Source organism: Mchenga conophoros, linkage group LG15 (assembly GCF_057382185.1).
Source record: "Mchenga conophoros isolate Kocher_MC1m ecotype Shallow Benthic linkage group LG15, M_conophoros_male_GT1.1, whole genome shotgun sequence".
Lineage (NCBI taxonomy): Eukaryota > Metazoa > Chordata > Actinopteri > Cichliformes > Cichlidae > Mchenga > Mchenga conophoros.
Genome location: NC_140540.1, coordinates 39992380 through 40136558, shown reverse-complemented (window position 1 = coordinate 40136558; position 144179 = coordinate 39992380). Strand labels below are relative to the sequence as shown.

The window sequence follows — 144179 nt, the reverse complement described above, 5'->3', positions numbered from 1 at the left end:
TCAGCATGCTTGCATTCCAAAGGTTTCTCCATGTAATGATCTGCTAGAGAGCGTGGGGAGCCACAGCCCTGTCCTCTATGGTATCAAGCAGGTATGGAGGAGATCAAAACTCCAGACATCCAGAGGCCCCCAGAACACAAGAGACCAAGGAAGACCAACAGAGGGGCAGCCGCGCCACTGTCCCAGTAAGAGCTAAGGAGAGTCCCAGATGAGAGCTCATTCAGCAGCCGCGGAGCAGAAGCCAGGGGGAGTTGCAGTGACGCGCCCGTGAGCTCCGCCGGCAGCCAGCTGTGCCTGAGTGACCGAGCCCCAGGCCGAGAGGCCGGGGGCACCCCACCTCCAAAGTGGCCCGAGCGAGCCCCAATAAGCGGCCGCCAAGGAGTGAGCCGGTGTGTACCCGGACGCCCACCCCCAGATACAAAGAACCACCAACGCACCGACACCTGAGGGAGTCCGCCACCGGCAGGGGAAGTGGTGGTGGGTGGAGATAGGCCTCCAAACCTTGGAGGGCCCGAGATGTCCCCAGAGAGGTGGCGTCTGATACCCAACCTGACATATAGACACAGACATACAGGCACACACAGACACAAACATCCATTCCCACCCTCATGCTCTCATATGTACTTCACACTCAACCGACGTGGAGACAGACATAAAGGGACGATCACACTCCCCAAGCGTACTCTACTAACCGGGTCTAGGTACCCTTGCCCCTGGAGGCTGTGATATTCTTGACAGATTTCAGTTCATCTATACATCCTACCTGGCAAGTGGGACGTGTAGGAAGTGCAACAAATTGTCTAGATGAGAGGTCATTTTTGGCTTAACTTTGAGCGTGTCCTGTTCTGCGCCTGCTGCATAGATTATCTCAACAGTTCGATGGTATTTAGGCTCGTAAGCTTAACGTGAGACTTCACAGATGAGGCCACACTCCCCCGTGGCCTCATAATGCTGTCAGTGGGTTTTACAACACGACTGTATGTCTGTGGATGCCTGCCTTTTCTTCTCATTGCGCAACAGTTGTTCCTTTTATCTAGTTAAGACTTGGAATTTCAATTGCTGCTACGAGAGGAAGTGCAGTGACAAGTTTGATTTTTTGAGTCCAGCATTTACCTTTGCAGATGCTAATATGTTTGTGACAGCGTGTATTGCACTAGTAAATACTGAGAAGAAAATGCAGCTCTTGGCTAAGTGGTTTTTAGATTGCGTATTAGGGTTCATTATGGCCAAAGACAGGAGCGCAAGAAAGGTTTATCTTTCCAGATATTGCATGGATTAGAAATAATTAATGTGACAAAATAATTATGAAAATGTCTTAAATTGAGTGAAGTAGGTTGTGAAATCATTTTTAATTTTCAATTTAGACAGTTGCATTTCTCAGTGGAGACACTTGGACAGCAACTGGAACAATATATTGTTTAATGGATGAGTGGTCCCTTTCTCCAAATGGAATATAAAGTGGTTCAACTGCCTGAACACACCATTTGCTGTTAGCCAAAACAGACACGCCTACCAATACCTGGACATTTACGGGTCACCTCCTGATTGGTTTCCATCATCATTAATGATTCCTTCATCTAAAATATCATTTTATGGCTTTGACAGCGTGTGCACCGATTTCCAACACATTATTAGGGGGACTGTCGAAACGGACAACTTCCACGGCTTTCCCAAAGTAAATGGTACTGCAAGTCATGTTTTGAGGCCAAAATGACTGGGTGAGTGAAGGATGGACTGTAGGAGTCATTACTTTTAAGCCGCTGGATCTGAGCCCAGGTATTTTGAATTGATGCCCAACAGGAGATTAGGACAAAACCTATCAAGGTCTTGTCATTTCACACAACTTTTTTATGAGATCCTGCACAGTGAGTGATGAGAAACTTTTACTGCGAGTCTGCCAGACCGGGCCATATCGTGTATTAGCACGAAACACTTTGATACATAAAGATGTTACTGGCAACAGTTTCAGGTGCCAACATCAGACCTGGCTATTTGACCAAACAGATTACTTGGTCTGACAGCTGCAAATTCCTAATGCCATATCCCAAGCCACAAGCATGATGCGCCCCACAGCATTTAATGCCTTTAAAAAAGTCAGGCACACACATCTCTCCATATGTTTGGGGCCATTTGCTGGGATTGCCTGGGGGCTCTTAGAGAAAATGCAGCACTGGCCAGAACTCTTCTTTGCAGTCAGGGAAAGCAGGGTCAAATCTGGTAATGATTGGCCCACTTTGCTGGATGAGGTGTGGAACTGTGAGTCCTGCAGCCCCCACACTCCCCTGTTTTTCAATACATCGTCCATCTGGCTGAACGGATCAAAGACTTTCCAATAGGAATGTGGCTTATACATGTGTGAGAAACAGAGGGGATCATTGTTCACGTCTCCATGTCACAAACCTCAGCTGGAAATAATCCTTCTTTCTTCTATTTACACGACATATTGTAAGCTGATAAAGATATTGTTTTTCTCATGTAAACAACGCTATGACAGACACAGTGTATACCGTGCAGTTTTTAACATTTGGTTACATATTGTATGTAGAGGACAGTTCGCTTACACAATTAGCAAGTGGTATTAAATTTAAAGTATCAAATGCATGTGCACATTTACTCGAGTAAGTCAGATTTTATGTAACATTTTTATATAAAATTGAAAACCACTCTAAACGTCAGGTAAAAGCACACATAATCTGTATATTATTCTAACACATATTTGCACATTGTGCTGCATGTGTACATTTCTCTATACAGGGAGTGCAGAATTATTAGGCAAGTTGTATTTTTGAGGAATAATGTTATTATTGAACAACAACCATGTTCTCAATGAACCCAAAAAACTCATTAATATCAAAGCTGAATGTTTTTGGAAGTAGTTTTTAGTTTGTTTTTAGTTTGAGCTATTTTAGGGGGATATCTGTGTGTGCAGGTGACTATTACTGTGCATAATTATTAGGCAACTTAACAAAAAACAAATATATACCCATTTCAATTATTTATTTTTACCAGTGACACCAATATAACATCTCCACATTCACAAATATACATTTCTGACATTCAAAAACAAAACAAAAACAAATCAGCGACCAATATAGCCACCTTTCTTTGCAAGGACACTCAAAAGCCTGCCATCCATGGATTCTGTCAGTGTTTTGATCTGTTCACCATCAACATTGCGTGCAGCAGCAACCACAGCCTCCCAGACACTGTTCAGAGAGGTGTACTGTTTTCCCTCCTTGTAAATCTCACATTTGATGATGGACCACAGGTTCTCAATGGGGTTCAGATCAGGTGAACAAGGAGGCCATGTCATTAGTTTTTCTTCTTTTATACCCTTTCTTGCCAGCCACGCTGTGGAGTACTTGGACGCGTGTGATGGAGCATTGTCCTGCATGGAAATCATGTTTTTCTTGAAGGATGCAGACTTCTTCCTGTACCACTGCTTGAAGAAGGTGTCTTCCAGAAACTGGCAGTAGGACTGGGAGTTGAGCTTGACTCCATCCTCAACCCGAAAAGGCCCCACAAGCTCATCTTTGATGATACCAGCCCAAACCAGTACTCCACCTCCACCTTGCTGGCGTCTGAGTGGGACTGGAGCTCTCTGCCCTTTACCAATCCAGCCACGGGCCCATCCATCTGGCCCATCAAGACTCACTCTCATTTCATCAGTCCATAAAACCTTAGGAAAACCAGTCTTGAGACATTTCTTGGCCCAGTCTTGACGTTTCAGCTTGTGTGTCTTGTTCAGTGGTGGTCGTCTTTCAGCCTTTCTTACCTTGGCCATGTCTCCTTGAGTATTGCACACCTTGTGCTTTTGGGCACTCCAGTGATGTTGCAGCTCTGAAATATGGCCAAACTGGTGGCGAGTGGCATCTTGGCAGCTGCACGCTTGACTTTTCTCAGTTCATGGGCAGTTATTTTGCGCCTTGGTTTTTCCACACGCTTCTTGCGACCCTGTTGACTATTTTGAATGAAACGCTTGATTGTTCGATGATCACGCTTCAGAAGCTTTGCAATTATGAGACTGCTGCATCCCTCTGCAAGATATCTCACTGTTTTTGACTTTTCTGAGCTGTCAAAAACTTCTTTTGACCCGTTTTGCCAAAGGAAAGGACGTTGCCTAATAATTATGCACACCTGATATAGGGTGTTGATGTCATTAGACCACACCCCTTCTCATTACAGAGATGCACATCACCTAATATGCTTAATTGGTAGTAGGCTTTCGAGCCTATACAGCTTGGAGTAAGACAACATGCATGAAGAGGATGATGTGGACAAAATACTCATTTGCCTAATAATTCTGCACTCCCTGTATAAAATACATCCTCGATCTTATGTCGAACCTGTGGCATTATTTATTAAAATATAGTCATTCTAATATGCCTTTTTAATATGCCTTAAACTGTAAAAAAAAGAAGAGTGGATAATTGGAAACTGGATAAAAACAGAATAATTGAGACAATAAAAATCTCTCAGTTTACAGTTTTGAGTTTCTACTGTACAGATATAAACTGAAATCCTTACTGGATTGTTCTCCTACTTTCTAGAAAGATAAACACTAATGAGAAACGACAAAAACACATCGATCGCAGTATTGTTGCCACCTCCATAACACTGAATTACATCGTTCATGACTCAACTCCTCGTTGTCTGCGATGCAAGTTCCTTGCCATCAAAGTGCTAAATCCATTGCTCTTCTCATGTGTGATGGACAATGTTTACCATGGCCATGATAAACTATTTCCTCATAAATGATTTTGTCACGGCCTTCTGCTGGCTGTCATGTGGGATTCCGCCTGCAGACTAAAACAACCATAATTCACTGGGTGTATTTACCTCCTCAGAGGACAGAAGCTTGACAGATGATAAATGGCCACTGCTGACAATCATCAACACATACCGCCCTGTGTTTGCCTTGAGTGTAAGTGGCGCCAGGACATGGAAATAAGACTTTGACATATCACACATGTGAACAAAGACACACAGAAAGAATGGAAAGATGAGCAAGAAAAGAGGAAGAAAAAGAGCTCGGAAGCTGCAGCTCTATTAGCAACTGGTTGAAATCTTTGATATGTATATTGCACACGTTTGCTTCTGTGCTTCCTGTTGTGTTAACTGTATTATATTTTCCCACTATGAATGGATTGATGTTGTATGCAAACCCAGCGGGAGAGATGTGCCGCTGTAAATTGAAGATGCTTTTTTTCCCTTTTGGTTGCTTCTTTACTTTATAGTCTTATAACGTATGAGCACGTGACGCAAAACATAATGCAACCAAGGTGATGAATATCCTCATTTCTTGTGTGAAGACATTTTCCCACGGCCTAATGATGTGTAGAAAACTCACCTGGTTTTCATGGACTGTGCAGTCTTTTATTTTTTTCTCTTTTTTCCTCTGTGTGAGGTTTTTTTTGTAGATGTATAATCTCTTGACTCTCCTCCTCAAGAAAAATTATTGAATACATTAAAATAAGCAATAATAATTTGTTGTAAAAGGTTTCCATATACTCAACATGGGTATGAATGCCATGGTAATTTGGGACTTTTAATGATTTCTTTGAACTGTTCTTTTCCAGGGTGGATTGATTGCACATACATCCTGTTTCTTAATGAAAAAAGCAAGAATTGGGTGCATTTATTTTGGATTTTGTCTAATTCATAAAGGCTCAAACATATACATACAATCACCCAGATCTATTAATAAGTGACGCTGAAGGTTCTACAATGTCCTTTAGCCTGACGTTTTTTAGGCCGGTTAACGTCTGGTTGATTACAGCTGACAGTTTCTCCACGCCAACATGAAAGCTGTTTGTCGAGGTGCAACTTGCTAAGGGGCATTGGACTAAATATCAGTGGGTGCATGCATATATTTGAGCCTGTGTGGGGTAGAGAAAATCCAACACAAACTCATTCACCCAATTCTGTGTTTTGCAATCTTTCCACCCTGGAAAAGGAACAGTTCAAAGAAATAATTTGAAGCACAACATGACATTCATGATGATTGTATTTAAACACAGCAGCAGACCTTCGTATCGTGCAATCACCTGCCTGGTGGCTTGGATCTCCGACTACCTCACCGACAGACCACAGTACGTCAGGCTGAAGGACATCACGTCTGACACAGTGGTCAGCAGCACAGGAGCACCACAGGGAACTGTGCTGTCCCCTCTTCTCTTCACCCTGTACACCTCTGACTTCTGCTACAACTCTGAATTATGCCATATTCAGAAGTTTGCAGATGACACGGCCATCATGGGGTGTATCTGGGATGATCAGGAAGAGGAGTACAGAAGTCTGGTGAGGAACTTTGTCGCATGGAGTCACACAAACCACCTGCAACTCAACACCTCAAAGACTAAGGAACTGGTTGTGGACTTCGGGAGGTCCAGAGAAGGTCCACTGCCAGTTCAGATAGAGGGGGAGGAGGTGGAGGTGGTCAACAAGTACAAGTACCTCGGGCTGTGGATGGACAATAAACTGGACTGGTCATGCAACACAGAGCACCTGTATAAAAAAGCCCAAAGCCGACTGTACTTCCTCAGGAGGCTGAGGTCTTTTAACATCTGCAGGAAGCTCCTGAGGATGTTTTACCAGTCGGTGGTTGCTGGAGTACTTTTCTATGCTGTGGTGTGCTGGGGGAGCAGCACAGCAAAGAGGGACTCATCCAGGCTGGAGAAACTGATCAGGAAGGCTAGCTCTGTGGTCGGCATGAAGCTGGACACTCTGGTGACAGTGGCAGAGAAAAGGACATTAAAGAAACTGATGGACATTATGGACAATGCTGGGCATCCTCTGCACACGGCCATTAACAACCAGAAGAGTCTGTTCAGTGACAGGTTGCTTCTCCCCAAGACAAGAACAGACTTAAAAACTCCTTTGTCCCACACGCCATCAGACTGTTTAACTCCTCTCTGGAGGGGAGAGGGAGGGGAAACAGGAGGACAAAGGAGGGGGGGACAACTAAGCTGTAGTGCCTCTGCACCTCACTGTACAATACCTTGTGCAATACTTTTTGTAAATAGTCAACAGTGCAATAGACTCAATACTTGAAATGTGCAATTCACTTGTATTTTTATTTTTATTCCTATTTATTCTATTTATCCCCTTTGTATATTTTATTTATATTTGTCTCTGTATTTATATATATATGTGTGTGTGTGTGTGTATATATATATATATATATAACAATTCTGTAACTGTAACTTTGGTCGTTGCTGTGCTTTTTTTGGAAGTCGAATTTCCCAGAGGAACCCACCCGAGGGATTAATAAAGTTCTATCTTATCTTATCTTATCTTATCTTATCTTATCTTATCTATGGTGCCTTTTGCTCTTTGACAGCTGGGATAGCTTCCAGCCTCCACGATTGATGGCTAGATGAATGAATGGATATGGAAATTAACCTGATGCTTTAAGATCAAATTTTTTTTGTTAAAAATCAGTTTAAGCAGCACAAAATGTCATAATAGTCCAGTTCAGAGGATCCTAAGTGTCTGCAAAATTTAAGCAAAGCAGTTGCACACGGGACTAAATCTTTTAAAGCAACACCTTTAAAATATGTGTGTTTTACTACAGTAAACATGCAACGTGCTCTGGACACATCTCAATCCCTTCAGCCACATTAAACAAGGATAATTTTCAAATTAACCTTTGACCCAGGTAAGCTACACCTCTGGACACAATATTAATTAGCAGCAAGTCTTTGATCTTTTTCCGAGTGCAGAGTGTTGTATATAAGGTGTAAAACCCCCTGCTAATTATGCATTATGCTATTTCCTATTTTCATCAAATAAAATCTCATCGCACTGCCTGTTTCACTCAGTGTTGAGTCCAAAAAGGTCCATATATGGTGTTAGTCTAGGCATCCTTGCCCAGTGAGGTTTTTGTTGCATCCTGGATGGACCAGTGTGGCCTTGGATGGTATTTAGCCTTTCAATACAGAAAAAAAGAGACAATTATAGTCCTCATCTTTGAAACACTGAAGCTATTAGAATGCCTTTGCACACTATCCCCTTCCCTCTCTATGTGCAACACATTATCTATTTGTCAGAGTATTAGGAGATTAGTCATGTTAGACCTCGCTTCCTTTGTGGGCTATCTGTGAATTACACTCTGTGAAGGACATTTTTCCCAGCCAGCAGTTAAAGGATGGTTCCTTTTTGTATTTATTTCCCACACACATACTTCGCTTGCTAGTTGGGCACACATGGGGAGGCTACAGCTGTTCCTCACCCTAAACTCTGCCAACAATCATTACAATGGATCTCAAATCTAACACTTGATTGCATTAGGCTTATGCAAGAAAATGTGTTCTTTGTCTAACAGATACGGAGCCATTGGTGTGATTTTAACTTCCCAACTTCAGAAGAAAACGCGACTCGCCCACAAAATCAAACTTTTCCACCAAATGAAACTCAATCTATCCCCTTAGACAGTTTTCAGTGAGTCAAAGTGAACAGCGTGACATGTGGAGCCACTTCTGCAGATTTTTAGTGATGCATCTCATATCCAAATAGTTTGAAAAGGGCTCTAAGGATTTAGATCGCTGTCAAGATACAGTATATTTGATTTGTTCAATTTCACCCTTGTGAAAAGCCAAAGAACAGGCCGGTTTCAGAATGTCAATGTTGTGTATCATAGCCATGATAATGCTCACATATCCTGCTCCAGGACTCTGAGGTCTCTTCAGAATCCTGTGCACACTGTGAAACGGATGATTCCCAGAGATATCCGGGTATATTGGATTTACCCGGCAGATGAAACTATTTGTGACCGATATGTCAATTTTTTCCAGCGTGTTTGCGAGGGCAGGTTCTGACATCTCGCAGCCTGAGCAGACACATGTTCTGCTGACCAGCAAAAGCTTCATATCTTGATGTGGAGAGATTGCTCTGTGGCCATTTATTAACATCCTGTGCAGCTGACAGGGTCGGCTTAAGTGCAAATTGAAGAAAATTTAAGCGTGGCACTGCTCCCTTCTGCCATCAGATTGGCACCTAAACTCCACTACAGTATTTTAGATAATATGCTGATTGAGGTTATTATGTGTGAGATACAATTTGAAATGGCTTACTAATGAACTGAAAGGCACTCCACTATCTCAGGTCAGTGTTATATTTGCCAAAATCCAATTCATTCTGGAGAGATATGGAAAATGTCCCCGATTTCATTAAGGTATTAGAATAATCATTTAAAAACTACAGACAAAAATAGCTGCCTCCAGACAAATCACCCGAATGATAACATTTCCAGATCGATCAGTTCTGGCAGCGGCCCAGCGCTCGGCGAGCGTATCTGCTTTTCACAAGGCATTTCTGTTAAGACTGATATAAGCAGGAGCAGGCAGGCAGATGCAGTCATTCTTGGCTTCTTTGTGTCATCCTCTGTTCCTCATTCTGACTTGTATTGTTCTAGAAGTTACAGCTCCATGAGACAGAAATGGGGCTCCCAGAATTTGTTATTTGCTTTTTGGATAAAGTTTAATTTAATCAAATTAAAAAAAAAAAAAAGGGACAGTGTGCACGGTTTAAATCCACCACGTGACATGATTAAATGTTGAAAGGTGACACCTGAGCCATTATCACGGCTTAGCTTTCTGTCAATATTAATTTTATTTTTTTTACAAGTCTCTTATTTACTCTAAACCTAGACGGATTATTACCACTTAAAATGGTATTTTTTTGAACAGTAACATAAACATGTTTTATTCAAATGACAAGCAATAAGAGCACAGGAGGAAGCCATATTCCCCTTAGTGCCAGCAGGCAGGCACGTAGACGGATCTAGCCTCACTGACTAAATTGTGCTTTTTTCCCCGAAAATTGGCAAGCTCTGGCTCACTAGAGGCACACTATGGTGTTGTCAATAACAATGACTGCCTGTGGCTTATTTATTTTCTTATCAGCTTTAATCAGTCTGTGTTGACAATGACATCTGCGCTCAGCAACATCCAAATGCTACCAGTTAAGATCCGTGTACATATTTGTATTGTTTCGCGTCATATGGCTGCGATGTATAATTGGACATTTGTGTTTGAAGATACAATTGACCATCTAATTTTGTGTATAGTCACACATGTTCTTGAAGAGCTGCATACAGGAGAGTATGTTTTAAGGCGTCTGTCTTGACCCACTGAGCATCGCAAATCACAAATCTCTCTAAGCCTCCGAACAGACAAATGTTTGCCTATAAAACTTTTCCAGGTTCTTTTTTCTTTTAACTTTATTGCTTTGGACTCCTGCCCTCAAACCAATAAAGCAACATTTGAAAACATATACCGATCGACGTAGTCATCTTGAAATTTTGACATATCGAATGAAACTCTCATTTCCTGTTTTTTCCTATAAAACAATAAACGCTAAAAAGCTATTCGCTACAGATTTATGTTTGACGAATGACTGAAAGTTCCACAAAAAGATTCTGGCCTTTTGCCCTCTAGTCTCTAACTGAACAGATAGCTGCTGCTTTTGGACAGTTGTATGATTGACTGCATTTCCACTGAGGAGCACATTTTTCCACTTTTCTGCCCGGCTCAACTGCCGGGTATGCCGACAGGCGTTTGCCTGTCTGCAGAAGCGACACTGGACATGTGGGCGAGCGCGAGTGTGTGTGTATGCGCGTGTGTACTGCTCTGTGTAGTATACGTGTATCGTCCATGTCTACCTCTCTCACTTGCTGAAACATATCCGTCCAAATTTGACAGCATGGGGGCAGACAGCCATGCTGCAGAATTCTGATCATTTAAATGCTCAGAGGCCTGCTTGAATAGCAGAGGTGTTAAAAAACCCAAAGACACACAGAGAAAAGGATAGAGAGCAACCCTTCACATGCCTCCATATCGCATAAGGGACTGCCTGCCACTTTCCTGTGAAAAATAAAGCTCACTTGTCAATCTTTCAAGACCCAGTCAGATAGCCACCAGTCCCACGGAAACCTATTGAGGTGTATGCTTTGTTTCATGTGGGGCACGCCTCAGAGGAGATTCTGTAGAGTTGTATCTATGAATTGCCTCCAAAATCTAGGGTAGGAAAAAAAGTGAACATTTGACAGAGCTCTACTGTTGCTGTGCTATTGTGCTTAAGTAAGAAATACAAAACGTGTATTCATTTGCCTGAATGAAAGGAAACTCGTAGAGAGACATAAAGAAGTGTCGATGAGACGGACCTGAAAAAACCCTAAAAGGTTAGAAACAAATGGCACCTATGCTCCACGGATACGGCTGTATTTCTTAGTAAACACCGTTTGAATTACAGTTCAATAGCACAATTGTCCCCGGACTTTTTTGGGGGGGGGGAAATTGATTTATCACTGCCCTAATTACTTCAATTACTGCCTAATGATAAATAGACTAGCACATGGTTATGTACACAAAGGTACTGCATTCCTCCAGAAAAAGCAATTCTCTGTAGTCCATAGCACACACTATAAAAGTACCTTGTGATTTATCTATGCAGCAATATAAATAAAGAAAAACACACCCAGCAGCTTTAGGATGAGGTCTGCATATCTGTCCACGCAAACATTTTCATGTCATTTTGAAATTACGCCACCTGTTTCAGTTTTATGACTCACAGCACCGATGCAAGTCAAAAACCTTACTTGTATTACGGTGGAAAATCTAACTTTGCCGCCATAAAAGAGACTTTTTCTGAGTAAGTTAACAACTAGTGACAACGCTCTAACAGTCGAGTGCAGTCGAGCATGCCTACAGCCTCCTCCGAATCTGCTGAAAGAGATTCTGTCCTAACCATCCCACGGGCCGTCTTAAATGAGGAGGTTTATATCAGTGTATCTTTCAGAGAAACACTGATATGCGCTGAGAGAGATTGAATGTTTTGCAAATTATTCACAGGGATTATAAATCACACTGGTGTCAGAGTTTCCAATGATTGGAGAGGATGCTTCCTCATTCCTTAATACAAATGACATGGAAAACAACAGCTGCAGCAATAAAACGCTCTGCCATAAAGAAGGATAAATAAATGTACAAAAGGGAAAAGCCGGGGCTCATCATTAAACATGTCGGCATTTCTCAATGTCAACTCAATGACTGTCTGATGTCAGTGCCTGTTTTATTGTTCTCATAGTTGCTTGTTTCAGTCTTGCCTAATTCATTTATCTCACTCATGTCCTTTTTTTTACATTTTTTTAATGGATTTTAATCGTTATTGTTGTTGTTGCTTTTAAACCCTTGAGAAATGTTCTTTACCTTGGGTTGATCAACGTGACATCTACATGCATATTTATAAAGCACCTAGATGTGACACAGTTTTAATAGTGAGTGCATTTTTTAAGGCTTACTTTACATATTGGCTGGATATTTTACACAAACATGATTGGAGAACAAAGGCAGTATTTAAAAAGTTGAACACCTGTTCAAAAAGAACATAGCCAAATTTGAAAGCATACATCAACTGGTACACAGCCTATAATTTCACCCTCTGCAGCCTCACTTTAATGTTAACCTAACAGTACATAGATGACTTCCAATTTGTATGTTTAACATCCATTTTAGCATCATGCCAGGATGCCAGTTTCCTGAATTTTGTATTAAAGATAGCAATAATTTAATTAGCTGATGGTAACAGGGTGATAATGCAGCTAATGAACCTCTTTATCTGGAGTTCATGGCCTGTTTTGTTTATAGACTACTTTTAAAACCGAGTACAACATAATTAACAAATTAGACCAGGGATGTTGGAGCTGTATGCATCCTAACCACAGAGTCACTGAGCTTTGCAGCATTCAAACAGGGACACCGATCTGCCAGAAACAGCGCGGCCACTCTTAGGTGCATGGTTTGTACCAAACAACCTCCCATTTTTTCCTCCCAGATATCAGGATAAATCATAACATAAAAATTATTTAACTTTTTTTGTCTGTGGCAGCAGTGACAACTTTGCTAATAAATGCCTGACGGCGATTATATTCTCTGGCAGAGACTCCCTCCTAAGGCAAGTGTAACCCCGTTTCTCCCCTTGTTTTACTTCACTTTGTCATTATGCAAGGCAGGAGCTGAGGTGGTTAACTACACCGAGTCCGGGTGAGTCTCTGGCTAATGAAGGTGAAACACAATGACACTCCATTTCCACATTAGTCTCCCCTTTTCCCCTTTTTACTTTTCTCTGTGGGTTCACGGTGACCTGATCCTCCCCGCTCATCTGTGTCTTGTGACTGCTCCAAAAACAGGCTGACAAACACATGCTCATGTCTTTTACTAATATACTTATGAGGACTGTCTCCTTTCTTTCTTTGGCATCACACAAAGATGGCTGACAGGACTCGACTAAAACAGACAAATATTTCAGCGATCTATGAATCACACTTGAACTTTGTTAACATTTGTGGCCTGGTTTCATCCATCCAATAAACAAGACAAAGGAAAACAAAAACAAAATGTCATGTTCTGGGAGCGACGCTATGTTATTTTAATGGGACATGTTTTTCCCATTAAAATAACATAGCAGACAGATTTATTTAACACCAGCTCACAACAATAGTCGCCTCAACAAGAAAGGAATTTCGGACTGATTCCTGCATGTCTGTCATGCTTACATTTAGAAAGTGTGCTGCATTAAACTGCATTATAACTTTCCCCTGTGGCTGGAAGCTAGTTTAAGCAGCAGCTCTGCTCAGTGTAATATTACCAGCCTCAAAAGTACAATATATAACATTTCTGCATAAAAATGTCTAAAACTGCCATGACTAAATCCTTAAGTAAAGAAATCCCTAATTTTGTTAAATGTAATGGGGTGTTTAAATTTGGTCAGCTTTCAGCTGCTTGCCTGGTTTTACTTATGTCAGCTACCAAGGTCTAGCATATAGTGATGTGCCGGTCGCGAACGAAATGGCTCTTAGAGCCGGATCTTTGACATGAACGATGCGAGCCAGCTTGTGGGTTTTTTTTCTTACTCTCACCCTCTCTCTCGCACTTTTTTCCCGCTTCACTCCGCACGTGAGTCTTGTGCTTTGCGCTGGGCAGAGTAGTTACACTCTGAGTAGCACAGGAACAGAGCGGGAGGGAGAGACAGAGAAAGAGAGCCAGGGACAACTATGGCTGTGTCCCAATTCAGGGTCTGCACGCTTGAAGTACGCATTTCAAGTGCGATTACGTCACCGCCACGCGACGACGGCTGTCCCAATTCGAAGTGTACTTCAAATGCATACTCCAAATGCGCCGTCAATTTCCCCAAATATCAAGCGTGGTCCCGACCACGCTTCGTGGTCCCATATATCCCACAATTCATAGCGCGGCGGTGGGTGTGGATAATTTTGCCGCAAAATACGGCAGAAGGGAGCGGCCGAAGAGTGAACTGTCAAAAGTACTGAACATCATGTCACTTATTTATGTGCGAATGTTTAATAATGAAGAACATCAAAACGTTACTGTTGGCCACATGTCGGCAAAGTTGTGTGACATTAGTAATGTTTGTACTTTCAGCGTCAGCTTGGTTTTAAAGCCTCTACTTCTAAATATATATATAGTCGACCTTAATCTTACAGAGAATGTGATGATTTTATGGATAATTAAAGTCAGTCATATATCCACAAACACAACAAGCTGAAAGTCAGTGATGCTGCTCGGTTTGCAGTCCTGAACATCACGGCACAAGCAGGATCCACTGCACTGTTAATGTTAGCTGTGTTATATTGCTGCCTCTGTTCGGTGGTGTCGAGCCAAACGGACTTTAACGTGTGTTTGAACGAGCTGACGGTTCACTCGTTAAGCTGAAAGAAAGATGCTTTAATCACAGCAGTCACACATGTGTCCACTGCACCATCTGGGAACTCTTCTTGTTTAGCACTCGTAATAACACAAACACTAAATCCTGCTTCTCTGGTGCTGTTGTGTAGCAGTGTGTACACCTGAGACTGTCACCTGTCTGTCTGTCCTGCACTCTCTCTCTGTTTCTTTCTCTCTGATTGTGGAATAAAAGTATGAACATGTGTTTATAAGTTACACTTGTGTTTGAATCCTGCAGCTTATCACACATTTGATTTCTATGTGTGACGACTGCAAGTGTCCAGAGTGAGGACAGACTGAGGGACCCACTGCTGCACATCATCTGTGAGGCTTTGCACCCCTGATGATCCACCAGGACAAACTCAACAGTGTGTGAGGAAGAGGAGGAGGAAGAGCCAGCAGCAGCTGACAGATGGAGAGAATAGACAGACTGTTCCCTGTTTGTGAAGGACTGCTAGGAAAGTTTAACATAACTGTCTGTCCTGAATCAGTCTTATTAGGTAATGTTCAAATAATGTTATCATCCCAGTGTTTTCAGTGTGGGAGAAAGTACTCAGAGTACTCAGGGCCTTCAAGTTACACACCATGAAAGGCAGCAACAAGTTTAATGTTCAGAAACCTAAAGTCTGTATCAGCAGCAGAATGGAGCTAAAAATAAATGTTGGTTTCAGTTCTATGAAGCTTTGAGTATTTTGGATCAGCTGCTGTGTTTGTTACATCATATTGCTGTAACTGTTTATATGCTTTATATATTCTGAGGTAAGTTGATCTATAGTGTTACATCATATTCTATAAGGATGTTATGTGTTTGTAGACTTTCTGCCCAGTTTGACCCATTTAGCAGATGTCAGCCTGTTTAAGGCTCTGATGTCTATTCTGTATGACTTAAAGCAGTTATGACATGGTCTGATTTTCTCACCCAATAAAGGAATGTTTAATATATCAGTCTACCCTTCATTCTATCAGAAACAGTTATCACAGCTTGTACATTTTCTTTTTACACATATATGTAAGCATTGAGCCAAATCTAATGTTGCCAACATATTAAATGAACAATATTTCTCTTATATATAATACATCCGTATACACACTGTCAAAGATACTTGTCTTTGACTGAAGATTTAAGGTGATAGGAAATATAAATAACTGCAACTTGAATCTTTGACCCAGAGTTCAAGCTCACTGCTGTAATACAGGGAGTGCAGAATTATTAGGCAAATGAGTATTTTGTCCACATCATCCTCTTCATGCATGTTGTCTTACTCCAAGCTGTATAGGCTCAAAAGCCTACTACCAATTAAGCATATTAGGTGATGTGCATCTCTGTAATGAGAAGGGGTGTGGTCTAATGACATCAACACCCTATATCAGGTGTGCATAATTATTAGGCAACGTCCTTTCCTTTGGCAAAATGGGTCAAAAGAAGGACTTGACAGGCTCAGAAAAGTCAAAAACAGTGAGATATCTTGCAGAGGGATGCAGCCGTCTCAAAATTGCAAAGCTTCTGAAGGGTGATCATCGAACAATCAAGCGTTTCATTCAAAATAGTCAACAGGGTCGCAAGAAGCGTGTGTAAAAACCAAGGAGCAAAATAACTGCCCATGAACTGAGAAAAGTCAAGCGTGCAGCTGCCAAGATGCCACTTGCCACCAGTTTGGCCATATTTCAGAGCTGCAACATCACTGGAGTGCCCAAAAGCACAAGGTGTGCAATACTCAGAGACATGGCCAAGGTAAGAAAGGCTGAAAGACGACCACCACTGAACAAGACACACAAGCTGAAACGTCAAGACTGGGCCAAGAAATATCTCAAGACTGGTTTTTCTAAGGTTTTATGGACTGATGAAATGAGAGTGAGTCTTGATGGGCCAGATGGATGGGCCCGTGGCTGGATTGGTAAAGGGTAGAGAGCTCCAGTCCGACTCAGACGCCAGCAAGGTGGAGGTGGAGTACTGGTTTGGGCTGGTATCATCAAAGATGAGCTTGTGGGGCCTTTTCGGGTTGAGGATGGAGTCAAGCTCAACTCCCAGTCCTACTGCCAGTTTCTGGAAGACACCTTCTTCAAGCAGTGGTACAGGAAGAAGTCTGCATCCTTCAAGAAAAACATGATTTCCATGCAGGACAATGCTCCATCACACGCGTCCAAGTACTCCACAGCGTGGCTGGCAAGAAAGGGTATAAAAGAAGAAAAACTAATGACATGGCCTCCTTGTTCAGTTCAGTTCAGTTCATTTTTATTTCAAACATTTCAAACATGTGCCTTCACAATCATTACAAAATATCATTCCATTATTTGTTTGAAAAGGAGTAGGCTGAAGTATTTACTTATTTGTCCCTACCCCCTCAAGTTTTACCTCTCATTCATTTAATTTTTTTTTTGTCTTAAATTAAACAAACAACATATGAAACATATAAACATATGAAGTAAAACAAAACATAACATACATAAATCAAAAACAAGAAATTAGCAAGCCCCACCACAGTATAGTTTCTTTCATATGAAAAATACAGAATGTGTATATTTGCAGATACACAAGTTATGGAAAAACAACAAACCAAAACAAAACAAAAAAACAAAAAAACAACCAAAAAAGAACCGCAACACCATTACCAGCAACATTACCATCCTGGGTTAACCCCGTTTTCTTCATTCTTATACTTATTTAAAATTAGGTTTTTATATTTTACTTTAAACTGTTTTATGTTTTGACTGTCTTTTATTTCTTCTGTTAGACTGTTCCATAATTTAACTCCTGCAATTGAGATTGACATAGTTCTTAAAGTTGTTCTAGCACTTTGTATTTTTAAATTCCATTTCCCTCTTAAGTTATACCCACCTTCTCTTTCTATGAACAATTTACAGATTTCTTTGGGAAGCAATTTATTTCTGACTTTATACATTATTTGCGCTGTTTTAAGCTTCACCAAGTCTTGGAATTTAATAGCTTGCATTTTGACAAAGAGTGCATTTGTATGGTCCCTGTACCCTACATTATTTATTAATCTAATGGCCCTTTTCTGTATTATAGTTATTGTTTGTGTGTTACTTTTGTATGTGTTTCCCCAGACCTCTACACAGTAGCTCATATATGGCAGTAGTAAAGCACAGTATAAAATGTGCAGTGCTTTCTGATCCAACATATGCTTTGCTTTTCCCAGGACGGCAATGCCCCGTGCCAATTTCCCCCGAACATAAGTAATGTGTGGCTTCCAACAGAGCTTGTGTTCACCTGATCTGAACCCCATTGAGAACCTGTGGTCCATCATCAAATGTGAGATTTACAAGGAGGGAAAACAGTACACCTCTCTGAACAGTGTCTGGGAGGCTGTGGTTGCTGCTGCACGCAATGTTGATGGTGAACAGATCAAAACACTGACAGAATCCATGGATGGCAGGCTTTTGAGTGTCCTTGCAAAGAAAGGTGGCTATATTGGTCGCTGATTTGTTTTTGTTTTGTTTTTGAATGTCAGAAATGTATATTTGTGAATGTGGAGATGTTATATTGGTGTCACTGGTAAAAATAAATAATTGAAATGGGTATATATTTGTTTTTTGTTAAGTTGCCTAATAATTCTGCACTCCCTATATATCCTGAAATATATATATGTATATATATATATATATATATATATATATATATATATATATATATATATTAGGGGTGCAACGATACACAAAATTCACGGTTCGGTTCGATACTTTGGTGTCACGGTTCGATATTTTTTCGATACAAAAAAAATGTTCATGCCTTTTTAATTTGTCATTTATTAAAATTATAAATATATATTTTAACTCAAAAGTACAGTTTTTAAATTTAACCCTAACCCTTGTGCGTGTTTTTTATTTTGACAGCGAATGCGCACCTGCGGACCACTTATGTGCACCCCTGGTTATTTAGCTCGTCATATTGCAGCCACAGAAATTCTTTTGTCCATGAAACCATAAAGCTGCACTTTCTTTTTGCCTTATAGTCTGATTTGTCATAACTTCTCCGTTTTGTGGTAAGCTTTTCTTTGGCTGTCACTTCTTCACCCTGACCTGTCTTATTTGGCTCAGCAGAACTAAAATATATATCTGTCTGTGAAGGTTCTCAGTCATCCAGGTCATCGTAGTCAAATATAAATCCTGCTGCTTTTACACACGCACTCACATAAGCTCAGCGATTTTCTGCGCGATCAACCTCTCACATGTGTAAGCTGCGGGAGATTTCACTTGTCATGTTTGCATAGTAAGCTAACAATTAATAAGACGATGTCAGAGGAATTGGTGCACAAATTATCATCACTCACAGATCAGTGCTGTCGCTCTCTATACACAGTTCGCGCGATTGCAAAGTGAAAGCAAAAAAACAAGCGCAAATTCAAACGCGATTTCAATATGTCACATATTGACAGTGGCTCACCGATGCCAATGACATAATTACCCAGCTACATTTCTGAAAGAATGCAAAAGCATTGACATATATTTCCTTCCTACAATAGCCCGACGGGCAGGGCAGAGATAGATTTCGGTAGCCCGACTGAAAAAATCGCTAGCCCCGGGACGTAGGGCTAGCGATATTGCGAGCCCTGTATCTGATTGAGGAATCACTCATCTTTGGAAAAGAGAGTTTATTACAGAGAAATGTCTCTTTCCAAAATAAAATCTATACTATCCGCTTCTTCTGGGCTATATTCTCAGCAGCATATTAAACATATAAGGAGAATCATGTGCTAACAGCTGTCTAAATGACTCGGCTAAAGTTAGTAGCATGCTTGCTTGTTTTTTTTCTGCTTCCACTTGTCTTTGCACTAGGATGATGTCGGTGTAAATGTGCAGTCATATTCGTTGTGTTCCCACTAGTGCTTTCAGGTTAATCTCGTTGAAATGACCTTAACGCCACAACACGGCCAACACGTTAACGAGCTAACTGCGCTAACACACTAGTTCCCACCCATGTAATTGAGCATTGCATGGCACATCCAACATACTGTTTTACTTTAGTCCATGACTCGCTTACCTTCAGGGTCATACGTCACATGAAAACCAAAATAATTCCAAACGCCAGATCTGAATGAGGGTGGGGGAGGTCCATGTTGCAAGGAGAGCTTAACTTCTGTCTCGCTAGCTTGCCCTGCGCTCTTCCTTCTGACGATGCTGTCTGTGTTGAGCGCTCAGTGAATCTGCGTTCGACTACTCCGCCTAGGCTGCACTGTCGAGCCTAGGCGGAGTAGTCGAACGCAGATTCACTGAGCGCTCAACACAGACAGCATCGTCAGAAGGAAAGTTGATAAAATAAATTACAAATTTTGTATTGTTCGATACATATGCGTACCGAACCGAAAGCACTGTATCGAACGGTTCAATATCGATACGAATATCGTTGCACCCCTAATATATATATATATATATATATAAAACACCCAGCACGCCCCTGCGGGCGGTTTATCCTTCAAGCTCGGGTCCTCTACCAGAGGCCTGGGAGCTTGAGGGTCCTGCGCAGTATCTTAGCTGTTCCCAGGACTGCGCTCTTCTGGACAGAGATCTCCGATGTTATTCCAGGGATCTGCTGGAGTCACTCGCCTAGCTTGGGAGTCACCGCACCGAGTGCTCCGATTACCACGGGGACCACCGTTACCTTCACCCTCCACATCCTCTCGAGCTCTTCTCTGAGCCCTTGGTATTTCTCCAGCTTCTCGTGTTCCTTCTTCCTGATATTGCTGTCATTCGGAACCGCTACATCGATCACTACGGCCGTCTTCTTCTGTTTGTCTACCACCACTATGTCCGGTTGGTTAGCCACCACCATTTTGTCCGTCTGTATCTGGAAGTCCCACAGGATCTTAGCTCGGTCATTCTCCACCACCCTAGGTGGCATCTCCCATTTTGACCTCGGGACTTCCAGGTTATACTCGGCACAGATGTTCCTGTACACTATGCTGGCCACTTGGTTATGGCGTTCCATGTATGCCTTGCCTGCTAGCATCTTGCACCCTGCTGTTATGTGCTGGATTGTCTCTGGGGCATCTTTACACAGCCTGCACCTGGGGTCTTGCCTGGTGTGATAGACCCCAGCCTCTATGGATCTTGTGCTCAGAGCTTGTTCTTGTGCTGCCATGATTAGTGCCTCTGTGCTGTCTTTCAGTCCAGCTTTGTCCAGCCACTGGTAGGATTTCTGGATATCAGCCACCTCCTCTATCTGCCGGTGGTACATACCATGCAGGGGCCTGTCCTTCCATGATGGTTCCTCGTCTCCCTCCTCTTTCTTGGGTTTCTGCTGCCTCAGGTATTCACTGAGCACTCGGTCAGTTGGGGCCATCTTCCCAATGTATTCTTGGATGTTCGTTGTCTCATCCTGGACTGTGGTGCTGACACTCACCAGTCCCCGGCCCCCTTCCTTCCGCTTAGCGTACAGCCTCAGGGTGCTGGACTTGGGGTGAAACCCTCCATGCATGGTAAGGAGCTTTCTTGTCTTTATGTCAGTGGCTTCTATCTCCTCCTTTGGCCAGCCTATTACCCCAGCAGGTACCTGATCACGGGCAGGGCGTACGTGTTGATGGCCTGGATCTTGTTCTTACCGTTCAGCTGACTCCTCAGGACTTGCCTGACCCTCTGCAGGTACTTGGTGGTTGCAGCTTTTCTAGCGGCCTCTTCATGGTTCCCATTCGCCTGCGGGATCCCCAGGTACTTGTAACTGTCCTCTATGTCTGCAATGTTGCCTTCTGGTAGTTCAATCCCCTCAGTTCTTTTTTTTTTTTTTTTTTTTTTTGGCCTGTCCCGTTTGGCTCTTTTGCCATCAGAATTGTTGTCTAAAGGCAAAGAAAGATGCCCAACGGATTTACTTTACCAAACTGACCATCCCAGCCTTGCCGTAATGGTCCATTTGATTCACCTTTTATTGTTTATTTTATTTTCACTTACTGAATACGGGACAGACTTGACTGGGGGAAAGAAGGGGAGAAAGAAAGAGGGGAAGAGAAACAGCTGAGAAGAGGGACGGGGGAGAAGGGCAAAAGACAAAAACCAACAGAACGGGCAGAGAAAAAAAATGCATATATCAATCACCTGGATCACCTGCTGAGAAAGAAAAAAGAAAGCAAGCAGAAGAGAACAAGAGTAATAGAATAAACAACATCACAATGATATATGGGAATATGACAGTAAATACTAAATGTTAAACATTATTGTGCAGCACATAAGATCAACAGAACACAGTGTGCTTTGAGGTAGGAGCCAAAAAGGGTGTAGTTTGTGGGTGTGATCACCCGTGTGTACACCTGTGAGCATGGACGCGCTTGTTTTTTGTTTTTTAAAAGGTTCCTTCATGTAATAATCTGCTAGAGGGTGTGGGGGGGCCACAGCCCCGTCCTCCAGGGCATGAAGCAGGTGTGGAGGAGATCAAAACTCCAGACATCCAGAGGCCCCCAGAACACAAGAGACCAAGGAAGACCAACAGAGGGGCAGCTGCGCCACTGTCCCGGAAAGAGCTGAGGAGAGTCCCAGATGAGGGCTCACTCAGCAGCCGCGGAGCAGAAGCCAGGGGGAGTTGCAGTGACGCGCCCGTGAGCTCCGCCGGCAGCCAGCCGTGCCTGAGTGACCGAGCCCCAGGCCGAGAGGCCGGGGGCACCCCACCTCCGAAGTGGCCCGAGCGAGCCCCAGGCTCCAGGCCCCGATAAGCGGCCGCCAAGGAGTGAGCCGGTGTGTACCTGGACGCCCATCCCCGGACACAAAGAACCACCAACGCACCGATGTCTGAGGGGGTCCGCCACTGGCAGGGGAAGTGGTGGTAGGGGGAGATAGGCCTCCAAACCTTGGAGGGCCTGAGATGTCCCCAGAGAGGTGGCGCCTGACACCCAACCTGACATATAGACACAGACATACAGGCACACACAGATACAAACATCCATTCCCACCCTCATGCTCTCATATGCACTTACTCCACACTCAACCAACGTGGAGACAGACATAAAGAGACGTTGTACACACGATCACACTCCCCAAGCGTACTCTACAAACCGGGTCTAGGTACCCCGCCCCTGGAGGGGGGAACTGCACCCAGACCCAGGTGGTGTTTCCCTTTTCCCTGCGGTGGGGGGAGGCAGACCGCCCCGACTCCGCAGCAGCAGGAAGGCTCCACACTCCAGACCGCAGTCGGACGGCCAACTCCTCCTCCTAGTCCTAGCCCCCCTGCTCCAGCAGGTCGCAGAGAATGGGGGTGAGAGAAGACTCCAAACCTCCCTCCACCCGCTCATTGTAGTGTTGATGCATGTGTGTTCTAAGGTGCATTTAAAACCCAGGAGGGCTTGGAGCTACCTGCCAGAGAGCAGCAGGTAAGCGCATGGTCCCTCCTGCTAGCCCTCAATGTCTACGTGTATTTAAAATTGAGAGGTGGGCAACGATGCCAGGGGTGGGGTGTACACCCTGATGGTACTTTGGACTCCGTGTATCGTGCCCACCCCCAAGATCCTATATGTATGTGTAATGAGAGTGTGAGTAATGTGAATGTCTAAGTTGTGGGATAAAATTGAGGCAGAGGCAGCCAGAAGGGGACAGAGGGGGGGGGTAGCCTCCTCTGCACCCTGGTGACATACCCCTACTCCAAGGCCCTGCATGTGTGGGTGGTTGTGGTGGAGCGGGAAGAGGGAGGCAGCTGGAGATGGGGAGGGAAGGAAGGGAGGGGCAAGTGACCCCTCCCTGGGGCCAGCTCCCCCGCTGACCCCAGTAGGCACCCCCATACTCCGCGACCCGCCAGGGAAAGGGGGCCCAGGCCCATCCAGACCGGGGCCCAGTGCAGCAGCGCCGCCCGGCCCCACAGAGCCCGGGACAGTCCACCCAACCCCACCACAGAGAAAACTGCACCCACCCCACCATCCACTCATCTTCCAGACTACATAAGACAATAAACACCCAGGCTGAGATCTTCCTCCACCTCTCCTGTATCTCCCCCTCCTGCAGAGGGAGCTCCTGAGGAGAGGAAAGCTCCTGCAAGATGTGACAATCTCCCCCACCAGTTGAAGAGCCCCCCAGGTGGCTCGACGCACTGGCGGCACCCTGCTCCAGGGCTGGGCCCCCATGCACCCACCCGCCCACAACCCCGGCAACACACCAACCAGGACCCAAGCCCCCGAGGCCCGGTCCGGGTCCCAGCCCAGAGACGGAGCGCCCCCAGAACCTCACGCCCATCCCGGACCCACCCAGGGGCAGCCAGGCTACCAGGTCAGTAACCCACGTCCGTCAGCACAGACCCTCCCCTAGCCCTGCTGCACGCAGCCGCGAGGAAACAGTCACCTGAGAGCCAACAGAGCCCCTAACCGGACATGACCGCTACCCCGGGTTGAGCCCCCCAAGGAAGATGCCTCCGGGGAACCCCCCGACGCCCTAAGCCTGTCCCTACCCCTCAATCCCCTCAGTTCTGACTACCTTCCCTCTACCTTTTGTTACCACCCGACTACACTTCTCCAGTCCGAACGACATTCCAATGTCATTGCTGTATAGCCTGGTAGTGTGGATCAGTGAATCGATGTCTCGTTCACTCTTGGCATACAGCTTGATGTCATCCATGTACAGGAGGTGGCTGACAACTGCTCCGTTCCGTAGTCGGTATCCGTAGCCAGTCCTTTTAATGATCTCACTGAGGGGGTTCAGGCCTATGCAGAACAGAAGTGGGGACAGAGCATCTCCTTGGTAGATCCCGCACTTGATGGTGACTTGTGCTATGGGCTTGGAGTTGGCCTCTAGTGTTGTGCGCCACATCCCCATTGAGTTCCTGATGAAGGCTCTTAGGGGCCCATTGATCTTGTACAAGTCTAGGCATTCCAGTATCCAGCTGTGGGGCATTGAGTCATAGGCCTTCTTGTAATCAATCCAGGCAGTGCACAGGTTGGTCAGTCTGGTCTTGCGGTCTCGGCTGATTGTTCTGTCTACCAGTAGCTGGTGTTTTGCGCCTCTGGTATTCTTGCCAATTCCTTTCTGTGTCCCGCTCATGTATTGACCCATGTGCCTGTTCATCTTAGCCGATATGATGCCTGACAGGAAGAAATATGAAGGCATGCCGGCTCGGACGTCGCCTGGATCAACAAGGTCTGCGTCAGGTGTTGAGGAACCAGGGCACCCTGACGAAAAGTGGGCTACTGGAACAAGAAGGCATCGGTGGGCAAGAGACGAAAACACACACACACACACACACACACACACACACACACACACACACACATATATATATATATATATATATATATATATTATTGGCCATATTATATTTACATTACCACAGTGAGATGATTTTAGTCTCATGAACAACATTAGCTAATTGTTATTTACTAACTAATCTTGAAAAGGCTGTTCAGCACAGAAATGAAGCCCAACAATCAGTTTTACAGTCCCGTGGTCTCAGCCTCAGATACTCAACTAATCAATGTGATGTCATGACTAGAGATGGACCGATCCGATATTACGTATCGGTATCGGTCCGATACTGACCTAAATTACTGGATCGGATATCGGAGAAAAATAAAAAATGTTGCTGCTGCGGAGTCGGGGCGGTCTGCCTCCCCCCACCGCAGGGAAAAGGGTAACACCACCTGGGTCTGGCTGCAGTTCCCCCTCCAGGGGCAAGGGTACCTAGACCCGGTTTGTAGAGTACGCTTGGGGACTCTCTTGGGCACTCCCTCAGACATCGGTGCGTTGGTGGTTCATTGTGTCCGGGGATGGGCGTCCAGGTACACACCGGCTCACTCCTTGGCGGCCGCTCATCGGGGCCTGGAGCCTGGGGCTCGCTCGGGCCACTTCGGAGGTGGGGTGCCCCCGGCCTCTCGGCCTGGGGCTCGGTCACTCAGGCACGGCTGGCTGCCGGCGGAGCTCACGGGCGCGTCACTGCAACTCCCCCTGGCTTCTGCTCCGCGGCTGCTGAGTGAGCCCTCATCTGGGACTCTCCTCAGCTCTTTCTGGGACAGTGGCGCGGCTGCCCCTCTGTTGGTCTTCCTTGGTCTCTTGTGTTCTGGGGGCCTCTGGATGTCTGGAGTTTTGATCTCCTCCATACCTGCTTCATGCCCTGGAGGAAGGGGCTGTGGCCCCCCCACACCCTCTAGCAGATCATTACATGAAGGAACCTTTTAAAAAAACAAGCGCGTCCATGCTCACAGGTGTACACACGGGTGATCACACCCACAAACTACACCCTTTTTGGCTCCTACCTCAACAGCACACTGTGTTCTGTTGATCTTATGTGCTGCACAATAATGTTTAATATTTAGTATTTACTGTCATATTCCCATATATCATTGTGATGCTGTTTATTCTATTACTCTTGTTCTCTTCTGCTTGTTTTCTTTTTTCTTTCTCAGCAGGTGATCCAGGTGATTGATATATGCATTTTTTATTTCTTTTTTCCCCTCTGCTCATTCTATTGGTTTTTGTTTTTTGCCCTTCTCCCCCGTCCCTCTTCTCAGCTGTTTCTCTTTCCCTCTTTCTTTCTCCCCTTCTTTCCCCCAGTCAAGTCTGTCCCATATTCAGTAAGTGAAAATAAAATAAACAATAAAAGGTGAATCAAATGGACCATTACGGCAAGGCTGGGATGGTCAATTTGGTAAAGTAAATCCGTTGGGCATCTTTCTTTGCCTTTAGACAATAATTCTGATGGCAAAAGAGCCAAACGGGACAGGCAAAAAAAAATAAAATAAAATAAAATGTAATCCGATCCATTGAATATCACGAAAGCACCTCACAAAACTTGCAACAGGCCGTAACTCACCTCAGAATGTTAGCACGTCGGAGCAGTATGCATCACGTGATAGAGCGGCTGTGGCATGCGGGACCTGTCGGTGGTCTGGATAGCATTTGGAGCTTCGCTAGCAACCCGGCATTTCATCTCCGACAAAGTTATCCCCGAGAGAAGTAAAGCAAGTGTGTAAGTCCATCTCTGAATGTTTGTAAAGCATTCCTGCGTTAAGCTTAACAAGCGATATATGGAGTGACTGCCTCTTCTTGCTGCTACTTCAATCATGAAACTGCTTAATGATCAGCTGATCGGCTTTTCTGTCGCGAGTCCATCTCTCTTGTTTGTTTTTGGCCCACTTTGCACCAGAAAGAGGAAACCAGCGGCTGAACAACAGCAGCACATTTAAGCTTGATAAGCTGTTGTTAGAATTTATTTAATATTACTTTCTACACCAGGATCTTTTTCTACGTAGCTGACGGCTGGTAACTGTGCAGGGGCGGATCTAGCAAAGTTTAGCCAGGGGGGCCGATAGGGCAAGAACAGGGAAAAGGGGGCACAAAGACATACTTTTCTTTCTTATTCTCATTTAAAATGTCTAGCTTTTAATAAATAATTATCCAAATCTTACACCCAAAGTTTTAATTTGATGTAAAATGAATAGAAGTCAATTACTGTATATAGTGACTATTAAGTCTAATATATATACCCTAGTAAGCTATAGTACTTTTTCCTTTGGGAAGGTACCATCTGTGCAGTCTGCAATTTTGTTGAAGAAAGATGTTGAATCTATTTAATATTTCTTGAAAAATAATTGATTTCTGTGCATTTTTTTCACACTGCATCAAATTAAGGTTGATTACGTCGATTAAGCATCATGAGGTGGAGCGTGAGGGGTGGTTCCCCATTTTTTATTTATTTATTTTTGTTGTTGCTGGGAGTTGGAACCCTATTAGTTAGGTTGCTTAATATTTACGCTAAGTACTAAATACCAGAATAGGGAGGATGGTGTAGGTTTAAGTTTATTAGATTGATCAGTATTGCTGAACTATGAAACATTTTTTTTTGCATACAGGTATAACAGAATAGCTTTAGTGTAGTTGTTGTTTTAAACTTGAGTATGAACTTATACAAAATGCAGCAAGATATTTAAAAAAACAGTTTTGTTGATTAAAAAACACTATATCGGATTCATATCGGTATCGGCAGATATCCAAATTTATGATATCGGAATCGGTATCGGACATAAAAAAGTGGTATCGTGCCATCTCTAGTCATGACAACAATGAATGACCAACAAAACATTTTTTCTCCTTCATTTCTGTCAAATAAAGCTGAATATAACGTTTCTCGCGGTTAGTATCATGGTTGCTAGGCAACCTGAACAGTGCGACGGAGGCTAGACCGTCCCATTTCACAAGCCTCTCACTTCCGCACTTCTCGTACTTGTAGTACGCACCGTACATAGTACGCGTAGTGCGCATACTTCAAACGTGCAGACCCTGAATTGGGACACAGCCAATGTCACAATAGAAAGGTATTCGGTCGTTAAGTGATGACGTGACGAATCTTACTTCCGGGCCTAAAGTAGTCTGCGTTTAATATGGCTTTTGTGTTGTTAACATGTTTAATGTTTTGTATTTTCTTCTATTTAATCTCAAAAAGTTCCTAAAAAAGTCAGTGATCACTGTTGCCCTCCCTCGGCTTTTATTACCGATAATCATTTATTTAAGCTCAGTTTTTAAAACCTTAGGATGTAACTACAGCCCAGCCCATTCAAGGTTCAAGGTCCTTTATTTGTCACATGCATAGTTATACAAGTATAACACACACACACACGCTCCTGGACATGTGCAAAAATATATATATTTTATATATATATATATATATATAATTAGTATATACATTGGCTGAATGTGCAGTAGTAGCAGCAAGCAGGTGAATTCTGTACATTAATATGAATAGACATCTGACTATTTTACAGGATAGACAATTTAAACCTATTTAAAATTAAAGTAATTTGGAATGTACATTGTGCCTGGGTTTAGAGTGTCTGGAAGAGAGTCCTGTCTCAGTCAATTATAGATGATGTGAGAGGGCGGGTGTGTGTGTTTAGGGCCCGGATGGCTTGGGGATAGAAGCTCCTCTTGAGTCTCTTGAGTCACGATGTCATGTTCTGTGTGAGGATGCTCTCCACAGCGCCTGCATAGAAAATCCTGAGGATCTTTGGAGAGACCCTGAACTTCCTCAGTTGTCGTAGGTGATACAGGCACTGCCTAGCCTTTTTGGTCTGGACCTGAATGTGGGCAGCCCATGTCAGGTCTGAGGAGATGTGGACACCAAGATACTTGAAGGACTGCACCCTCTCCACTGGAGCTCCATTGATGATAATGGGCTTGTAGTCTCTGTGCTGACCCCTTCTGAAGTCCACCACCAGCTCCTTGGTCTTGCCGACGTTCAGCTGGAGGTGGTTGTCCTGGCACCATGATGCCAGATTCCTCACTTCATCCATGTAGGCCGCCTCATCATTGTTGGAGATGGCACCCAACACCACTGTGTCGTCAGCAAACTTCACAATGATGTTGGAGCCATGGGTGGCCACACAGTCTGAAGTGTAGAGGGAGTAGAGCAGTGGCGAGAGGACACATCCCTGAGGTGCTCCTGTGTTGATGGTGATGCTGTTAGAGACGCATCTACCCACCCTCACCACCTGAGTTCTGCCAGTGAGGAAGTCCAACACCCATGCACATAGACAGCTGTTAAGTCCCAGATCCCTGAGCTTTGTGAACAGTCTGCAGGGCACTATTGTGTTAAATGCTGAACTGTAATCAACAAAAAGCATTCGCACATAGTTACCCTGTTTCTTGTCCACATGGCTGAGAGTGGTGTGTAGGACGCGGGCGATGGCATCCTCTGTGGATCTGTTGGATCGGTAGGCGAACTGCAGCGGATCTGTGGTGTCTGGGATGGAGGAGGAGATGATGTTCTTCAGCAGCCTCTCAAACACCTTCATTACTACCGAGGTCAGTGCAACTGGCCGGTAATCGTTCAGGGATGAGGGTTTGCTGTTCTTGGGCACAGGGATGATGGTGGAACTTTTTTTAAGCATGTGGGGACCACAGACTTCGCCAGGGACTCGTTGAAGATGTAAGTGAACACACCTGCTAGCTGGTCAGCACAGCAGCGCAGCAGACGGCCGGTGATGCCGTCTGGCCCCGCCGCTTTCCTTGTGTTCACTCTCCTCAATGCCGCTCGGACGTCATGCTCCGTGATGCTGGTCACCGGTCTCTCGCTGATGACGTCACTGTCCTCGGTAGTCAGGCGGTAGATAGCATTAGCCGCCTGGCTAACCTCGAAACGGGCGTAGAACTGATTCAGCTCGTTGGTGAATGCAGAGTTGGCGTTGATCGGCGCAGTGTCCCTGGCTTTGTAGTCCGTAATGGTGCGTAGTCCGTGCCACATACTCCGTCTGTCGCCCTGGTGGAAGCGGGACTCCACACGTTCCCGGTACCAGCGTTTGGCATCTCTCACCGCGCGCCGCACGCCGTATGAGGCCGCTTTGTAGGCGCTCATGTATGGCAGCAGTATATGAATATGCAGCAGTATATGAATGACTAACCTCGTATTGTGGATGGATTATCTCAGTTGTTCTCCTGGCTGAAGCATCCTGCCATGCAATTACATTTGTTCCTGACCACCGAGAACACTCACGTTAACTTTTATCGAGTGGAAAAAAAGTTAGCTTGTTTATATTATGCTAACATAGCTGTGTCGCTAGCGGTCACGTAGCACATCATTATATACCAGCTAGCTAAACTTCAGTAACCCTACAAACGTCACTGCTGTTTCGTTTTCTGTCTTCATTTATGCTGGAAGTGATAGCAGAGCTGTACGTTTGAATTGTTTCCAAAACCCCGCCGTCAGGACATGCTATATTGTATTTAGATAGAAGCTAGCGAGCTAACTTCCTGCTAACTTCTGACTCCATTAAATGTCATAAATTCCGTTTTCATGGATGCTTGGATGTTAAACTCAATTGTTACACCTGGTAGAGCAGAACGCTGATCATTTTATTAAAGATGTAAGACTTTAGATAGTTTTTCAACTCTCAGTAATACCATAGTAATCGTTTGATATATGGAGCTGCAGCAGAGTTTAGGCCCAGACACGGCTGGTGACGTCAGACTTAACGACCGGATAGTAATCATCCACAACTATTTTCAGAAATAGTTTAAGGATTCAGAAAGTTTATTCATGCAGGCCCATATGACATAGAATGTGCATCTTATTTTTGTTTTCATATTTTAATTTATATTTAAAAGGAAAAAGCTGAAAATTTAAATAGTTAAAAGTTGAAATGTGAATAGTTGGTTTTTGTATTATATGATTTATTTATTACATTTTATGTGAATAAATAAAAGTATATTTACGGTGGCCCCTAGAGACAAAGCACGTACAAACTTCAAACACGTAAAAACTCAAAACACGTACAAAAGACAACAGTATGCTCCAGGATGCTAGGCGCAGTGTTGAACTTTTGTTACCTAGTGCCAGCAAGCCAGCAAGTACCAACAACCGGATTTGGTGTGTGGTAGTAACAGGTAAATGAACATTTTTTTTAAATTATTTGAATATATATGAATGCTTGTGTATAAATACACAAATAATACACATATGCTTTCAATTGTGTAATTTAAGTGATCTAGGTAGCTCTGTTTTGGAAGTTCAGTTAACGTTAGAAATGTGTTTTGGAATTTGTACGTGTCTTGTCTCTAGGGGCCACCGTATACATTTATATATAAACATATATAAGTAAAACAACTTTTTTTTACATTAGTAATTCCTTTTGTGCATAATTTTATATTATTGTTAATAATAAATTAATTAAAGCAACCAAACAACCTGAAGATCTGGTTCGGAGCCGAAAGATTCGGCTCTTTCAGCTCGGCTCACTAAAAAGACCCGGAAATCCCATCACTACTAGCATAGCTATCTGGCATACTTACAGTTTTTACGCTTGCATGGACCTCACGGTCAGGGGCGCCGTAAGGGGGAGAAAAGTGATGTCTAACTAGTAAACAGTAGACTAGTCAACTAGTCTTTTTTTAGTATTAAAATTATTACAATAATTAACCGTCACAATAATCAGGTTGCTTTATTTTTGGCAATAAAAAATAAAATCCAGTCACCCTCTGACCCAGCCGCCCCTCCTTATTTCATGATTTGGTTTGGTCCAGGTGCACCAGACGGAAGAGTCTCTCCATTGAAAACTTATGTCCAGTTTCAAAAAAGAAATTAAGATAGGTGGAAATTAAACTCATAACAAAGTCCATATGAAAGAAACTGCTTGACTTTCCTAGTATTAGTTAGCTTACTTCATTTCTAACAGAAAATAATGTGTTTGTGTTCCTTTAGCCAACGTGTAATTGGTGCAGGCAGATCCTCCGCACATACAGTGGGGCAAAAAAGTATTTAGTCAGCCACCGATTGTGCAAGTTCCCCCACTTAAAATGATGACAGAGGTCAGTAATTTGCACCAGAGGTACACTTCAACTGTGAGAGACAGAATGTGAAAATAAAATCCATGAATTCACATGGTAGGATTTGTAAAGAATTTATTCGTAAATTAGGGTGGAAAATAAGTATTTGGTCACCTCAAACAAGGAAAATCTCTGGCTCTCACAGACCTGTAACGTCTTCTGTAAGAAGCTTTTCTGTCCCCCACTCGTTACCTGTATGAATGGCACCTGTTTGAACTCATCATCTGTATAAAAGACACCTGTCCACAGCCTCAAACAGTCAGACTCCAAACTCCGCCATGGCCAAGACCAAAGAGCTTTCGAAGGACACCAGGAAAAGTATTGTAGACCTGCACCAGACTGGGAAGAGTGAATCTACAATAGGCAAGCAGCTTGGTGTGAAAAAATCAACTGTGGGAGCAATCATCAGAAAATGGAAGACATACAAGACCACTGATAATCTCCCTCGATCTGGGGCTCCACGCAAGATCTCATCCCGTGGGGTCAAAATGATCATGAGAACGGTGAGCAAAGATCCCAGAACCACACGGGGGGACCTGGTGAATGACCTGCAGAGAGCTGGGACCAAAGTAACAAAGGTCACCATCAGTAACACACTACAACGGCAGGGAATCAAATCCCGCAGTGCCAGACGTGTTCCGCTGCTGAAGCCAGTGCATGTCCAGGCCCGTCTGAAGTTTGCCAGAGAGCACATGGATGATACAGCAGAGGATTGGGAGAATGTCATGTGGTCAGATGAAACCAAAGTAGAACTTTTTGGTATAAACTCAACTCGTCGTGTTTGGAGGAAGAAGAATACTGAGTTGCATCCCAAGAACACCATACCTACTGTGAAGCATGGGGGTGGAAACATCATGCTATGGGGCTGTTTTTCTGCCAAGGGGACAGGACGACTGATCCGTGTTAAGGACAGAATGAATGGGGCCATGTATCGTGAGATTTTGAGCCAAAACCTCCTTCCATCAGTGAGAACTTTGAAGATGAAACGAGGCTGGGTCTTCCAACATGACAATGATCCAAAACACACCGCCTGGGCAACAAAGGAGTGGCTCCGTAAGAAGCATTTGAAAGTCCTGGAGTGGCCTAGCCAGTCTCCAGACCTCAACCCCATAGAAAATCTGTGGCGGGAGTTGAAAGTCCGTGTTGCTCGGCGACAGCCCCAAAACATCACTGCTCTTGAGAAGATCTGCATGGAGGAATGGGCCAAAATACCAGCTACTGTGTGTGCAAACCTGGTAAAGACCTATAGTAAACGTTTGACCTCTGTTATTGCCAACAAAGGTTATGTTACAAAGTATTGAGTTGTATTTTTGTTATTGACCAAATACTTATTTTCCACCCTGGTTTACGAATAAATTCTTTACAAATCCTACCATGTGGATTCATGGATTTTTTTTTCACATTCTGTCTCTCACAGTTGAAGTGTACCTCTGGTGCAAACTACTGACCTCTGTCATCATTTTAGGTGGGGGAACTTGCACAATCGGTGGCTGACTAAATACTTTTTTGCCCCACTGTATGTTTAATCACTAATCTGACGACCTGGTGCCACGGCAAACCTCTGGCTCAGCTGTCCCACGCATCTCCCCAAACTCACACTCATGACAGTGAACCAGCCCCACTGATATCCGAAGAAATAGGTGAGTTCAGGGTAATGTTTTTTTTCTACACACTATAAGCCAGTGTGTATTGCTCTGGATATATTTTGCACACTGCCAATGATTGTTAGGCATATAAATATATATATGTGTATATATATATATGTGTGTATATATATATATGGGCACGGCACCCGTGCCCATGACTGACTTTCTCAGAGTGCATTTCCCCCACCTATAGCCTATAGCTCAGTGGAATAATGTGAAATGCCTCACTTGTTTGCATGAGTGCGTCCTCGTGCACTAGACAAACAAAACAGGGAACTCCCTATGAGTGACATCTAAATCACTGAGATTCAATCGATCCTACTTTATTAAATTGAAGTTTCAGCCATGAAAGCCTTTAAACTTGTAGCAAATGTAGCAGAAAAATGGTCTTTCTCTTTTGATCTATAAGCCATTAGCCCTTCTGAATTTAGGACAGAAAACACAAAAACGCATTCACGGTTGAAAAATTCAAACCTTGGTTTAAAACAGGATATTAGTCATCCTTAGCATTGGTCTTCACCAGCCTGAGCGTTCGACTCATCCTGGTGACCGGAATGCATTTAAAATGCCAAATATTCCCAACTGCACACCTGCTGGAGGTATTGGAAAGCATAAAAGGAAATGAGAAATGAAATAGAAACAGTTTCCATCACAGGATAAATAACTTGGAGAAAAGGTTATATGAGAATTACACTGAAAAACATCAAACTAGACCTGCAAATGTAAATTTTCTTTTAATCCACTATGACCAGTTTTAAATTTCTTGCACTGAGTTGTTTCAGCTTCCTGTCACCTGCTTGCACTGTTACAAGATTAATTTCTTAATCCTTCCTAATACTTTCACTTGCAGGCATTTTTAAGACAGGCAAGTGGCTTGCCCACTGCATGGCTGTTCCAATATTAATTGACTGCTGACAACTTTTTCTCATTGATGTAATGGATTCTCCAGATTGACTGTGAGCAGACTCGTGATGCCATGTAAACTATATTGTAAAGGCTGGGGAATTAACCATGATGTATATGATCCCAATTAGTACTTATCGCCATTACTTTGAGCACTGCAATCCTGTGAGGAGGATTTAAAACGATCATTGTCAGTCAGTTTGAGGGAAGTTGAAAAGTGACGCTGTCTCCTGCCCATCAGTCGGTCAACTTTAGCTGTAAGAGATATGGGGGGAAAAATGCATCGGAATAAAATGTGGTGTTAGTGAGAAAGGATAAGTCAGCATTTTCTTTCACTGTGCTGTGGCTTAATAACGTTGAGCTGCTGTGGCTGAGGGTGATGATTAGATGCAAAGGTGAAAATCTAAGATGGTGGAAAAACTAACAAACCAATATATATTCATGAGGTTAATTAGAGGATGTGCTATAATGATGCCTTTTTGTTATTGGGTTCTTTGTCAAATGGAAACTGGCACTAAAAAGTGTCAGATTGCAAATCAATGCCAATTATATCAATATATTATGAGTCAATAATATTTTTTGGTTGGTTTGTGATGTTGCTGAACTGCTGTGAATTAAAGATAACATGAGTCGTAGTGGCAGCTTTTGGGTAAATATGCACAAATTCATAATGTTGGCTGTCAGTTGTGGATCTCTTTCCGGCGGCGACCAAGACAAAGAAGTTTTCATGAAAAAAAGCATAATAACAATAGAAAGAGTTCATTTCTGTTAGTAAATTGTTCACATAATGAGTACTTGGAGGAAAACAAAGCACATTTTAACCATCACGAAAGCCTAATCATAGCTCACAGAGCACAGCGTTGCTGCTAAAACGGTGTATTAATATCACGGATATCACATTTTGTGAAGTGATTTAATTGTAAGTAAATAAATACAAGATTAACATTTTAGTCAGCATTTCGACGTATTTGTTTAAGATTTGATTATATTCATCATGCAGTAAATAAAACGGCGATACTTTATTTCTGTAGCTTTTTCTTTTTCTTTAAGCATCTCTGATTCCTCGCAGATGTTAAATTAAGCCATTAATCAGATATGTTTCTGGTGGAGGTGGGAATTTTAAAATAAATAAAACACACGCTGATTGCTCACTGATTTACTATTGTGTTTCACAATTGGTGTTGTTATATCACTTTCAACCATCAAGTGGCTTGTAAACCAGCTCATGCCCAAATCATGCACGCGAGCAGCATTTCAGGGCTGTATAATCACCTTGCTTATTATTCAGAGTAGTCTATCCAGTGTTGATTAATGCTTCTGAGCAAATATGTACAGAGGGCCTGGTTAATCTGCAGCACTGTTTTAATCAAGTGGACCTTTGTTTTTGTCCAGCCGTCTAGTTTGTCCAGCAGACGTAGGCTCTCACACGGTCGTTACGTATCGCTCACAGCACAGAATTTCTGCAGAGTAAAATTTTTGTTTGGCTTGACTGCTTTCTACTTCCACCCACTCTCCTCTGTAACATCACCCTTTACCTCTTCCCTTACTCATCTGTCTGTATGTTTCCTCCCTCCTCTGTTCGGAGACTAGCCACTAATCCTCGGAGCATTTTATCATGCAGTGGTGACAGTGGGTACTCCTGTCAGCTGACCTGACCCCAGCGGACCTCTGCCGCTATCGACCAAGTGACCCAGTGTACTGCTGAGGGAAAACAACATTTCCTGCAACTGCAGAGGGGTCCCCGAGCAGCGAGAGAGGAGCCGGCAATGTGACTGACACAGGGTGACAAACACTTTGAACTCAGACAACAGGAAATTAATGCATGGAGCGCCGCTCAAGGCACAGCGCATTGCATGCGGCACACTTAAATTGACACGTCTATCCAGATGACACATGTTGATACTGTGGCTGTGGCCTCAGTTTCACTTGTGAGTCTCTGCATCTGGTTCTCCTCCAATACTGCTGGCACACTGGCCACATAAAGACAGGCCCTGCAGATACTGGAGCCGCCCTGTGAATACAAATGTAAGTGGCTTAGTCTTTTTTTTATTTTTTGCATCCAAAAACAAATCTCAATATGGCATCAGCAACTTGAAACTCAATGTGAAAATAGGATTGGCATTTGTGCTACTAAATGACCCCATTTAAAATCACTGAATGCAGGGGTTGCAGTTAGCTTGTGTGGGCAGTGATGGTATCTGTTATTTTAGCCTGGGGGGAGGGGGGGGGGGGGGGGGGGGGTTCTGGAATTTAAGTGCTTAATCTTGTCTGCCTACTGAACCAAAAAGAAAATCTGTTTGTTAGACTACATCTACATGATGGTGTCTATTTTTTAAACTGCAGGTTTTGTGTGGAAGCAAATTGTGTCCTGTTGTAGGTGGTTTCAGTGGCGACATTAGCCATCAATGAAACAAGAAGGTATAAATAGATTCATCTCACCTTCTTCCCCCTATTCCAGTTGAGCCATTGAGAACACTGGGTATCAAAGTCAAAACATGGTTGTTTGCATGGCTGCTATGTCCACTAGTCCACATGACTTCACAGCCACACAGTGTCCGATCTCCAGTGGCCAAGCTAACGTACAAGGGCAGAGACTCATTTTACTGTTGGACACAAAACAAACAGAGACATTTCCCGCAATTCCTGAAAAGGGACATCAAAGGTTGCGCCCAAAGTGCAGATGTGTTAAGAGTATATACCTATACCAGTAAGCTTTTATGCATTCGATTACCTAAATTTCCTGTATGCCATGCCCACACCACTGTTTTAGATAACTGGTGTCAGAGCTATGTAGTATGAACATGCCTTTACACTTTTCCACATGATTTCTTCTTCCTGATCTTAATCTCAATATTGCACTGCTGACATACATAAATATTTGATTTTTTTAACGTTTCTTTCAAGTTGCACCAGCCTGACTGCATTTAAAGCACAAAAAATTCAGCCATCCAGCTGTTCTTCCTTTATCAGCCGAAGAACTGACTTCACCGAGCTACCCAGTCACAGCTGTGAGCCATAACGTCGAAGTGAGTCGTAATGTGGTTCATACTTGATATCACCTTCAAGCTGAAAAGCCCTGATGTACTCAAGACAACACAACCATCGAGCATCTGTTGGAATCCCCCAGGCTCTGCTTTAACTTAGTTGAAGAGTACATATGCAGCGAGGAAATATTGCATTTCCCCAAAAGCCAGACAGCAAAATGAACATTTGCCATAATGATTGCATTACAGTGTAGGCTTATGCATTTAATTACAACATCAGGCCTGAGTCGCTTATTAAAATGATATGAAAGCGAGGACCTTTGCAGCCAGGCTGTACACAAAGGGTAAAACTAATCAATCAGGTGGAGGCACGAGCGTATTCCATTACACTTATTGAAATACATTCATAATAAAAGTCTATTTCCAGGGCTTTTGCTAGAACATGTAATAGGCACCATTCATAGAGCTGAGTGTCAATACTATGATTATCACAAATAAGCGCAAAGTAATTTATCCTTCTGAATTAACGGAGAAATGACTTGGAAGGCGGAAGCGTGCCTGACATTAGACCATCTGATCATTTATGATTGTTGGGGATCTGAAACCCCAGCTCAGGTATCATTAATTGCTTGTCCTCCCTTTTTCAGTCAACATAATGCTTTTCTCTGTTCCTATCTGCAATGTGATCCATTGAATCTGAGATGTAATTTACATGATTGACAAGACATTTTATTGTCGTTTCAGACATAAGAAGTTTAAAGAGAGGCTTTAAAGGTCATGCCAGTAATTTCATCAGCTAAGAAATGTACTGTGGGTAGATTTCAGGGCTTTCCTCTAAGGATGCAACAATGGCACTGCATATAATAGCACCATCCAGCCACTAGCAAAAGTAATGTGTCGGGCTTGGTTTAAAGTACAGAAACGACTCGGACACCCTTTATTTATATTCTTGTACAATGATGACAATTGAAACATTTCACCAGTGCCATTCTAAACTGTGGCCCTTTACTTTAAGGTGTATTTGCACATAGTCAGGCAACAAAGTAGCTCCGTGTGCCGTTATTGGCCAAGAGTAAAACGAGAAAACAAAAGATGTTGATATGAATCAGAGAAGTGCGATGGATTCCTAGAACTGCATTCTCATTTTAATAAAATGAAATCAGATTAGATCTCACAACACTTCACTCATGCTATATTGAAACTGACCTACAGTTCAGTCGACATTAAATTATAGAGCATACTGTATATTCATTTTCTCTGATGGCTTTATTTGTTCTTGTTTTATTGCTTTAAGTCAGACTATTCTGCATTTGAACACATGAACTAACTGATTATTCATTAATAAAACAAGTGACCTGAACCCAAATCATTTCATAAACAACTAAATTTCTTTGCTTTTTCAACACTTGTTGGGCATACTCTGAAAAATACAGGCTGCTTTGCTTGTATGGAAAATCCTTTCTCTTTCTGTTCTCTTTCACAGCAAAGAGAAGTGGAGCAAGCTGTGCGTTTTGCTCTTATAACCAGATATTTGACTAAGACAAACTACTACACAAATAGGACAATGACAACACAAAGGCAATCCGAGTAATATGACAAAGATCACAGACGAACAAAAAAAAATGTTCTTCGAGGTTATGCTCGCGCACAGTTCCTGGGACCCTGTGGACCACTTGCCCAGGATTAGCATGACAAGGTTCCATTGCAAAGGCCCCTCTGAATCTTAATGAGAAACTACAATCCAACAGAGACATTCATAATATATTTTATATCTTCTCTTCATAGCCTCCTTGCACATTTGCCACCAGCAAGGAAACTCAAAATCAATATTCAGCTAGAATGCACACCAAGGTTACCCCCCCACTTCTGTTTACCAATTATAAATATAGTAATGAGCCTCAAAAATGTAATGCATATTTTACAAAAAGATTCCAACAGTTACAATTTTATATTAACACGTATGTAATGTTTTCATCAGTACTGCATTACATTACCATGCAGTTAGGAATGTAGTTATTATTGCTATTATTATTATTATTATCTGCTCAGACCTTTGATTATGATGGCATTGAATATTTCTCTGTGCAAACACGAGTACTTTATGGCGGCAGTGTTTTTAAGTGTTATCATTTTTTTGCTTTAGATATCCGAGTTGTCTTACTCACTCTGATTTAAGTTACGGGAAAATGTGCTTTGTTTTGTCTCTGTGAATATCCTGGTTAGAATGAATGGTAAATGGTAAATGGCCTGTATTTATATAGTGCTTTTCTAGTCCCTAAGGACCCCAAAGCGCTTTACATATCCAGTCATCCACCCATTCACACACACATTCACACACTGGTGATGGCAGCTACATTGTAGCCACAGCCAGCCTGGGGCGCACTGACAGAGGCGAGGCTGCCGGACACTGGCGCCACCGGGCCCTCTGACCACCACCAGTAGGCAACGGGTGAAGTGTCTTGCCCAAGGACACACGACCGAGACTGTCCAAGCCGGGGCTCGAACCGGCAACCTTCCGATTACAAGGCGAACTCCCAACTCTTGAGCCATGATCGCCCCGCTACTGCAATGCAAAGATTGCAGTAGCTTTCCAGCCGTATCATATTTCCTTCTTAAATGTCCTTTAGAAACAAGCAGGCTAGGCGAGTGGACATTAACTGGTTACATATTCCTTCTCCTCTTGTCAAATGATGAATAAAGATGTTACTGCTGTGTGAATACAGCACTATAATGGATTATTTTACATGAGACACGGCATACAGTAGGTGTCTTGTGAGTGGGAGTTATCTGTATTGGCCTGCAGAAGCTTGTACACAGCAGGAGATCCTGTAGTTATTGCTTGAGGCTTCCCTCCGGCAAGTGCCAATGAGTTTATCAGACGAATATTAGATTTACTGATAGGACGGAGTCTCTCTGTTGTGAAGGACCTGAACACAAGATTTAAAGAATGCATCATTCCTGATTACTAAAAACTATGTGATAACTCATGTAATTACATAAGAAAATTGTATTATACAATTTATTAAACTCTGTGGGAACTGGACATGTGCAGTGTGTGATGCACTGCATATATTAGTCAGAAACAGTCCAGATGAAATGATACAGTACTGGTACTGCTACACCTGCCAGTACAAATATTATATTTTATTTCCTTTTTCTTCGTAGGTGTGTTATCAGCTAATTGCCTTCAGTTTTTCTGCTTCACTTTAATTACTTGTGTGTTTTCTCTTATTTCTGGTTAACAGTACACTGGTTCCATCATTGCATGTTTATAATATGACAATTTTATTTGAACTCCTTTCGATTGTTTATGTCAATGTTAAGGGCGCACTAATCCAACACGGTTGCTTTGCGAGGCTCACAGTTTTTAATGTTCGCAGACCTGGAGGCAGGCGTATTGAGATGGAAGGACCTGCACTAAGAGTGAGGAAAGACAGCAGATCTTTGACAAATTCAAAAGTCTGGGGATGAATGGTTTATTTTGCTCTCTGTTTGTGAAAGGCTGGAACAGCATCTACAATGACTTTTAATGATCGTGGCTCAAGAGCTGGGAGTTCGCCTTGTAATCGGAAGGTTGCCGGTTCGAGCCCCTGCTTGGACAGTCTCGGTCGTTGTGTCCTTGGGCAAGACACTTCACCCGTTGCCTACTGGTGGTGGTCAGAGGGCCCGGTGGCGCCAGTGTCCGGCAGCCTCGCCTCTGTCAGTGCGCCCCAGGGTGGCTGTGGCTACAATGTAGCTTACCATCACCAGTGTGTGAATGTGTGTGTGAATGGGTGGATGACAGGTTGTGTAAAGCGCTTTGGGGTCCTTAGGGACTAGTAAAGCGCTATATAAATACAGGCCATTTACCATTTAATGAGATCGCAAGAACATTTATGAAACCGCTTTAATTTTTTTTCACAGTTTAAATGCAATCAAGAAACTTCATACAAATAAGTTAATCGCCATGTATCGCACCTCACTGCAGTCTGTTGTTTAGTTGTTTCGTCAGGAGACGCCAGGCAAGTCAGAAGGAAGCTGAGGGATGTTTTAAGACTTAAAGCCCTTCAGAAGTACACATTTACACCACTGGAGACTCCAAAGCGCTCACACTGGCACGGTTTTGATATATTTCAATAAGCTAGACATTGATGTCTAAATGCATAATTGTCTGGCCAGTCTATCCATTAATCTCAACGACTAGTTCGCGATCCTTACTGTCCTCATGTTTGTGCTTAGGATTTGTCTTATTCTGATTACAAGGACTTTGTGGGCTTCACCTTCAAATTCAGTCATAGGAAATAGCTGTTCCTCCTTGAGGTAAATGGGAACTCTGTATACTGGCAGGGAATGGCTTATTTCATCTTTTTTTTCCTGAGCCAGTCGCTCTCATCCTTTTTTCATTTGAAATCCTGCATCTAGTAATTTCATAATTATGGGAGGGGATTATAACGAAGGCAGCTGGAGCTGCAGGTTAATTGGATTTTTCACCTCAACGGGACCGGATCTGAGTCGCCCATGGGCCGCAAATCTGCACATTTGAAGTTGGGGACAGGACAAAGGAGGCTGGGGGAAGAAAAGAGTAAGCAGTTAAAGGGTCCCCTTTGACTTCAAGAGTATGGGAAGTTACTTTTGTGCTGCCAGTTACTGTTTGTGGTTTCAGAGGTTTTCCTTTGCTTGTACACAATCGCCTTCATTCACGCTGATGGCATCTATAATTGGCAGTGTTTTCCGTTCACAGGAGTGACTGCTGCAGAAGCTATTGCAGCAGCTATTGATAACCTCAGAGAAATAACCAGAGGGTTTGAAAATGAACTTCTTAAACAAACTTTCAACAAATACATGAATGCATACTACTTGCAAGAACAGTCACACTGTGCTCTGTTTTTGAAAGAAATACCAAATTGACTGGCTTGATCACCGGTGGTGCAGTGGTTAACAGTGTCACAGCAACAAGGTCCTGAGTTTGAATCCTCCGGCTGCCTTTGATGTGTGGAAATTACATGTTCTGCCCAAGCCTGCTGGGATTCTTTCCCGGTACTCTGGCTTCCTCCTGGTGCAAAGACATGCATGTTAGGTGAATTTGTGATTCTAAATTGGTTCGTAGGTATGATTGTGAATGGTTGTCTGCCTCTCTGTCTCAGCCCTGTGATAGACTGGTGACCTGTGCCTCTGATAAAAACATGGGACATAAACAGGCTCTCTATATACTAAAAAAATTAATTAAAAGAAAAACAGAGATCTGCAATAAAACACACCCACATACACACCACAGAGCACAGATTGGAAATACTCGTACTCTGCGAGCCAGCCCACAGCTTGCCCCGTGACAGCAGTGACGAGCTTCAACCCGACAACTACCCTGAATTTACTGAAGAAAATGGATGGATGGCTCATAAAATGCATTTAAGCACTTGATTAAAGTAAAAGAATTGGTGTGAATTTATTTTAAAAATGATTATAACATCTCAGTCGATCTTAAACAGAGGAGTAGTTAAACAAATAGCTTTTTAAATGTCTCTTTTAAATCTGCTTTCTGCAAAAGATTCATTGTTTCACGTTTCCTGGAGACGGAAAATGATGCTGGAGACGTTCGGTGCACTCTGGAAACGCACATTAAATCTTTTCATCGACAGCAAAATGTCTTTCATGCAATTTCATCATATCCTACAGAAATCCTTAGATCCTGAAAATGATCTCAGACTTGACAATCAGACAGTCACAGCTATGTTTGGTCAGATGTGACTCACATGCTTCTTTCAGTCAATAACCCATTCGTCTTAAATAGTTTCACTCTGATTCTGCTGACAGTATTCTCTACTTCTGTTTCCAGAGGCTGGCTTGTTCCTCCGTGGGAGGAACCAAGCTCTCAGCCCCTCGGCTCCTGGCCTACTTCTGAATCAATGTTTGACAAAGGGCGAGTCTCTCCCTCAGCAAAAGGCAGGGAATTAGAGAAGATCTTGAATGGTGAGAAGGCCACACGCAAAGCTAGAGGCTGTATAGTCCACATTCTCTAACAGAGACAAACAGTCAGTGTGAGATCATATTTCCCTGTCCTCAATAATGAAAATAAACCTGCTTACACACCAAGTTTATCCACGTCGAAGGTCACCGTGTCGGGATAAACAAACCGCAGTTAGAGAGAGGGGTGAGGAAAGGGTTGGCAAATATTTGTTTGCCTGTATTTTATGAAGACCTGACTACTGACACCACTGAAACTTGAGCTTCTGCTGTTAAAATGAACTTTATTTTACAATTTGTACATAATCTTGCACTGGAGAGTTTTTTTTTGTTTCAGGTAAACAGATAAATCGGGTGAATGGTGCTTCTGAGTGAGATTTATCCTGACAAGAACAATGAGCAAAGACAAACCTGCAGATCTGACAATGGAGCATTGCTTTCAGTGTTAACTGTGGTGGTAGTTTTGAGGTTTAACACATTGTTCTGCACTCAAAAACGCATTTTTTCCCTCTGTAAGTGTGGGTTAGCCACTTCTTTTTAATATGCATTGTCAGTTTAGCATTACTTTTGACTTTTACAGGACATATTTTGTCATTCCGCTGTCAAAAAATACTATCAATTCATTATAATATTTATATTTGTCATTCTTAAGACTAATTTTATGCTTTCAAATTACGTGTACGCTATCAAACGTTAAGGGATGTTAAACAGATAAAATGGCGCTGCATGTTTTACAATGCAGGAAATCAATATGCTTTTTTTCTCATTATTATGCATGTCATTATGCCTGCCATTTCAACAGTCAACAATCACCACAACACTTGATTCCAAACTGACATTCAAGGGGTCTGTACAAGAGATCACAAAAAAAGGAACATAATTCTTCTATGACAATTTGAAGCCTCAGATAATTGCACAAAATGTCACGTAATTGTTGAAAAAGTCAAAACAACACACAGCCCACACAGTCTTATGTGCACTGACATAAAGTGCATTTTTGCTAAGTTCTGAGTCATTTCCTTCAATGCCAAATGGTAAACAGTGCAATTTCCAGCAACCCTGCTGAGAGCTGTCACTCTGCCTCAACTGGTGTTATATTAAAATGCTTCAGAAATTAGCACTACCTGAGGCATAAACCACCCAAGAACTGACTGTGGGCTCCAGCAGAAGCAGACATTAATTAGAGCAAATATGTGTCATAGCTGGACACATTATGTATAATATATTTCTACAGCCGGAGCCAAGTGTTACATTGACCCCTTGTTAGGTCTGTGGACACATTTCCACTCCCACACGGCATTTTAAGCCAAAATCTTACTACAAGACTTCTGTACTGCCAGACCCTTTAATGGCGCTCAGTCTAGTGCTCATTTAAAAATATACTTAGTGGACAATGCTTTGAACCAGTGTCGGGTTTTTTGTGTTTGTTTTTTTTTAGCCTTTATTAGTGTCACAACCACACAGAGGAACATTTACAATGCAGTTTTCCTACCTGAGTTTCTCATCTTTGAATCACATGGAAAGATTTGGCTTCTCTATAACACATACGTGCTCTCTAAACTCTGCAGTTAGCAAAGAAATAGCAGGAAAAGAAAGCAAATAAACGCTCTAGAAAATAAATTCACTAATTTACCTGTCAAGGTGCTCGGGACTTAACTTGTAACCTGAGTCAAAAGTGTATTTTGTCCATAGCAAAATAATAAAAGCTTTTTTCTCAAATAGTACCAAAACCACAAACCATTAAAAAGCAACTGGCATTTGACAAAAAATCTCACATTTATTTTATTTGTTAAACAAGTGTTGAACTTTACATCAGTCTTAAGTGAAGAGCCCCTTGGTAACATGTTTACATAAAAAACATGAGCTACAGTACAGCATGTATACCAGTGCTGGAAAATATTCACACATTTCCCATTTATTTATTCTTTTTTTTTTTTGGAAAGATTTTAATAAATAAAATATCCAAACCCAAGCGGAAGAACTACATTTATGATAGGAACTTTATTGTTCAAAGTCGCTCGTTTCATTTGCGCTTGCCCACCACTCTGCCGTTACTTAAAAAGATCTATATCTGCCAGAATTACACAAAAAACTGTGCAATGCATAAGTCACCTTAACTGGGGTTTTTGCATTCCCATTCTACCAAAGTAAATGGCAAAGTCAAATAAACATATTTAAACATGGGCGATATCGATGGAAGAAAAAAACACTGTTCACAAATGGAAAAGGTGATAATGCATCTTTGTAATTAGTTGACTCGATCTCTCTTTTTATAAGCCTTAACGTTCAAACGCACTACCATGAATGAAGTGTTGGAACCATAAACACACTGTATAACATATGTGCAACTTCTACACAATAGTCTCTCAAACGTTAGATTTTGCAATTATAAGGTTTCTTCATATTTATGGTTTCCCATTGAATTTTTTTATTTTACACTAGCAATACAACAAAATATATATTTTAGCCATTTTTCCTTGACAACAGTTCAAGTTACAGTTGAGAAAATATAAGGCCTGGGGCTTGATTGCTAGTGGTTATACAATCCAAACTTGATGGTGATGGAGACCGATCAGGACCTTATATTCCTTTTCTAACAGTTTGATCAGGAACATTTTGCAAACATGTCCATGTCCTGGTCCAGGGGTACTGTTCTGTATACAATATTTAAAAAAAAAATAACAAAAAAGAAAAAAACAGGCTTCAGCTAGGTTGTTGGGGAGTGTATGTACAGCCTTTTGACTGGGAGGTTGCTGATTGGATGTAGCCAGTATTGATTCTTTCTCGCTCTCTCTTTTTTTCCTTTTTTTTTTTTTTCTTTTTTTTTTACATTTTTTTTTTAATTTTCGTACCTTAAAATTTTCTCAATTAATCAACAGCAGCAGCACATTTAAATACATAGTTGGCTTGTCTCTTAAAATTGAAATTTAACTCTGCATTTTATGTACAGTCTCATTAAAACTCTGCACTGCCATAGCTGTGCTCCAAGTCTATTGGTCTGCAGGGAAGTTAGGAAGGGTGGCATGAAAAGAAGATGGCAATGGAGATGTAGGTTTGCAAATGGCTAAGTGTAAATGGCGGGGCTTTTAAGCTCTCGTCAAAAAAGCAAACAAACCCCAAACAAACAAACAAAAAAACCCCATTAAAAAAAACAAAGAAAAATGCCTCCCTTCCCTTTTATAATGTCCTCCAAGAGTTCAGGGCTGCAGGAAGGCTGGGAACGGTCTGGGGATGATTTAAATACATTTAAAGGCTTGTCACTAACTGCATCTGTCCTTCTCGTACGTCGCCTTCAGGGATGCTGTCCTCTTTAGTAATGGGAATAATGTAACCATCACTGCTCCCTCGGCCTATCTGGTAATAGGCTTGGAGCTGCTGGCCACCCCCCAAGTTAGGCATACTCTTGTAGTAAACGTCCTCATTCTCGCTCCTTTTGGAGGGGGACAGGTCCTCCACAACATCAGGGCTGCTCTCGGGGTACGGAGAGTCTTTCAGATTAGGCATACTAGTGTACAGGGAGTCCCTGTTTGGGGACTGCAGACTATCATCGGGATTGGTGGGTGTCAGCTCGCTGACAAACGTATCGACTCCCCCATCGGTCCTCACCTTCTTCTGGGGTGCATACAGAAGCGAGTGAGTCCGCTGGGGGATGAGAGGTGCCTCCAGCTCCTGGTGCAGCTCGAGGCCCACCGTGTCACCCACGTGGACCAGAGACGAAGCGTCGGCCACAATAGCGTCATCTTCGCTGCTGCTTCCACCTACCACCGTCACCTTGGGCGGAGCCCGCTCCGTGTGGTGGTGATGGTGGTACTGCGGTGGCTGCTGGTGGTGGGGTGGATGATGTAAACTGTGGTGCTGCTGCTGTTGCTGTTGGTGGCTTTTATTACAGGCACGCAGGTTGTTGTGTACTAGCTCGGAGATTATCATTTTCTCAAAGGCAGCATCGTCCAGACTCAGGCCGCAGTCTACTACCTGCACACTGTCGCCAAAGTCCCCATTACGGAGCGAGTAGCTATTATTAAAGTTACCATTTAGCGGTAGAGTATCCATTGCACTTGTGTCCCTCACCGCATTGTTCAGTGAGTGCCCTGGAAGGAAAGGCAAATAGAGGGGATTTCACATTAGTCAAACACCAATAACAGCAGGGGGAATAAAACAGAGCATTAATGCTGTTTAGGATGCAGTTTCACATGGAGGTCAAATAAAGCCATGCCGTAAACCTGTTAGTTAGGCACAATCCTCAGCATACGCAGGCATGCATCACTTGCGTCGAGAAATCATTTTACTTTCTCACATATACATTTTCACTTTCCCTTTTAAAAAGCTGCTTTAAGAACAAACAGGAAGGGGTTTGTGCGCTTAGTTCTGCCACAAATGTGAAAAAGATCCCAAACAACATTAAGAAACAGACAGTAATCACCATCACAACACACCGGGCAAAAAGTGGATGTCCACATGTATGAAGCCACAGACGGGCAAGCTACGACACTTAAAGGTTTTCTAGCAACTAATAGGTTGGATGTGCTGAACTAAAGAAAAGGAAGGAGATGGCAAACGATGACATAAGACAGAAAAGGGAAAGTGGTCATGGGACAGCCATCTTTGTTCCCACTACAAGGGGAGCCCACAAGCAGCACTCCACCATCACCACACACAGCAGGTGAAAGGACTCACTTTAGACAACTCACATCATGTCTGTCTGCTCAGGCTATCTGGTCTAAGAGCAGCTGATGTACAAAAGAAAGTAAAATGATTTATTGTAACATGAAGAATCACTCAAAAGAACAACAAAATGTAACGGTCTTAACTGCAACTTAGCAAGAGCAAGGGTTCAGCAAATGAAATAATTAAGCATCGGCTAGCTTTTAGTTTTCCGAGCTAACTGCCAGCAGCCGCTTTGTTGTCGTTTTTTTTTTAAGTTGAGTTTGTGTCGGTACACTTGCTGTCCATTAGTTGGCAGCTTGTGTACCCAAAGCTGGCAAAGGTCAAAGCCTGCCCGCAGTTCGGCACTTGGCATCCGTCACAGTAACAGTTCCCAGTGAGACCCCGGTCACTAGCAGAACAGCTCAAGAAAAAAAACAGCTGCTGCTGAGGTCAGACTCAGTCATGTTAGGAATTTCTCAAAGCATGGAGGTCATGGAAAGCAGCAGAAAAATGTATTTGTAATACCACGACTGAGAAAGGAGATAAAGGAACTCTGCTACCACTTTAATTATAACATTAATTCAATGTCCATGGCAATTCATTATGTCTCTGTCCAGGAGGGGTGGACCGATTGTGACTAAAGGGAAAGATTTTACAGAGATTCTGTGGAAATTTCAAAAAAAAGTATGAAGAAGGAAAACTAAAGCTGAACAGCTGCAGCCATGACATCCACGTGTTTATGCCCGCTAGACGGCAATTTAGTGTCCAGACGGGTGTTTCTGGGGAAAAACAGTGCGGGGACACTACTGGACACTGAAACTGCTGTATGCCACACAAGGACAAGCAACTGGAGAGAAAAGAAAAGACATGAAAAAAAAAGGTAGAAAGAAAAGAAAAAAAGAAACCTGACAAAAGCTGTTCTGACGGGGAGAAAAAAAGCAACACATGTTGTTTTGGTTAAATCTCAAATTAAGCAAAAGAGACAATAGCAGAGTAATAAGCATTTAGAAGCTCTGGAAGAATATTTGATATTTTATTGTCTTTCAAATTTGGGTAGATAATTTTGTGAACCGCTTGCTCACTGAGTGTGTGTTAATGGCCTAAAGTGAACCAGTGATTGTGCCGGGGTTTTGTTGGTTTTTTTTTAATAAGCATGCTGAAAAAAATTTACATTTGATAGGCAAAGTTAAGTTTTACTCCCATACTTGTCTCTCTGTAGGTCACTAGAAGGAAGCACAAGGGAAAAGCACAAAACATGACAAAGGAGGCCATTTCAGTTTCAAAATAGAATACATATATAGATATATATAAAAATAATCACAGCACAGTCTTTACAGTGTGGTGTATGCTCAAAAGTCACCACCAACTGTACAGTAAAACTATCTGTGAAAGTCTGCATGTGTATGCAGCTACTAATGCAACGCTGCATGATTTTTTCTTGCAGTTTAATGTGTTTTGAAGGGGAAAATTCCCTCTGAAGCAAACCAAAACTAACAAACGACCTGTTCAATTCAGGAGAATTCATCATAATAATCATGCAGATTATACTGCGGCTGCACAGTTTGCATTATTTTAAGGCAGAACGTGTAGTATCTCTTTCCCATCTTAATCATCACGTCCCATGCAGAGTATGGATATTAGAAATACGAGAACACATATGAGACTCTATTGAGGCGAACCACAAAAATCTCTGGCGTGCATGAAAATGTGTGCATTTTCACACAGACACACACACACATTCTCTCACTATGTAGTGTGTCAAGCATTTGGGAGACAGTGATTCAGAAGGAAAGGTGATACTGCCGAACATCCTGCTTTTCTTTTAGCGTGCCGTACACTGAAGTGAGATACAAAAGAGGGAGAGAGCAGGTAAAGACAGAAGAACAGGCAGAATGCAGGTGAAAGTATCAAGTAAGCACACCTGGTGAATTAAACACTGGAGCTGTGGGAGTGTTACATACGACTGTCTCAGCCAGTAAGGTGTTATAAGGGTTGTTAGTGCCTTGTGGTCGCAGGAGAGGATTTGTTAGTAGATAGTTCCCGGTCATTCCTGGAGCAGCAGGACAGAAGAGGAGCATTGAGAAAAAGAGATCAAGGAAATTAGCAGCAGTTTGTGTAGAGAGGCGTGTGGCGTCACTTCTCTTTTTACGCGAAATCTGAAACGTAGTGATCGTACAGAGAAAAGTTTGAGGAGCAAAAATATTCAACTTTGTGCTGTCCTTCTTCAGTTATTTAGTTCATTACGTGTGTTGAAAAGCATTTATAACCCATTTATTTACCAACTAACATTTGAAACAGCTGTGCTCATTACTGCAATTTTTCACACTTCTCGCATTTTTTAAGTCAAGCTCGGTTATTAGTATTATTTTCCTCCCAAAAACAGCACCCTGTTATTGTGCAGAGGTTTTGCTGTTGGACCAGGTCCAAACATAAGTGCTCCCAAGAGACCAAGGCGAACACGTCCAAGTCAAAGTTATTATTAAGTCTTAATTTTTTGCCACTTTCTTCCAAAAGCTGATCTTCTTTCCATTCCCCCCCCCCCCCCCCCCCCCTCAGCTTGCAGTGTGTTTTAAGGATCTGAGGTATTTCGGCTGCCATTTATCACCTGTGTTAAATGCCATCTGTCAGGTTGAGAAGTCTCCAGGGATGTTTTTAATGACAGGGAAGTGCTTCTAGGAGATAGAGCCATCCTTCAGTGCACTGTCTCTCCAGGGTAACGAGGCAGCTACACCCCAGAGTGATCAATATCCAACCTTTACATTAACATCTCCAGGAAATTATACTGATCGCCCCCCCAAAAAGACTTCTATTTTGATGCTGATGTATCAGCAAGCCAAAATGTGTTTTAAAGCGCTAGGTGTAATGTTGTAGTTTGTGACAAGTGACAGCAAAATTTTAAAAAAAAGTGACCGCAAAGAGAAGCAGAGACAGGAGTCGAGAGGAGGGAGTGGAGTTAAGCTACCTCGGTGTAAACCCTCTTTCCCTTCGCATGCTTGGAAAGCCATTTCAGAGAGCAGCAGAAAGCCTAACAGCACACTAAGCACTCCAGGTCAGCCAGAGTTGAACATCATCTTCTCATCATCATATTTGTGCTCAAGCTAAATAATAAATGACAGTTTTTTTTTCTCCCTCCCACTGTAAAGTAAGAGAGGTCACCTTACATGCCAGGCTACAAACCGCCTTTTTAAAGCAATGTTAAGATTTTCCGAAAATAAAACTTTGCACCCCACCCCTTCCCCGCCTTTTAAGTTTTGTCTATGTTTCCCCTGAGCTTTGGTATAAACTTTGGACAGCCAGCACTTAAATTAGAAAAAAGTTCTTCCAGCCTTGCCCCAATTTAAGACTGACATGACTGGCCAGAATGACAGCTCACAGAGTATTTGAGGATGGATTGTTGTAATCCTTTGCTGGCAGAACAGGGAGACCACACTAAAGACCTAAATCTTTTTTTTAAACCGTACTGCTCTGTCTTTTCAAGCTGAATCATTTATTACGATTACCAGAGTAGGACCCTAGACGGTGTTGGTGAGATCATTGGAACTTGAAGGAGGTATTTTTAGCTGGATGATGAAATGTGTGCATAGGTGTGCATGTGCAGAGAAATGAGGTGTGAACTGACCTTGGTTAAGGGTGGAGGTGCTGTTGATGTCACCTGAGATAAAGGAGGACTCAGATTGCTTTCTTACGGTGTCATTCCACATTCTCCTGATACGACTCTGTCAGGTCAACAAGGGACAGCCATTAGGACTTTAAACAAGCCCGTTCACCTTTCAGATCAACTTTCATTCGATTTCCCTCTACGTGCTACACACTATAAAACAAACCTACTAATCTGCAGTGAGGCAAGGGCAGTAGTAACTGCTCAATCCCTCTGGATGAGTTTTTCAAAAACTAATTTTATGTAAGTCAACTTCTGAACAACTTCAGCTCCAGTTATGACTCTTTACAATAGGCTGGAGGTTATACTGAGACGGGGATGCTTCTCTATAAGCACATTACATCTGGAGGTATTGTCTGCTAAGGTCTATTAGCCTTTAATAAGAACCGGATAAGGCGAGGACAAAGTTGTTGTTTTCTTCTTTGTAATTTTGGCTCTCCCTGTAGTAAAAAGTGCCTGCAATGCTCTTTAAACAGTGCAATATGTATTTCTTCCCCATGCACATGGCGTTAGTGAAAAAGGATAAAAGCAAGAGCTAAAGGGGCCAGAACAGAAGAAAGGTACTCATGCAGTACAGCGGATGCTGCTTGTAAAAAAGTGGGATAATGTTTGTGTCTTCTCATCTACTTCTGAGGTTAAGATGCAGAATGTGCTTTTTCTCTGTGCTCACAGTAAAAGTACATTTTCCTGAGGAGTCGTTTAAACAGTGGGGTTATTAACAACGTAACAGAGCTGCACGACGAGTCCAGGATACGTCGCGCTCTCATCTTATCCTGGCACGTGGCGAGACTCTCACTGTGCAAAAGTGCCGGTGTACCTGTGTGCCAGAGGAGTAGCGTGCGCTGGTCCGTGTGGTGGAAGTCTTCGCAGAACCGTGCGTGCTCTCAGTCGGCAGCCCTCCGCAGCAGTACGTGTGGCGGAAGCACTTGCTGTACTCTTTGCGGACCTACGCAGGCAAACAGCCAAGTGTTTAAATACAATGTTGACTTTACATATGACTTTACAAGAAGCAGAATGAGGCAGTGTTTGTTCTTTATATCAGCATCTGTGAATTCAGCTGAAGGTTTGGCCTTGACTGCTCAAAAGCCTTCTGCTTTTCACCTTGACAGAGAAAAACCGTACGCAGTGCAGAGTGACTACTTACTTTTTTCTGGAGAAGGCAGTGGAAAATGAAGATAAACATTCCTTGGAAGGTGTTGAATATGGTGAAGAGGTACGCCATAACAATCGAGGCCTCGCTGATGAAGAAGAGCCCAAAAGACCAGGTGAGACCGAGCAGACACAGCAGAGCAAAAGCACCCATGACCCAGGATCTGAGGGACGACAAACGAGACACAGGACGAATCCAGCATGAGTGAGGTTCTGTGACAGAACGGTGATTGGAATATTAATCACCCGGTTCCACTATGAAATATGTAGAAAAGGCTAAAAACCAGGTGGGAGGAAAATGAAATAAAATGAAAAAGAAAACACACACACACACGTCCTCACAACCCTTCCCCGCTGTCCCCACCCCTCCATCCTCACACGTGCAGATTCTGCCCTCAGACAAGACAAGAAACAAGCAAAAGCTTGACCCGCTTTTCTCTTTATACCTCTCTATTTATTAAAACACACCAACCGCTATCACAAGACAGCACGACATGTTTAAAAATAACTCAACAAAAGCAACAAACACTATCATATTCATCTACTGAGTGCGCTACCAGAACCGGAGAAGCTACGCAGACGTGGAAAGAGTTCAAGGAAAACTCCCTGCTTCGTGTGCGAAGGTCCTGCGGAGCCTTCGCACACCAACAGTGGTCACGGTTCGATGATCAAACACACAACAGCAACGACAACAAAACTGGATCAAAAATGATGGACGTGGTGGCAGTGACCGGTCACAAAGACAGTGGATGAGAAGCTTAGAAGCTGCAGTTTGTGAAAGGAAATGATAGAAAGAGGAACAAAAAGGCACGAAAAAATAACGTGGGATAGAGAGAATAAACTAGAAGCTGAGGAGACGACTTCTGGGCAGCATGTTCTTACTTGATAAACCGTTTATTATCTTCATAGCTAGAGAGCATGACAGGCAGGAAGAGAGAAACACAATTAGATTAGAGCGCATAACAGCTTGGGTTAGTCGGCATTTGAGTAAGATATCGTCAACTTTGATTCAGGGGAAATCACGGGAGGCAGTGAAATAAAGGATCTAACAAGAACTGAGACTTGTATATTTTGCTGTTGATGATTCAATTACATGTAGAACATTCGCTGTCTGTAGCTGAATATGCATTTATGCTCCTTTACTCGTGGGTGGTGTTGTGTGGGTAAAATTATCTGAGGTGCGTAGTAGAAGCTTACCCAGGCAAATCTGTATTATAGTAGCCGTCACAAACGCGATAATTACTGGTGTGGATTGCAGAACAGAGACAGGAGAGAGGAATGACAGAAGAAAAAGAAAGGAGAGGGTGTGCGTTAACTTTGGCTTCACATGCAACATGCAGCGACCATTGTCTGACTTCAGCATCAAACTTTGGCACGAAAAACAGCGACAACAGGAAACAAATGATCACAGAGGAAACAGCGATTAGGCAAACGGTGCATTTCAGTACAAACAAGCTTGAAAGAAATCATTTCTAACATCCGACATCAAAATGCACAACAATCTGAAGTTCAGTGAATGCTTTCTGCTGTGGTTTCCTTAAACAGGGAGGCGTCCATCTCAAATGGACCTAGAATACTAAGTGAGGCGTTTTTGTGACTGTTCTCTCTGATTGCGGTTTTACCACAGAGCTGTGTTGTTGCACGCATTCATTAAGCAAAGATGAAGAATAACAAACACTGGACGGGGGGAAAAAAGAAAGCAGCAAGCGCCGCTCCCGCACAGCGTGGTGGAGGTTGAAACACAAACTAATATAATGTAAATAATGCAAAATGGCATGAGACTGCAGGACTGTAACCAACAAGGCCCTGGAGTAAACAGCAATAAATATATATTTATATCAGTTTTCTTCATACAATGTGCAAAAACAACAGCAGTTGTAATTAGTGCTTTGGAAAACGCTGAGCTACACGCTGCGGTGACTCAGCAGCGGCTACAAGAGGAAAGGCGGAGTGTGGCGGTGTTGAGATGGTGGCAGATTTTTTTTCTTTTTAGGATTAGAAGCTGGCATCTCTCTCTATATATATATTTATATAAATATGAAAAAACTTTGACATTTTCCAGTCTCAAGCACACATGGTAGCTGTTCGGCTGCGCCCCACCCTGCCAGAGCCGACGCTGAACGGTTACGCAGCATCCTTACAGTGATGCGTGTCATGCCAGAGCAGTTCTGTGGCTGCAGGTTTGCAGTAAAACACCAAAGCATGAAAAATATGAGTCACAGAATATGTGTAGTCATCATCACAGATTATACACAACATGGTGATGCAAAGAAAAAAGTAATTTCAGTGAAAATAGTAAAGTCTCTATGAATCATTTTAAAATTGGGCCTAAAATAAATAAATAATAAAAAGAATTCATGTAGAGGTGGAGAAAAAACAACAACTTAACACTAAAAGAGGCTTTGTGGTTTTTCCGGGGGAAGTGGCACCGGTGTTAGATTGCTCATAAGTGGGAGGAGTGTGCGGGCGTTCTGCATATGATGACGCTTCACTTACTTTATATTCTCCAGTCGGCTAGAGTCTGGTTTCAGGGTGGTGGAGTGCTTCACCATTTTGTACATTGTGATCACCAGGAAGATGAGATTGAGCTGTCAAAACAGAGTAATGGCAGTGTTAATACATGAAGATGTATGACTGAAGATATAGCACACACAGAAAAAAAAACTGTTAATTTTCCCATAAGTATTAAAAGAGGAGAGCCTTCAACTCTGCATGTCCACAGACTAATCCAATAAACATCTATCGTTCCAGCTAGTCTCAGACGGGGCCGACTGGCGCCAAATTTAGTGTCATTCTATATCAATAAGAGCATGGAAATGCATTAAAATCCATCACTGTAAGGGAAAAAAAGAAAAGAGGGGGGCAGCCACACAGCACCATTCTGGGAATGTCAGAAGGGAATGAAAAGTAGCAGAAGAAATGAGAGCCTCTTGGTGTACAAAACAACTGCATATCATTTTATGCACATAGTGAAATATTATAAGGTATAACCAGCTACAGAAGGCTTGAGGGAACGTGGTGTATTTTGTTCGATTCCTGTTTGTGGCCAGATGAAAAGAGAGAGAGAGAAGGAAGGGGAGACGTGTGGAGGCTGTTGCTTGCTTGTTTTAATGTATTAAATCTTTAGAGAACCAGTGGCACATATCAGGTTGAGACAGGGATACTATGCGCTGTGTTTCTGAGCACATTTATTTGCTACCTTTAAAAAAAAATCAATACTGTGATTTAGAGACACAAAGGCTGCATGTTCCAGCAAGGAGCCCTTCCAAATAATTTACCTCAAAAACATTTATTCTGGAGCAAACTAGCACCTGACACAGCATGTACATGTACTCACTCAGACAAACCCAAGTGCATTTGTGCTGAAAGCCAGGCATGTATAAATGATGTCAAGGAATATCTTACAAAGGGAAATTGAGATGTGAGTCTCCAATAGAGCAAATAAGAGGATCAAACACCAGAAACACGGCAGACAAATTTATGTGTACGCGGCGTCAGTGCCATGTGCGTAACAAAGAAGCTCCATGCAAGTAAAACATTTGTAGGGACGAAAACCAAACAGTGCATTTTGGCGTTAGCACGCTGTCTTTAGAGCACTGCAGCACTGGCAAAAGAAAAATGGAGACGGACTGCCAATGCAAGGGACCTTTGTGAGCTGGACTCAGACCACAGCCATTCAGTCTTTCTCAGTGTTCTGGTGCACACACGCTGCTATCAAAAGACTACCTGTGGTCAATACATCACCCCTCCACATGCAATCAACTCATGGAGCCACTCACAATAAACCCGACTGTAAAAAAAAGAAAAAGGGGCGAGAGAGGAAGAGGAAAAAAATGCAAACCTTTCATATCACAGACGGCACTGAAACTATGTTTTGTTTCACCGTGATCAGCCATTATTCCTGTCTGCATGAGTCAGACAGTGGGTGTGGGTGTGGGGGAGGGGAGGCGTGTGGGTGTGGGGGGACACGAGGACGAGGACTTTTGAAAAACCCTTTCACACAGCCTGGAGTGGTGACATGGATCCAATGAGACAGAGGAGAGGGACACGGTACTTTAAAGTAACCTAGCAGCATGGCACATGTTCCCACCCCCACCGACATGCTTTCGCAGCCCCTCCCGGGGGATCCCTCTTGCTAGAGCGGAGCTGTCTTGCCTCTATCCTTCACTCTGTCTCTGAATCATCACTGCAAGCCATGCAGAAGCACCTTGCCACACTGGGACTGAGGAGAAAGCTTTTTCTGAAGCGGACTGTGTGTGTACACACTGAACTCCAAATGAACTGCTGGGGATAAAATATTAAAGGTGCAGATGGAGCTGTCCAGATGATAAGAACTGCTCGCGACGTGTCATGATCCAAAAGGCCTTGTGTTGAAGTTATCTCAAGCATGCTAATGGCTCCCCCCACCACTCATTACTTCCATGTTCCTCCTTTCATGGAGCTAATACCCCCTGTGCCCAGAAGCAGGGCAACCTCTGCCTAAGAACAAGGATCTAAATGCCTGCTCTCAGCTTTTGTTTTCAGTCAGTATTTAGGAAGCGTTTCATCCGGCAGCAAAAACAACAGGAAAAATGAGGGGGGAAAGCACAAGGCTGAGAAAAAACAAAACAAAACATGACCACCCTAGGTCAAAACTGGTGTTACTTGGCACAAACATGGTCTGGGTGACAAGTGGGGATCCAGACATAAGCCAAAGCAGCACTGTTTTCTCTCCTTTTCTCCTGTTCATGTGCCTTTTCGCCTTCTAACTCTGTCTTTCATTGACAAGGACAAAGCCAATTTGTAGAGAAACCAGGGTCACGGATGGTGCAGACAAACCTTGCTCCTGCACGCTCCCCAGAGATGCCCCTTTCCACAGTACTTTGTCTTTTTGAGTCAATTGTTGCACAGAATCAGAGGAGCGGTGTGCGAGGCCCGACCCAGTGCAGCAAAACCTCATTCCTGTCACATATTAGCTCTGCTACAATACATTAGCTCCTCACAGGGTCATGATTCTATCTCTGCGGTCATCACCACCGGGATCCCGATCATCATTTCCACTGCAGAAATATTTTTCATGCAAATCATTATGAGAGCAACACTCGATTGGAAAACAATGAGGGTCCAATTTAGGGAAAGGAAACATATTCCAGTGTGGCTGACAGAGCATTTGCTGAGACAGGGAGAAATGTATGTTTGCTTTAATACAATGTTAGCTTTTCCTCAATTATAAGCTCACACATTCAAAGCAGGGAGGCAGAGAGGAGGAAAGAAAAAAGACAGGAAAATCACTGAAAACAAGAAAAAGTCATTTCAGCATTTACTCCGAGACATTTCAATCCAGCGCAGACCCTTTTCGAGTGAGCACCATTTCTTCCATTCCTAAGCCAACGCCTGTTTGTGAGAAAGCTGTGAAATGCAATCCAGTGTGCAGATTTGCCTTTTACTTATTCTGCTGCCACACAGACAAAGAGTACGGCCACTGCATCTTTACTTTGAAAACTCGGAGCAGTCTGCCAATAGTGTGCAGGGACTCGATGGAATTTGACACGGCTGACCCTTTTCTCTAGTATATTTTCAGTGTCAGCTTGATGTTCAGCAGAGGTCACTGCATCTGTAGATACAGTACCAACCATTAGCTTGGATAATGAACACAGTACTGAACAAATACCACCCATCCTCCCTACACAGCAGCAAGACGAGCCTGCAGAGCTTCCTTATCCCTCGGTGTGCACGAGGGCAAAGCAATACATGATGTGGGAAGCTGAGAGGATATATGTGAGGCACACCACCTGCTATTTCTTTTTTTTGGTCCTGCGCAGGGAAGTAAGACTCCCGAAGGTCTTATTCTTCTGAGCCTCTCTGATGGAGCGAGAGATAATAATGTCATGACCAGTAAATAATTGCATGCCTCAATGGGACATATGTCAATATTATATGCTATATGTCCTTCACCCTTGGCGGACCCTGACCAAACAGAAGGGATGCCTTTGCTCTCCGTCTTCCTGACAAAGTCGTGCGCTATTTACAGGCAGACAAATACAAAAAAGAGCTATGAACATTACCCCGGCTTGCAACGTGTGCTGTAAAATGGACCATTTCAGCCAATTGTTAACATAATTTTTTCCCTCATCACATACCTTTGAAGGTAATATCTGTGATATGAGACTTCCTGAAATTGTGTAAAAGTGAGGTTAAAGTACACTATCAAGGCTGATGCTTGTCAGGCAGTGAGAGGCAGAGGGGAACGTCGGACGCCTCGTAATCTGTCTGTGGCGCAAAATTAACCTGTCATCACCGGGAAGGCTTGGAGCAAAAATCCTGCTGACTTTTCCCTTCAGTTCAACCATCTTGCTCCCTTTATCTTCCTCCTGCATCTCTTTCATCTCACCCTCTTGGTCCCTTCCTCACTCTGTCAGTATGAGTATTCAAAGAAAAGAAAACAGCTTACCATGATGATACAGGTGACAGGTCCTATAAAACTCCATATGAAATGATTATCCACACTTAGCCAGCACCTATGTCAGAGAAACACACAAATCAGCTCCAGGCAGTGAACACCACAAAAACGACATCGTGCTCCTGTGGCTAAAAATGGAAAGAAATCATTTTTGGTTACTTGGGCTGATGTCTTTTATTATCAGTGTTTAACTCAAAGCTCTTTCACAAAACGAGCAGGAAGACGGCCGGACACAACAGGAGAAGAAGCAAACCGAGCAGCCCCTCTTAATAGCGTCGTCTTAGCTGTGATATAGCCATTAATCTATGTAAAAGGCTTTTTTCCCCTGCACTGCGCTCTCCTCTTTAAGACAGCATTTACAAACAAGAGGTCACAGGAGGGTCTTTGAACAGAAAGGCATTAATGTAGCTGCAGCCTCCCCTGAAACCACAGTGTTGAGTCTGTCAGCCACTTTCAAATGACATAAAAAATTGAACAGCTGCCCATCCCTGGCAAAAGGCGCTCAAATGTTTTGGTGTAGTCTCCAGGGATGCACATAAGGTGCTGGAAGAAATGACGAGCGGATTTCTTTTCAAAATCTGCCACACGCAGCCACAGCAGGTAAGCCCACACAGTGCAGCATCCAGCATGTCTGCTCTGCATTTCCAAGAATGTTTTCAGAGAGAGAGAAAAAAAGAAGCTGCACTCACGCTTTCTTGGTCCCGTAGCTCCTGTAGTCAATAGCTGCTGAGACGCCGACGACGATGGCAGGGAAGAGGTAACCAGACACGTAGTAATACTTTTTCCGCGAGTATTCGCTCTCAAAGACTTCTACAAGCATGAGGTACAGCTGGACTCCCTCAAGACACATCCAGGAGAAGGAAGCTAGGAAGAAGAAGTGCAGGATCCCCGCAATGATGGCACAGCCAATCTGAGAACGACAGAAGAACAACAGATTCAGACAATCAAAGAACAAGATGCAAAGGAGACACAGTGAAATTTATTAAATAATCTTTCGACATCAAGATGACACGTGTCGTTTCCATCTGACTTTTGTTGTTGTTGCTGTTTTTTAGTGAAAATTGTACATCGTGTACCCCATCTTTTATTGAAGCTCCCTGAAAAGATCGTCGTTTCAGGGCGTCTCGTTCAACAGCAGAGAAAAACAATGAATATTCATTCACCACATGGGCTCTGACTAAGCACAGGTTTAGCTTTCCATCAGCACAGTACAAATTTAAATGCCATTAGTATTGTGGGGTTAGAGTTAGGAGATTTAATTATTTGGAGCTGTGAAAAAAGACAGAAAAAAGCTGCCGTTGCTCAGCAATCGTCGCTGCAGCTTCAAAGGAAAGAGGGAAAAAGACCCATCAAGCGGAAGACATGTCCCTTTAGTAAGCTATATTAATGGTGCTGTTCCACTCGTGTCATGTCAGGGACAAGTGGGGAAGGCTAGAAACAAACAATGCTTAAAGTCTTATCCATTTTACTCTGGAAGGGTCTTTTGTGTGAGGGCTGAGAGGCGATAAGGAGAGAGAGGATGAATCAAAACCAAATCAATAGGGTGAAATCATTCCGGCTTACCCTGGGTTCCGTCATATCGATACCAATTAGGAATATTAACTCTGCAATGAAGAGATTAATGCACAAGTTCTTGTGGATGGTGTTGCGATCGCTCTGCAGGCCCCGGAAGAAACAGAAGGTGAAGATGCTGATCATGAGGCAGACGAGGGACACCACGATGCCGACGCGAGTGATGACGGTCAGGAGCAGCTCGTGCACTTCACTGCTGGCCTGAAGCGAAAGGGCGAAATGACAAAGAGGGTCGTGTGAAGCTCTGAGGGAAATAATGGTAGCCTCCCCTTTTAGATTTGATAATTGAGGACTAAAACGAAGAAATGACTGCTTACATTTACATTCCAGCATAATGAGATAAATCAGGAGCAACAAAAGGACACAGAGTAACCAATTTCATATTTTGGGACTACATCCCTATCCCATGACATATCTGCGGGCGCCCATGGTGATGATATTGATTAAAAAAATCTTTCTCTTTCAATAATTGTGGTTATTTCATTATCGTTTGCTTCTGGGTGTAAAATTAGCATTACGTGTTGGAGAAGATGCACTCAAATCAAGCTGAAAGATGAAAAAAGTCTGGCAAAAACAACCCAGTACGCACAGATCGACTCATTAAACCGCACCGTGATAGCTGCAATCTTTAGCTGCTTTAATATTCAAGCCTAGAAACTAAAATGTTAAGGGTCTGATCTTGATTTAATCAAAAATCCTCCAATGCTACGGGTGGGCACGAAAGAAGACTGGACATACCGAGGTTTCACGGTGTGCCATGAGGATGGCAAAGTTGGTGAGATGGCTGCATGAGCAGGTGGTGTGTGTTTTATTGGAGTCCAGGAGTTTGCAGCCTTGGGTGGACCAGTAGCCCATCATGCTTCTCTCAGAGTAATTCCAGAAGGAGCAATTGGAGTTGAAGTAGTGCTCCATCTGCAGATAACAAGAGATATGGTTAAGTGTCCAAATAATTGACTTCCTGAAATTGAAGCACATGTAGAACACAGAGGCCATTTACCCCCCACTCACAGAAAGTATTTTTCTGCACTGATATGGATGAGGATTTTTCACTTCACAGCTCTTATGAAGCAATTCATATGTTGTATCTCATTTGGCACATGCTTGCCAAATCAACCGAAGCATGGTCGCGTATACGAGGCCTTAATAACAGAGAAGCATAATTGTTTGACGGCATGTCTTTGGAATTGCACAATTTCTCTGATAAAGAATGGAGTCACGCGCGGCCCTCTGGGAACTCTAGTGACAACTTTAAAAGACGAAAGATAATTGGTGCTCCAGTAATTTCATCCTAGATTGTAGGGCTAATCTAGGAGTTAATTTCCCTCACTATAAAAGAAAATGGGTATCATTTATATCCCAATGTTGATTAAAGAATTAGTTTTCATTAAGAATTCACTTAGGTTCTAAAGACTCCTTTAATTTGATGTTCAATGACTTAAATAAACTGCCAACTGACCTAGCCAGACATTTACAATTCAAATTGCACATCTCCGTCTACTCTAGATCTTCCCTCCTGGTGTTTTTAATATGGCCCGTCCATTTGTTCCTGCAGGCGGACTTACATCAATGTGCTCCAGGGTAAAAATCACGGGGTCATTAATGAACACGCGGCTAGACTCTTTGTTGATTGAGGCGGCGATGATGTCCGAGTTGACGGCTACCGAGACGTTGCGGGCGTAGGCGTCATTGTCCATCTTGATGGTGGCGTTTTCTGTGCTGAGGAACTGGCTCAGGTTTTTGTAGAGCATGAAAACCAGTTTGGCAACTCCTGCGGAGCGAAAGATTTAAAGAAACACCAGATTAGGGAAAGAGCGACGCAATTAAAACAACAGGGGCCTAAAAGAAGTGAAGACAAAATATGCAGAAGACCAGAGGACGAGAAAGCTCTAAAACTGACTGCATCTTTTTCAATGTAGCTGAATTTAAATTATTCAAGCAATTATCTGCATGGATGAGAGAAGTGAGATATATTTGCTACAAATGGCCTTATTTGTAGGTTTAAAATCGCAGAGCTTTGGAGTTTTTGAGATAAACTGCACTCAGTCTCTTGAAAATGAATCCATTTCACAGTTTCTCCTACGCTAAAGAATCACTTTTGTTTGTCTCTGAGTTACCAGAGTTAACTTTGACCGAGCTCCTCTCGCTATCGTTGCTTTTTTAACTCACCATTCCGACTGTTGAGCTTAACAGTATTGGCTGAGAGCTGGATTGAGATGCCGCTTTTGCCGATCTGTGGAAATTTGAAATCCTGGACCTGGCCATCCGTGCTGAGAACATACACTTCCAGGACTGCCAAGAGCAGAGAGGCAGGGGATGAGTTAGAGAACGACAACAAAAAAAACGAAAATCGGTCAATTCAGAAGAGACAAAAAAGAAAAAAAGCAGAAGGGAAGACGATTTCTTCCTGACATTTCTACACGAGCTGTTTAAACATTTCTAAATGTTAGTGACAGTGCGCCACGCAATAAAAGCGTCACTCACACAGTGATCGTTTCATCCCAGAGGTGCTCCCACTAATATGAATAAAACGGTGCTGAGAGAAACCAAAGGACTCTCTCGTTCGGTCTATCAGCTGAAGAAAATGAGCGAAGGAAGAGGAGCTTTGGATAAACAATGTCCTTTTTTCTGCCTGCACAGCAGGCTAATGTTCACATTAGTGTATAGAGTTACAAGGTCTAGACGCACACATTTATAAAGTAAGCGTGCGCAATCAGAGAATCCAGTCTATTTAATTGTCTGATATTCATCACTTTGTCAGTAAGCGACTTGTTAAACCTAATACGCCTTGTTTTTCACTTCCCCCGAGGTTTAAACCCTTATTATGAAAACAAAGTCCTTTTTTATGAGGCGGCCTTGTGTTGCTATCACAGGAGTTACTCTTTCAATGAACTGAGCGTAATCAAATTAGCCGAGGCGCACATCAATCACGGACGCTTGTCATTTGCTTAGCGCAAACTCGGCTTTACTCACTTATATTATCTGCTGGGACTTTGACAATAGCCGGTTCCATGAGGTTGTCGGCGAGGACGAAGGCCCCTTCCTCCAAAGTATCCAGTAACATGGTGGCTGCGTGAGTTTGCTCGGTGCTGTTCATGTCCTGCCAGGATTTGAGCGCCTCTGGTCGCAGAAGGTTATCCACCGTGTCCACGATGGCCTGTATTAAAGCAGATAACCGAAACAAATCCACAGAAAACAAAGGTTCTTGAGTGTCTGGAAACAAGTGACATTTTCTGTGGATGAGCTGTGACATGCAGACGCTGATGTGAGTTAGTGAAACGCTGTGCTGGAGTGTCACGTCGTTAGGAGTGAAATGGACAAAAGTGAGGAAGCTGAAAGGACGTCTGTTTCTCAGGTGTATATGTAATGTAAACATATATTTGCAACACATTTCAAAATAAAAACAATAAAAAATGTTTTTAATGTGATGTTAATGAAGGAAGAACTGCTAAAAGAGCGGAGGAGACGAGGCGCTTCAGCGATGCTCGGCCTCTTTTCCAAGGATGTTGCGTCGATGCTCTGGGTCACAGTGCACTGAGCCTATCACGTCTGTCTGATAACAGGATATTAAGAGACGGCCTGGTGAAAGCCAAAGTCTCCGTGGCTGATCTCAATTAAAGCTCTCTAATTGGAAAGTTCAGTGGGCAGCAACTTTCCTTTTCTTCAAACACTTTACTGTAGAACAAGTAATTAAGCCGCCCTGCAAAGGCACTCGAAAAGTCAACCAAAAGTGTGCAGTTTGCTAAACTGTTGTTTGTCCCGTGAATGCAAACCTTGTTTTTTTTTCCCTTACATCTTTTTTGCCATCTAAAAGCTCAGGAAACACGGAGGATAAATTGGGCATAAATGATGCAGGGTTTTCTTCAGGAAATAATAAAATCAATGCGTCTAATCAGGTAATCAATGCTGGCGACGGCTGGAGGAGAGGGTGGGGTGTGTGTGGGGGGGGGCTAATGTGAAGTTGCGTCAGATGTCAGATACTGATGACTCAACAATCCCTGTCCCTGATCCTCTCTCATGCTGCTGTAATTTACATCGACATAACCTCTCGGAAGTCAAATCGAAATGTTTTGACTTTAAAAAGCGAAACGATGATGCAACGCGGCGGCGGCGGCGGCGATATGACTACGTATGTGCTTTTTGCTTTTTTCCAGTTTCCCTGCCTCCTTTACGAGCGCACGGCCGTTGACTGGCTAATTAGCTTGATCCATTTTAACACCCTCCCGAAGGAGAGATGGATTGAGGGGGGTGACTTTGGTGGCAGGTGGAGGACACTGATGTCCCTGATGGTGGGGGGATATATATACAGCCAAAATACTTTGATGTGCGAACCCAACGCTGTGAAAGCATTTGGGGAAGAAAGGGAAAGAAAAAAAAAAGCGTTTGACCTGCACTAACCCCATTAACCAGCTCGAGCTATAGATTTGTACCTTTAATTTATGAAACGCATTCATTTAATGACCTCAAACCTGCGCCCTTGTGGATTTTCCCTTTGCAGGCTGTGAATGGTCAGGAAACGATCCGTAGAAAGAGTTTTGATACATCACTACAAAGCAGCAAATCCTTCATCAAATGAATAATGAGGGGGATGTAAGAAGAGGATGTCTGCTTGAGTTGTGCTGTTATTCATGTAGGCGTGCAGTCTTGAGTAAACACAGAAAATAATAACAGGGACAAACGGAAGAAACAACAAAATACACCATAGCTGTCAATGCATACAGGAGAGAAAAAAAAGAAGACACGTACACAGTTACAAAAAGAAGCCACCTAAGTAACTGGAGATGACTTCTCTTTGACTTAGGAAGCACTTTGAATACAACTGTGTTTTTGTGTGAAGCAATTACTCAAAAAAGCAGGAAGCACAGGGAGGAGGGTGTACACGACAGTGGAGAGGGTGCATGCTGCTGAACTTGGGCTAGGGCATATACAGTACGGTAGTACAGGAATAGAGGGGACAGCAGCTGCAAGCAGAGTGGGCAGAAGCTTTGCTTCAGTACCTTCATGTATGCCCTGCATGTCCTTTCTCGCTTTTGGAGCTTTTTTTGTTTGAGAAGGAAAAGAACAGATACAAAATAGAGACATGTAATTTGCACAAGTTCACGAGCTCGAGTAAAGAATTGGTAGAAATAATAAAGGGGTGAGCGCTGGATGGAAAAACCAACTGATAAAACGACCAGTCTCAAATGGCACCAGTGGATCACACTCATGACACTGAATACACATCTGCTCAAAAATCAGAACTGCTTTTCTGTTTGTTTCCCAGCTCGGCTGAACTTGAAGTGAAAAGCACAGAAAAGCAGACTGCTGACGTAATCTGGTGAAAAAAATCGAATAAAACGCAGCTATTGTATTAAAGAAGTATTAAGTTATCAGTAAAGCATAAAAGCGATGTAAGTTATGCAGAGTCATTCAGTAAGAGGGAACTGGGGAGAAACTTGAGGTAATATTTTTTAATACCCTGCTAATATGTGGAGGATCTGGTTACCTTGTTGAAGCTCCGTCCTGCAGAATCCTTCTCGCTGGGTCTGAGCTCCTGCAGCTGCGCATCCAGGATGTCCACCAGCTGCTCCATCAGGCGCACTGAGGAGCTGACGTCCCCGGCAAAGATGGGTCCCTTGGTGTGCTTGGCTAATTCATTGGCCAAGGTAGCCGCGTTTTCACCGCTGCGGATCTGCATGGGGAGAGAGTGAGTAATGCGAATGAGAATACGAAAAGACAAACTTGGAGGGCTCTTTGCGGCTCTGTTTCTAACATAAAAATCACACTTGAATGAGTCCTTGAAATATTGGTTATGAAAAGAGGGTTTAATGTTTTCTTCACACAGCAGAAGCTGCTATAGTGGCAGTTTTTTCTTTTTTTATTGTGTGCTAAGGCAAAAGAAAAAAACAAGTCTACAAAGAGTGGTTTGCAAAATAAGACTATGGTGCAGATTATACAGAAGGTAAAAGGCTTTTAATCAAAGGGCACAATGTCAGGTACTTTTGTCCCTTATTTCCGAGTCGGGTGCCAAAGCAAACGAGTCCACGTGGTGGATTTGGAACAGATTACATGTCGGATGCTCTTCCTAATACAACCGTCCTATTTATGGGCCAGCTTCTGACCTCCCAGTTTCAAACTGGGTGAAGGTGTTAACCACTACACCACTAACCAAAATGTAAAGTCAAAATCACTAAAATGTAAATACACAATTATACACACTGCAGCTTCATGGTGCCTTTCCTACTGTCCCTCTGTATAATGCAGTTTGTGTCATTTTATTTTGTTAACACAAAATTTGGATCGTTTTAACTCCGATATTTCACTTTTTTGTTTTTTTGTAGTCGTCTTCTATAAAACCAAAAATATAGGACACATCAGCCCTTTTTGTCATCCTGCTTTCGAGTGATTCTGACCCAGATTTGCTTCCATGTTTATATTTTTTTTCCAGTGAATAGTTTACTTTTGCAATTGACGTCCTTTACAGGAACACATTATTTTTGTCTACTCCTTATTTTAAGAAAAACACTTAGATGGAAAACAGCGAGGCAGAGCTCATACAAACCTTCTGGGCTACTTGGTTGACCCAGTGGGAGGTGCAGTTGCTGAGATCAGGGCCCTTTGGGTGCCAGTCCCCGGTGGAAAGGACACATAAATAAGATGCTGTGCCTGACAGAAAAAAACCAAGAAAACAAACAAGAAGAGAACAGTCAAGTTGAATCAACTCAAATCAAATACATATTTTTTATGAGGCTGCTCGCTGAACAACAAAGGCAGAAACAGAGATCAAAGGAAGAAATTGCACACAAGCAACACAATCATGCAAATTGAGTATTTATATGTAGAACATATATGAATCCAAAACATTTTTGTGCACATGACAACATAAGCCTGAGCAGATGTTTCTTCTTAGTTTTCCCCACTTTGTCTATCGAGACAATGTACAGAAAACTAATTTTGTTAGCCTGTTATTGCTACAAAGTGACATGAGTTCATATACAATCAAATGAGGAACAAACAAACAGCTGAGCCTCAGTCAGTCAGAGACTGCTTACGCTAACAGCCACTGCTGATTCCTTTAAGTTAAATCTTTTATAATTAGAGAAAAAAGGAATATCTAACAAACACGGGGATGTTCTCTCGAGAGCTGTCGGGTCATATTGAACGCAGCGAGCAGTCGGCCCTGAGATGAGAGAGAGAGAAGGAAAGACGGCCCTGTTTACCTCGTGTTCCCTTGGGACAAGGTCGCTCAACAAGCATGCCCCTCTGGGTCTGAGGCCACATTATGTCTCTTTTCTCAATTGCCTTGCAGAAGCGTTCAGGTAAAGGGAAAGACTCCAGGGGCGGAGGGGAAGGAGTCTGTGGGATTACAGGACGTGGCCTGGGCGCTCCCCTGCTGCGCTCCTTGTACCCTGTTGTGGTGGTATTGTTGTCCACACCCCAGTGCACCGTGGCTGTTGTTGTGGTGGTTGTCGTTTTTGTAGGCGGAGTCGTGGTGACTTCTGAAAACGGCGGTGCTGTGCAACGGGAGAGAAAAAACAGAAGTCAATATTTGGGTGGAGCGCCGCTGTGTGATCTGCGCTGGGTTGGATGGGGTTGGGGGAGAACACGACGAGTCTGGATCTCACTGGGATACATTTAGTGTTTCTCAGCCTCCGAAAACACGATGCAGTGCTGTGAATAAAAATAATAACCAAATGGTAAGTTGACCTGCGGTTGCTGTGTGAGGTCAGCTCATTAGTGTGGCACCCCTGTTGTGCAAAACACATAATACCGAGGATTTGCTAAGAATATTCAACCTGGCAGCTTTTCAAAGCTTGACCTTCTGGTGGGCAGAAGTCTTCATGTACAACTAAACCTTAACGGCGCCCCCTGTAAGCAACATTCCCATTTTTTTCCTCAACACGTTCGACGCTGTAATGCTTATACATCCAAGTACCCTGTTGTGTAAATTGCCACTAAGTGCTTTGTGCAACAAGCGTATTTGCTTTCCCGTTGACTATGGCTTATCCAAGGCACTCAGTCTGAAGCGAACAAGACAATAATTACAGTAACATCCTCCTGCCTGGCAATCATTCTTGCCTGGAAGATTTTGTGGCATGGCTGATTAAATTTCACTAGAGCAACATGGAACCTGTATGTGCAGCCATGGTGCCAGAACATTCATTTTACAGTTGTTTCTCCCTACAACTCATACTCTGATAAAACAGGTGTGCAGTAACTCTTCCAATGCCCCGGGCAAAAACAATATGTTTCAGTCCCAGGAAAGGAGAAAAATAGTGCAGTCCTTACATTTAACATGAGCCACTAAGGAAAAACTATGAAGACATTTTTCATGTGATACACCGGAGGAGTGAGAGTAACGCTGTAATTACATTTCATAAAAGTTGAACATAAGGGAGCTTTATAGATGAAATGTTGATAAACACTGACTATTTGATATAAATCTGCAAGTGCAAAAAGAAAGCAGAACAACCACCTCGGAAAAAAACATATTTGTTGGTTGAATTTAACAGAAAAAAGCCGAATCAATCAAAAGGAGCTCTGAACGTTATGCGATCTAATCGCATTTGAGTACTTTGATTTCCTCCATTAGGCTGCCTATAGAGCATGCAGAAAATGCGAAGAGGTGCTGTTACACTGCCGGGGTTGAGCACAGTTGCTGTCGGTGCTGCAACACCTTGTGAAATAACAGGTGAAGGTAGAGACGAGGCAGAAAGTGAGGACGAGGAGATAATCTGAGGTGGAAGGGGTGAGGCAAGAGAAGCGGAGAAACAGAGGGCGACGATGGGAAAATTCAATAAGAGTGGGGTCAATAAGAAGACATTTTTGGCGTTCTGGTGAACCCCTGGCTCCATATCTATCGCCTCTTATCTGACTCAACCCTCACACACACACACACACACACACACACACACACACACACACACACACACACCAATTCTTCCATCACCAAAGGCCCCATCGTGTGGATCAGAAGCTTCAGCACAGTGGAGCTGAAGGGAATCGTCTTTGAGGCTGGCTGCCACCTGTGGAGAATTAGGCTCTATTGACCAGAGGAGATGACTCTCTGTGCTCCCTCCTGTTGAGGGAGGCTATAGGACGGCATACACACAAACACACACACACGCACAAACAGGTGACATGAAGGTGTACACAGCTGACTGGCTGTTTTGACACTGAGCTGAAGGCAGATTTGGCTGGCTGGTCGGCTGGCTTCACCTCAGCATCCCCCCTTCTCTTGTCCCTTCTCCCCTACCTGTATCCTTTTACTCAACACAGTGAAATTCTTGGCTGCACAGCCTGTCACAGCAGTTGAGAGACAACCTGTGCTTAGTGTCCTTTCAGCACCAGCATTTAGCTGGCTGGGAGAAATGTTTGTCTCTATTCTGCACCAATATCCTTTTATTGCTATAGCCCTTTTTTTTCTTTCTTTCTCTTTTTTAAGACTCACTGAGAAGAATCAGAGACGTGAAAGCAAGCTTTGCAGATTCCTGGTTGACTTTACAAGCTGTGGCAATCAATGCTGCGGCTCGGTCTAAAGGAAACGAATGTGTGTCAACGCAGTGTTAAAATGATTATCGTTGTTTCTTCATAAATGTCTGGGTCAGAGTTGCTTGGCAAACTTCCACAAGGCTCCCAAGAAACTGTGGGGCCCCTTTATGGGTTTCTCATTTCCAAAGTATGAAAGATGATAAGGCTAAAAATCCCAGTCTCTGTGGGTGGGAGGTTTAGGATCCAGACAGAAATGAAATGAAAATAAATTGCTGTTCGGCAGCGTGATTCAAGATAAAGGGCTCACCACTACAGCCAATAAATCAAAGAGGCATCTGCTGTAATCCAAGCACATTCCTTTTGCATGTCAACTAACAACTGTATCTTGTCTATACTCTCATTCAACAGGACTACATGCAAAAACAAAAAAAAATTGCTGTGATGTTGGGGTTTACGCGCTAGTTAAAACGACCGCAATCTTTTTATTCTCTGATGGTGGGTGCCTGCTGTCAACAGCAAAGCTGGGAATATAATTAATGTTGGACTCTTGTTGATATAGAGCTTGAACTGAGGGGTTTCTGTTTGAGAGGGACGACCCTGTGGCTTACGGAAAGGGCTGCGGGGTGGATTGAAAAAAACCAAAGAATCAGTTAGCTACGAAAAAACCCCCAATAAAACTCTTGCTGCTCTGATTGGACGCCATCAGAGCTTCGTTAATGAGCAGTACTGGGAAGAAAACGCATTATTTAAAATGGCTCAATTAATCCAGTTTGGAGGTTTCATGTCATGTTTATGATGCAAACTAATCCGCTTTCCAGTGTGAAAACGAGGCTAATGTGGATGTAGGCTACACTTCCCACAGAGATCCGTGCATAAACAATGCAGCCCCTCTGACCACTGCTGCTCCCGTGTACGTAGCTTGTCATCCCGTAATCCTACCAGAAACACAATAATCTCATTACCGTTATGCCATAGACTGGTTTAATTTAATCCAATGAACGCTAGGAGGAATTAACCCAAAGGCATTAAAATGGACACTCTTCTCAGGTAGTCACTTCTTCACAGAGATGTCTAAGTGGATGGTTTTTATAAGCAGAGCAAGCAGAGCCGAGTGAGGGATGGCTATCGATCTGTTGGCGGTGCTGCAGCAGGCCTTTCCAGACCTTTTCAGATTCATAACATTAAGCAAATAGTTGTGTTTTCCATTGTGGCAACACATGCCTTGACACTCCTGAACTTTCCCTGTGCGACGTTCCTTTGATTATGACAAAAGAAGCAAATCCCACGTTCGGGCTATATATCGAATCCAGGACAGGATCCTTGATTATTATGTCTGTGCTGCACTCAGCCCAAGGGGAAGCTTCAATTAGCTGTCATACAGTGGGAGCGCACAGAGTGATATTCTCCAAAGCACTGCCACTAGTCAGGGCAGACTTATTCATAACCTCTTTGTGAGATTCAACACCCACACATTGTTGCACTTGAATGTATCTCGGTGGTTCGGTTATTACCACAGGGGTTACAGACAATAAGATGGGAAATCGAGGAGAGGAGCATGTCAAGTTTTGAGCCAGTGCAAAGCATATGCATGGACGCAACACACACACACACACACACACACACACACACACACACACACACACACACACACACACACACACACACACACACACACACAGAGGCCAGATGAGACTTTACCAGGACTCGGTATTCACGGCGAGGTGACAAATGAAAACCGACAGCGTGTGTGTCTTTTATATTATGTTTAATGGCTTCACTTTCAGTAGGCACCGCATGGTTGTTCATCAGGGTAATGTTTCATACACATTATCAGGTGCTGTTTATCTTGTGAGGGAAGGGAAAGTGGTTTAGCATTCGTTTCAGCTAATTTGCCACATTAAAAGCTAAAATAATTATTGGATGTCACTTATCACCTCCTCTATCCCCTGCTTTGTCATGGAATAATCACATGATGGGAAGTGAAGCTGCTTAAGAGATTTACTGTACCGCTTGTACCTACTGTACCATTTTTGAGAGAGGGAAAAAAACAACCTTTTTGTGCTACAGTGAAAGGCTTGTGGTAATCACACGCCCATGAAAGGGGAAAAAGTTAACGAGCCCATGAAACCACAAAACAGATCCAGGCCTGTTTCTGCCATCAATAGCGACCCGTGATAGGCTTTTGGGAAGGGGACCAACGAACAACCCATCGGCTTTAGAGCCGCTCGACACTGAGCGCAGGCTAATTGAAATAAGGCGCTGAAGTGTGAGAAAAACTGTAAATAATTCTCTGTGCTAATACTGCTGATGCGTCCCTGTTTCCAGCGCGCACGGCGCTCGTTGTCTCCGGGTCCCGCCTTGCATCGAAGTTCATATGGAAATGGAGCTGTTCTTGAGTACGAAACAGCGTGATGATTTATAATATGTTTGTGATGCATTTTGATATCTACCAATAATAACAATAATACACAAAGGAAATTGGATTACACATCTTTCACTCTACGCCGCGTTTGTAGCTGTGGAGGGAACACAGCGTATGATTGCTTGTGTATCAGCAGTAAATATTAAGAAAGGCGAGTGAAAATTCATATAATTTCCCATGAGTCATGTCCTTGTGAGGTGTGTACAGTACACATCTATGTCTTAGGGAACCTAATAGTTGGATTATGTTATTTTCTGTTGTCTCCAGTGTTTCTGTTTCACACAGCAGCACTGGAGGCAACACACACACACACACACACACACACACTTTGAAGGAAGCAGAGACATACATATACACATTTACACATTCATATACACTCTCACACACAAAATGTATGGAGAACAGACTTAGCAGCTGCCAGACTGCCGCCTGTTTTCTTTTTTTTTTTCCTTGCAGCTTTCTGAACCGTACGTGCCTCAAATTTCAAGCGTTAACTCAAAGTGTGCCAGGCAGACTGATATGCAACGCTGTGCACAGGAGAGGGTATCTATTTTGGGGCAGTCACATGCACGTGCACGAGCGCACGGAGATGCACACCCAAGCGGCTGCGTGTGCATGTGTGAGCACGGGAGCTGCAAAACGCAGAAATCCATGCAAACCCGCAGATTAGAGAAACACAGACTCCCATAGACACAATAATCACGCCTGTGTGAAATAAATCTCCTCAAAGGCGTGTGTCAGGGAGTGATGGGGGACCATTGTGATGTCTGAGTAATAATTCTTTTAATACGCCTTGTTTCACAGTCAGACTGTAATCAAACAAGAGACTGTGGATCCCCTTGGCTATAGGACTCAGTGTAACTATAATCACCCCTCCTCCCCTTTATGTAAAACAACTCTTTGTGACATTCTAAATCATAACCCCGGGTTTGCTATTGCCCACATCTTGTGTGCTGTCAGTGGAGATTATTTGGCCATGTTGTTTATACTAACGTAACATCAGCTTGTAAGGCTGCATTCCAAGTGAAGTTCCAACTAGCAGGTCGGGACTGTGGGATAAGCTCTGAAATGGTATTCTTTATCCAGTGGCCAGTGCTCAGTGCTGGAGTAACAGCAAAGATCGTGATCATATTTCAGAGGAAACAGGTGACCTCCTAACCTGATGTGTAATAGCCTTTATTGCCACCAGATGGTTCGTTATTATCCCACAAAAGTAATATCTGAGACGCTGTGAATAATAGTCCAAATCCCCATTGTGGAATTTCCCTTTTTCATCAGCCTAGTTAAATTCACTCCTATATCATAACCAAAAAGGAGAACAGCGGTGTTATGATGTAGACAGAATAACTAAATTGTGTTTAAAAAGATACGGGGGAGGAATAAAGAGCTGAAGCAGGCGGACAGATATTAGAGAGTTTTGCATTCTAAAAGCAACAATGGAGACATTTAGCTGACAAAATTGGAAATATCATGCACCTGGGCAGAAAAATATGAGATTTAGGGACGTATTTAAGCCGCTCAACAAAATATGAAACTTGCTGAATTTACCTGTTCCGACCAAGAAGCAGGCCTGCCAAGAGGTCAGCTCGCTGTGGGGGGATTTTTATACAGACTTGCTGCAGTGAGGTGTTTCATTTGGTTGAGCCTTGGCTGGCCGGGCTTGTGCGGTCAGAATTAGAGTCACCTTGACAGAGGCGAATAGTTACTTACCAAGAATTTATCAGTAGAAAATCCAACTACGAACAGATGGGAAATATTGGATTTTACTTTTTTTTTTTATAATGAAAATATTGATCCTTAAAAAAAAACAAACAGTGGAAATGACTTCTTAATGACAGCCAGCAGTGTGTGAGCCGCGTGCTCATGTTATGATGGCCATCTTTGCCCTGTTGTGTGTGTGCAGTTCCCCATGAGGCAGAGCTAAGGATTTGCTCAAATCCACTCATTTAGTGTGCACTGCTCTCACTAGGCATTATTTGAGCAGTCTGACTTAGGCTTTAGCCCGACTTCAGCAGAGAAGTCAAACAGATGCCTATGGGTGACGACATGCTTGCAAAATGCAAACATGTGGATCTAAGTCGCAGCGCGTGTACATTCACAGAGAAGGAGGACTTAAAAGAAAAAAAATTGCTAGTTTGGATCAGCTGGAGGGCAAAGCAGAAACGAGGCACTGATGTGATCGGTGCTTAATGTTACACCGTGATTGCACTTGCTTGCGGAGGCGTCGACGGACAGCTGTGGACACCATGGATGAGTAGTTGTTCTTATTAAAACGGTCTTCTGGGACGACGCGTGCTTGTAAATCTACACAGGCAAGCCTGTGACGACAAATTTGAAGGCACGCCATGGCAGCGTGTAGCTTCGGTTTCACTGATGACAAAATTGGCATCGCTGTGACCAAAGGTGACTATCGTATATTCACGGACGTGAAAAGGGTAAAACATGCTTTAGGAGAGATATGTGGATTTGGTTGTCAGAGTTAGAGTGGGTTTGGTCCGATGGCATCAGGCACCAACCGAGACAATGAGTGTCTGCAACTCAGAAATAAAGAAATAAAAGAAAGAGTAAAGCAGCACAACTGAATGCAACAGAAACAACGACGGCGAGAAACCATGTGACTGAAACGGACAGAAAAGAAAACATGAAGACAAAAACAGAAAGGGTGATTTTCCACATCGATACCCTCCCCATCCACACCGCTGTGTCCACACTTGATTGTTGTCAAGGCAAACATGTTTTTAACCCATCCTGAACCGTGATCCTGCACCACAGTGAGCAGACACAAAGTTCTTACCACCTGACCAGAAATAGCCTCACACACATTTTCAAAACTGCACAGCCTGGCTAAACAAAGAATAAAAAAAAGATGGTTTTGATCATTGTGGCTAATTTATACATTTTTTAAGGGTGTGGCTGCTTCGAGATGTTTTTCAGTGTCGTACTAAACGAAACTGTCAGGACTGCATATGTTGTAACTAGCTAAAAGTAGCATCCCTTTTAATGAGCCTGGGAAGTGGCACCTCCTTATCCAAGCCGGCTACTCGACAATCGCAACACCTTAAAAAATAATAAAGAACAAATTCAAACTCGAGGACACATAAACATCCATGCTCTATACATTTTAGCGGAGCAGCTTAGATGGCTGCGAAAGCTTAATGATGATGTTGACAGTGTCCATCTTTTTACCCCCCTTCCTTGTTTTCTCTCTAAATGTTGCCACGCACAAGTTGACCTCCATGTAAGCACCACAGAAGACAGAAATGAATCATAGTGGTGCTTATTAGAGAGCTGTATATTTATCAGACTATAAGAGGTAAGCTCTCTAGGGTGATGCTAATGCATATGAGTCACAAGCATCTGTTAACAGCTGAACATTTTTGCACTGTAAAGCACTTTCATAACACACCAACTACAGGGCATTGTTTTGACCACATGCAGACTTTTGTAAGCTAATTGGCAACTCGCGTCGGTGAGCCGTACCTTATAATTTTAGACAAATTGGGTCATTTTCTTTCTTACGATCCCTACTTGCAAATGTTGTAATTTGACTGTGCAGCGCAAAGATTGAAACTGTATGCAAATGTATTGACATTTGAACAATTAAAGAGGCGGTTTTGATTTGTGTGGGTGTTAACTGCAGCACTGGGGGCTTTTATACAGTAGTATTTTGCAGTGCGGGATAAAATAAAAGATTTCCAAGGCTCACCTGTGTCCCATCCTGGAAATGTCACAGCTTGTTTTTACCCACTTTGGGTATAAAAGGCTTTGGAGATGCTTACGCGGTGGTTTGAGGCCACATATCAGAGCTTGGCATGAATACATTCTCCACAGAAATGGGTGCATAATGAGTTCTCTTTGGGAATACCTCATTCAAATCCATGTAATCATCTCACTTAAAAAATGCAACAAAGGAATGTGCCTTTTGCATTGGCAAAACCACTTTATTATATTGACGTTGGTCAAAGCCACGAGAGGGACTTGCTGACCCATATAGCGTCCACTTCCAGTGGAGCTGATTGTTGAATCGGAGCCCATCCACTCCCACATAATCCTACAAGAGATGATCTTGTCTCTACACGAGCAATGCTATTGGACTTGACAAGAACCCAAATGTCTGTCGCATAAAGCCTCAGCGTCACTTTGATGCTTAGCGTTCCATGACGGATCAAATCAAGTGACTGAGTTGTTTGTGCATTGAGAAATGGCAATAGAGCAGAAAGTGCAGTAAAAGTAAAGTTTTGGTCTTGCCCCTACCAATTCCATCAGCTTCTATTCATTCTCTGAGATTCCCTTTAAAAGTAGAACGACCTGCAGATATTAGTCAAAAGTTTAACACAGCCCTATAAATACTGAAAGCGTGGAACTATTTTGCATGTTGGATTCTTAGGGCTAAAACACTGTGCACCATATGGTGATTCAACAAATAGAAAAAGTAAGAAACTATTACTTTGCTGCTTAAATCCTCTTGTTACACGGTAAGTAACTACTGGATGTTTGTCTGACTGATAATGGGCCAAACTCATCATTCAGCAGCAGAATTTTGCAAGTTTGGGCCAGTTACTGCTACACTCATACACAAACACACCTTTGTGCGTGTGCATGTAGTCTAGGCTTTAGTGCATGAGAATGTTCTTTTAGTTTCCTTCTTTTTTCTTTGTCGCTGCTGCTAAAAACGTATAGGTTCAACTTTTAACACCACAAAAGCATTCTGATGGCTTGTTTCAGTGGCCAGTGATGCAGCCACTGAAACGAGCATAAAGATATCAAAGAGAGGGCGTCCTGTGACAGCCAGAAAAAATTGCCATCATTTATGTGTCAACATCAGCCATGTGGGAGGACAAGTTTATTGACATCTTGATGATCATCCTGGACCATTCTCCCTTGCTCTCATCGACTGCAACTCAACATACATTAGTCAGCAACAGGGCCAGGCTCATGTCTCATTTGTCAAGGGGAGAGAACTGAGTCCTTGTAGACATTAAAATAAAGATGAGAGAATAAGGAAACCCTAAGGAGAAGGAAATGCAGGATGTCAGAGACTGTATATTTCTTAACGTACTAGACAGGAAGTGAAGTGGGCTCTTTTTGATGCTTGAGAGGTATCTGTGTGAATAAACAAGCTAGCACAGTGTGATTTAAGACACACAGACAACTGGAGTGTATTCTTATATCAGGGCAGATCCTTTTAAAGCCTCTTATTTTGCTATCGGTGATCAGTGTCCATTTAACAAATGAAAAAGTTGATTGAGCATGCAGTGTGTGTATAAACAGCTTAATACGGGAAGCCATATCAGTTAATCTGGAAAGACAATGCTGACTGCTTCATAGTCAGTTTGCTGGTTATAAACACATAATGCACTAATTGACTCTCATTTGTTAGGAGAAAAAAATAACACGACCGCTTTTACAGTGACTGTCGGGAAATTTAAGGGAATGGCCCAAAACCAGCTTATTTTTGATTTCTTCAAATGAGTACGTGAATGTATGTTCAGGCATGACTAAAATAAGGTAACGGATTCTGACTGCAGAATACGCCTCAATTGTTCAAAATTTGTAGGTAAAACTCGATATATTGATAAAGTATTTAGTGGAAGAACTTCACGCAAGTTATAAAGATCATTTTTTAATTTTATTTGGCCAGTGAACCCTGTGCATTTTACCTCAGACCTGGTTTGCATTGCCTAGGCTGATGCTGTTCCACTTGCTGAACCCAGTCTAGCAGCCCTAGGCCATGCCCTATCAATACCAAAGTGGACGAGCCAACGCATTAATAAATATTGAGCTCTTGGATAATCTGTGAAAAAGTTGCTTGACCTCTGTGGCTCATCATTAACTATGCTGAGCATTACGTGGACTTAGGATTCTGGGTGTGGAGGGATTAAGATAATTACCGTTATTATATTCTCAGCGTAAGGACGATTGCAAGCCTTGGCTGGTCTCCGCTCAGCTCTTGACAGCTAAATTAAAAACACATGCTGCCGATGTGACCCTGGATGATTGATCCGTCTCTTTTTTGTCTGCATCTCTTTCTGTCTTAAGGAGAACCTTGAATCCTTACACTTCAGCTAGAGACTGTAAAATGAAGTGGGGGGGTTCTCTCGCTTTTTTTCACTTTTTAATGGCCAACAGAGATTTCAAGTTTCAGCATCACTGGGGAATTATCTAACCTTGCCCCAGGCCAGACTTTGCACCTGTCCAGACATGTATGTTTCCAGAGGTGAGAGTATCTCTCTCTCTTCCTGTCTTACTCACTCTCAAAAAAAAAAAGAAAGGAATATGCTAGCAGGGGTCCCTGGAGCCTTAGCACCAGGGACTCAGGGAACGCCCGGATGGTAAACCTCCCAAATCCCCATGATGCTGATCCCTTATGATATGGTAACTGGCTTCGAGGTGTTGTTTACCACAGAGCCCCGCTCACTTCAATGCTTTCCTACACTCCAAAGCTTCCCATAACATATCTAGCACATATTAGATTCTAAATTAAAAATCAGTCAGCTGTGACACTTGATACATAGATGGGGATAGCAGAGGAATATAAAAGTGCACTTGACAGGAACTAAAATCACAATCTCAGCAATGCAATTTAACACTATTGTCTGCAGGAGAAATGATCGGGGCGACGGTTTCTTACCATGTGCCGGATCAGGCAGGCCAAACTCCAAGTTGTACCTCAGGATGTAAAAGTTATTCCACACATAGAGCTGGTTATCTCGCGGATTATAATCCACAGCTGCAATGTACTGGTACTGGTTGGGAAAGTGGATATCAACGTATTCCCCACGGTTCTGTTTGGTATTGTAAATATAATCAATCAGGCTCTTGCTGACTTCACTTTCATTGTCTTCGTAGGTGGAGCGGACCACATAGAGTACTCCACAGACCATGAAGGCATTGGAGGCTGAGCGCTTGTCATAGGTCGTTTCCCAGGTAGCTTCAAATCGTAGCGTGTAGGGGTTCAGCTGGCTGATCACCATCATACCATTGTTCTGCTCTGTGGCATAAATCACCCACAGCCCGTTCTCATCCACCGCCAGGTCAATGTCTGTTTTTCCTCCCCACTTGTAGGGCGACGTGTCGTGGTAGTTGGCGTTGTTGATGATCGCCTCACCGCTTTTGATTCGAGTCCGCAGGTCAAACTTCACGATGTTTCGGGTACGCTCCTTGTTGAAAAACACCGCCCCGTCGTAGACCACAAATCCAGTCCCATCCACCCGGTGCGGCAGCTTGTAGGTGATGGTTTGACGGGCATTTTGAAAGTCATCCAAGGAGGAGTACTCGATTAGAGTGTCTGTTCGGTACGGAGTCCAAGGCATGAAGTAGATTTTGTCGCCGGCTTGCAGTGGGTCTTTGCACCAGGCTCCAGCTTGCTGCTCCGCTTCAAATATAAAGGAAGGTTCACCGACAGCTTTCAGAGTCCCAGGACAAAGAAAAACTAGCAATGGAGAAAGAGTAGAATGAGAAGCAGAAAGGTTAAAATGTGAAAAGCATATACATATATATATACACGCTTAAATAGCCGATTTAATAGCTAATTTCTTCATTTTGTTTTACAGGTTGTCCAATAAGAGTGGGGACAAACACATATCAACGAGTGGCCAAAACACAACTAACATCTATAGCCAATATGAGGACGTTTTGTGCATAGAAAGAAAAAATACAAAGAAATAGAAAAGTTATTAAGCATAATGTTTAAATATGTAGTAGTCGGAAACGAAAAGAAGACTGGCCTCATAGACATTAACTGTTGAGTAAAACACAAATGAGGGGAAAACATAACAGAAACAAAACTTAACATAACAATTGGTCCTGTAAATAAAAGTATGCAGCCAACTAAAGTCACTTGGCAACAGACGGGAGAGGTTATGACAGAGCAGGAGTCAACGGAGTCTGCAAAATGTGTATACTCTGATGTCTCAGTTACACCACCTATTCTAATGGTATATACCTGAGAGGCTCGTCATTACGAAGTGGTGCAAATATCACAATCATTCAAATTGAAAAGTAATAAAAAATGTTTGGTTTCTTTTCTTTGAAAGGGTCTCTTGAGGTGTTTTTGGTTGTTGTCTGAGGTAAAGGAGGCATAAGAATCAACGGAGAAAAGAGCAGCAAGTGGTCTGGTGAGAATAATGGGGAAAACAGTGAGAAGGGTAGGGATCTTGAAGAGAAAAGGGACAGTTGATAGCAAAAGCTTGAAAAGAAGGCCAGGAAACACTGTTACCATGGCATGCTATGGAAAAGGGTTTAGAAGCCAAGCAATATGAGATTCTGCTGAGTAGCAAAGCACCCAGGGAGAATGAGAAGAGGACGCCCCTATGGACTGCAGCCAATATTCCCCCATTTACATCTTTTGGCTGCTTGTGTACCGTCTTTATATGGCCAGCTTTACTTCCCTTGTAGCACTACACTGGCTGCTAACGTTACAGTTGGGGGGTGCGGAGGTTCTGACGATAACGTCTGCAATGGGTTTCTAGAGGCCACCATCGGAAAATAGGTAACTGACAACTAGATGCCACAAAACAAGGAGCTAGGGTTTGGGTCGTGTCTGTTATTTACCTTTTTGCTCCACTTCTATTTTAAGCGTTGGAAGAGAGAATGAAAGGGGTGCAAGGGAAAAAAACAGATTAATATGAATTAAGTGTCATCGCCACGATTACATATGCAGAAACACGTTATGAGACATGGAACAAGACGGGTACACCTATTAGAAACAGGAAAGTTGTGAGAAAGATGACACACAGACGTCAAAGTCCTGTCTCAGAAAAAGGGTTAGATTAGAGCACCAAAAACTGTGTGGTCACATTTGGCGTCATGACTAATTGTCAAAGTAGTTTTGTAGCAAAGTGGTGGGTGGATTTTTTTTTTCATTGGCAAGTGAGAAAATTGTTATTAACATACGTTCAGTTTTATATCCACGACTCTAACCATTTCAGAAAAATCTCTCTTTAGTTAGAAATATGGTAAAAATTTGCATAAAGTAAAAGTCACATTTTTGTCTCTCAAAGAAACTGAAACCCTGTCTTACAGTTGGACAGATCACACGATACTTTCTAGAGTGTGACTTTTCATTCCCTTAAATCCACTCACCACCAAAACTCAATCAAGATTGATTATTTCCTTTTTCTAAGTGGAAAGTTGTACAAATACACTGCTCAAAAAAAGGTAAAATTTAGGGAGCAATCCATTTCACCTGCTTTGGTGCAATGAAAGCTACAACAGGCACACCGGAGAGGCAACAACATGACAACAGTTTAGCAGGTGGTGGCCACAGACCATTACTCTCCATGTCCTTCCTGCACCACGTTTCTCTGCTTTTGCTTTTTGCTAGCGTCCTTGTCAACACTGTTATCACGAGACGCTCCATGCAGCACATTCAGGTTCCTGTAGGAGCGTATGTTATGAGAACTGGACAGGGCCTCCCCAATCCCAGCCCTACAAAATGACCCCAGTAGGCTATTAATACGAATACCAAACGGTCACACGCCATGAAGACGGGACTAGGGGCTGACGTCCTTTGGCGTGGCCTTTAGCACAGTGCAGCTTGATTGGCATTCACCAGTGAACATCAGAATTGGCGTGTTCTCCGCTGACACGCCATGAGAGCAGCTTCACACTGAGTACAAGTGACAGACGTGAAAGAATCTGGAGATGCCTTGGTCAGTGTTATGCTGCCTGCAGTAGCACTGAGCATGAGTGCTTAGCAGTGGGTCAGTGATGGACTGGGGAGGCATATCCTTGGACAGCTGCACAGACCTCCACATGCTAAACAGCTGATCACTGTTAGGTACCAGGATGAAATCCTCAGACCCACTGTCAGACCTTATGCTGTTGCTGTGGGTTCTTCTAGTGTATAGGTAATTCCTGGACAGAGGCATCGATGCCATTGACTGGCCTTCATTTCCCCAGACCTGAATCCAACTGAGAACCTCTGGGAGCACCCAGACTGTCTCGGATGTCACTGATGAAATGATCCAGGTCTAGAAGGAGATCTGCCAGGTCACCGTCTGCTATCTCACCCAGAGCCACACTATGACACCAGTTGAAGCAGCCTCTAATTTCAATTTTAAACTTTGATTGGTGGTATAATTTTGAACCTTGCCTGCAAAGGGTTTATGAATTACACATTTTATATCAAAAAAGCTTTTCTATGTGTGATTTAAGTGGGGGGTTTTTGAGCAGTGTAATTGATTACATCGTGTTATTCAATTAAAGCAGGTTTTAATATAATAAAGATCCAATTTCAATTTTGTGGGAAAAATACAATGCAAAAGTCTCAATGTAACATTTTTATCATTATTTTCACTTTTAAAAAGATGAAGCCATGCACAAATAAGTTCATTGCAGACCAAGGGAGCAGGTAATCACTGTAAATTGTTGGAGCAAAATGCATGAATATACCTCTCGTGCACTCACTGTGGAAAAATGTATTTAATTTTATGTTCCATAAGAGCGTGCGCAATCTGAATAGATGTTTTTGTGTCCATATGAGTCTGCTATAAATTAGCCATCATGAGCGCATTCAAACAAGGCACTCTGAATGCACTTGTGCTAATAAGCATTATTCAGTCCATTAAACTGAGATGTCAATAGCCGATAAAACATTTCACATTTCACTAAAACTTAAAAAAAAAAAAAAGAATTCCATATGCATTGCAAGTGAGTGGCTTCTAATTCTGAACTGCAACAATACAATAATGGAAAATATATATATAGAGAGAGAGAGCAGTATATAAGCAAGGTACATCTAAAGCCTAGATCAGACTGGACAATTCAAGACAGTACAGCAGTAATCTGTTTGTGTTGAATGTACACTGTTTAAGAGGTAACAGTGTTACAGAAAGGGAAATCCAGTCAGTGGTATTTGTACATGAACGAGAGAAAAACTGTGAGTGAGATATCAAAACAATTCTGTCACTCTGCCCTTAAAAGGCAAAAACCTGATTTAAATTTGGCTGATCTGAAATTCAAGGTAAAGAAAATTAGATTTTATTTTAACTGCTTCTTCACATCATGAGCTGTGACCAAGAGACCGAGCAGCTTATAGTGTTCGAGCACACGGTTTCAGTGTCGTTTTGTTTTTTTAAATTGTGTTTTGGACCTTAATTTATCCTCCAAGATCAAACTTCAAATTCAGCGCTCACTATTATGTCCTGATGTGTCAAGTAGTTAGAATGAGACCTCAAAACTTCAGCGAGAACAATGAGAAAACCTTGAAGTGGAAATCAGCAAAAATTTAAATTAGGTGTGTCTTTGGCTTAAGGAACCTGGTATTTATCAAATTGTACTCTTATTTAAGTGAGTTTTATTTCTTTTAATTTGAACTTTTATGAAGCGTCAACAACAAAGTAATATCTATGTGCGGAGTGTTTGAAGTGCACTCGTACTTTACTTCACTGATTCAACGATTATTTCTGCACACCTCTGATCTTGTGCCCTTCAGTCTACATTCCTATGTGTTTGTGACTGTCTGTTTTTCACAAAAAGCGTTAACGTGATCATACATTTTTATCCGAGGCCTGCAACACTCCTTTTGTATACATGTTCACATTAAAATTTGAATCCGTCACAAACTGTTGAGTCTGATCTTGGCTTCTGTGGCAAGAAAGAAAAAAAAATCTATGAAGCTCAAAAGGATCCACAAATGAATGCACTCCATTCTGCAGAAGAAATTCAAGTGTGCTGCACCTAACTAAGAGATCTCACATGGATAGGAATCAAACAAACTAACAACAGTTCTCAGAAGCTGCCTCAGCCACACAAAATAGAAGAGGTGAGAAGCAGACGGAGAGACACGGGTGAAGGAAATCTGGAAAGAAAGGGAGAACACATGACCGAAGACCTGATGATGTAAGTAGAAATGTAAAAATAGAAACAGCAATCAGTGTGATCAGAAATCGGTCAGTGGATGAAGAGAGTGAGTCAGATACCCAGGAGGTTTCCTGCAGATTGCACAGGGGAAGGGAAGAAATTAAGTCAGTTTATATACAGCAACATTACAACAAGCATGAGACACATTCGAATCCACATTTAACCCAGGAAACTACATTCTTTTCTTTTCTAGGGAATTCTTGCTTTTTAAGAAGTACTTGTAATTAAATAACCCCGGTTAATAATCTGGCTTTCTATTATTTTGTGAACACATGTCTGCTGTCAACTCAGTTAGGTATCCTGGTGTTGAATTGAAGCATTAAATTAAATATACTCAAGAAAAAGGAAGGGGTGGGAGGTGTGAGGGGGCTAAACAAAGCCATCAAAGAGGACTCGATGCTCATGCTGTATTTTTTATCCTATTTTTCCTGTTCTGGCCAACACTGTCACTCGGAGCTGAGGGGTTTACCTGTACTAACAGGTGATGAAAATGAAAATATTAGCAATGAGGCCTGCTTATTCAATTCAATTCAATTCAATTTTATTTATATAGCGCCAAATCACAACAAAAGTCGCCTCAAGGCGCTTATGCCAACTGGCACGACTCTGCAGTTTTACAAGTAAGAATAGAGAAGGAATCATCCTCTTTTTTTCCCACCGATTCGAAATTGCTTGCATAGAACAATCTTAATAAAGAAACATCGAGGCTTTTATGTTGCCTGATTCAAGCAATTACTGGAGCCAATTCAAAGGGTGACTCAGTGCCAGGTGAAGACAAAATTTACATCCTTGGCTGGAATATGAAGCTAATGCTACTAATGAGGGCAGTTCATGACAAGAACCAAATTATAAAGCCAAAGGAGGAAAATGGTTGGAATGTAGGTAAGTCATTGCACACGCTGCTTGCACAGAAGTGTAATTATGCAAAGACTTGGAAAATAGACCGAATGGATTAAATACATTCAGCTGGTGAGAAAAAAAACAACATTTTAAGTCTTCTGTTGTGTAACTGCTACTTGTGTTTCTTGGGGACAGTGAGATTTTGAGGGGTGGTAGTTACCGGGCTAAACGAGGACACTGTCTTTGGTCCCCTTGCTGATCAGCTTAATGGGGATTTCAAGTGTTCTTTTGAAAAACATCTACTCAAGTCTGCAAATCCGGGGGTTCCTAAGCTTCTGGACTGCTGAAATGTTGTTAATCATGAACCTCTCTATTTGGCATATGATCTATTCAATCTGCATTAGTCTGACTCTACAAAATGAGATGCATGGATTAATATTATTTTTTTGCTGAGGGCTGAGGAGACAGAGGATTGGTTACAGGAGAACAACAAAACAGGCAACTTTCCTATAAATCAAAGTCTATCACTGTTTACAGTAGGGGTTGAATAGGAAAGGCTGGACTGGGCTTGTGTGGACTGAATCAGACTGGGAGAACACTATACACTTACCAGGGCAGTTGCGATAGGATACATTCTGTGTTCTTGGTCCTATTCTGGTTGGGCATGGACCTTGAGAAGCAAAAAGATGGGGCTACAGACATGCATGTTTGAAACTGTTTAGAGTGAGGACTTCTTTTTATTTTCATTGGTTAGACAGACTTTTCTAGGGCTGAGAGTCCTTGGTCAGAAGTTTATTTTTCACCACCACACTAGCAGCCTAGACTGTTTCCTCTGCGAGATGTGAAGGCAAAAGACAATCATAATAGCGGGTGGACACGAGTGCACCGTGAGGTTAATCCTACTATTAAAGTTTGCGGCATCACAGCAAGACGTAGAATCAATACGTTGCTTGACTATAAGGTGAGCTCCCCCTAGCCTCTCTAACCCCCCCAAAAAAGAAAGAAGGTAGCAGTTGAGTGCAGTCTGAGGTAGGACCTCCAGGATTCGTCTTTCCTCAGTAAGTTGGACTCGAATGCCCATTACTGCTTATTCCATGTTTAATTACAGGTCCTCAAAGCCTCAGAGAGGTTAACCTTTAAGTTGTAATGAGTTTCACCATCTAATGATGTTCACTAATGCATTCCAATTCAACACTAAGGGGAACAGCTTAAGCAGGTTTACTGGTAATGAGCAGCGTTGAACAGATGTGTTAAGGAGAAACAGAATACAGGTGTTTTATTTCGATTTCGATTTCATTTCTGTTTTGAGCTGACTCAAGACTGCAACACATCCAAAGACATCAGAGTGCAAAATACTCATTTGGATCTACAAGAGCTGCCAAATACTATTGTCCCATCACCCCAACTCTAATTATTTCAGTTCCACCTGATTAGTGATTCTGGCAATTCATCTAAATCTTTGTCATTAATCAGTTTGTAAAGGTTACACGGGGGAATTTCCTTCACGAATTGCAAATGAACATGGCAGCTTAAAGGACAAAGGAGAATTTTAATACAAAGGGCAATCTAAAGATTGTTTGGAAGCTGAATGGCAATGAATATTTTAACACCAGAGGAACAGACAAAATGTTAACGCTATCTCTTTACATGAAATATTAGCTTGTTGACTTATGAGTGGAGCTATTTTGTTCTGTTACATAATGAAACATCTGCTAACATATTTCAACACCTGTTGTGCGAATGTATATTAAGCCATCAAGGTGAGCTGTGCTTATGCCTGATAGACTTCTCCGTACAAGACTTGAGTAATGAAACACTGTCTTGCTATTAAGGAGAGTCAGCATGACTTCCTCTGCCCTCCCTCTAGTCTGCTACCTCATAACCAGGCTTGTCGATCTGCTGGAAACACAGTGAGCACATCAATAATAAGGGCCGTGTGGAAGAGGACCAAAGGGTTTTACAGGTCATATTTCATGAAAAGTTCACAGTGACACAGATGGAAGAAGAGAAGGAGAAATAGGGTGTTGGAAGGTGTTGCAGACAAAGAAAGGAGACTGTCTGGAAGAAATGGGACAGAATATGGTACAACAGGAGGAGAGACAGAGGGCAAGGAGGAAGGGGGGAAACGATGGGGAAGGGGTGTCGGGAGAGAGAAAAGGGAGAGTTTACAATTCATGACAGAAGGGCCATACTTACTGTAGGGAACACACTCATACTGGACCTCCAGGTATTTGTAGGTCCCTGGGCAGGGGTCGGGGAAGACATCTGAACCCGTGATTACAATGCACTGGGTCCGATTGTTGCATCTGACGAGAGAAAACACAGGAAAGAAACATTCACTGCTTTGTTCAAATTCATCCAGTCTCAAGCAAACTCGGCAACTGAAGGAAATCCCAGAAAGTTGACTGTGTTCATCTGGATGTAGTGTTCTCAGTTTGACAGGGACAGAATCAGCTGTCTGGGATTTCCTTCCCTGGGTGATTAAGCGTGTATCGAGACAAACCGAAGGACATAAAAGGATAAATATTAAAGCGCTGTGTGCCGGTTCTTTTCAACGGCTCTTAACTCATGTTCAGGCTGGGAAATATTCAAATTCTATCAACAAAGAAATAAAAAGAGTAACGCTCAGCAAGATGTAGCCATGCTATTGAATCTGCGAGCACTAAAGATATGACCAGTTCCAGTGCTTTTCACTCTGTACATGCCTGTTGGATCTTTGCCATCAGGTTCATATAAAAGAGGTCTTTTGTGTTGTATTTCTTTTAGATAGTGGATAATCTGTCTGAATGTGTTTTTAGTCCCTTAACATAACACAGCATCACCTGTCTGGTAAAAAGCTGGTCAGCACTGAACTAAATACAGAGTTCCCCTTCGGACTCAGTACAACACATACAGTGTGAGATATCATGCCCCGCATCACATGTCCTGGTTGAAGACATCTCTCTTTGCAGCTTTAAGGCAGATGACCTATGATAACACACGCGAGGCCCCGTCTGCACATGCACACCTTTTTATAAACACCTCTAGCTAGCGACAGCTTGTTAGCCGTGCTGTCTGCCAACTTGAAGTCATCTGAACTCCTCTGTTGTTGTTAATAGAGTGCAGTTTGGAGGGAGTTGTCATCATGCTTAAATTCAAACTAACTTCTGCATGTGTTGTGGTTTGTTAAATGTCAAGCTGCTTGCATGCAGTTGAAACTTTGTGGGAGGAAAAAAAAAAGCAACAAATTATTCTAACACTGTCAGATGCAGCCAAAAAAAATGTAAAAACTAAACGGTGGGTAAATAAAATTAACAATACAATGATCAACTTTACAGTCCTTGCATTGCATCGCTGGTATGTGTCAAAGTCAATATCCATGACACACACCAGCAATGCAATGCACGGACTGACTTTGACACGTACCAGACATAAGACGTTGTTAGGATGTCACCATAGCAACAGAACTCCCTTAGAAAAAATGTGCTAAATCACACCGTAAAATTGCTCCGTCGCAGCTCGAGGAACATGACAACGACCCTCGGGGATCATTGGACCACAGAAGTCCCCGGTAACGGGGAACATGCTTACTTAATAACAACTGTTTTTTGATTGGATTCATCTTGTCTAATTACCTAATATGTGTCTGTCAGGTTTAAATAGCTGTGGGTGTTTTGTGAACGGATGCCAAATGCTATCATTTTGCTGTAAAGCATATTTACCTATGGGTATAAATAAAGTCACCTTGAATGCTCAGTAATGGCTCTGGGAACATGACCCATGGGAGCAGCACTGCCTTCATATCCTCCAGACCCCAATCCAGTGCACCACAACAAGCCCAATCCAAGGACGTCCCATTCTAGAACCCCCGGGATCCTAAGACCCGGATCCCGCAGGGTAGCCCTGTGATTCCATTTTGTTTTGTTAGCAGAAGAGGGAACCGCACATTATGTGGCACTAGTTTTAATGTTGCAGCTGACTGTGGCTCACTGTAAATACAGTACTGGACTACTGCACAGGAACCTCATGTGATCTTTACCCCCCACACTGGTCTTTGGTGGGGTGAGTTTTGCACAGGATAAACAGTCTCTGTGTGTTTCACTCAAATGTCCTGACTTATTGATTGAGCTTCCTCTGAATGGGCCTACATGCTGAGTAGCTTTATGAGGCACCCAAAATGCCATCAAAGGTCTCATTAATAATAACTGCAGCATCTGAAATTGCAGATCCCACAAGACCAGACAATATGAAATGTGTCATTTCTTAAAAATAAGAATAATAATATTAGATATCTTGTTTATAATTTCAACAGCCCTTACAGTAGTGTCAGAAGTACATTTCAGTCGCTGCCTTTAACATCTGGAGAGGATCTTCTGAGGTTCAGGGAGTTGTAGGAGACCACCATCTCGCTACACTGAAATCATGATAATGACATCAATACCCTGAGCTAGCCGTCTTTGCTTCCAAGGGGACTTGAAATTCTATTGGCAATGTGAGGAGCCGGATCGATAACCCTGTTCTGCTGATTTAGCAGAGACCAGAGATAATATTTGTTTCTTCTTATCACAGACCAGTGCGCCCATTTACAGCAGATCATTGGAAAATGTATTACTGGTTGCACTGTATTGTGCTTTGGGTTTTGCTTTTGTTTTGGGCTGGAGACGTAATCGCTGCTCTGTGTCCAAATGTTATTAATATATTATTAGGTATCTCAGTGGAACAGAGTTGGTTACTGTTGAGGGGCACAGTGATGAATTGACGTAGGGGCTGGACACTGGTGCCGCTTTAGTTTTTGCTTAAAAACAAACCTACAGAGTTTTAGCTGAGTATCAGGAATGCATGCAGGGCGCTGGGACTGAGATTTACAACACACAACTGTGTCCAGAACAAAGTCGGAACAACAGAAGGGAACATAATTAGACATCGCTCATTCATGTTCCTCTGCATTTCTACAAATCATGCTGACTGAAAGAGTTCATAAATGTTCATAAATGTTTTTGATAGAGAACACCTTCTTATTTTGACTGAGAAGCACAAATGGGGTTTTTTTTCCTTCTTTTTCCTTTTGGCAATTTTAATACAGCACATTTTATTACAGAGCAAATCAGCATAAACACACATTTGTTTCCACATCTGTGTGCATCTGTGTTTAGTGCAGATTTCAAGGGGCATTTCACTTTATTAATGACCTCCGTGAGTGATAACAGATGAAAATATCAGCATATTATAGTTGTATTTATGGAAATGAATGACTGTTTTGAAATTAAAACATGCACCTCATGCTGGGACCATAATACGCTGCTTGTTTTTGTGGCTAATATTTCTCGAGTCTGTAGCAGTTTCCATATATTATATGGTCACTTTGATGATTGTTTTTCCTTTGCTCATGCATAAGCATCTCATGCAGGAGCAATATAAATCACCGTGCTTTATCTATCAGATACCAACGAGACTGGGAAATGAATGCATACTTTATGTTACGGGTATGAAAAAGAATTAATTCAAAAATAAAATTTGTGACACTAATGAGACACCGGCCTGCCATCATCACTCAGGCAAATGCGTGAAACGACAGGACATAAACACAAAAAATTCTCATATTTCTCATGAAACAATGTTGACATAAGTGTTGATGGCTCTTTCTGATATATTGCCCTAATTTTAGAGCAGCGGAGCAGGGGGCTCCCACGTCTGTGGGATTGTGTGACTGTGATGCCTGTCTCCTCAGTGAAACCTCAGGCATCCCCTGAGACCAATTGAGAAAAAAAAAACCCTAATGACTTGTGCTGTGCGTAGTTCTAACCCTCATTTTGAGAGAGAGCACGTAATAGAAATTCCTCCCATAAAAAAGTTCAGCATTTTGGATTTGGTAGGGCGCAGGTCTCAAAGTGCACACTAATTAAATGCATGTACAGTATGATCTTTTACTACTCTTAGGCTATATAGTAATTAATCATGTACATAATGATTATTAAGTCAAAGGAAGCATTCCTCCGCTTTCTTTGAGATTTTGAAACTTTCTATGACTATCTTGATTGCTCAGCAGGATTTCACTGAAGCAAAAGTGAAGAGACTACCAATTTATGTTTTAGCTTTTAAAAAGACTTAAAGAAGTTAATAGTAAATATACTATTTCGGAGGCAAAATTATAATTATTATTATTACTCATTTTTGGGGGTTGTTTGTTCCTGCTGTGCCTATACAGACGAGTGTATGTGATGCAGTCATATTTTAGGAAACTTTTACATCAAACATAGGTTGGCTGAGAATAAGTAAGTACATAATTAAATTAGTAAGTAAGTAATTAGTAAATAATACATTTCAAAGTGTATAAAAGACTGAAGAGATAAAAAGTCTTAGAGGTCACAGACTCCAATAAAAACTAGCTCTTTCTCTTCCTCTTCAGGGTGTTGCTCACAGATACTTTGAATGGGAAAATATCTAGAATATATACACATATATCTAAATTTGTTCCAGAATGAATGAATGAATACATTTCAAAGCAAAGCCAAGTCTGAAGAGATAAAAGAAGTAGAGGTCAGAAGCTCAAATCAAAAGGTTATATCTTTCTCTACTTATTTGTGGTATTTTCTTACAAATAATTTGAATTTGAAAATGTCTCGAAAATATGTATTTAAATTAGTCTCAGAATGTAAAATCAGATCACCAATTTTCTTGACGTAAAACTAAAGCGACTGCAGGAGAGAGCATGATTCTGCTTTGATTGCCTCCATTTCTCCCACCGGCCTTTTAATCACACTGAAGTGTTCCAAATGTAATCCCATCACATCTCTGACCTTTTGGGAGAGGCAGACATCAGTACAATTAGAGTGTGCTGCTTGGATTTCATGTAAATCTCTTTTAAATATGAGCTCCGTCTCAGGGCAGTGGGAAAGAACGCAATAAGATACCAACAAGGTGAACTGCTAGTACTCGCTGATACCATGTATCCACCATATTTAACCTTTTGCTATGACATCATAAAGCATGTCAGAGGAATGATGGGCCTTGAGGATAATATGTTCATTTAATAATAAATCATGATAACATACAAAAACAAACATAGTGGGAGGTCTACAGCCTTCTGAAATCCTAACATGCCTGTTTTTTATAACTGTGTTATTTTAATAAACTATGCTTTGTATCATGTCAAGCTTTCAGTTTATACGTTTATATTCCAGTTTTACTTTTATGACAAATATGTGGAAATATACTGCATAATTAGAAATTTGGGGATTTGGTCGTCACACATTTCATCATCAGATTAATCACAACCACAAAATTCAAATTCAAATTCAAATTTTATTTGTCACACACACACAACCATACACAGTATGACATGGGGGTGAAACCACGAGGTAATACCGAAGATAAACCTTTAAATATTTAATAATAATAAAAGAAACTACAAAAAATGTGTATTTAGACTGTGTGTGAGTGAAGAAATTTGCTTTAAAAGAGAGAAAAATAGATGACCGGAGAAAAAGCCCTGAAGTGTTGAAATATTTTAATTATATTCAATTTTGAATCAGAACAATTGCAAACTGATTTAAAGGAAAACGAAACTAAATTAAAAACTTTTAAAGCAGTGTAGAAAGTAAATCTTTTATTACCATTTTTGCATGTGTCACATCAAGTGCCGGTCACGTGACTGGTTTATTTTAGACTACCGGTAAGATGTCCCTTAATTGCTTAATCTCAGATCATTTTGCACCCACTTCTCGATTTTCTATCCTTCAACTCACTGAAAGCCAAAGCAGCTATTTGTAATTCATAATAAAAAAAATAAAAAAATACAGTAGCACCAGCAGCAGTAGCAAAACAATCGCTGTGTAACTGGAGGAGAAAAGCGACATGAGTGAGGGGAGCACATTACAGAAAAAGGCACAATCTACTTCCTGGTGCTCCCAGTTTGAATTTCAATCAAATTAGCATCTCTTAAACTCAAAGTGACCCGTCTAGCTCCATTTCATCTGAAATGCTGATGAGGTTCATGGCACAATTATCAAGGCAGACATCTCTCTCAAGAGGCAAGCCTGTTGATAGCAGACAGGCCATTGAAAAATTAAATCATTTCCAAGGCCAGAGAATAGCAGCAAAGGGAAAAAAATCTGGTGCGAACACACACACACACACACACACACACACGTGTGTACAGTATAGTCTTTATAAGTATAACCAGCTCCAGTATCAGTATATATAGACCAGTTTATAAGGGGGTGGCCCAATAATGCTGCAGGAAATAGGTTGTTAGAAATTAACCATTAGCATCGCTTTCAACTCACAATCCAGCCCAATATCCAGGTGAGACATCCCAGAAACTTATAATTACTGTCATATGCTTGTGCCATATTTATGGAGCTCACCCGGGAGATTCCAGGCTCTTAAAGAGTCAGGGGGAAGGCTGTCTGACTCACATCCATCCATCTATTGATTTTTAAACCAGAAAAGGTATATCGCCATGCCACTCAAGTCAATAGAAATACTACGGTGACATTCTGCTGGTCAAAATGTGACCTTTACAAGATGACACGACGCGAAGCTAGAACACCCAAGTACAAAGACAACAATTCAGGAAAGCTTCAGAAACAACAATATGAATGTTCTCCTTTGGCCAAATATGAGATCTCAGTGCAGCTCTGACTTCTAGTAAATGAAAGGAATTTAACTGTGTTCATTCTCAAGCTTGATCAGTTTTGTAAAGAAGAGATGGGAACTCAAAGCTTTACTAAAAAGGAAAAGCTGATGCTTCTTTTGTCGTTGAATTTCAAACTGATACCCAGGAAAATAATATATTTTTAATATAACAGGGGATCATATTTTATATATATAAAAATTACAAACAATATAAAAGAATATTTCTGTGACAAAACTGTTTTTAAGTTCTCTGACATCGTGCAAAAAAAAAAAAAAAAAAAAATCCAGTTAATATAACTGGACGTATGACTGTGTGACCAATACTTTAAGATTTTGTTTGCAGAGCAAAATCACAAAAAAACTTCAACATTTTTAGATTTTCTGAGGTAGCGTTGGGCTTCTGGTGACTTCTGTTATTGATCGAATGCAGTCGGTAAGGTAGGCTGCTTCTGTTTCTGTCTAGTTTTAATAGACTTTTTTCAGCTCCAACCTTCAGAAGGATGATTGTACTTTTTACACACAAATAATTGTGTCATCCCATCATACTGATATAATTTGCTACCCACTCCCAACACTAATGTTATCATTTTAATATTAGCCATAGTTACGATCCACCACCTTGATGATAACTTCACAGACCGCTAGTGTGGCTGTTTTTAATGTGTGTGCAGGTCATAACTGTTTAATACTTCGGAGCTTTCCTGACTGCTTAAAATTCCTCCTAGAGAGTAGTTCAGTGTTTCTGTGTTAATTGTTTTTTTGTTTTTTTACAGAAGTGTTATTGTGTTAATGATCAAATTTATCTGAAAAACTGGAAACATTTCCAAACTGTAAGAAAATATATCAATTTAAAAACTCTGGTGAATCTAAGTGCATATCATATGTACTTTAGTACTATTAATATCAACAGTAGTAGGCCTCACTTGCTGCATTGCCCAGATTCTCCAATACATACTCCAGACTTCATACGTGGGAAACCAGCGTGCTGCCCCACCCGTCTAACATGATGTGACACGTGTGTTGGTAAATCTATTTCTCTACTTACATTTCATGTAATTCAACACTGGTATTAGCAGTTGTTAGCCTAATGAGGTGACTGTTCCTACCCTTAATTTTTCGAGTGGAGAGCAGTTTCATGCCTCATGAACTTTTGAACATCCCTGTGAAACGTCCAAGCGGAATCTGGATCTTTATGAAATCTTAATCGGCTGCGCTTTAAATAAACACTAACGTCGTACATACAGAGAGGAAGAACAAGGCGCTGTGCTGTCAGGCGGCAACAATGGAGCTCCTCGGAGAGCCTCGCGAGCCGCCCCTGACATTGATATAAATAGTGTAAGCGGCATCATTTGTTCTCCAGAACTGCTTCACATTCATTGACAACAACTTCAAAGATGCAGCTAATTGCATGTTAATGTTTTTACAACATGTTATATTTGTAAAAACCTGCTGCATTTAATATGTCATTATGAAATATAACATTTCATAATGACTGGTAATAATAATAATTGTCACGATAATTATTAATTAATAATCAACTCATGCTGTCCCCTAATCCTGCTGATGAATTTAATCTTCTCTGTTAGAGACGTATCTGCACTGATCATTTTCATCAATGATACGCTCTTTAAAAAAAAACCCATGATGCACAGACACCAATCATGTTATGTTACAGCAATCAATGACCTTGTTATCTAATACTTACAGTGAACCTCATTAGTCAAAGAGAAATCAATAGATGTAAGCTGCTCATATTGTATATCCTTTTTTTTTTGAGATGATCAGTCGAGGTGCTTCACTGTCATGTTTTCTTATTCCTTGAACTGTGATGGAGACTGATGGACAGATTTAGATCAGTAACATCTAAGCACCAGATGGTTGTTGCATGCACAAGTAAACGCACTACAAAATAATATTCAAATGCACCTAAATTACAGTTTTAATTTAGTAGATGTTATCTGTGTGGCGAGAATGTGTTTGTAGTCATTATCATTATCATCAGCGTAGATGAGGAAATGTAATCATTAACAACTAAAATCCTGAAAAGAAAGAAAAAAAAACACATCACTGAATATTATTACCAATGAATTAATTATTTCAAACTGTACTGCCATGCAGTTTCACATCTGCTGGGGAGGTGTCCACATGAAAAATTCCTGTACAGATTATCACCCACTTGAGTCGACTAATTGCTTGCAGCTGAATGTTCTAATTGAGCCACAACAGTCCTAAGGCTATTTTCATAAAATCATTGTGCTCATGAATATAATATGCCAGCTAGATATAAAAACAACTTGGAGTGCCAACAGGATCTATCAAACTCAGTGAAGCCTCAATCCAATTCTCCACACTTCGGGGCCACATCAATTTCGGATGTTTAAAAGTGAACACAGTTTTCCACACACGAGTACTAATGTGATTTCCCCCCACACACTTAAATTAGTAGACCAGAGTAATTATGGCAACAAATATTTTTGATTCTCGAATCCCTTTATTGATGTAGGCTGTACAGTAGGAAATACTATTTTCCTGGTTTTTTTCCACATACAGTGTGTGTGCAGGGGAGTGTTCAACAAAGGGACCGTTTTCAGCTGAGCTAGCCTCGGAGTTTAGACTCGGGGAGGAACCGAGGGCTCAGACCTCATGCCAATGAAACAAACACTGCATTCCAAACAGGCAAAACAATCACCACGTTCCTTTTTCCCCATTTGAAGATAATTATTTTTGGCAGCAGGGGCAATCTTTCGTTACATTTGCTTCCTATTTCAGTCTATTGCTGTAAATAAACGGGCAGGAGAAAAAGAATGTGTAATTAGTCCCATATGCAGTCTTGGACATTTGTCAAGCTGTCCTTGAATCTATTTTCATGTCGGTGAACTCCTTTTGCTTTTTATGATACTGACTACATAAAAACTCCAATCCACGCTTTCCACTCGTATAAATAATGACTCACTCATCTGTTCTCACATTTCCATGGTGATCTCAAAAGAACTTTATGTGTTTTGTCAGACGTTGTTCTTGTAAAGTACCTGTTTTGTGCATTTTGAACTTGTGTCCCTCGCAGAGACCTCTTTTATGACAGTTCTCTCTCGCTCTCTTTGAACACTACAGCATCGACATCACGGTGCTAAAAACACATTTAAAACAACATCTGAAGTTCAGCCTCTGGCACTCTCAGGATGTGAGGAATGAACCCCAGTCCTACAGACATCAGTGTCTGAACTGGAGACACTGGTAGAGAGCGTTTTTGGGATTTGTTGTCAGCCTCCTGCTGGGTCGGTATTTGTGCTTCAGTTTACTGTTTACTGTTGTGTACGAGCGAGGCTGAGGCCAGCGTAATACATATGGCCACAAGCGGAGAGAAGGCAGCCTGCAGCCTTTCAGGACAGACAATGTGAGTCAGCTATCTGACTTCATCAAATAGGACTTGACAATAACCCCCCTGAATACAAGGGCTCTACTTTTTTATTTCATTATTTTTTTTATTTCCCAAGGCGGCGTGCCAGAGTTGCTGACGCTCTCATACCGTCCAATATCTCTCTCTGTGGCAGTCATATGTCATTCCATCCTGTGCACTTTGGCTCCGATGGCATCCCTGTGTGACAACTGGTCTCGTGTATTAGGTCTCATGTATGCAGCGTTCCTGCTTGAGCCAAGTTTGCAAGTGTGTGTGCGCGTCAGCGAACGTGTTGATAGCTTTGCATCTAATGACAGCTACAGAGATGGTTTCAAGCTTGCATTGTGGTGTTCATTTATTCAACTGTCCATTAGCAACCTTTGTTTCCATGAGAGCGTTGTGAAGGAAACTGAACATTTTTCTATAAATGCAAATAATAACTAAATGAAAATGTGCAAGGCTCACAAAAACATGCTTATTTTTTCAATGTAAAGTTGTATTCATTTGCTTACAGTCTGTGATGAGTAGTATCATCTCATTTTATCTGACTTCTTGGACAGAAATACATTTATGAGCTAAATTCCTTGAGAAATGTCCTTTCAGAGTTACGTAATAATAAGATGAACTGGAATACTGATTTGGTCTGCAGTGTTAGCATTGTGACACTGCAAATAATGAATAATCTGCAAAATTGGAATTAAATCTTTTTAGTGTTTGTTGTCTCATAAAAGCCTAAAATTCAGATTGGACTAAAGGCTGAAGTCAGACTGGTAATGAACTCGTCTCACTGTATTGTTGGTGTGTTAGTGTTTGTTATAGCACCTCAGCAAACCTGCAATATGAAAAAAGTGCATATCATTAAAATGCATATGTTATGTGTTTCACGTTGACTTTTTAAAGCCCCGGCTCAAAACAGCTTTGGTGCGTGTTGCCTTTCGTTTCCTTAGAAACATTAACGACTGCCCTCAGATGTTCTCGTGTTCTTCTAGTATTGCAGATAAATGAACAGGAGTGGAGAAACTTCTCTCCCTCATACCACAGCGCTGTTGTTCTTGGAACTGCAAAATAGTTAACACATGACTTTATGCCATTAGACTTTGGCAGTTGGTGGTGAATTGACAAATGCAAAACTTAGTGAGTTGAGTTGTATATTTCATCTTAAAAGTGTCAACCCCAAATTTTGTGGTCTGAATGGAAAACTCAATTCAGATACATGTGCAATAGGGTCAGCTGCAGAAAAATAACTGTATCCATGCACTTTTCATTGAGTGCATTTATTCAATTCTGACACAATTTTTTGGTGCCAATCTAAAGCAATACTGGGTGCCAAAGTTAACACTATCAACCAGAGTGCGAATATCAGCTATGGAGCATCTTTGAATCGTGCTAACAGCCTGCTCTTAAACTTACCAGAAGGAATTTACACATGAGATCAGTATGATTTAGGAAGTTTAGGAAATTCAGACAGTAGAAGTAGAACATTTAGAAAAGTAATACACATTATACTGTAGAAATACTCTTCATCATAATCAATATTTATCATGTACATTTTTTTCATTTTTATTTATTTTTAAATATTTATTTATTTTATCACATAAATGCAGATATTAAATGTATGTATATAAGAGCAGAAATGACAATGGGCAGCAGTTTGGATGGGAAGCTTTGTTACTGCACTCTGTGACTTTGGCTGTGTTTCTGTTTTAATCTGCTCTCTCTGGGCTGTTTGCCCAAATTGATTTAAAATTCCAAGTTCTGATGAAATTTCTAATTCTCTTCTCCTCGGTTTCGGCTGTCTCAGTAGTGCAATCTTATTACACACTCATATTCCGTTTTTCTGTTTTTATGCAACTGACAGCAACACTGTTATTGTTCTGGGTGACTTTTACTCCAAAGCCGAGGGATACGGAGGGTTTTTGTCCTCAACACAGGATGCCAACAGGGGCAACCATGCAAAATGAACAACAGCGGACCACGACAAAGAAAATGTTATCATGCTTATCAATCATTTCACTTCTGTGACAGCGGAAAATACCTTTAGATTTATTAGTTATTATTACTGTTATTATTTGGAGGTGTCTGCAGTGTTACCTTTGTGACATGATCTTGTAGGCGTCTGGAAGATAGCAGTTTATGTTCTCCATCTGGAAAGGGTCGGCATCGCAGATCTTGTCGTCCGTTCGGCCATAGTTGGCACTTTCGATCATAATGACATCACTTCCTGGACACCGCAAATCAATGGGGTAACCCTCACAAGACAGCTCTCTCCGCACTAAACCAAATGGCAGGGCAGCTCGACTAAACCCTGAGGGAGAAGAGAAGGAGAAGGAGCTCTATCAGTGCGGATCGAAGCATGGAACTACAGCGACTTAGAGGAAGAGGGAGGCAGGAGACAAAAGAGATCAGAGGTGGATATACACAAAGGAAGCATCTTCAAACATCGCTTTCTCTTATTTTATTCAGAAGATGTAACTTTTCATCAATATAAATAAGAAATCTAAAGAGTAAAAGCTCAGACTAGACTGCAACTCTGACATACATCTGTATGCCGAGTGAACATTTCAGATCTAAACCGCACCAGGGAGCTAATAGTGTTAGTATGTCATCCACGTGCCTTAACTGCTACTAAAAAAAAGAGAAATCAATATTTGTCATTAAAGTCTAGTTTGTCAGCTTAAATGTCTGGAGCCTTGTTTCCCCCTGTGACCATCTACATAAGCATGCCGACACAAGAACAACCTTTAGAGGCTGATGTCACGTTAACATAAACAATTAAATAAATACATTTTTAACCATCTGTTTTCTTCTCTGCTGTTGTCGCGTGTTTCACTTCAATACGGGGCCTGACTGACACTGCAGAGTCTATCACTGGAGACTTGCGGTTTACTTGCAATGCTCATTTTTCTATCCAAAATGAAAAAGAACAACAAGCATGACAACATGAGTGTAATTTAATCCACTTTCCAGTGCTGACAATCGAAGGCAAGGCTATTGGGAGGCTGAAAAAAAGGTTTATGAATGTGAGTGTGTTCAGTGTGTGTGTGTGTGTGTGTGTCGGGGAGGGGGAGGGGGGAGGAAAAATAGAAAAGAAATCAATATTGTGGCTCGGCGAATACGAACAATGCCAAAAGCCATATTTAAACTAAAAGTGAACTACCTGCATAAACTATAGCGCTCTACATACTGCGTGTCTTTTTGGCGAGAGCAGCTTCCTGCAGCTATGTCATGTCAGATATCAAAGAAAGCTGGCGCGGAGCTAAAAATGATTTTCAGATGCTTCTCTGCAGACTCTGAATCACGGCTGAATAAAAACTACAGTTTCAGTCACCTTTATAGTGCTTTAAACATCGCTGTTAATGCAACTTGGTTGATGGCTTTGTTTCTGAAGAACGCGTTTCCTTAATGAGCTTTATTCACAGTTGCAAAAGAAAATAAAGCACGCCGCCGCCGCCACTTCTAATGCACTAATTCGTTTGGCTCCTGGACAAGTCCGGGCGATCCATATGTGCAGTTGTTTGGAATTATGAAGCACTTTATTACTTCATGAGGCATTGTGTGACATGGCATTGTGGCAGCTGTTTACTTAAAGCCACCGAGTAAATTGGTCAAGAAAGGCTAAGTTCATTGTACCCTGCTGAATGATTCATCAATTAATTACCAAAACAATTATCTTAGTGTGATTTAAAGGCAAAGCTACAGTGGCAGGGGATTAGCATTCTGCTTTTTCTGCTTTGCCTCGTAATGCTCCTGTGGTATTTTACAAAGTAAGATAAATGTCAGCTTGTATTGCCAGATCCACCGTTTGTGAGCCAATCAGGTGAAAGGCCTGTTTCTGAAGGTGCTCGGTGAGGAGCTCGGGGTAAACAAAGGATATATCTGTATGGATGAGGGCAGCTGCCCTGGCCTATCACTAAAAGACTTTTATTTGTTTGGGAGCATAAAATCATCAGGGAAGGATCTTTTTTCCTCCACTTGCACTTTTTGACAGCAAACTTTCTCATGTGACCAATAGACATGAAAAAGTAAAGGCTTTCAAATATGATAGGTTGCGGCTGTATTTCATTTTTGCAGCCCCTTTCTCTCTCGAGTCAAAAAGAACGCTTAAGGTGATAAACAATATATCAGAGATGTTGGCTTGAGAGAAAAAACCCCTGAAACACAGCATGTTAAGAACAGGACTTGACAGCCAATCTTGAGTTCGTGTCAATGTACTCCAGCTTTGTCAAAAGACTGAAATATGATGTGTAGTAACTACAAGAGCCTATGTAAAACATCACTCAAACCCGTATCGCAATTTTACGCTTAAATCATGTCACAAAAGTGGTGGATGTGTAATGGAAACTCATCTATTGCTTTTCCGTCAGCTGTTGTCACATCAAATGAAGAATTGACAGCTTTCACTTTTTTCTGCATATGAGGAATAAAAATCATTTTAAAACGTGATTTCAATAACTGAAGCTAACACATTTTTGCTACCCTGCCTTAATATAAAGGTGACCGGGCAGCAGATCAGCGTGACTGGGTGGGAGACGGTAAACTTGGCCAAGTGTTCTGCTTTTTTGGCCATGTGTAAGACCTCCGAGTTTGATCTCCAAATCCACAGCCAAACCCACTGATGCTCTGCGTTTCTGGATCACTGTTAAAACACTTAAATCACTCTGCCTTTACAATCTTCTGGTTTTTTATGATTTAGAGCTGATGCAGTCTCTGCGCTTAAGTAGGAAAACAGCGGCCGGAGCAACGAGGAGATAAATGTAGGCTCAAGAGTACCGTACGACTTCTACAAAAACACGCTGTGAAATTATTTTCTTGTTCATATTACTGGTTCTCAGACAAAATTGCTGTCCTCTAAACTCATTTCATTCACCAGCTGGGCTTGTGCATCATGAACCAAAAGCAGCATCGTAAACAACCTCAAAAAGCCTCTCAATTGATTAGGCCTGAGGCTGATTTTTTTCCCTCGCTCTGGTGTCAGATGGTATTTTTAGTTCATGGGGAGATGGGTGACAAAGATAAATCAATATGGGGGGGACAAACAATAGTTCTGTAAACAAATGTCAATGGAATAGATGGGTGTCCTTATTTCTCAATTAAGTTAGTAATGTTGTACTGTTTGTACAAGTATTTCATTTCATTTATTCAGTTTTGGATGAGATCCTCAGAAAATCTGTCCTCCTCACATACGCATTTGTCACTGTTTCACTTAAATAAGTATTGACCAAGATCAGCCCCACAAAAAATCATTTCTCTGCTATGCTGGGAGACTAAAATGTGCACTTTAAATAATGTTTTCTTAGGTTCTTTTCTACTGTATAATAGAGGCTTTGTGCCACTCCTGAAAATAAATCCTCTTTGTCTGTTTTCATATAGATAGTATGAAGGAACCAAAACACCATCGATCACACGTCGCAATTACACGAGAATAATATGATCACACTGAATCTAACATAAACAAATCCAATGCTTACTGTCTCACTTAACTAAATGATTTCATTATTCAAATGAGCCAGAAAAGTAATCATTATTTTGCTCATGGGGCCATTAGCATAACTATTCAGCGAATGCATGATATGAAAATTATTTACTTTCCATACGGTGACAGTAAAACATGTCAAGAATATCAATACGCGGCGGATGCTAAAATATTGACGACGTAAACCATCTATTTTGGTTTTCCTGCGCACTCTTGCTGATGTTCTAAAAACCCATCCAAACAGAGCTCAGCAGTTAATTGGGGGAGCTGAGGGCACTTGTTGCTATATTATGTTTCAGGAACCTCTTTACCTCGGAGCTTTCTACAAAGAGGCTGCTGAGCAGACAAAATGGCGCCACCCAAGTGTACGCTGATGGTTCACAGACAGAAAAACATAATCACAAGTCTGCGCCTGGAAAGAGTTTTTAGACGTGCTCGTTTTCTCGTGTCTTTTCCGAGCTATGCGGCCACGTGCTCATAAAAGAAGCCCGGCTGCCCCATCGTCACTGATAGCACGCACTTCAGAGATCTTAAAATACGAGATGCTATTTTACTCGCTTTGATGTGCTTTCACTTTAAGATAGTGCACGATGTATACAAGCTCTTAAAATATAGATTTATATCAATCAAACACGAAGAAGGAGAATTTTTGAAGCATTCTCGCCATTAATTAAACAGCAGGGGGTGAAAGTTTAAGACATAGACAAAAAAAAAGATATAATATGGAAAGCTCAGTCCTGTCACCATGGCAACATGATGGGAGCAGAGACATTATTGGCCAGGCCCTTATCGTGGCCCTGTTGACACTTTCTAATCAGAAATTCTGGTCAGCCGTCAGCCCCACCACCACGACCACAAGAAGACCAGTCCGGCTCATCGCCATCGGCTGTCACGGAGCAGAGCGAGGATTACTGACATCATTCAGTCAGGGCTCTGTCTTTAATGTGATGCAATTCGACAGTAAACCTTAAAAATGTCGTGCATTTCCCAGTCAACAAGTGAACATTATAAAACATCTGTTTGCTTTAAAAGAAATCTGAGCACTTAACCTTTTGACATGTGCTTGTAAACGCTGTAAATGGTGTTGGAACATGCTAGTAATTGACTCTGATTGGTGCATAGCACCTCTATTTCCATGGGTTATAGCACTTTATTAAGCCAGTGACAAGCCTCTATTTAAGGCTTTCCACTCTGGCTTTTATTACCCAGACTAACCTTTGCGATGACTTTAAGCACGTACAAAAGCTGAGGCTGAAGAACTGTGAGAAACCTCCCATATGTAAGGGCGGCCGATTAAGCGCCGTCTCGTTGCCGTAATGTTTTAATTCATTTTTCTCACAGATGAGCCAAATCAATCGGAAAGTGACCATCTGTTAGGATATGAGTGTCACTGAAGCAGAGGTAATGACGAAAATGTCTTCCTATTTCACAGAAATGAGGAGACATTAGGGTCTTTTTCAGCCATGTAGAGACTGTGTAGTCTCATCAAGCCGGATAACAGACATAAAGAACATGCAGTCAAAACGGCTGCATTTAATCAGAACACCAAACTTACTATCTTTCTATGAAATAGTTTTTTTTCAGTATTTCTTTGCTCCAACCGTAATGCATAATTGAGAGTAGTCTGCTTTTCATCACAGCTATATTGCATCCAGCAAATGGTTTTTAAATCAAAATGACTCTCTGCAACTCCAGTTATACTTTTTCCAGAGTTAGTCCAGGGGCTAGGCAGAGGCTGATCAAAAGGTCTATTCAGTCATCATTGTGCTCCGAGCACAAAAGAGGACTCGAGATTATTTTGATGTCACACCAGATAATTTTTCTGTCGAGAGCCAATGAGAAGTGTGACGGGGACGCTCCCGATGCTTGTCGTCTGCCGTTAACGCAGCCCTTTGATTTTCCTCGCTGCTCTGATGAGAGCTAAACAGCTGCTTGTAAATGAGCTAGCTTCGCTGCTCGGCCAGCCATTATTCTGCACTCCTGAGCCGACAAGGTCGCTTGCTGGGGGGATTTTGGGTGAAAGGAAAGTGTGGCCTATAGCATTAGCTTGGAGCCACAGGAACCACAGCTTGAGTCCCCCAGGTTCCGGCACCCCCGAGCCCCCTCCCTTTTTCCTTCGAGTCTGCGAAGGAAAAGAAACCTTTAAGTCAAAACTCTTCCCACAGTGCTGATTCTATAATCCAGAGATATCCTTTACAACAGCATGTATTCTTAAGAAGTCAGGTCCATGCAGGGGAGGAGAAGAAAGAAAATATTGCATATATCCTGCAAACAGCAGGATATGGTCGACTGCAGACTCTGTGTGGCCATTGTAAAGAAGAATTGCACGGGCTCGACAGATATTAACGTTCTTTGGAATTCCTTCATATTAACTTTAGCTTATTTTGTAGCTAACAGCAAACAGCAGTTACACGTGCAGACGTTTCATCTGTAATTCAGCCCAAAACATCTGTATATAATTAAGGTGTTTGAAATTCTATATATATGCAGAATATAATTTAGTCTTTAAAACCTACTCGCACATAGAGAGGGAGACAGGATCAGAGAAAGATATTGGGAGAAGAACAAGAGGCAAAGAGCAGCAGGAGAATGAGCATTCCAACCTCATTTGTATTCTCCACCATCCAGTTCACTCCAGTTCATTTACATCTCTGCTACTTCCATAGCAACAGCAGGGGGGCTATCAGGAGCATCTTTGATATAGGTACATGACTCTGAAAAAGATCTTGTCATTTTCCTCTGAATAGGTACTGTGAGAAAAAAACTCATTTTCCATCCTTTTGGTTTGGGTGGGCCTCCTTAAACAGGATTTTAACCTGTCACAGACTCCCCCCCACCCCCCGTTTAGTTTTTTCCTCCAACCAGCACCTGTAGACATATGTCTGCACTAGAAATACCATCATTGCATAGGAAGGAAATATAATCCTGTGGAAACCAAGCACCCGAGCAGGGTCCGAGTATTTATTGTATTTTCTTTCTGATCCGTAAGAGTTTGAACAAATGCATCGAGTCTTAATGCCAGACAGAATCAGAATGCACAACAACGGCAGGAAAACACAACCTCATCAAGTTCCATGTGCACTTGTATGTAAATCAACCTTTAGGCCTAATTAAGCTCTATGGGGCTCATCAAGGTCATAAATCCCATTTTTTCATAAAGCATTATTGACTTCACATTATCTGCACGTCGGCTGACTGCACTCGCACAAGCACACAGTGTCATCTCACTGTCTAATATCGGATAGCCCTGAGGCCAGGCAGTGTGTGTGCGTTGCTGTGTGTGTTTGTATTTGTGGGAGAGAGAAATGGGGAGTGCTTTTTAGGTCACACACAAAAAAGCAAGGACATCTTCCGGTAATGAAATGGCTGCGATGACCATCAAATAGTAAATTTTGTTTCATGGTCCCTAACAAATGGTCACTGCCAGACTTGAATTTTAAATCGCTATACATTTAGAGATTATCAACGAGAGGTCAAGGCTTCTCGCCTCGTGTTATCACGGTGTGATACCCGGCACAGTGTGGAGGCTTTACTGCAAGGATCCAAAAGGTAAAATATTCCAAATCGTGACACAGCTTCAGTTGTTTTAGCAAAGTAAACTGATTATTATTTAACTTTAAAGTGAACATGCTGCATGCTTTGTTTGATTAGCAGTGTCCTGATCCCACGAGTCGTCCTAAAGAGCTTGATGTGGGGCAGTCCCTGTTAGGGCTGCGTGGCACAGTCATAATTCTGTGATCATGAGTATTTAACGTGACGGCTCACTGACTTCTGTGGCATTTGCTCAAACTCTGCTAACTCTCTGAATCCAAACAGCTGAATACACCAGAAATAAACCTCCAGTAGCCACCAAGCACGTTTAAAGGTGGGAGCAAAGAGTATCGGTGTAAAGGAAAAGAGGGAGCTGAATTTTTTAAAAGTGCACAAACCCAGAACGTGAGCGTGAGGCTCACAGCAACACAATATTTGCTTTGTCTAGACTATCTAGTTCCAATAAATGTTAAGTAAAAATCTGATTACCAGCCCCTCCAAACAAGAGGAAAGCATCTTAGTGACAGCAGGTCTGTCAGAACACTGAAAATATTTAGCATGTTTTTAAATGCGATGAGTTTTTTGCAGAACACCAGTCAGACTTGAATTGGTTTGTGTTCGTCACATCGATACCATTTTCACAGTTTCCATTACAAAGAATGTAAAAATTGGACTGAGATGCATTGGGTAGCACAGACTTCCTTCTCTGCTCCAATGAAGCGTTTGATGCTCCTCAATTCAGTAAAGAAGCATTTCCCAATGGGTCACCAGCAGTGGCAGTACACACAAATGAGAAGGATCCATCTGCTGCATGTTTGCCTTCCCAAAGTGCACTTCTTCAAGCAGGCCACAGCAGTGGTTCCTTTCCCCGAGACTCAGCCCTCATGTGTATGCATTTGTGCCACATTATTCAGCTAGTGCTTCAACTGACCCCCACCTGGCATTTAAATTCCCTGACCAACACGCTAGTCATGCCCTGATGACACGACTACTGCTCCAACTGAATTCTTTATGCAGCTCTTACTCAGACTAGACTGCAGACTTGCTGCCTTCTAGGTTCGGCAGATTGTTATGTGACAAAACACCGTTTTACTCTGATACAATGGCCTCATCCAAGGTTATGCACAACTCCAGAGTACTTATCTGACAAAGACAGAGCAACAGTTGTTTGGTTTGATTTGATTTTTTTTACTTTTTTCTTCTTCTTTTTTTAAATCATGGGACACTTATCTTAAGATTCCCTTTGGTTCAAGGATTCCAGCTCATGATTCTTGAATAGAAAGTTGAAATTGAATTTAACTCAGTTTATCAGGGATTTATTTGGCGTTATTCATTGTAATCCACAGGCTAAGGCTTACCTTGATGGCCTTCCATGTTACATGTGTTTTCCCCCCCAGTGAATCATCTTACCTTTAAAAAGAAGGTCCGCACCAACATTTGTATGTGTGTGTCTGTTTGAAACTTTGACTTCTGGAATAACCTCGTCTGAATCACGTCTGATGCCCAAAATTCTCACTCCTCCATCTGTCTGCAGCCCTCACACATGTCACAGCAGGAAGTTCTCATTTAAGAGTTTCAGATGTCGCTCATGGTTATCAACCTTATTTACTGCATGCTGGCTATTTTAAATTATGGTGGTGGTACTGGCGTGTTTGGAGGGGGTTGTCTTGAAATTAAGGTACAAACCGAATATAAGGCATGGGTAAGTAATATATAAATGCACCAAGAAGGGGGTTGGGGTTGAGTTGATATCACTAATTTAATTTGATAGTCCTTTATAAGATGTCTTTTATTACAGTTTTCCTTCCGCCCATCATTTACCCAAGAGTGGGGCTTAAAAGCAGGAGCCAAAGCCCCTGACGTGCAATCACACTCAGGGGTCATTCTGGCTCACAAAGTCACACGAGGTCAAGTCATAGCGTTTTTACAAGCGCATAAACGCCCTGAGCTAGCATGTGTGAAGCCTGCCAGCAACTAAACCAGCAGGTCGTGACATCTTCCTTCTAACTAAACAGCTTCTTTATTTACTGCAACCTGCTTTGGCACCATTTGGTCACGTAGCCAAGAAGCACAAAAACACAGAAGAAAGTACAAATACTAACTAGAGAGGAAAGCTGTAAGTTAACAAAGCTTCATGAAAGGGCATTCAGACTGACTTCAAAAGGTCGTGGCTCTAAATTCAGTATATTTATGGGTGTAGTTTCACCACCCCTCAAATACAGGAGCCTCTTCAGGATTTATAGCTGCTCTAAATCAGCAATGAAGAACAGGACTCCAGTAAGGGCAAGCAGGGATATATTACATGTGACTCTTGAGAGCGAACTGTAAAATCTGTGAAATCATAAGGCTCTAGATATATTACGCTCTCTTAACAGAAGCTGTCATTACATGTCCTGCAATCAGTTTTCCTTTGCATGACATTCAAACCGTACCTGCGCTTTTCTGCGAGCGCGTCTTTCGGCAGTGGCCCTCACAATGAAAATGTGATTACGTCCTCTTTAAACACCTGCAGATTGTTGCTGTTTACGTATTTCAGCTGTTGAAACGAGTCGATGGTTTCATAAACAGCAGTTCAGGACCACTTCACTGCCTTAGTTGCTCTTGTTGTTGAAATCAGAAGGTGCGGCAGAGCTAAACTGCTCGCGCTGATAAATACGTGTAATTCACCCTACGAAGGAAAACGGCAAAGAGCACACAGTTAAATCCATTCATGAGGATTTCCTCCATCTCTGATTTTGCAGAAGGAGCTGAAAAGCGAACATGGACACGCTGCGACCCATGTGACCTAAACTCTGCAGTTTAATCACCTTAATATTCCACATCATTACAGCAAAAGAAAAAAAACCGACATTTGCCTTTTGACCAGCTGAGCTAGTTCATTTGTGCGGCACAAGGTGTTCACGCTGGTTCTTGTTTGAAATACTGTCGACACCGGATAATCAAAAACATTCGACTCATCCTCCCCTTGCAGACAACACTTCAGCAGTAGTCCTTGCATGAGGTCTGTCTGTAGTCCTTGATGTCCACTACACAGGCTCTAAGAGCCTGTGCTATTTCTGCCATCATGCGAGGAGGTTCAGGTCTTTTCTGAACACTTTTGTATCTGCTGGATATACCGAAACCTTTAACATCAAATCTTGCAGCTAACCCGGGTTTCAGGCACAGCAAGTAGCAAATATGGAACACGAGGGCAAACACAGACACAACTTTTAAAACGGAGGCATATCTGTGACAAATTGAAGCCTGCTTATACCAAGATGCTCACATCTGCCACGGTCACATTAGAGACTACCAACAAAAGCACAAAACAATAAATTTTCCATGAACAACAGTCTCTGGTTATAGACCACTGCACTGGAGAGTGATAAGATAGATTTGTTTTCCCATATTTGGGATTTAGAGAAAAGACTTGATAAGGTTATCAGAACATGTTTTGTAGATTGTTTGGGATATACCCGCATGATTCTAGCAGGGCAAGAACAAAGCGAGACAAAGCATGACGGTAAAACTGAAGACAGACAGGGACATGTGGGTAAATGACTAATCTAAGGGTGCCTGAGATACGACCGAGCAGAGGGCTCGTGGGACCCGTGTGAATTCCCGTTATCCAGACAGATCAGCCTGGAGAATGATGGGACAAGGTAGGTTTCACACTAAGTCTGAGGCTCTGTCATGCTGAACCACTCTCTCAGACAGGCCTGAAACCCAATTAAAGACCATGTTAGAGGTTGAGCAACACATGAGGAAACACAGTCTTGTTGTTTTGTAGCACAGGACTGGAACACTCGTGGCTTAATTAAAGCAGTAACCGTATTTGCAACAGGAAACTCTTTGCTTCGGTTTAGAAAGAAAGAAAAAATGACCATAGAAACCTTGTGGAAATGCGTGAGAAATCTGGGGGCAAAATGCTTTATGAAAGACACTTTAGCATCTCCGCCATGACTGACACGGCATCGTATCTGCTGTTTGAGCTGCCGCATCTGTGTCGCGGCCCCAGATCTGGGCACGACTTATGGATGGTGACAGCAAACAACAAACTAATGATGCTTTCCAAGGTTATCTCCGCATAAATAGCCATTAAGAAGAATGCTGACGCGGCAGTCCAAATCCACGAGCGCAGGCTACTAGGAAGCTGTTAAAAACCTTTAGCAAGGGCAACGAGTTAGCAGTCATAGATTTTGGGTTAGTGGAACATCCTTAAACTGCCTCAGTAGCCAGGTGAAGGGAATATCAGTGTTTGGGTGGGAGAAAGGAGAGTGCCAAGATGTCAGCGCTTCACCATGCTTGTGCATGACAAACACCAACCTGGAGCCAGCTGTGACAAAGCCCTAATCCAGAAAATCCCTCCTTCCTTTGCTGAAAATCCTAATGAGGATTTGAAGTACTCGGCAGGGAGGAGACCCGGGGGCTGAGGTTACACCTTGCCACTGCTTGCTCTCCCAGTCATTGTCTCCTTATCTCCTTATTGGCCAAGCCTGGCTGGCGATGAAAGAGACATGACAGCATGGTGGGCCTTCGTACACAGGCCCCACGCCTGCCTGGCTCCGCGGGGAGCCAGATTCCACAAACAACCAGGATGACATCACACAGGAGGTAGAAAGACAAAACCAACAGAGGTTGGTTTAGACACACGAGATAAAAGGGAATTTTAAAAATCCAGCCCTTTAGCCTTTACTGTTTTGCTTCAACAATAAGCAAATTGGAAAGTATGAAAACTTAGCATTTCAGAAAGTAATTATGCAACAACTGATTTGTCTCTGTTAACAAATTAGGTATGGGCCAATGTTTTCAAAGGCTGGCTCATAGCTAAATGCCAAATTAAGTGATCAGGGGACTGGAGCATGGCGACGCAGCGGGGTGCTATTCTTTTTCCACGGACACAACCGACACAAACGAGTATTCAAAAAGGGAAAAAAATGGTTTACTCATCTAACAGTGTTCTCTTTTTATTTTTAAGACAACTAAGAAAGAGGCACCTGGCGCTGGGCAGAATGAACGGCTAACGATTAGTCTGAGATACAGTGTGTGTGCCTTTAAAGACCGGGCTTATGATAACAGGATTTATAGTTTACCTGATTGGATTTACCTGTTAGATAGTTATCTTCTTATCTTCTTGCCCTAATGCTGGTCACTAAGACACTGGAGCAGAAAATAGAGAACAAAAAAAGAGAACAACGTGGAAAATAACAAGATAGCAGCCTGCCATCTTAATGAAGTTATAAAACAGGCTTTTATGGTTACAAGAAAAGGCTAAATGGGTCAAATAGGTGGTGCCAGAGCACTGGGAGGAGCCGGGTCCTGCCCTTGCAGGTCCTGGTTCACATTATGCTGCAGGCTTTTACTTCTAGCCTTTATATTTTCAAAACACCTTGATTATTTCTCTCCACAGACTTTGGTGTGACAGCTTTTAAAACCCTTCTCTTTTCATTTCACGTGGTACAATAACAGGCCCTTTCTTGCTGCCCTTGAGAAATCTCAAGTACTTTGAACATTTTAAGCATCGAGGAGAAACTAGTGTGGTTTCAGGGTCTGTGACAGAAACGGGAATTCTCAAGCTTGTTTGCCACTTTTGCCACTGAACAAGCAGCTTTTATTATAGTGCAATGGAAGAGAAAATAACTGAAGTTTAATTTTTGTTGCATAATGTCGACATGACCTACTCGGGATAGTTTTTCTTATGTTTGCTTATACATCTGCAAAACATGATCACTCACACAGTAACATCCGTACACTGTGAAACTGTGACAATTAAATTAAACAAACTTCCCAAAAAGCTCCCAGGATAGGGAATTTCCTGATTAAGTGTTGATAATAATTTCAAACCAACAATGGTGCAGGAAGAGCAGCGTAGGGACAGGCGAGTGTGTCGCAACTTTCACCCTAATATCGCATTTCTAAAACTGAATCCCTGCTCTTCGGTTCGGCCCCGCGTAATTCCAACAATCATCGGGAAAACTTCGACGAGAGCGTGTGGCTGAGCTGGGTGGGAATTGTTATTCTGTCGCTGATACATACAAATCCTTTCAACCCCACCAGAATTCACTAAATTATTTTGAAAGATATGTGAGCCAATTTAATCATGTATTGCAGGGGTAAATCACGACTGTTTTTTTTTTTTGTTTTTTTGCAAAAAAATATTATTACTTTGTAAATTACACCTTCGCCTCATTTTAGGTTGGTTGTCATGGTGATATCCACAGGGAAAGCCAATGGGACAAAAGGAAATAAACCCACTACTTTACAGAAGACCACTGTGAGCGTGATTGTTGTGCTGATGCACAGACAGACAGAAACATAGGTAGACAGATGAAATGAACGCTATTAATCACTGTGTTTAGATCGCCCTCGCTCTGTTTCACAAGGTAAATTAAAGACTGTAAACATAATTAATTAGTGGAAGGCAAAACATGCGTAGAGCATTGTGAATATTAATGTGTGAAGCCTGACGCTCACCTATAAGCTGAAACCGGTGCTGCTGGTGTCTGTGGGCTCTTTCTGTTTTAAAAGGGCATTCCCACACTTCAGTATTTCACTTCCATGAATTTAGGGGGAATTCAAAAGGTCAAAATTGATTCACCAGAGGCCAAGATATTTTTGTCAAGTCTTTCCTTCTTAATTCTTTTCCCACTTTTTCCAGTCGCTCTCCTTTAGAACTGTCTTAATGGATTGAGTAGTTCTTATGCTAAATTATTTTCACCTGATGTCTCTTTAACAAAGGTGAAGCTAAATTATAGACGGAGAGCAGAAAATAAAAAAGTCTATACTGTAACCAGCACTGGTCTCATATCATCGTGAGTGATCGTAGTATCTATGTCGTAACGACGCCCGTGTGGCCTTTTGTGCAGTACTGTCTGAAACGTATGTAACAAATCAATTTTGGAAATTAATGCTGCAGAATAGGCTGAGGAGGGTGCAATTTTGAGAGATGAGGATGTGAAGGGAAAAGAAAATACGGGGAAGAAATGAGCCCAGCAAATGCAGATATTCATGAAGAAAAAGTGAAGGCATGAGACAGATGGTCAGTATCGGTATTGGCTGTGTGTATGAGTCTTTCTTTAGATACAACAAAAAAGAAAAACTGGAAAACTAACTTTAAACTATTTACAGCACTGCACTAACCCATTTAATTCAATTATAAAAATGCATTAAAAAGATATTAGGGGTAGACGCAGTTTAATGAAGCATGTTTACTTGAGGATATTGTTTGTAATGAACTGTTTCTGGGCTGAGATGGGAAAAAGGAGAAGGTGGGTGGGGGGCTCGGGGAGGAGGCTATCCAGCAAGAGGAAAAAGGTGAATGACAAGTGCCATGTTATTAATAAACGGGGCTATTTATGTGTTTTTGAACCCGTTCTCCTCCCCGATTCTGGACACATCGTCATGTCTGTCTCTTCTGCCAGCGTGGACTCACGCAGCACATGCAGTTCACTCCTTCGCACTGTTGCAGCAGATGTGTCTTAAAAAACCATTAGTCTATCGACAAGATTTATTGCAAACCCTGCTGACTGAATTTTGTGGAGCACCCGGTAAACACCAGAGGCAACGCAACATGGATAGGAAAACCTCTGAGGTTTTCCTAAATAGATTAACGTGTATATACACGAGTCTCGTAATTGCTCTTTGCCCGAGGTTCAGAATTGGGGTTTAGTAAAGTGCCAATATTTGAGGAAAACATATAGATTTGTATGTGCGTGCATGTAAAGACAGTGCAATCGTTTCCCCGACTGTTTCCCATACGGTTTCACATTTCTTACATGAAAGATCAAATTGAACCCAGGTGATACATGAGAAGACCATATGGTAAAGCACATCGTGCCAGTGTGACCTGCTACAGTGTAAATGAATCTTGAGAAATCATTACCTTGAAAACTTGAATGAGTAATCCTACATTATTAAGTTTTTTAAGAAGTAATAAAGCAGGTATAGCGAACAGTTGGCGAGATCTTAAAACAGTTGGCAGCAGTGAAGCAAAATCTGTAAAGACTCATCTTATACTGCACGAAAAAGATGCCAACCTCGCTTTATTTTAAATCCAATAATCAAACGTCTAAAGTAAAGCACCTCTAGTCTTGCGATTAAACACTAATAAGTAGAGGATACAGTTTATGAGATAAGGCTTGGACGCATAAATCTTGTAATTACGATACAGCGGAGAGTGATTTAATCAAAACTTAATGCAGTATGATTAAAACACATTCAAGCTTTATATTTTTTGAGGTGTGAAATCTGTGTGCCTGCCTGCCATGAGACAGAACATTTTAGTGAGGAATTTAAAAATGGATCCAGCTCTGATGCCACTGGGAACAACTGACGCTTTCAAGCAGAAAATCTCAGACAAATCACAATTTACCAACTAATGAAACCACTCAAGATTATCCCCCATCCGCCTGTGCCCACTGTCCTCCAAGCTGCATTACTTACACAAGCAGTGGCTGCACCCAGAGAGCAGATTTGGCTTCAGCCACAATGTAACTGCTTATGCTATATGCAGTAGAAAACAATAGCATTAAAAAAATACGTTTTTTATGTGAGCCTGAAAAAAAACAACAACACACTTTTTCAAAAGACGCTATCAAAAAAAAACTAGCAGTATGTTTTTGACGAAAGCAAGAGGAGCTACTTACCCTCTGTGGAGTGTACTTGGGCTAGAGTGATGAGAAACCAGCAGAAAGTGGGTAGTTTCCACAGGGAGCAAGACATGGTGCCAGGTGTTGATGTTGTGTGGCAGATTTGTGTTGTGACTAACAGGTTCTGATTAGAAAAGTCCAAGCCAAGTGGTCTCAGAGATGCTCATCATTGATCCTCTAACCTGCAGAGAACACAAAAAAAGACATTCCCTTCAGCAGTGATAATAATTCAACGTGCGAGCTCTGTCCTTGTGTGACTTCACAGTGGAATTCATCCTGTAACACTCATGTCACAAGGCACTTGATGCTGCATATACATCCCGCTGCAGAAATGTGACAACTGTGAAATGCCACAAACCCCATGCAAGCCACTAAAATAAGCCCAGAAGTTCAATAATCCTGCAAAGGGAAATCCCTTGATGGCAGCTCAATGCTAACTATTTCCCCAGCAGGGAGGGGTGGGGGTGAATCGTTGTGTGTGTGTAAGCCGAGGGGGGGCTGAGTGGGATCAGCACCGTGATCAAAAAGACGTATCCCGCCCTGTCCACCTTCTACCTTCTCAAGACCTTTAGCGATGCTAACCTTATCAAAACTGTGTCAACTTGTATTTTCTGTTCCTGTTCCACAGAACACATTTATGCCTTTTGAACATTGTTTAAACCCCTTTAAAATCCTTTTTTTTGGGCCACTGTCTCACGTGACATCACTTTGATGTGCTAAAACGTAGCACCTTTATAACACCAAAAGCATCTCGCCGACCGAGTAAAAGCTCTGTTGTAAGAGCTGCAGCGCGTCCTGACACGGAGTAAAACGCTACAGCCACGTGGTGGAAATGCTAAAGTAAATGACAGTAACATTTAGTGCTAGAAATATTAATGATAATAGCCCGGATAGCATCAGCCAAAAAGCTTTCCGTGCAGCTTGCTTTGCATTGTCATTGTTGTTATTGTCCATTTCAGAGGTGGTTTTCTTACATATGGGAGCTGTTTTCACATCCGGTTATTTTTAGGAAGGTTGCACACGTAACGAAACGATCAGCAACACGCATTTTACGTAAAAATGTAGCAGTAATGAAGCTACTTTTGGCCGGGGATGCACTACTGGAATCTCACTTGTATCCAAGCGGAGCTCTACTTCTGTTTGAGTGATATTTTATGACCCCCAGACAAACAAACAAACACTACCAAGCAAATGGTCACTTCTCTGTGTTGTGACTGACCACAAACCACCTTATCTCTCCAGTCCCCCCCCACCAGTCCCTTACATCTCTCCAAACCAAAATTCCTGTCTCCCCAGCCCATCCATACCTGTCTCTGTTGTACGAGTCTGAATGTTTGTTTTGCTCTCTTTCGCTACAAAAGCAAATGGCCTCCTCCCCGCCACAGATACAGCGTTGAAGCTGTGTAGGGTGAAACCTAATGCCTACCTGCGCGCCCAGGCATGCGTTTCACAGAACTAGCGGCTCCCTTTTGTCTGTGTGTTTACACTGCTGGGCTAAGCTCAATCCTCTCACTCCCATGGACCATTAGCACATTCACCATGGGATATGGCATCACTCTGGCAACAAGGCTCATAGGACCCCATTAGAAACAGTTTTTTTCTTTTTTAGCACATTCAAAAACACAGTTCCATTTTTTTCTTTCCGAGTCTTCAGCCTGCAATTGTTAGTTAAGATTCAAAGGACTGGATGTTATCCGTTATACTTGCAGCTAACAAGAAAAGACCGTGAGGAATTTTGTTTGTCATGTACAGTCAGAGCTGCAAAACTCGTCTTCAGCTGCCTCCTCCACACTGGAGAATATCCACGGCCCGAAAGGTCTTTGATCTATTTTGTCTGAGTTCTCAGACAGTGTAATAATTTATCACCGAGAAAACATGCAGAGCACACACATTAGCCAACAAAGTTATAATTAAACCTGCCATAATCAGCTCATCTAGTATGACATTGTGCCTCACCTGAGACCTCTAATTTTAGAGCCATTTAAAAGAGGTTAACAGGAGCAGAACACACACAGCCACCAGGTATTTAGTTTCAATGGAATAATATGCAGTCATGAGGCTTAACAAATGAAAGTTGATCAAACATGTTGGATTCCAATAAAACTCTGACCCTTTTTTTTCTTCAGTCCACGTGGCACCAATTCAATTTATCAGGTGAGTGGCGACACATAATCAGCCTGTAAAGTCAAGGTCCAAACGTACGGCGTAATCAGCTCTTGAGCTGATCGTCTAACAATAAAGCTGGTGGATAGTGACCATATTAGCTTCATCTTAGCCTCATCGGCTACTGGTTTGTCCACTTTTGCCAAAAGACATCTACGTGTGTTGAGCGGTGGATGATGGTAATCAGTCCTTAAAACTAATACAGTATGAACACTCAGATGAAATGAACAGTTTAACAAAATTAGGCTCCTTAACAGGATCATTCATTATTTACTCTTGTGTTTTAGCGTTTAACAGCAAAAAATAGTTCAAGAGGAATATCTGCACATGGAGAAGGCGGCATTCATTCAGGCTCTAACCCTGGAGGCGTTAGCTGGAAAAAACGAAATCTGTTAAAAATTAGCTTCCGCTCTTGTCATCACATGCCATTGTCAACAAATGTAGCCTCACTTTGCACCAGGTTCACTCTGTGTGCGCACCAGACTGGGGAAACAGAAGCTACTGGATGTATGTGCACTAGTCCTGCTCAGCTTACATCCTTAACAAGACGCTGTGACCTACTTAACGTGTTCGTTTCGATAACCGGTCTATTGGCTTCCCATGGTGAAGTAGTCATTTTTCCCCTTTACAGTTGCTTTATTAGCTGATGCACCAACAAACGTATCGAGTGATCGTTTAAGCCAAATCAGGTCTAACTAAACTGTTATAGCTCGAGTCGACACTTTATGCCAAACGTTATGGTCAAAATAGGTTAAAGCATGCATTTTGGTGGATGCGTGTCTTCTTCATGGCTGAGGCTGTTTGTGTATGTAAACAGGCTGGTCTCAATATGATTTATTCTTCCTTCCTTGTCATCATTGCTTAGTGTAAAAAAAGGGAGGCAGCGCGCTCACACGCCCTGTGTCAGAATGCTAAGACAAAGACGGGATGCCTTTAAACACTTTGCCTTGAAGGCAGCGTAGACCCCCTGCCACAAAAGGAAAAGAAAAAAAAGGACGACTGTAGATCCGCGGTACACGGGGACGGATGTTCTGTAAATCGACGATAACAGTCCTATACTTTAATATATTTTGTATCATGCTGTGAGTGCTTAACATGCTGAGACACCAAAGGCGCAGGCTGCAGGAAGACTGCAGACTGCCGTTCTCCTCATTAAACAGGCTGAGGTCTCCCCTCTCAGCTGGGGGTTTCTTTTCCCTCTCTTCGCCTTGTAACGGAAACTGCCGGTGATCTCATTTTGACCATTTTCTCAAATAGCCCTCGACTCCGGTGTGATCTCAGAGCAGGTTTGAGCATCTCTATAACGCCGCCGCTGCGTCGTGCTTGAAGTTTGGACTCGATACGCAGAGATGCACAGATGACGAGCGCCGCTGTCGACGCGGGTCCTTCGACTTCACGAAACGCATGACCGTAGCGGTCTTCTGTGATTTTTAAGCACAGATTGCTAAAATGTCAACAAGCATCGCAGTGCTTGGGCTAAACGTGAAGCCACTGCAGACAGATGTTTAAGTACTCTGAAAAATGTAGAAGCCACAGGGGCGTGAGCCCAGAGGCTTTAAACATATGTGTGCTTGATATACGGGCAATACAACAGAATGCTTTATAATCAACAACTGTGTGACAAAATTAGGAATTGCAGGAGCAGTTGGTCCTCTTAGGAAAAAAAGAAATAAAAGGGCTTAGTGACTGGGAGGAAGGGGGTTATTAGAAGGGAGGGAGAGAGGATTGATTGAAAAGGACAGTTTGAAATTTAAATGCAGTGGGGGTCTGAAAACAAGAGGCAGATGTGAAAGAATGCTGGGCTTCTTAGACAAAGCTCCTGGTTGTCCCTCTATAGCTGTTAGAGGGCCACAGGAGAATAGAAGAAGAGTTGGGCCATTCTACAAAACGAGGTCTGGGAGAATGGAGGGGGAGCCGGAATAAAGAACCTGAGTGGGGGAGTGGGACACGAGTTACAATGAGAGACTGACAGCTTGCAAGTCTTGCTTGACCCTTGAATTAGCCCCTGAGCTTTCAACAAACCTCGAGAAAGAGTTGGGATGTTAATTGTCACCGAACATCACAGGGATGCAAAAGAAGGGAAACGCAGGGCCAGATATTCACTGAAATGGAAATCAGAATCAACAGACCACCACATGTTGAATGCAGGGAAACACATTTGGTTTCTATTGGGCTTTCCCAAAACTATCCTCATACATTAATTCATACGCACTATAAGAACCCTGTTATCTGTTTCTCCAAAAAACCTGAAACATGGGGCTCAGTCAGAAAATACTCAAGTCTCAAATCTGGAAGAAATGTCTTCTCAAAAGTGACTGTGTCCCTGCTTTGACACTGCTGAAATGTACATTTTGCAAGCGTAGAGATTGGGCTGGTGAGCAGATGAGTCTGGAGCCCCCCACTGAGTCGGATATAGGCCAGGAAGGAATCAAGGCTGACCTCTCTGCTGAGGGAATGATTGAGAGCAGAACAGGACCAGAGGAGCCGAGCGACACCCGACCAAACGCCGTGCGACTGCTGGTGCCACGAACACGAGACCCGACCCTGACACGAGCCGAGCCAGTGAAATACCGGGTCAAACACGCATGCTGCACGACAGGACTCCTCAGCAGCAGAGATGGTTAATGGAGCAGGGAGCGCAAAGGATAAGGGCGGAGAAAAATTGCATGGAAGATTATTTTCATTTTATTATTACTCTGCATAGTAACATAGCTGGAGATGTCGTGATTAGGACTGCTAGGACTTTTAGTCACACTGTCTGTGGGAGGCTAGCTTACTTGAAACTTTCATGTATTATCTTGTGCATTTCATCATCTGAGAGCACATAAAACCAACTGTTTTTTGAATTTGTTGATCACAACATTTGGATTAAACAAATCATTAGCCGGCTCTGATGCAAGCCACACTGCACGGAAAAGGCAGCAGCATGCAAGAGGAGCAGAGTGTGACATAAGCGTGGTACTTGTCATGCTCACTGCTCTTAGTGTTTGCACCATTCATCATTTTTATGAGCCACTCAATTAATCGATTAGGGTACTCCCCACTGGTTAGGACATATGGCTACTAAATAAAGCAATCATGAGCTAAGCCCTGAAACACTCCAGCACTTCAATACATTCAAAAATAAATGGATTGTCTAGGAGAAAGAAAAGACAGCATTGTTTTATTTTCATTTCCCTCCTTCGATGTTTTACTTGACAATATGAAAAACAAAACAAAAAAGTATTTCTGGTCTGCCGTAGTTTTACATGTCGAGAAGCGCCGCGTTTATCAGGAAAGATTTCCTGATTTAAGAATGTCAACATACGATATGTTTCAACGTGGCACTTTTCCTCTGCATTTCTAGGCACTTAGTGTTATCGCCCCCTCTGCTTGAATATATATTAAATCCATAGCCTCATAATCACTTTAGCAATGCAAGAAAAATCCTATTAGCGCTGAAAGATACCTACACCTGTCTGTCCACATGGATTATAGGCAGGTGATTTGCCACGGTAACAAAGTTTTAATACGGGTCCCATACATTTCTTTTGTTCTAATTTTGATGTTTTACTGGGAAGTGAAGTGGATTATCTCGAATGAAATTTCAAAATGTCATTTCCACTTGCTGATAGCACAAAACTATTCCTTTCAGGTCTGCAGAGATAAGAATGATTCAGCCAGGGCTGTTAAACGGTGTCTTTGCCAAATGTTCCTCCGCTTAGGAATTAATAGGCTGACATTAATACAGCAAGATAAATAGGCAGGTCAGGTAAGTGAGCCCTGCCATTATATGGGCATCTCATGGTGATAGTACCTGCCAATCAAGTCCAATAAGTCCTTGACAAGGTGTGATTCACCTTGAAATACAGAGAATGCATGCAATATGTAGTATATAGTCCCCTGTTGAGAAACCTGATCCAATTAGTGTGTGCGCATAAATACTTTGCAGGGTTGACGCCCCGAGAGCACATCAGGACAGCATAAAAGTTGGGTTAACGTCCGCTACACACAACCTTTTTTTCTACATATGAGTCACCTCTCATCTAAAACAACATGGCTGTTTGCAAAAGAGGGACCAAGACCTTTTGGAAGCGCAAGGCCTGGTTTTTAGTCTGCGCCGTATTTACACGGATATGCACCAGTAAGCAGCTTTTGTGATCCTCTGCCCCCCTCCAAACGGAGCAGCTGAATGGGTAAAACCTTCGCTTCATCCTTCTATTAAGGACTCACCATCAATAATGCACTGTGATCGTGAGGCGTTATTAAGCAGGATGATTAATTTTTAAGGCAGTGGGCAGCAACACAAAACACGAAGAAAATAACAGAGACGACGACTTGTGAGAGACGCGTTTTCAATGGAGCAGCGTGAGCGTGAAAATAAGACACTTATTTGCGACTTTTTTTCGTCTAGGCGACGAGAAGCAGAGAAACTGAAAAACGAAGGAATGTTTTCAGTGCACCTCGACTGACAGATATGTCATTAAGTAAATACTTGGCATACGCTGAATTTACATTCCGGACAGTCTGCATCATCTTCTCCTTTGTGGCTTTTATGTTTAACAATGTCTTAATAGGAGCTTTTACCTAGACTCAGCTCACTGCAGTGCCCCTAATACAATTTCTCTGTATTTGTTGATGCATCAGAGGCAAAAATTGGCAAAAATTGCATCAAATCCTGTAAAACTAGTTATTGTGTTACTGTGGAAATGTATATATTTTTGAAGAATGTTAATTCTTTCAGATTAGAGGCACTATGCTTAATGTCTAATTAATGCTTTTAACCTTTCTGTGGCTCAGGGGAAGGACAAAGCCAAAGCCAAAAGGGCCACTGCATCATCTCAGTCATCAGCTAAACAGGAAGAGAAGCAATACTGTGCGAATGATTTCAGCAGTGGATGTACAGTAGCGTACTTCATCCGAGCGCATTTCTATCCCACTACTGCCGAATCTATTTCCAATCTAAAAGATGGCATGAATGCCTTTGTCAGACAGGGGGAGCGGCGTATGTCAAGCTAAACAAGGTATAGCGCTGTGTCTCGTCAGGAAGCTTAGACAAAAGAAGTGCGTGTAGTCTTTCCTGAATGCAATCACTTGTCAGCCCTAAATCTTCACTCAGTACTGCCGTGACAGGTAACGGTGCTTTTTAAACCGATGAATGTATATTGGCCTTTTTTTAAAGATACAGAAAATGTCTAAAAGGCATTTTGCTGCCGCTCACAAATGAATGTTTTACACACTCTGCTGCACAATAACATGAAACATATTTTCATTAAAAGAGTGAAAAAGGGGTGAGACTACATAGTTAGTTTTTTTAAAGAAAAAAAGCATCTAATATGGCATTTATACACAGCAGCACGACATAAGCGAGTAATTTGGGTTGCTTTGAATTTTTGGGGAGGCTGCTTCATTAGATTTCCTCGTGCCGTTCCAGTGTCACTACTCCTTGCCCTCTGCCCACCTTCAGCTGTGAAAGGGAGAGGACAGTTTTGGGGCTGAGCTTTCTCTACCGTCCTCATTTGCATAACATCAGCAGCGCGAGGGGGATTGTGATGCAAACAAGCCAAGATTGGCTCGTTCCATCTCCCCCAATTTTAATAACTAAGGTGTTATAGGTTCTCGCTCCCGCCTGCTCACTGTACAATGGATCAGCCTTCTTTGAGACTGAGAGAGAGATTCGATTTTTTTAAAAATAGGTGGAAAAGTTTCAACTGCAGTTTGGATGATTAAAGAAAACTTGCGTGCAGTTGACGTAAGAGCGGCGCTGCTGCTGTTGCACTTTGCCCGAATTTAAACACGTGGCAGGCCACAGGAGGATAAAAAAAATCTTCATTATGGGCGAAAACATCTCTTTTCACCAATGTTCCTCATTTCCCAACTGACCATGATTTGGGCTTGACATGAATAAAGAAAAAATATGTAAATGAATCGGTGGCTTATGTTATCGTCCCCTGCCACCCACAGTAGGACAGCAGATACAGCAATCACTGCTTCTGCACCTTGTGTATGTTTAATATGTGTTTGTTCCTTTGTGATAACAAAAAAAAAAAAGGGGGGGGGGGGGATAAACAGGGCTTTCTTTTGTTGTTGTTTTTTTTCTCCTTCGAATAACTGGACCAAAGTCAGGGAATCCAAAGACACAAGGAGAGAGAGAGCAGACAAATACAGGAGACTGTCAAGCAGACTGCGATAAAACATTCACTGTGAAATTATCTCCCTGTCATAAGGTCCTCCTGTTTTGAATACCAAAGGGATTCAAATTCCCAAACAAACTATGAGAGGTTGACCAATTTTGTGCTCTGCTAAACGATAGCGGATTGCAGAGCAGGTTGTAGCTTTGAACCACCGCGGTTTGAGGTAGCAGGAAGCCAAGATTTTAATCTCTGATGTCTGCATAGGTAATCCATTGAAGTGTAATTGCTACAGTTCTAAGTTATACAGAATAATGACAGAAGAATGAGACTCACTATGAATATGAAGTGAGTGAGAACACAAAGTCCCCACAGTGGCAGAGGAGCAAAACACTTTGACAAGGACTCTTGCTGGGGAGGAAAACTATCCTCTGAAGAACAACAAGCGCCAATATGGACGCTGTTTTTCTTTTTTCTTTTTTTTTTTTTAACAAGACGCACCATTCGGAGAAACATAATGAAGCGAGCCGCGCAGATGAAATGTTAGGATTTATGCGACTAAAGCGGCTAGCTAAGATGAACCCGTTCCTGTTAGCAACAGCATTTCATCTTCATGGATACCAAGGATGTGAAAGAGAGGTGAGAAAGAGGTGAATTTACAAAAGAGGAAACAGTTACGTATTTATGAAATTAATTAAAATGCAGCCGAATGTGTAGCATGCAAACTTTCTGGAATTTCCACATTAAATATAAGAGATGCTGCTTGCAACCTTTTGCTCTGTGTGTTTTCTTTAAATATCGCTCTTTGCAAAAACATGAAAATCCAGGAAGCTTGAAAAGACTGGAAGGTGCAACCTAATACTGACTGTGGGTAACTCGTATATGTTTTTTAACACTGAAAACAAATGGGTATATGGAGGACTTAATGTTATGAAAGGTAACTACAGAATAAAATCAATACATTTAACATGTCATCCTCCTGGGTTTTTTTACACCAAAACATCTGCAGCAACATTTGGCATTTTTTGAGCCTGCTGCTGCTCCAGTTGTATGAATTGTGTCTGAATTCACTTATCATTTAAATATCAAGCATGCACCTGAGAAAGTCTTATGGGCAGTGACTTTCAGAAAACGTCTCCAAGTAATGCTTGCACAATCCTGCTTTTTCCACGCTGCTTCCACGGGAGCCTCGAGCCTTTTCAGGTGAGAGAATAAAAGATCCCTTTTTTTCGTCTCTATTTTTTGGCCCTTGCAGTAAACTGTAAAACGAGTAGGCGTTGCAGCGTCTGCAACATTCACCATCTCTCGCTGATTGTTAAGGCTCAGCTTTGGTGTCTGGAACCCACATTTCAACACCACCGTTTACAGAGCAAATGTTCGTCTTAGGTAGACCTTTAAAACATAAATAAAAACAAGCTAAACATTTAGGCAAAATTTACTACCTCACCCTGATACCCAGAGAGATGTTTTCAGGGAGCACAGAGAAACTTTTCCATTCTTTAGACACGTCTCTGCCTCCTTGGAGTTGAAGCTTCTTGCCTACCCCCGGGCCGGGCTGATGGTAATGGCTGCAGGAGCCACTTCCTGTCAGCTCACTCCAGACTCACTAGTAATCAGCTCGAGCTGATGAATGACAGAAATGCCACTGGCTCCACTTTTTGCAACGACAAAAAAAAAAAAAAAAAAAAGCACCAGTTTCTGCCCCCCCACCCACCCATTTGACTGTCCTCTTTACACAGCTTTTTTCCCCCATTTCCATCAACTACTACAAAATAGCACTCATCACATTGGTTCAGCTGCTGATGCTGAAGCTAAAAATGAAACATGTGTTGCCGGGCACAGATGCAGTACTTGAGAATTTGTAGAGCTTGCTCAGAGCTTTCTGTCTGGTCATCATTTAACCTTGCTTTCATTTTATCACTGGGTGATTTATAAGGACGTGAACACATGTTCGCTTTAATGGTCCCAGTACAAAAACACAGCTATAAAGTAGATAAAACTACTTTTTTCCCTGCTTTGGCTTATCTGTTTATTTCTTAGCAGGTCATGGCATTTTTTGGCCTCATTTATCTCTTTTCATGCCACACACACACACACACACACACACACACACACACACACACACACACACACGAAATATCCACCAAACACAAAACCTGACCTATTTTTTTTTTCTTGAACAAACTAAAATTACACCTTTAAAATTTTTTGTTTATCGAGCAATAAATATGTTACAGCATTGCGAGGCTGCTTTTTACACACCTCAAATTATTGTTAATTTTTAAAGTTATTTAAGAAATAAGCAAAGCGATAAAACTCTTAAACTACAAAGAGAAATCCAAATATCGTTCAATTTTAATTTCTGAAATAATCAAAAATAATATATGTAAAAATGTAGCAGCTTAAAAAAATGCATTATAACACAACAAAGAAGAACATTTTTGCCACCTACGGAGATACTGGACATTTGGCCGGTAATGAAATTTTAGCCTTAAATATTTATTACATGCTGTTATTGTTTGCGCTTATTGCAAGGAATCTATACGGTGAGCATCCTCAGTTTTATTGCAGTTGTGCAACTAATAGCATTTCTTCTGCTTCTGCACGTCCTGCTCAGTCACAACATAACAGATGTGAAGTATAAGCTGCAGTTCTCACACTCATCTTAATTACTTAAACCGGTTTGCTGTGGACTGAATTAGACAAACCGGTGGCTCTAATGGATAAAGCAGTCAGGGTATGTGTGATTTATAACAGAATTCACACCAGCAGAGCTGCCTCACACCTCATTTAGAAGGAGGCACGATGAATTATTAGGGCAGCCTGTATATGTCTTTTTCCTGTGCAAATGCCAAAAAGATCAAATCAGTACAGAGACGCAGTGAGGTGTCAATATTAAGCACTCCAAATTTCATTATAAATACATGAATAATTTGACGTCTCCATCGACACACACACACATTCAGGAGCAACTTCTCTGCAGTATTTAAGATGTTCATTACCTCACCCCCACGGCAGTAGAGGAGGAGTTGGATCCAACAGGCAGCAGTGAATGCCAGGCCTGGCACAGCTGTACAAGCAAAGCTGTAAAGAGAAGTCACCGGCCACTGTCGCTCAATCTTTCCCTGTGTTAATCCCACACTGTCTGCATGCACGTCAGACCCATTCCTCACATCCTTGCATTGCTTTTCACACCCCTAAGTTCAATTTGGCAGGAAAGTGGACACGTTGCATCACTTCTCCTGGCTGAAAATTCTCTCGGCATTGTTCCCCTCCAATAATCTTGTTTCTGAGACAGCATGATGGCTGTGTTATCATGTACAATCGATTCGCTAGTCATTTTCTGCAAAATATTTTCTTGCTTCTTGCGTTCTCTTTCAGGTACTCACTGAAGCGTGCAATGTGAACGCACAAACCTGAGTTTTACTCGTGCATTTCCACACCAGAGCCCGGCTTTGTGACTTTTAACAGCGGCGCGGCAAATATGTGTACATATGAGATTTAAAAGCCTTTAATGCCCCTGAATCTCTTCGTAGCTGATCAGATCATCTTCTGAATGGCCTCGATACACAAACATGCGGCGTGTGTGTACAGAAGAGTCGGCTCCATTTATCTGCATTCATCCTTCACATTATCATGGAGGGACAGCTTGCTGTCATATCCCAGACCGTTCCTGTGGCTGGACAAATGCGCTGAAAAATGGACCCTCAAGTGTTGGGCACGTTTTACTAAACAAGCCCCTCTATGTTTTATAGACTTACAGAATTTTATAGCCGAGCTCCAGCGGAACCAAATCCCGGCCTTCGGGGCAGAAACTTTATTTTAACATCTCTCTTTTTTGGGGGGGAGGACTGACATTTTGTCCTCTGCCTTCAAAATGTTTTCCCAAGAAGCTTCTCCTCAGTTGACCTACGCAGAGACCATTGCCTCTGGCTTGTCACAGGGAAAAGAGTGATGCGGTTCTATGGGTAACAGAGAGGGAGGCTCTGTACTGAGACAGCAGCAGGTGCAGCCGTGACAGTTGCCGTGTTGTTGCTAGCCCCACACTGTAGTCAAGATGAGGTTCACAGATGTAGCCACTCAGTGCAGTGGTTTATTGGCTGCCTGAAACAATGCATCTCTGTCAAGAACAACTCCTCCTAAGGCCATTTCAGCCTAACAGTGCTGCGTATGAAACAAGGCGTAGAAAAAGCTCATTCTGACACACAAGGTCAATTCAGCTCCACAGCAACACAATCAAAGCTCCCCTCGCTGTGCCAAAAAGCAAAACAAATACCAACCCGGAGCAATCACGCTCAAACGTGGAGGTTTCAGCCACATTTTCATATTCAGCCATGTGCATAATAATAAATATAACAATAAAAATATCAATAATAATTCCAGTGGCACCTTGAGATTTATTATCACCATTTATCAAAGCATATTTGTGACTAATTATTAGCAGCGCTACCTGAGGCTGCACTTTAGCCCACATGCACTGAGTAAAGTAATGGCACCCATTTTCCCGCGGCCCTTTTCATTTTTTTTTTCTCCCGTTGGACAAGAGAAAGCAAACCTGATTCTTTTCTTCAATTCAGATGTGAAGCAGTCCACAAAGTCCAGTCCAACCTTGTGTTTTGTTGAATCTGAGAGTAGTAGAGATCTGAGATAATATGACTATTGTTTTCCTGTAAAGCACCCAGTCTCTGCTTGTTCAATTACTGGAAGGAGCCTCAACGAGGGCGGTTAAATCATTTGCAGAGACATTATCTACGCAGAGAGAGAAAGACAGAGAAAGAGAGGGAGGGTGTGTGGCGGGGAGGGGGGGTGAGGAGGAGGGGAGAGCCGGCATAGGGGCCAAACTTTAGTTTGGAGAGGAAATAGAAACATTTTTGTGGACCACACATGGAGGGTGCTGCGAGGATAAAAGCAGCAGGATTCATGATTCACTGCAGGAAATTAATAGACTAATACAGTTCTCTGTTTCACTGCCAAAAACCACATAATAAGATAAAATTGTTTTCATTACAGGTGATGATGGATATCTATGTAGATTATTAAAATGTACACAGAATTTATGAGCGCGAGAGAGAGACCGCAGAATTTCCTTCTTCCTCGCATATGTCGCCTACAAACAAAAACCGACTCACGAGCACTCATCTGTCAGCGTGAGCAATCATTAAGAGATAATTTGATTGTTTTTTCAACCTCGGCTGTGTTTGATGTCTCTGGCATGGTAGCAATTGAACAGACAATTATTTTGTTGATTAGCTTAGTTTTTAGCAACTTACCATGCCTGTGATATTCCTCTGAAACTCCCAGACCAGACGCTCAACTCCATCTGACTTGGCAGCTACGTTACAAGAACAAAGCTTCTGCACTCCCTAACTACATACTGTAAAATAAAATATCATGAAAGAAAACCACCGCCTAAACAAATAAGCGTATAGAATAAAATATGCAACGATGGGGGCGGTAAAAAAAAAAGCAGAACAAAACATGTATTTGGCAGGACTTTAGCTGCAAATAAGGAAGTGCACCGTTTATGGGAGTGGATCTACCTGCAGGTCACTTTGACTTTTTAGAGTATTTTAACACTGGAAACACTGCTGTGTGTTTTTGATGGATTCCAAAATGCTTCAGTGTATCGTTTTCTGAATCATCTCCCAGTAGATCAATATCCAAACACTTAAGAAGAACTCTAAAACCAAATATTCTCACATCTTTTTCGCTCATTTTTCATCCACTGGAGAAACAACTACTGCTTTTTTAGATATACATATATATGTATTAGTTTTAGTTCAGTGTTTCTGTTCCCTACAGATTTCTTTAAGAGGGTCCCGGTTCACTAGACTGCTAAACAGTCAACAACAAACAGGTACGTAAATAATTTGGTATATTTAAAATACAGCCCCAGAAGCAAACGCAAATAAAAGCGCTGCCACTCAAACGAGTAAAATTATATTGAAATGTCAAACTCGACTTACCATTTTTGTTCGCTGCAAGAATGTCGGCTTGAATATACTGTAGAACATCCATATCCCATTGTTAAAAAAATAAAGAAGCAACTTTTCTTACTTGCAATGAGTCACAATTGTCAAGGACAGCAGCCTATATGGAGGAAATATATTGCTCTGCTGTGTTTACCCACACCATCCCTAAATAAGAGCCCTGTCTTGTTGGAAAAGGGGCTTTTAAATGTGGATGTGCTTCGCTCGCCTATAATCCAGCCGAGACATTACTCCTTCCCCTGGCAGACGTCCGCAGATCCCCCCTCTCTCCCAGCCAGGCCTTGCTCTCCGCTGCTATGGCAGAGCCGCAATAACTGCTGTTTGCTTAGAGCCTTGCCTCCCAAGTTCTCCTCTGTCACACTGAAATTGAATATTTTCCCAAATAGTGTTGCAGCTGTGCACAGATAAGGACAAGTCCTGTTCACATAGCACAAAAATGAGACTGTGTGTGTGTGTGTGTGTGTGTGAGTGTGTGTGTGTGTGTGAGTGTGTGTGTGTGTTTCAACCTTCTTCAAATTACAATAGGAATAAATGTAACAACTTATATATAAAAGCATCAAAAATAACCACAATGTCAGGTCTGAAAATTAAGAAAAAATATTTTTAAATAATAAAAAAAAACATAATTTATTTGCAATCTCGCTTTTTATACCTCTAGAGATTAATATAAAAATGGTTTTTTTTTAAATCACAATTTGTTGATCAAATTTCCACCCAGTGATCTCTTGGCAGAATTTTCTTTCACTTCTCTGAGTGACCTAAACACACGTTGCTAATACGAGCAGTGTTTTGAACACATTGTAAAAAAAGGCAAACAGAACGGCGTGCTACGCCCAGTCATCTTGTGACCAGAGGACACACAAAAAAGGAGATTTTATGACCCAGTTTTGCACTTTGCACGGCCTTATCTCCAAATACCTTTCATAAAAAGAGATGCCAGATAAGCTAAGGGAGACTGCCACTTAGCCAGTGCAGACAAACCATCGTGACATCTATCGGCTAACGCTCATGCTGTTTCTTGTCATCAGACTTTGAATGGAGCCCTACTTTCCACTCCCAGAGTAATGTTCTGCTAGGAAATTATTTAGGCAAGCAGAAAGTTTCACCTGCCATTTCAGGGGCACCGAATCCCCCCGCTGCACCAGAGGCCTTTGGCAAGTGGAAACAAATGTTTCACAAAATGGCAGGGAGGGGAACACACTAGCGCACTAGCGTTTTACTGATTGCCAATCGTAAAATAAAATCAGTCATGAAAGGGGAGCTACACTGGCCCACCAAAGCCCTGCACATTACCTCAAATTTGCCATAGCTTTCTTTTACAGCCTTGTTTATTCCCTTTAATGGCAAGCAGTTATCCGCACAGTATGACTCCATGTAGGTGGTTAAGGCAAAAGAAAAGATTGCATCTGAAAACACAAACCCACAATTCACACGCCAAATAAGCAATGGGATGTAAATCTAACTCCCTGCAATCCTCTTCTGCTGACACACTCAAAGCCTCCATCATTTCTTTTATTATTTGGGGGGTGGATTATGCTGTGGAGCAGCTAGCACATCATTTGCAACAACAACTACACTTTTAAATTGGTCATTGTTCCTTAGCTAAAGACTCTGATGCGCAGGAAGGACAGCAAAGATGGGCTCACACGAACGAAGAGCATCCTGACAGTGCGAGGCTGGCACAAGCTATCCATGCAGCCACAAAGCAACCTTTAAATCAGTCGTAGTGGCTCGCCAATCGCAGGCTCACATCCACACTCATGACAGAGAGACACAAAGCAAAGTGAGCAAATGCCACCACCGGTCAGCATGTGCAAGCTCACAGTGAATAAAATCGATAACAAATTACCTTAATAAAACCAGAGTGGAACAAGTCTGGCTTGTTGGGATATTAGAAAAAATCTGGACAGGCAATGAAGGCTGCGTCATTTCTGTTTAATCCACACGTCAAATATCCAAAAAGCTCAGCTGCTGTTCTGAGGAGGGGACCATCCCAGCAGAAAATGGAGCTAGAGTCCATAATGTGGCAAATTTGGATGTGTTCACACCCACTCGCCCTTTCACACTCGCTCGAGAGCCTTGCGTTCTATGACAGCGTGGTATACCAAAGTTTACTAAGGAGTGATATGTCTCCCTCAGACCCATACAGGAGTGTGCCGGGCTCTATTGATCCGCCAGTGGAGACGAACATGCAAGCGAATAGAGGCAATGTGGGGCTCTGGCACATCAAGAGCAGCTTCAGTTCTTTGAAACCGGACGCACTTCCATTCAAACGAGGCTACAGACTGAAAAAGGTGCTCTCATACTGGTAAACTACTCATAATAGCCGGGCTTAAGATATCAAGCAACGACATCTGAGAAGACAGTCTCCTTCTTTAGGACGCATTCACAGGTAGATTACATTATTTCCACTGAGTGTAGATAGACCTGTATTTCTTTTCAGACTCCCACACAAAATCACACAATTTTATTACTACTTTAACCAAGAATCAAACATCGCCAGCATTTATACATTTTGAATTTCGTGTCATTTTCATCCCCCATTGTTTACTATAACTGACTCACTGTGAGGATGCCATGGCATGTATGTTATATGCAAGATGTCAGAGGGACGTGTGCACAAGAAGAATGGAGAAAGAAACTTGAGTTTTACTAGCTCACACACTCATTCTGAAGCCTTTCAGGATCAGCCAAAACCAGTGGCAGAATATATGACTCCTTCAATTGTGCAAGGACCACTTTGATATGCTAATATGTTCCTTCCAAACAGCTGGAATTTGCACTCACATTAGCCTAATTTTACCTTTTTGTAATACAAGTACAAGGCAATGGAATCATCATCACAATACTAAAAAAAAAAGTATTCAGGGAGCAGCAGCCATGCTTCTTATAAATTCCTTAAATTTCAACACTTTTTTATTGAGAGTATGGATTTGTGGAGAATATGAGAAGATGAACAATAACTTTGCAATTAGGTTTATTTTGTTTCTCATTTGAAAAATTATCTAAGAATATACGAGGCAAAAGGGGGGAAAAAATCCTCTTTTACTCTAACTCTATAACCCGCTATGGACAAGTACGTATACGTGAGAATGTGTTGTGCAGATATATTAAAGACAGACATGAGGGACATCTATGGACAGTACTCCAGGCAGGAATTCGAAGGTCTGTCTCTCGCCTTCTTAAGGTTAGTCCTGAACCCCCCAAAAGAGAAGAAGATGAAGAAGAAAAAAACTGTGGGCATGTGAAGTCTGCTGGAGCTAAATTTAACCCAATCCTCTGATCGATCACTGAAGATTGCTGCTCCGCTCCAGGCAGCCATGCATCAGCGGTGACCGCTGTGTGTTTCTCCAGCAAAAGGAGAGGCACGCACCGCACCGCATGTGCGCGTCTCCCGCCTCCTCTTTAACACATGGTTGACAAGACACGTTCGGAATCGGTGGGCCTAAATAATAAATGCGCAGTAAAAGGATCTAATTTTTACTGCCACTCTGCGCCCACTGGGTTTGAGTTAAGTGTAAGCAAGCCAAATCAGTTCCTATTTTTTATGCTCCCGTCTTTTTATTTTTATTTCACCATTTCATTCCAACGTCACCTTCCACCCTCGGAGCCAACTGCCTCACAGGCTAGCTCTGAGGCAAAACTAATTATTACATCTCTAGTTGAGGCTCGAATTATTTTCTGTCTGTTTCTTTCTTTCGTTTTTTTTTTTGGGACAAATAGCCTAACCCCAATTATAATGGATTAGCCCGTGAATGCTCTCCAGAAACAGGCAGACAACACTTCTCAGGTCACAGCTTCCAGCGTAAATCCCCATTCAAAGCAACAAGACCCATCAGTGGATTTAAAAAACCCTCAGTGGCCAATACCACCAGCAAAACTCCACCTCAACTTTGGAGGCATAAATCCCAATTAAATGACGCTTTACGTGTTCTGGTTCATAGAAATTGCGCTGCCGAGCCCCCCTACCACACACACACGTTCACAAACACACACACGCACTTTAAATTTGTTTCAATTCAGACGTTCAGACTCGGCAGCCGAACAAATCAATCCACATCTGCTTATGTTTTGATTAAGCACTTTTCAATTAACCACGGCACCCGTCGGTACTCCACTGCAGACTGTGTTGCTCTGTTTTTTTAAATTCATCATTATTATTATTTTAGTCTCGTTAAACTTATGGCGCCTCTATTATAATGCGAATTTCCTAAAACAACTGACTCAGACACAAAATCTGACTCGCCATCTGTCGTTTTCTAAACAAGTTTCGAAACGCAGGTTCAGAAGTGACCGAGGCAGAAGGTAAAAGTTACTATACCTTAGTTTGCAGTTTGGATGTTTCATAAGTTTTGATGGTATTAATGCGCAGAAGGAGGGGGGTAAAATAAAATCTACTCTTACCTTTCTCGAAAAGCAGTGTAGCCACGCGGGGCTTGATTGAAGACAGTGAGTAGGAAACTGTGAGCTGTATAAAAAAGATTCGTTTAAAAAATGTCAGATTGTGGAAAGGCAGTCTGATGTGAACTCCTCTGCAGCGAAGAGAGTGAGTCTGCAGGTCTCAGGCATGCTCGCCTTGTCTGGGACAGAGGCTGGCTTTCAAGCGGCAGGTCTCCTTTTCTGCCCGTACATTCCCCTGCACCGAGCGCACACTTCCATGGCACGCAAGGTGTTGCTCTGAGCTCAGTCCTAACTCATCAGCCACCTCATGCACACCTCTGAGCGGCTCATACAGTCTCGGCTCTCCCTGTGCGTGCGCCCTCACTCCCCGACGCAGCAGCAGCGGTAACAACAAGAGTCAAAGAGAAGCGAAGCTCGGGGACCAAAAAAACAAGGACTTGAGTGACTGAGAGGGACAGACAAGAGTGGGGCTTTTCAGTGTCTGGTGGAGGGGAGAAGACGAAGATCTCTCTCCGCTACTGTAGCCGCCGCCGGTGCTGCTCTCCTGGCTCCCCTGAATGATACTGTGTGGGGACTGGGCAAGTTTCAGCGGCTAGCCTCTGGTAAAGATCCCGCTCACAGTGTTGAGACACTTGGAGGAAGCAGCGCTGAGCGGGCTTCCAGTGAACAGCGCCAGTGCAGTTGATACCAGGCTGCCGACTGCAGGAGCTGTCTGAGCGCAGGTCTACACTAAAACCTGACATGGATTCTAGATCCACCACGGCTCGGAGTCTAGACGCATCACAGACTGTCCTCATCAACTTATCATCATGCCCGGCAGGACTGTGCTCAGCTTATTTTCCTACAGAGGGGCTATTCCACTGCATCATACAGAAAGTAAAGATTTATTACGAGTGCAGCGCCTTCATTTTTGGCCCCACTTTTTTTCTGCTTAAAGAAGCGACACTGCCTTCCTTTTGGGTATGAGAGGCCCATATTCTGTCACAGTAGGCAGTCCGGCCTATTCAACCAATGACAGTGGAGTCATTCTACTGTAATACTACCAAGCATCAAAAGAACACGGACGTGCACACAGACCTTTTTCTCCCTCGCTCAAACCAGCCCCATTTGGACAGCACTCTGGCCCATGCAGCAGTGGTCAAGCTGCCGCTGGTGTGTAGAGCCAAGCGTGTGCGGAGCCAAGCAGTTTTTCAAATCAAGAACCTCTTCAGAGTCGTGAATGTATTTTTCCCCCCTTCTTTTTTTTCATCGCTCCTCTTTTCCTTTACATGATTCATGACACCATTCAGCAGTCAATGGATTTCTTTTCAGGCTTCTGGGACTTTGACCCTGGCACTCCTTACTGCATGCAGTATGTTATATTGGTTTTCTACATTATACTCCACTGTGGGTGAAATGCAGATTATTATACTTCATCGTGCACAGCATTTCTTTCTGTAATGAAGCTGAGCTCTGATATATGTTTTTTTCCTATTAAAACAAACAAATATATATATTTATGAAAGTTTGTAATTATCGGCACAGCTGTTATTTGGTGTTTTTTATTAGGGCCACTTTTTGGTTTCACAATATCTAAAAATAAACACAGCTGTTTTATGTTTATATTTGAGTCTTGCTAATACTTGGAGCGTGCTGTAATCTGGTTAAGGAATGCCGTTAAACATCAGGTAGAGCGCAGGCACACACCTGGCTTCAATATAAAAAAAGCCCGCTGTCTTTCACCCACTATGGGGAAATGTGAAGTTGAGTCATGCTTGCCAGGTGAAGGTGAACGCAGGAGAGGGGCAGACTTATGTTTCATAAGCATAATTTTACATAATAATACAGGCCGTTTTTGCAAGGGACAAAAAAAGAGAAAACAGATGTAATAAAAGGTCATCCAGTGACAGGCATCCATATCTGGGAGAGATGTTTATTCATAAGCTGGGACTAAAAACACATGTGGTCTCTCTGGCTGCAACAGCTTAAACTGCCATTTTGCATTTGGAGTCATTTGAATATGTTTCCTCGGATTGTCAACAGAGGGCATTAGACTTGTATTATTATTATTATGAATGTACTCAGTTCACTGAATTGTAAAATGCACAGCACTATAGATTACAAACAGGCAAAGATAGGATTTTTCTGTTTGTTTGTTAATGACAGTCTTGCTGGCGTATGATCCCCAGTCAGTTTCTTGACCAGCGCATAAATTGTTCATGTGCAATTGTTAATGAATAACTGTGATGTAATCATATCCTGCAAAGGTAGCAGACTATTGCACGTAATCACTCACCAAATGGCGCATGATACCTGCTGGCTCTTACTCAACCCAGACACGCCGAGGTGAAAAACAACATCATAATTATCAAAGCCTTTTCAAATATCAAGTATATACTGTTAATCAACCAAAACTGAAAATGTTAATGTGTGTTTGCAGCATAGTAAATAAGTAACTACCGGTTCTTTTCCTGGCCTGGAGGAATAAACTTTCTGAGATAATGGAAAAACCTTTGGAGTCCCTTTGGCACGTGGCAGGAATTTCATTCCCTCCTGGGTTTGAAAACAGGGCAACTCGTAATGTCAGTCCTCATATTTTTAGTCCTTTTGCTGAATGTAAAGTGGGATTAGGGAAGATATTAATATTGAATTATATACTAAATAACAGCACAAAATGTAAGCATTTAAAGTATTCCCCGATCAAATAAGGCAACAGGTTAAGTCGGTCGCTGGGACACTTGTTTGAAATACCTGAGAAATCCCTAATGGAAATCTATTTGTTTGACACCGACTGACTTCCACATGGGAATCTTTTCATAAACAACAGCTTTATTAATAACCTCTCCAAAACAAAGAAGAAGCAAGGATCAGAGCTGGAATCATTTCCACGAAGAAAAATTCAGGTTTTGTTGATATGCACCAAAAACAGACAAATTCAGTACAGGATGCAGTTTTTCTCCTTACTGTCCAGTCACGCTTAATGACTTGGTTGACAGAGATGTAGAATGTCTCCCAGGACTCTGACATGTTCTGAAGCTCTCCAACACGCTTACTGCAACGATCACAAGATTGTTTGAAATCTCCAACAGTCGTGTTAACTTTGATCTTGAAGTTTGAACACCGGGTGATGTCGGTTCAGTTAAAATGACTCATCATGAGGAGCTTATCCAGCTTGTAGGTTCCGTAGGGGAAAATGTATAATTAAATGGTAATCTCAAAAATTCCCTGCTTTGGAACACCAGATCAATGAGCTTGCATCTTATGGAAAGTTAGCATTCTTTAGCCATTTTGTTAAGATTCTTAACACTGTTAATCAACAATGATAGAACTATCTACATATAAATACTGCTATATTGTATATAAGGACTGAATAGTTTCAGTTTTTATCTGTTACAATGTATCTCATGGTACATATGTATCACTATTATATTTAGAATGATGGAACAAATGTAAGTAATCGGGATATTTTGATAAATTGTGGTTTATTACTTTTTGTTCACTGATATGATAAAAAAGAGGACGCACAGCTAGTACAACTGTGAGGTTTTCGCTTCAGTGAAAATGACGTCAGACACTTCAGGCAGACCTAGGTTATCCATGTTGAGAGCCAACATGTCATCCCGTTTCCCATGTGGTTCCTCGATCGCTTCGTAACCTTCAGTTTTCACTTAACAAAGCTTATTGGTTCTTTCCCAAAATATCTGCACATGATTGGCACCTCAGGCACACATGACCAGTCACAAGACCGCTGCTGATTCCAACAAATCCGTGTCCTTTAATGATGATGGACAAAGACTTGGCCAAGCTACATGCTCCCGAGCACGTCTACCCTTGATCATTTATGTTTTCGGTGTTCTTTTTATCTCATTTTATTAGATTTACTTGGGACGGACCCTGATTTACAGTCCTGTGCAAAACACTTTTAAGCATTTTGGATGTTTACATTTTTATTCAATCATGTAGGATCATCAAAGACGTCTCTGATCTGTTCCAAATTCATTCTGCGGCACGACAATGACCCCAAGCATACAGCCGCAGTCGTTAAGTGACAAGAATAATTAGAGGTCTTGCGACAGAGTCCTGATGTCAACATCATGGAGTTAGTCTGGGATTACACGAAGAGACAAAAGACGCTGAGGCAGCCTTAATCCACAGAAGAACTAAAGCAAGTTCTCCAAGATGCTCAGAACAGCCTACCTGCCAAGTGTGTCAGTGTGTGCCTACAGGAAAGGGAGCATGTGTTAAAGGCAGTGGGTGGTCAAAGCAAAATTTGACTTGATTTGATTTCTCTTCTTTTTAACTGCACATCAAGCACGAATTGATAAACACTAACACGCACTAACTGTGAGTGCATTACATCAGAAGTCTCTATCACAGCTTTGTGTGAAGACACCGGGATGTTGAGGTGACAAAAACAAGTTCCAATTAACTTCCTTCTGTAATTACAGCATCATTTAGACTTGCTCGTTTGCTTTTACCCAAATCGTTAAGAGTGCGGATAAAAGAATCAGCTTTAGTAAACCAAAAGAGGTTTCCTTCCAATATCCTTTTTCTCACATCTCTTCCAACCACTACAGATGAGAAGTTCAAAGTGAAATTTTGGATACGTGAAATGTGAACTAGTGATGTTTCTTACCCCGATTCGTTTGCATGAATCTGTTCCAAATCAAGTGAAACTCCTCCTGACTCTGTATTCTCTCATCAATTTTGTAAAGCTGGCTTCAGTGGTCTCACTGGATATCAAACTCTTGGAGTAGACTCGTAATCAAAGAAGGCCTCCCTCCACAGTGGAGCCTTGGTTAATATTTATGTAGCCACGGGCAACCGTGTAGCTTGGAGTTTTGACCTCACTTCTGCAGCACCTTGAGGTGTCTCCCTACGTCTGCTTGAACTGAGAGCAGAAGTGGGACTAAGAGGGATTCTCAAAAAACTGAAGTTCGATTGTTTAGCAGCTTTTAAAAAGTGTGCATTAGAATGTTGCAATATTCGACCTTTTCAAAGGCAGATTTTTAAATTGTCACAGAATGGAAAAGACTCCTGGGAATGAAAACAGGAATGAAGTCAACCAGAACACACAAGCATCCTTTGAATATAATGCAGCAGCCTTCATTAACAGACCTTCTACTAGTGTGACAAATGATAATGTCTCTCTTTGAAATGGTTAATTTTCAAAGAGCTTAAAGCTCTCCACTGAAATTTGATCCTTGCATGTATGGATTCAGCATGACTTTTTTTATGAGGGTCAAACTCACCTTTTAAGATTGCTAATGTGACCTCAGCAGGTGCCATGAAGTTTTAAACAGGGCAATAATATTACTCACCGTGATGTTCCTCAAACTAGAAAGTGCCGTGCGACACTCGGCTTTATTTTGTTTTTACTTTGTGGTTTGGGTTAATTAAAAATGAATGGATTACTATACGTTAATGAAAGCTTGTTTTATGCCTTTTTAATTTGCCTGCTGACAGCTTTTGAGTGTTTTTCTCAAGGCTCATATTTTGTGTTAAGTACATTATCAGTGGGGTATTTACACCACCGTGCAACCGCGCCCGAGTCAATAATTAATAAAAGAGTATGACTGTTGTTTTAAATCAATACAGTTTTGTTTGTCTTTTGCGACTATTTTTTTTCTTTTCATTAAACAAACCCAAGAAAGGCAGCTTGAGAAATCTCTTAATAGAAGTCAACATGTTTGTGCTGAGAGCTGGCACACCTAGGAGAAACTTATCAAGTCCCCATGAATGATCTCACCATTTTGCTCAAATTTCAGTTATTTAATTACTTTGTGTGTTCAAAAAAAAGAAAGAAATGCTGCTGAAGTTGCCTCCCTCCCCCAGCTCCCCCTTAAAGAGACTTATAATTGACCCAGCAGACAGGAAGCAATTAAAAAGAAGTCTAAAAAGAAGTCAAACACATGAGGGGCTTTGAGATCAAATTTTGACAAAGGGAAAAAGAAAATTCTCATGCAAGCATGTTGGGCTCTGGCTTGCACAACTGTCACATGAGTTGACTTTTAAAAGACCACGTTACATAAACAAATCATTTTAAAGCAAACTGTGTCACGGAGTAAACATTAAGGAATCGTAGCACCCCTTAAACTCTGTCCTGCTATCAGACCGTCTAAAAAGAATACACTTTTTGATACAAAATAACCCTTTTGCTCTTTTTGAGGTTTGATATATGAGAGACACGCGGGTTTAAACAAGCACATGGGAGCAACAGATATAGGTGAACGATCTCTATTCAAATGTTTTATATGGAATCCTAGCCAAGTGGAAACAGATGTGCTTCACTTGTGACCTATAAAAAATGATATATGGTCACCAGTAATATAGTTCAGCAGAGGCCAGCAGTTCCAATTTGCTTCACTTTGCTGCATGGTACTCTGCATTCTGTAAATGTGGACATATTTTTTAAACAAAAGTTGCAGGGTTTGAGCTGCGAACCTTAAAAAAAAGAAAAGAAAGGACTCGGCTGAATGAAAAATCCATTTAATTGTGATTGCAAAGCCTTCGGAGCTAACGTTTGTTTTTTGCTATGCCCAATTTCTGTTTTCACAATCACAATTCATCAACTTTCATTATTATCATTTAAAACATTTCCTTTTTCACCTTAGAAGTTTTCAGGGAAGGCTGCAGTACTTTTTGCATGGTAGCCCAGCTATTCTTCAATTGTTTCCTGTAAAGTTTTTGAATATATGCGAAATTTTCACACAGCGATAGAGACTCCAAATGTGTTTTGAACAATACAAAAAACAAACCAATCTGGAAGAAAGTTTAGCACTAAATAAATAAGAGTTGTTCATTTTCACGCATTTCCAGGAGCTACTTCGCTTAGTCTGGGTTCTGTTACCACTGGCTAAACAGCTGCACCGTGATCCACATACAGACACAACGATGATCTTCCTGTGGCTGCTGAGAGGACAACAAAGTCTAAAAAGTCCCGATGAAGAGGGACAGGTCAGTGTGAGAGGAGACAATGCTTCAAAATCTCCATTTACCTGGACAGACAATAATAGAAATCAACTTTATTAGTGAACTGTGCAGAGGATAATCTGTTGGCGTTAATACCCTCTAGCATGAGCAGGAAACGCCCGCAATTGTTCTCTCTAATTAAGATGAATACTACCCTACAAAGACAGAGGAAAATAAGTGACCTCACCAGTCCCTTTAGAGGTCAATAATCTTTCAGAATAATTGCCTGAAATTTTAATTGAAGCAAAATCTTACTTAAGCATTCATCATTGTGGACAGACATTCCTCCCTTCAATTTTGCGTTCTTATTAATTCAGCTAATTTAAAAGTAACTACTTTGTGCCACTATAAAGGAACACAATTATAAGTTTTAAATACATATAGCTTATTTCCATAAAACATTACTGTTCTAAATACAGAGGCTGCTCACCAAGGCATAAAAAGATGACCAAATTTATGCTGCCTATTGCCTCAGATGCTTAAACTTATTACTAAGTCAACAACCAGTGTCGAAGGTTTTTCAATTTGTCAAAACTTGCACATATGACTAAACAAATTGCTCTTGAGGGCTGATTACTTTTTAAAGGTGGGCTCCCAGTCACACGCTTCAAGAAACACATGCTGTGTGCAAATGCGCAAGGTCGTATGTAAATGTAACAAAATCGTATCCTTTAATACACGTCCCTAATAGGTCTGGAACGGCACCAGTCGCAGCCATTCGAACTGTTTATTAAGCCAAATTAGTCCGAATGAAATCTTTCCAAGCCGATCAAATAGTTTGCTTGATTAGTGGTGTGTTCATCCTGGCACACTGAAGAACAGATGAATCCAATGGGGGGAAAAGACGAGGAAAGGCAACTCTAATTTCTGAGGACAATGAACGAAATTGTTCTGTCCCAATTTCTCAAGAGATACTTTGTAATCATGGTAAATTATTGCTGCATGGTAAAGTGGGAAAAGAACAATAGCAGTTGTTCCAGACTTTCTGTGTGTTTGCACAAATAAAGAGATATTTCAAAGATTTTAAAAATAAAAGTTCCATTACAGCACACGAGACTGTTGGGAAATGACAGTCTGCATGGAAATGTTGGGTTTTTTCCTTTTATGCACTGGCAAACAAGAACACATCATCATTATCATCACAGATCCACTAATGGCTGATTACAGTTGTAGTTGGTCAGGACTGCTCGTTTGTTTGTGTGTGTCATCTATCAAATTATTGTATGCCTATAAAATGTTAATATATCAATATCCATATAACATGTCAGTGTGGGATGCTAATATAAAGGATAGTGAAAGTTAAGCTCTGTGGCACATGACATAAAATTAACCCCATTTTTCCATTTCAAAATTCTGAGTTTCTGTCTGTCTGATGCAAAAGGAGAAGCTAAAGGTCTCAGCATCTGCACAGCCTCTTACCTATTGTGCTTTGACCTGCCTCATGCATTGAATTTTCTCTTGTGAGCCTGTGTTACAAACTCTGTGTGGGTGTGTTTTTTCCACAACTGTTCTCAATAGCAAACCTCACAGAAGTAACCTTCAGAAAGATGCTACTTCATACCGCTTCCTTTTAAGCCACCTCGAATTTGTCTGCATTAGGGTTCGCCAAAGAGGAGAAATTAGTCAGTGATGTCAGGACTAACATAAATACTTCTCACGAAAGAAGCAGAATAAATAGGGGTCAGCATAATAAATGCAATAAATGTTCCACAGGCAAGAGGAAATGGAAAAATGGAAATGTGCAATGGATCCCATTCATATTTCAGACGATGGGATAGGCTTGCCATGTTTAACCTAACGCTGGGATATTTGATTAACTGTGTTAATCATTTCCCATCTGCACTGGGCCCCTGTCTCTGCCTTTTGATTAAATTCCGACTAGTCTTGCATTGTTCATTATGTGTACTTGTCAAATAATTGACTGCTTGCAGGCAAAAAAGGAATGTACGGCTTTCAATCTTGATGAGGAAGTGCTTTAATATCATGTCATTCACTTTGCATGTCCAGGAGATGAGTGGAAGGCACAGGAACGAGTGCATCCCCGGTGGAACCTCAGGGGTAGAAAGGTTATCGGGAATTTGGTCCAGCTGCTTTTCGACAAGTTTTTTGCCCCTAAGGGTCACATCCAGGGTCAAACACACACAGACTTTTCTGTGAGTTATCTGTCTCAGTATGTATGGAGAACACATGACAGGAATTCAGTTCTCTCCGATGACGGGGGTGTGATAGGCAATGGGTAATGTTAATTAAAACATCTTTAAAAGGTAATTTATGTGTGCTGGTTGGCATGCTGTTTGTGTAATATATTTGCTATTTTTCAGCAAATGCAGACTGATTATTGACGTGCTCCATATAGATTTCCTGAATGGAGACATGAATAATGCCATTTCAGGTGTCGACTTTTTATATTCAAGACTTTCTAATGCAACCCTCCTTTTTAATTACTTCACAGCACTAGTGAATCAAATCATAAAGCTGTCAGCCTCCACTAAGAACGCAGACCTGCTGCGATAATGATACCTGACTCAAATGACAGCTCCGTGCTGTGTTATTCCTGGGGTTAAGGGTGTGTAACTCCAGGCTCTTCAGCATTGTCTTTGCTCCCAGTCTTAATACAGCCTTGTTTCTGTCGCCCTTAAGAACGAGGCGTTCCACTCTCTATGCATATGCAGCGAGCTGACAGCCGCTCTTTTTCCTCCTCAAGGATAAACTCGACCATTCGACGCCATTAGCCTTGTAACATAAGTAAAACTCTGCTGAAGTGAATGGGAGGAATAAAAGACAGTGGGAAGGGTTTATGGTCATGTAAGGCCATTTTGCAATCCTGTTATGAGCCACATCTGTGTGAATAATTTATTCCTAAAACGCTTGTTTCCAGCAGTCTCAGTCAAATCACTTCATTGTGGAAGTGAAATGAATTTACTTGCATGGCTCCACAAGAAGTGCCTAATGATAGACTTTTAATATTATGCCCCTATTGTTGTCACACTATTCACTGTCAAATCTACAAAAGGGACGGGATTTAATTAAACAACTACTTGTGGATTTCATCTCCATAGCTATGGCAACATCCTAACATCCCTTGCTAGACTGCAGGTTTGTTCTGCATCACGTTTCATTCATCTCCACTCAAACTGCTGCCGCAGAGATCACAGAGAAGCTGGTTTCAGTTAGAAGCTAGCGCATTTATGTGGCTAATGATATGCTGTTGACAGGAAAACAGCTAAGAAGTTCATCCTCATTACTGTGTCCACGTTAAAGAAGCACTGGGCTTCAGATGCTGCTGGCTCTCAAAATGAAGCCAACAGTTTCACAGCATTTAGATTAGTAAATATGTCTGTGTGTGCGGGAGGTTCTCCACAAATTACTAGAGTGAACCTATAGGTCACCGCTTTGCCATGGTAAACATAAGCC

The 144179-nt window shown here is 42.1% G+C and overlaps 1 protein-coding gene across 21 annotated transcripts; it reads right to left on the bottom strand.

The window, feature by feature from the left end:
• Positions 1-43713: 43713 nt before the first annotated feature.
• adgrl2a (adhesion G protein-coupled receptor L2a) lies at positions 43714-135058 on the bottom strand. Of its 21 annotated transcripts, none has more exons than XM_085245756.1 (28): positions 133818-135058; positions 115148-115332; positions 99611-99824; positions 87703-87812; positions 86117-86176; positions 81355-81369; positions 79433-80233; positions 68108-68401; positions 67450-67553; positions 66394-66579; positions 65906-65944; positions 63882-64065; positions 63078-63200; positions 62474-62679; positions 61650-61823; positions 60903-61112; positions 60029-60249; positions 59331-59397; positions 55397-55488; positions 54098-54142; positions 53783-53809; positions 52896-53064; positions 52569-52697; positions 51713-51809; positions 50015-50143; positions 49299-49316; positions 48138-48176; positions 47398-47537 (listed from the first exon to the last, which is right to left on the bottom strand). In XM_085245756.1, exons 2-27 carry the CDS (start codon positions 115221-115223, stop codon positions 48139-48141), a joined length of 3828 nt encoding a protein of 1275 aa, XP_085101882.1. In that variant the 5' UTR covers positions 115224-115332; positions 133818-135058; the 3' UTR covers positions 47398-47537; position 48138. The 21 variants fall into 21 exon arrangements, with proteins under 21 accessions (XP_085101868.1, XP_085101869.1, XP_085101870.1 ...); XM_085245755.1 differs by having other exon boundaries at positions 47402-47537; positions 48124-48176; XM_085245742.1 differs by lacking the exon at positions 48138-48176 and having other exon boundaries at positions 43714-47537; positions 133818-135056.
• Between the last annotated feature and the right edge of the window lie 9121 nt (positions 135059-144179).

Excerpts from the sequence above, each read along its gene's own strand:
- adgrl2a (XM_085245742.1), bottom strand. The coding sequence starts at position 115,223 with ATGTCTTGCTCCCTGTGGAAACTACCCACTTTCTGCTGGTTTCTCATC. Across the intron at positions 65,945-66,393 it reads CAGGACGGAGCTTCAACAAG|CTCCAAAAGCGAGAAAGGAC; the intron begins GTAACCAGATCC and ends AAACAAAAAAAG. Across the intron at positions 61,824-62,473 it reads TTACCCTGGAGCACATTGAT|ATGGAGCACTACTTCAACTC; the intron begins GTAAGTCCGCCT and ends TGTTATCTGCAG.